This window comes from Urtica dioica, chromosome 7 (genome assembly GCF_054948205.1).
Source record: "Urtica dioica subsp. dioica isolate 48M chromosome 7, U.dioica_male_clone48M_v1_H2, whole genome shotgun sequence".
NCBI classification, from domain to species: Eukaryota; Viridiplantae; Streptophyta; class Magnoliopsida; order Rosales; family Urticaceae; genus Urtica; species Urtica dioica.
In genome coordinates, this window is record NC_142762.1 from 34060671 (window position 1) to 34198609 (window position 137939).

Consider the following 137939-nt stretch of genomic DNA (forward strand, 5'->3'; position numbering starts at 1 on the left):
AAAAATTAAGGATTTTTTTATAAAGAAAAGTTTTGAATTTTTTTTAATAAAATAGTAAATAAATATATATATTTTTTGTAAAAAATAAAAGAAAGTATGATATTTGTGATATTACATATTTTTAGGGAGGTTGTTATTTATATCAAATTGAAAAGAGGTCTTTGATATTTATAAAAATTGAGTAACATTTACATTAAACATAAGTGTGATGTTCATATTTTTTCCAATTTTTTTTACAAATCTCCCCACACTTTTAAAATTTTCTTTTTAATATGAATTCAAACGTAGTGTCCTGAGTCCTGGCTCATCCATTCGGACACGTGGCAGAAGACACGTAGGGGTTTGCCAGGGTGTCAGCATCTGCTTCACGTGAAGATCCACACGTTCTTTATATTTCCGTATCTTCGTGACTCTCGTAGCTCGGGGACCTAGGGCTATACAGATATAGATATGTGTTTCTGTGCAGTGTTGAGACTTGAGAGGAATAGAATCATCCAAATTTTAACGACCAATGAACAAAAGTATGGTATTTTATGATTGGCCAATTTATTTACATACATTGCATAAAACTCTCTCTCTCTCTCTCTCTCTCTCTCTCTCTCTCTCACTATAGGAAAAATTATATAAAATAATCTGATTAACATAATAGCTAAAATTTCAAAATTTTCAATTATTTTATATTTATAATTAAAGATTGTCATTTTTTACCACTATCATTAACTTTTCAACAATTTATATAAATAATTTATCATATTTAAAAGTTTTAATTTTAAATACTTGCACATTTTAACTATTTTACTAATTTTAGACAAATTTAACTATTTTACAGATCCATTATTTTAAGAATTTATATGTTACTCTGAAATTTCCTTCGATCACTTAAAAGGAAAATTTGGCTGATCTGCTTCCTTTCTTGTAATTATCTTAAGCAGAGCCGGCCCTGGGCTAAGGCGGGCTAGGCCCAGGCCTAGGGCCCCATATGTGGATGGGCCCCAAATATTTATACTTTTTGCCTATTTTTAAAAAAATTTACATTTTTTAACCTAAAAATTTACACTTTTGACCAATTTTTTAAAAAATTTATATTTTTTACCCTGAAAATTTAAATTTTTATTAGTATTTTAGGGCTCCAAAATATTGAATCGCCTAGGGCCCCCGGTGAGTTTGGGCCGGCCCTGATCTTAAGCAAATGAACATACGGATAGATATGTGAATCTTTGAAAAAAAAAACTGATGATGAACTAATGATTTTCAGTAGCCTATGGGTTGAATTTTTGTTTTCCTTTGAAACTAAAATAAATGCAATTATATATATATATATATATATATATATATATATATATATACACACACACACACACACACACACACACACACATACACATATATCAAAATATAGAATGTCACGTAGGATTAATGAAAGAAATGACCAAAATACAACTGTAGAAGGGTTTTCTGCTTGGTATATAGAAACATATGGTTCGTAATTTGTCAAAAAATGTTAAAGTGAGTGAGTACTTTCATATTCTCTTGCGTGGTGTCGTTCATTTAGAAGATTCCAAATGTTCATTTCTAAATATTTGTATCTACAACAGTGTAATTGTGCTGTCTAGAGAGTACTACTACCTATACTGGACTATAATATAAATCATAAAAAAATTAGGACGAAAGAATTTAATGAAGGAAAAGAGAAAGAATCATATACCAGTCATGAAAACTGTACTAATGCGATTGTAATATTAATTATGATTTCACTATAGCCTCCTACAATCCCAGATAAAACTCAACATGTGATTATACTTCTCATGTGAATGAATATTTTGAAAAAGAAACCCAATATATGAATGAATATATCTTGAAAGGTCACATAATACTAAAAGCAATTGACATCAAATCTTGATATAACAGATGCTTGACACGTGTCCCAATAGGAGATCGACACCATAATCCCCTAGATATTTCTCAACCATTCTTTTTTCTTTTTTTCTTTTTTTATTTTCTGTTAGCGAATGATAAATATATAACTGAGGAACTATCGAATCACGAGGCGTTTTCTTGAATGATCACTCAGTTTTGTTCAGTACTTGTTGTCTCTACTATCTTCACTCGGAAACACCCTATCGTCATTTCCTTTTTGCTTTTACATCGACGTGGCATTATAGGGATCTTTAGATGAGAGATGTACTCTCCTTTTGTGTTCTTCTTCCAATAACTAATGAGAATCATATCTGTATATAGTACTTCTCAGTATTGCTTGCTTATCAGAGAACAGTTGTAAAGCTACATCACATAAACCCTTATTCATTGATGATCTATATTTGCTCTCAATGCGGAGAAATCATGAAAAAGAAAAAAGAAACAAAAACTCTTAGAAAAGTGACGAAAAGTGATTGATCACATGCATTAATATTATTATTATTACAAACACAAGATCATTAACATAAACTAAAACATAAAAATAAAAAGAAACAAACGTTAACAAAACCTATACGTACATAGAGCGAACAAACATTCACATTAAAACCTAGGAAGTGCACATGTGAAAAAGAAACGAAAAACACACCAAAAAAAAAAAAGAGAAAGAAAAGATGGCCGCGAGAGGATATACGATGATGATGGTGATGGAAATGGAAGCGGTGACGTCATGGGAATGATGACGATGACATCAGATGTCTCTGACGTGGAAGACGTTGGGGTTTTTGATGACGATGTCGTACATGTAGACGGAGTTGAATCTGTGGAAGTCTCTGGGGAGAGAGATCAAGTCGATGGATGAGCGCTTGTGGAACTGGAAGAGCTCGGAGTCGCCGCCGTAGTAGCGCTCCCACCCTAAGCCCGTGAGGATCTGCTCCAGCAGCGAATAGGAAGACACCACCTGTCCGCTCGGGAGGTGCACCAACGCCTTCGACTTCCTTCCTCCCGACTCCGCCTGAGGGTTCTCCACCAGCCGGATCACCCCGTTGTTCTTGAACACCCAAACCCCTGACATTTTCTGATCTCCTTGATTAATTTGATCTCTCTTAATCTACTTAATTAATTACCAGGTTTATGTGGATCACCTAAAGAAGGCTTTTTTTTTTTTTTTTTAGGGTTTTGTGTGATGTGTTTTGTTTGCTGAGAGAGCACAAGAAGCAAATGACTATATATGTTGCAGATATATGGGAGAGGAAATTTAAAGATGGGAGTACTTCGGAAAAGAAAGGGAATGTGAATGCTCTGTGTTTTTGGGTTGTTGTTGTTGTGGTGGGAAAGTGAAGAGGCTTTGAGAGCTATTTATACATGTCAAGAGCTCACAAAACAACAAAGTCGCTAGATTCTCTCTCTCTCTCTCTCTCTCTCTCTCTCTCGTATTGGTTATGAGTGGGAAAAAAGTTTTGTTTTTTTGAAGAATAGGGAGTGGGAAAAAGTTGAATAGTACATATATGAAATTAGAGACAAGGGTCATTTTATGATTGTTTATTAAAAATATATTTAGTATAATTATATTATGGCTTTCTTTGGATTGGGTATAGAATCTTTGATATTGTGGGGCCAGAGGGGAGATTAGTTTAAGTAGAGAAAAAGCATATGGTTGCTCATAGGTGTGATCTAGGGCACAAGTTCCATCCATGAAATTTGAGCTCTTTTTTTTTTTTTTTTTTGGCTTTAGAGGAGTATTTCTAAATTATCTTCTTCCATGCATTAATATAAGAATATTTTAATTTTAAATATTTATATCATCTAATTCTGATCATATTTTTACAGTCAGTACTGGCTTTATTTTTATTTTGTATTTTTTTTTTATATTTATGACGATTTCTTCTACTAAAATTGTAAAATTCCTCTAATTAAAATGGTTAAATATGTTTTCAAAAGTTTTTTACGACTTTATTTTACAACTGGGCATCCACTAGTATTAAATCACGAGATGTCCACGTGAAGGGAAGTGGGTATATATGTGTGTGAGATATACTTAAAAATCTGAGGTTTCTTTGAACTCGTTAGTTTCTTCAGTTTGCCTTTTTTCTCGGGTACTTATCATCACTATTGGAATAATATAGAACCACACCCCTCCCTCCCCCTTCCCAAATAAAATATATACGGGAGAGTTGGTATTTTGGCACGTGTAATCCAAATCTTTATCATCACTTTATTACGTGGTTTTTCTTATATTGAAGAAGAAGATATTATATATATATATATATATATATATATATATATATATATATATATATATTCCATCTAGAATTTTGAAAATATAATAAGTAAGTATACTATCCTCAACTTACTTTGTGTCCCAAGTTATCCATGCAGGGGTTTTTTTTTTTTTTTTTTTAATTTAGTAAAATATAATTATTAAGTATCCTATGGTCAATTACATTATAGAGAGTGAGTTAAGAAAGTCTTAGGGTCCTTCTTATTTTGGGTTCATTAAGTATATAATCAATATTTATAGTTTTACATTGATATATAACCAATTTTTCGTAAATTTTAGATAAATAGTTACGTCCATATATTTACACGTGCAAATTGATGTAAATACTCCATCATTTTATTTTAATGAAAGAGCAAATCAAGATTGTCAAGTCATGTTTATGATTATTTATCTAAGATTTACGAAACATTAGTTATATAGCAATTTCAAACGTTTTATTGGCTAGTTACCTAATTTTTTATTTGATTTTAGTGTGCATGGAAGCTATGGAGAATTGGCCCCTATCTTCACGAAGGTCGTCAGTGCGAGGTGATAAAAAAAAATAATACAATCGCTCTTAGATAATAGCTTAATATTGTGGGAGCTCTAGGAGATCTCTCAAACTATCATCAAGAAGAATCTCGCTTCCGCTTCGTCTACCACTGCTCGACCTTTGTAGCGATCAAGACTTGTAAGCCCGTGAGTCCATACAGTTGTCCAGGTTATTCTCTCTCTTCCATCTCCAGCTGAGCGGGTGGACTAAATGAAAACCAACCTCTATTTTGATTGAATTGAATAAGAAATACAAGGAAAAGTAACTAATATGGGCTCATTAGATGAGAAGGATAATGAAAATTTTATAGTCAATTATTTCATGAACAAGATGCCATGAATTAGTACATGGAATTCACTCCATTTTAAATTTAAACTTGTAGATCATCTAAAAAGGGCTATGCAATGGTTACCTCCACACTGCAACAAATATTATCAACAAACACAAATTTAGCCGCGACAAATGATGTCGCGGATGTTTGTAATTTCATATTTTCATTCGCGCAACACATTCTTACCGCTTATTATTTGAAAATTTTAAATAGCCGCGAACTGTCTTTGTGATTCAGTTTATATAGCCTATCATAAAAGTTTAAATATGTAAAAAAAAATCATCCTTATTTTCGTTCATTCTCTCTCTCTCTCTCTCTCTCTCAGTTTCGGTCACATCTTTCTCTAATAATAAGCGATAAAAATGTACCGCACGAATGAAAATATAAATTAAGAAACACCCGCTATATGTCACGGGTAAGTTTATCGTGGCTGTGTATTGTAAACTGATATGTATACATCACAATGATAGCAACAAATCATTGTATTCAAAAATTTTGCGATGCGAAGACCACAATGTTCGTGATTGTTTGAAACTTATCTGTGTTAAGACAATCGAACGTACGTCAATTTTTACGATTGAATTTCGGAGAAAGGATCGAGAGAAAATTGAGAGAGAACAAACGAGGATGAAAAGAAATTCTTTATTCAGAAAAGTAATCAATAAAACAGTACAGAGGACTACTTATATATATACCCAGATAAAAGGAAAACGCTGTCGTTTTACCTAAACATAAACGACGAAAATAAAAAACGCACATAAAGAAATAACTAACTATACAACCAGCTGAACATTACTAATACAAAAGCTCTCGATTCTCAATACTCCCCCTCAAGATGGACTGTAGATGTCATAAAGGTTCATCTTGGACATAAGAAGCCGAAGTCGTGGAGCAGGAAGAGGCTTTGTGAAAGCATCAGCCAGTTGATCAGCAGAAGAGACCAGTAACAACTTCAACGCACCAGACTTAAAGTGATCTCGAACAAAATGCAAATCAATTTCGATATGCTTTGTTCTTTCATGAAAAGAAGGGTTGGTTGCAATATGAGAAGCAGCCTGGTTGTCGCAGAAAATAACTGAGGTCAGCTGTAGAGACAGAGCAAAATCTTGCAACAACTGTTGAATCAACACAACTTCAGACGTTGCTGCTGCAAGAGCTCGGTATTCGGCTTCCGCCGATGATTTGGACACTGTTGTTTGTTTCTTGGATTTCCAAGAGACCAAGGAATCTCCAAAGAAGACACAGTAACCAGTTATAGAACGCCGAGTGTCTAGACATGTACCCCAATCAGCGTCAGAAAATGCTCGTAGACAAGGAGTCGTAGCCGAGCTGAACTTCAAGCCTAAACCAGATCGTCCCTTGATATAACGAAGAAGGTGATGAACTGCCTGAAGATGAGACTCACGTGGCGCTTGAAGGAACTGGCTCAGCGCATGGACAGAGTATGTTATATCTGGCCTAGTAATAGTCAGATACAACAGTCTCCCAATAAGCCTCCTGTAATGAGTAACATCCTTCAAAGGCTCCCATTCTGTAGCAGATAAAGTATGGCGAGGATTCATCGGGGTAGCAACTGGTTTGGAATCCATGAAGCCAAAGTCCTCAAGGAGCTGTAATGCATAATGTCTTTGACTCACAGATATCCCGGCTTTGGAACGAGCAATCTCCAAGCCTAGGAAATATTTGAGTGATCCCAAGTCTCGAAGTTTGAATTGAGAGCTCAAAAACTTCTTCACTCCATCAATGACATTGACACTAGGTCCAACCACGATGATATCATCGACGTACAAAAGTATGGCGACAAACTGTTCTCCTGATCCACGTGTGAACAAACTGTAGTCGGATTTGGATTGTTTGAAGCCTCCTTGGATAATGGAATCAGTGAAGTTGAGGTTCCACTGACGTGACGCTTGCTTGAGCCCGTAAATTGACTTGTGAAGCTTGCATACAAGCTTTTGTTGACTATTTTTGTACTCCCCCTGAATATTGAATCCCTGAGGTATATCCATGAAGACTTCCTCAAAAAGCTCTCCATTCAAAAAGGCATTTTGAATGTCAAGTTGAGCCAGGGTCCACTGTCGAGAAGCTGAAATAGCCAAGAGTAGTTTCACAGTCACTAGCTTTGCCACAGGAGAGAACGTGTCAATGTAATCCACTCCTTCCTTCTGGTTATAGCCTTTTGCTACCAACCGGGCCTTATGCCGAGCAAGTGTCCCATCGGAGTTCAACTTATTGGTGTAGATCCATCGACACCCAATAGGCTTGACATTATCTGGTAATGGAACAATAGACCAAGTCTTATTGTCAACCATTGCTCTCAGTTCTTCATTCATGGCTTGTCTCCACTCTTCATATTTGATTGCTTGATGATAATAGCTGGGAAGATAAGCAGCTGAGACAGATAAAGCAAAGAAACGATATGATGGAGATAGATGATCATAGCCTATCACAGTATCTAAAGTATGTTTAGAGGAGTAGGATTGACCGAGTTGGTTTTGCAGTAGATTGCAATGATAGTCCTTCAAATATGGTGGAATAGTCACTGTCCTGGTTGACTTTCTCAGGGGTTGTGAAGCACCATCTTCAAGGTGTGTAATTGGAACGTTGCTTGGAGCAGAAGGCAAGTCTGTTGATGACTCAGGACTAGGTATGAAAACATCATTATTTGACTCAGGAGTAATAGGTGCTGAGCAATGTTGATAATGAGAATCAGAAGAGACAATATGTGGTACTTTTGGTAGCACAACTTCAGCAAAGGGATCAAAAGACTTGTTAGCAAGAGGTGTATCTGAAAAGGGAAAGTAATTTTCATGAAAAATCACATTTCTTGACATAAAAACATCTTTGGACTGAATGTCAAAGAGTTTGTATCCCTTGACCCCTGGTGTGTATCCAATGAAAACACACTGTCTCGCCCTTGGTTGAAATTTAGTCCGATGAGCCCTGATGGTAGAGGCAAAGGCTAAGCAGCCAAAGACCCTCAGAAATCCATAATCAGGTTCTTTTCCATATAAAAGACTAAAAGGAGTTTTGTTGTGTAGAACCGGAGTAGGGGTTCTGTTAATCAAATGAGCTGTTGTAAGAACACAGTCACACCAGAAAGTTATAGGAACATGAGATTGAAAAAAAGTGCCCGAGCAACATTTAACAAATGTTGGTGCTTTTGTTCAACCACTGAATTCTGTTCAAGCGTTTCAACACAACTATATTGATGTATTATTCCTTGCTTAGAGAAAAAGTCAGAGAAAGCAAGTTCTTTAGCATTGTCAATACGAAATTGCTTGATAGAAGATCCAAACTGGTTAGTAATAAGAGAACAAACCGAGGTATCAAGCTATGAACTTCAGATTTATTTTTCATGAGAAATACCCAGCAATACGTTGTACAGTCATCTACTAGAGTGAGAAAGAACTTATGTCCTGTTCTAGCAGTAACTGAATAAGGACCCCAAATGTCACAATGAATGAGATCAAAAGGTTTATCAGACAATTTATTGTAGGATAAGAAAGGCAAACGTCTTTGTTTAGCTAAAGGACAAATATAACAAGGTCTTCTGTCTGATGAAGACATATAGTGCAATTTTTCCTTCAGTTGTTCAAGGCGTTTGTAAGACAGGTGTCCAAGACGATCATGCCAGATTTGAGAGGAAATCTTGTTGATGTATACTGATGATGAGGAAACTGGTAGCATGTAGAGTTCTTCTTGAACCTTACCCTTCCCAATCGTCTTCGAAGTTGTCATGTCCTGTATCTCAAATCCACATTGTGAAAACAGCACATTAACACTTGACTCTTTGGTCAAGGCACTAACAGATATTAGATTGAATTTAAAGCCAGGGACAAGCAACACATTATGTATAACAATATTATCCTGAAGTTGTATATCACCACAGCAGGAAACATGTATAGTCATATGATTTGGTAACGTCACACTGGAATTGTATAGAGGTCTAAAATTCTTGAACAATGCGGAATTAGAACAAATGTGCCTAGACGCACCAGAATCCAGAATCCATAAACAAGCAGTGTTATAATGACTAATAGCATTTATCATAGAGTTAGATAAACCTGTCTTGAAGACTGTGGTATTGATATCATTGGCATTGTCTTGTGCACTTGAAGATGCCAGTTGATTGGACAAGGATTGGATCAGCTGATGGATCTGTTGAGGAGTCAGGTTATTTGTCAGTGCATTCGCATCTTCATGACCTTCAGATGTGTTGATCACTCCTTTGGCCTTTGGCTTATATCCTGGAGGATATCCATGGAGTTTGTAACACTTGTCGACTGTATGTCCGAGCATCTTGCAATGAGTGCAAAGCGGTCTATCTTTCTTGTTGGTGTTGCGCTTCTGATCATCTCGAATCGTCATCGCCATTGTGCTTGATTGATCAGCAACTCCAAGAACATCGACTCCAATGGACCTCTGCCTCTCCTCTTGAGAAACCATAGAGAACACCTTGTTCATTGGCGGAATAAGATCCATCAAAAGAACCTGTCCTCGAGCTTGTGTGAACGTCTCATTTAGTCCCATCAGAAACTGCATAACGTATTCATTTTGAATGAATTCGTTGAGATCCTTGACTCCACCGCATGTACACTTCCCACAGGAGCAGCTAGGTCTGAAATTGGAGAGTTCTCCCCAGACCGCCTTCAATTTGGTTAAGTACACGCTCACTGCCTTCTGATCTTGAACTAAATTCATCAGTTCTCGCCTTAGCTGGAAGATTCTTGGAGCATTAGACTGACAATAACGTTCCTCAAGATCCTTCCACACTTCGAACGCAGAATCAACATAAAGAATGCTTGATGAAATTTCTTTAGAGACAGAGTTCAAGATCCAAGAAAGAACAATGTTGTTGTTACGAGTCCAGGCATTGTGAAGAGCCAGATCTGAACTCGCCGGTTTGACGATGGTTCCGTCAATGAATCCAAGTTTATTCTTGACGGAGAGCGCGATCTTCATCGAGCGAGACCAGGACAGGTAATTATCTCCATTGAGGAGTTGAGAAACCAACACAACTCCTGGTGAATCGGAATGATGAATGTAGTACGCGCTGATTGGATCGTCAATCTCCGATCTCTGTCGCAAATCCTTCGGAAAGTTCGCCGTCGATCTCTGAGCAGATTCTTCAGTAACATCTTCCATTGATGGATGAAATTAGCAGTTCGATTTCTGAGGCTAAGAAATTCTGAGAGAGAATCAATCGCGGATAATTTTGCGGACTTGCTCTGATACCATTTTACGATTGAATTTCGGAGAAAGGATCGAGAGAAAATTGAGAGAGAACAAACGAGGATGAAAATAAATTCTTTATTCAGAAAAGTAATCAATAAAACAGTACAGAGGACTACTTATATATATACCCAGATAAAAGGAAAACGCTGTCGTTTTACCTAAACATAAACGACGAAAATAAAAAACACACATAAAGAAATAACTAACTATACAACCAGCTGAACATTACTAATACAAAAGCTCTCGATTCTCAATATCAATACATTGAACATCTAGTAAAATATTATGTACCATATTGATATTGGCATATTGATATATACTATATGTTAATATACATTGAACATTTTTAGATAACGCAAACAGCTATAACTGTACCAACATTGATCCCTTTCTGAAAAGTTCAGGACTCACGACCTAATATCCAAATCAGAAGAGCCTTCTTTAAAGAAAGGGGAAACAAAACAATGAATGCTGAGCTGGGATATTACACGTAGACATCACAAACAGTTTACATAAACATAATGGTGGTCCAGAATCTTAGCTTTGTTCTTGCTATTATTCCTTTTGTGGGGGTTGATTGCACAGGCTTGGAATATCTATATCTAAGCAACAAAACGTAATATATTATAGCTCATGTGGTACAAGTCATGCACTGGAATTTGGCATACACTGAGGCCATTGTGGATAACAACACTTTGTACAACTTTTTCCCTCCCAAACCCTCGAGCTTGGGTGTGAAACCGTCCCATTCTGTTCCTCTTTACCCTTGCCCTAATGGTCCAACGGATATCGACTCTCTCTCTCTCTCTCTCTCTCTCTCTCTCTCTCTCTCTTTATAGTTGTGTCGACCTGTGTAGCCTTCTATTGGGTACACATGTGGGCCCACGTCACTCCACGTGTATGTAATCAATCTTGTGGATGGTGATGATGTTAGGGACCAAAATGCTCGATGTGAGTGAATTTTTTATTTACTTTTTATTGGGTTCAAAGAGCCTTGATCAAATCTTGAACTTGATACTCTCCCGGATATCGTATCTTCTTATCGTGATCTTCCTCCAAAAGTTGTGTAATTGATTTCGGGTTCTTTTCATCGATCTTTGGGTTGAAAAATGACATAATATATGAAAAAGTATTGTTCTCATGCATGCATAGTTAATATATGCATTATTGTTAATATTTCAGATCACATGAAGACCCTTACAAATTTGAATAGCTAATTGATAATTAATTTTACGACTTTTTACTGAATAGTGCGTTAATTATATGAAAGAAAAATTGGCGTGCTAGCAAGAAGTAATTAATGTGTTCCACTTCCAGTGGTTGCTCAGATCTCATTTACTAAGGAGGCTAAGAATATCTCACTTGAGATGATTTCTTTATTCACTTCGTTGAATTTAATTTAAGATATACAGTACCCAACGATATTTAATATCGTATCTGATCTAGATTGGGGTTATAAGAAAGACGAAAAAACACAATAGGGGGAAACTAATTAGGATTATTATATTTTTTTCTTCATAACTAAAAGAAATAATAAGGATACAATATAAATTTATAGAGCCACAAATACCCGAAATTACACTATAAAAAGAAAATACGTAGAGAAAATTAAGGCTCAAATAAAAACAAGGAAAAGGTAAAAAAATAAACGCTAAAAATTCAAAATTCAATTTTTTTTTTTTCCAAAATAAGGCATACGTAATCCTCGCTAATACTAATAGTAAATTACTGTTCTATATGTTATTTAAATTTTATATGTGCAGACATTAATAATTAAAATAAATTCCCACGGTCACCCTAACAATTAGATTGCTTGGTAATCTCTTTAGTTTTTCGGCCTTATACCTCGTCTAAGAAGTCGCAATAAATCTTATATTCACTAAAGGAAATTTCGAAATTTAAAGTTGATCATTTTTAATTTTATATATAAAAGTAAAAAATGGACACAATTGCACCAATTTTTTCAGCGATAGGCATTTATGTTCCATTTCATGTTTTTATCTTAACCAATGTTTTTTTTCGTGTTTTAAATGTGGAACATTTTTTAAAGAGAAAAACATGAAAAAAATATATAAAGATCTATCAGTATCAAAATAGGGGCAATAAATATCATTTTCTCCATAAAAGTATTACGTAATTTTTTATTTATAAAAAATATACTGTCGTACGTTAAAAATAAATTATTTATCAATGTGTATATTGAAAGAAATAAAGATTAGGCGTCGTGTAATTATGGTAAACAAAGTGGGACATATAAAGAGTTCCTCTTTTTAACACGCTTTTTTTGTCTTATATATATACATATATATATATATATATATATATATATATATATATATATATATATATTTGTGGAGGCTGTATTCGGATCTCCTCTTCAATTAAATTTATTAATTTAATATGTTAAGTAAACGTACATGATAAAAAAAAAAGTTGCATGCATATTATACATAAATTCTAGTGAACTTAAATCTTTAATATCTTTGCGCGACAAAAACCGAACAAATAATAATTTAATAATAGATATATTAGCCCCACGTGAGACAAGACTCTCTGGTGATTATTTTATTGGAAAAAAAATTAATATAAAAAGAACTTTATGTCTCGGGAATATGTTTGAATTATTGAATTATATTCGCATATATAGGGCAAACAAATGGATATGTTTTAATTATAAACAAATTATACTACACGTAGTACATTAAATCATTTATTGTATGTCTGGTATATATGCTCAATTTGTAATTGTTGTGTCATGATAGTTTAGGCATGACGAATGAAAAGAGCAATAGTAAAAGTATCTTAGTTTCTTAATGTATATTATGTACAATATATACCTAGGGATAATTTAACCTTAGTTAGAGGAATATTGCAAAAGTTGAAACTATACAGTTATTTAACATATATATTTAGATATACATATAAACACTGAACGTGGCTTGCTAGGGTTATCTTAGCAATAATTGTGGGGTAAACAGCACTATTCATATATTATATAAATAATATATATATCTCTTCATCAAAACGAACAAATAGAAGGCAATTAAAGTAAGATAATGATACACATCATCAAATCTAATATAAAAAAAGAATGGGAACATATACGCATGTAACGCATCAATATCCTTTTTTTGTATATCAATAATAAAACAATATAAATAATATCGAATTGCATATGTTTCAATATCTTATCCCAAATATTTACTTTCATTTTATTTTTTCCTTCAGAAAATCAGTGGGGAGAGAGAAAGCGAACAAAACAAAGAATGGTGGCCTAAGAATGAATCTTTGATTAGTTAATTATTAATCTTTCTTAATAGTTTGGTAATTAATCAAATTAGTGTGATTTGATATCTGGAGGATCAAAGGATTCCTATCAATGCTGGCAATGTCTTTAACTTTAAGGGTAAGGGAATGCCGTTATTTTTTATATGACGTAAAAAGATGCATATGTCACGAGTTTGATTGGTTTACTAGACAACATAGACTATTTATTTATTTATGTGACACAAACCAAATATAGTATTAAAATAAAAGTTATATGCTATGGAATATCGCACCCTTTACTTGTAAGACGATCTAACTTACACCATTGAGAAAAGTGATGATGATTATGAAAAATTATCTACTTTTTTTTTTTTTCAAGTATAGTTATTAAAGATGATATTTAGGTAGACAGGTAACCATTACGTTTTAAAATGAGACAAAAAAAAACCCATATTTTAAGGGGAAAACGATTCCAAACATAAACGGTTGTATTCACTTCTATATGATAAGAATACTTTAAATATGCCCACATAAAATAAAAACAAATTAGATATAGTTTCGTAATCCCAGAAAGTGAATAGGATTTTATCATAGAATTGCAAAGAAAAATGGAATGTATGTGTTACGTTCATAGATATCTGTACTTTGTTCATTAGGTCATTACAAAAAAAATAAAAATAGTGTGCATCTGTGACGGAGATATAGTAGGCCGGGGCGGAGCTCAAGCTCCCCTAAAAAAAAATATTTGAACTTTTGACCCATTTTAAAAACAATACATTTTCACCTTTAAAATTTACAAATTAACTTCTTTAAACTTTTTTTTCTTCAAATTAACCTCCCCTAATGAGCTCTTCTGGCTCCGTCCCTGGTCACAAATAGTACAAATGTCATCGAAAGATCATCTAACACATATGATAAGTTCGATGCATGCTTGGTCGCATAAAATCCGTTAACGATTCATCACTACATATGACGAAGTCGTCAAAGATCATCGTTAGTGGCGATCATTCTGCATGAGCTAACATAAGCATCAATATTTGTTAGCGAAAGCATCGCTTAAAGTACAAAAATCAATAAATACGTACCAAATACTATATAACAAATAAGCTTACAAATATCGGTCTGGATTTAATAATTATTTTACCGAGCGGAAAAAGATGATTTATACTGTAAAAGTTAATTAATCTAGAACTTATGGGATTTTAAATCCCCCGTTGCTTTTATGAATCGATGAAGTCTTCCTTGAAAATTTTGAATCTCCGACCGAATCTTCAGAAATTGACATTAAGTGTACTAAGCCGTTTTACAGATGAAGTGAGTGTGACCTAACTATTTGCTTAATAAATCAACTATAGATGTCCTTTGAAGTAATTAACACGTTTATGAAAAGGGGAAAGTTAGAATATGTCAAGAGAAATAAAGAGTGAAAATTCGTGAATGGGGAAAGTGTGTTGGTCAAAATTTGCCTCTATTTATAATTTTTTTTTCCAATTCCTAGAAATTGAGGAAAAAAATATTCAAATTTTGTATCAGTTAATATATTCTATTATTTAAATAAAATACTTTATCTACCGAATCAAATTAGAATATTTATTTTATTCTTAAAATATCTCTTAACCTTGGACGTCCTTCATATGGCCTAATGAGCTTTGTGGACTTAATTTAAGTGCCCACTTAAATGAAAGTGATTAATTGTTACCTAACAATTAATAATTTCTTATTCAAAACTAATTTTACGAATCTGAAACATGTTCTAACATCGTTGTGAATAAGCGATCGTAACTAATAAATCTCATATTACTACAAAGAATCCCAATTGTTATTGTCAGAGTTGACTCATGCACTATGAACCTAATAATTCGAGTTAAAACAAACACAAAAGAGGCAAAAAAGCAATTTCTCTTTTCTATATCATTATATTAAATAATCATGTAAATATTCAACTAAAATTTCGAGATTGCACTTCGATATTATCATAGCTATATTTTTTCGACTGATATAGCCAGTACGTGAGTATTGATTCTCAAGGCTCTTCTCGTGACACGAAGGATGTATTTTACTATTATATCTTTCAAGTTACATATCAACTCTAAGTACCACCGATTCCTTAGCGATAGATTTTTTTTCGCTAATCTTATTATAAAAGTGTGATCAATCGATTATGGCTCATCTATTAGGTGAGAAAATTTATAAGAGAGCTGTATTTCGTATGATTAATTCATTTACTCGCTGATCATATATCTCAGACTCTAAAAGCATAAGTATATAAACATATATTTAGCTGGGGACGATTGAATTACAATTAATACCATTATAAAAGACATTACAAAACGGCCATCGACGACACACAAGCGATCCATGCCAATGTCGATGTTGAGATGGAGAATCATTGACTCTAATAATCCCTCTCAAGTTTTAAAAAATTGAATTTAAGAAACAGAAAACGGTACGGTTATATATATTTGATCGAGGAGCCTATTTCTAATTAAAATATGCGGAAACATGGTTTCTTTAAATTAGTTACGTACAATATTCACGCATAATATATGTGGCTTATTCTTAAATCGAGCTCGTCTTTCTGTTCGTTTTTTTTTCCTGCTCACTAGAGCTTTATAAATTCTGATATTTGTCGTCCAACTAATATCTTTCTCTGAACATTTTCACAATATCGTTCATCGTTGGGAAGACCCACATACACATAAATCTTCTTCTTCGGCTTGTCAATATCTGACTCTGACTTCTCAGCATTTTCTTTTTTCTTTAGTTCAACACCACACAATATCACTGTAATACGTACGTCAGACATCTTTGTATTGATGATGTGTACCCTGAACGATATTTTGACGCCATGTAATAGAAAAATGTTACTGTTTTACAAAGTTCATTGTAAGAGAGCCAAATCATCTCCACTATTATGCACGAATACAAATATATCTTACTAATACTCATGTTTAGCTGCTTCAATGGATCATAGAGCGCTTAATTTTCATAATTTTTTTAGAGGCTTAAAAAGTCTCCCTTTAAAAAAGTTAAAAAAAAATGCTTGTACGTGATTAAATATTTTAACACCGACATTCAGCCGGAGACTCATGACTTAGCACTCAAACTGACTATTTTTTTTTCTACGTAACCTATAGCTATATATAGCCTATATATTATTCCGTCCTATAGACACGTACAAACATTATTCGAAATTATGCTTGACAAGGATGTATCAGATCGACAGACATTTGGAATTAGTAATTTAATTCAACCCTATACGCAATTTGCAAGTGAATTAAGTAAGATTTTGCGGCTTATAAAGTCAGATACTTCTCACCAATTCAGCATTCTTATTGGTCAGCCAAGCATCTTGGTTCCTATCAGCCTCAAAATTAAGTTTCTTTAATAGGAACTGCTTAATTGCATACACACAACATATATATATATATATATATATATATATATATATATATATATATATATATATATATATATATATGTGTGTGTGTGTGTGTGTGTATGTGTAATATTCGTAATTATATATCACCACACTCACCACGCATTTCTTCCCAAAATTGATATATTTTTAGGGTTATTTTGTGTAATTTATCTAGTTGATATAACTCTATGTACAGATTTGGTATATAATAAGGAATATCAGCACACAAGCGATACAATTATTTTTTTTCTATATTTTAGTTTTAAAAGAAAATATTTGAAGGCGAAAGAAATTAAGAAAACGGAAGACTAGTTGAATCAAAGGTCTAAATTAGGCTATTTAGTACTTTTTATGTCGATGCAAAGCTGGTCCATGTTTTGACTGTTTCACTTGCCATGTGTCAACTATATTTGGCAGCATTTTTATTTTTTGCCAAAAGATTTAAATTCTAATAATGAATTTGACAATTCATTGCATTGCCGCTAAAAGACCTTCGTAATTAAAATGCAGGACCATTTACCCATGTGATGCCATGTGGTCATGACATGGCATTGTTGAGCAAAGTATATGAACTTCCAATGCGTCCCCTATAAATCGGAGCGAATTAAATATATAAATAAAATACCCTTTAAATATTGTGATGATCTCTTCCATACACTGATAGACTCAACCAAATAGTGGTCCTCTTGAAAAGGAATTTACGTGTGAGAAATTCGATTTTGACTATTTATATCTTTTACATGCCCTAAAGAATGGATAAAAAAAACGTATCGTGCGTTTTTTTATCTTCATGTTTTTAGCCCACGTGACGTTTCTATTGAGATAAATTATATGCAAGAGACCACCCATGTATATTGATGCGTTACATATGCGACTGCCCAACCGAATATATATGTATGTATATATATATATTAGCAGAGATATATATATATATATATATATATATTATTAGAGTAGATGAAGTAATAAAGTTGCACAATAATTTCTTGTAACTGTTATATAATATAATGATATTATATTTCAAGACGTGTAGGAATTAATATAAACATATAATAGCTGAAAATTCTTTTTTTTTTTTTTTAAATATTTCATATAATAGTAAAAGTTTATCCTACTAATACAATTATGGACAAGTTTAATAGGGGAGAGTTAATGTTTTCTTCTTTCTTTGTTTAAAGAGAACCAAGTAATAGTGGTGTAAAGATTTGAATAACACGTGCCAAAATACTAACTCTCCAGGAATATATATTTTCTTTTAGGGGTTCTGTATTATCACCAGAGTGATGATAAGTACCCGACAAAAAGCAAACTAAAGAGACTCTTTGAGTTACCAAATCACCAGCAACTTCAGAGAAACCTCAGATTTTAAGTATCTCTCAATCACACACATATACCCACTTCCCTTCACGTGGACATCTCGTGATTTAGTACTAGTGGATGCCCAGTTGTAATAAAGTCTTCTGAAAATCTTTTAAGAACTCATTTTTGACTTCTTTTTTTCATTATAAATGTGTGAACCTTTAAATCGGCGGAATATTACCATTTAAGTAGAAAAATTTTTCCATTAAAATTTAATTCAATATTGTCCGTAAAAATATTTTCACGATTAAAGTAAAGGATATTCTAAAATATCTAATTATAACTTAGTTAATTAGTATAATTAGCTAGAGATTGATTAGACAAGGGGGATTAGCTTAGTGCACCCCACCATTAAAATACGGAGATTGATAAGTTCGGCTAAGACTAAGGCATAAATCGTCACAGAAAATTAGGTACATATGTATAATATACCCTGATATATATGTTGGTACAATTGCTGGATCAATTATTTTAATCAGTTGTCGAATAATCTGCTAAAATAACACTAAGCCTTTTTTTAAAAATTATTAACTAAGTCAGCTTACGTATTTATTTATATAATAGTTACAACAAATTAGGTATATATATAATATATACCCTGATATATAGGTTTGTACAAAAGGTTGATGTAACTAAATAGCTAATTTAAAGTTATGAATTTGTAAAATAGTCAAAGTTTGTCTTAATATAGTGAAATAGCCCAAATGTGCAGTAATCTGGTTTCAAAAAAAATTTTGACCTCAAGATTAATTTTTTTGAAAGTGATAAATTGTTTATAATAATCGTCAAAAAAATTTAATTTTGACTGTCAAATTTTTTTTGAAAACGTAAATTTGCCTATTTTGCTGAAAAGTTGAAACTTTGATTATTTTGCTAATCAATAAGTTTCAAATGACTATTTTGTACAATTTTTCTATTATAAAAATCAGTTGTCGAATAATCTGCTAAAATAACACTAAACATTTTTTTTAAAAATTTATTAATTAAGTCAGCATACGTATTTATTGGTATAATAGTTACCGTAGATATATAGTAAAAAATGAAAAGATTCTTCCATCGTCAAAAAACTATATCTTAGTGCAGGAAAGAAGAGAGCATTTTATAAGATTCCTCCAAATCCAAACCCAACAAAAAAAAGCTTAAAATTTTCATGGATGGAACTTGTGCCCCTAAATCACACCTATGAGCGTTCATATGCCTTCTTAAACTAATACTCTTTGGTTTCCACAATATCTAGATTCTATACGCAAGCCAAACAAGGAAATCGTATTATTATATATATATATATATATATATATATATATATATATATATATATATTCTTAATGAACAATTATAGAATAACCCTAGTCTTTAATTTCATATCAGTCACTACAAAACGTTATTTAACTTTTTCCCACTCATAACCAATACGAGAGAGAGAGAGAGAGAGAGAGAGAGAGAGAGAGAGAGAGAGAGAATCTGGCGACTTTGTTGTTTTGTGAGCTCTTGACATGTATAAATAGCTCTCAAGGCCTCTTTACTTTTCCACAACAACAACAACCCAAAAACACAGAGCATTCACATTCCCTTTCTTTTCCTAAGTACTCCCATATTTAAATTTCCTCTCCCATATCTGCAACATATATAGTCATTTGCTTCTTGTGCTCTCTCAGCAAACAAAACACATCACACAAAACCCTAAAAAAAAAAAAGAAGCCTTCTTTAGGTGATCCACATAAACCTGGTAATTAATCAAGTAGATTAAGAGAGATCAAATTAATCAAGGAGATCAGAAAATGTCAGGGGTTTGGGTGTTCAAGAACAACGGGGTGATCCGGCTGGTGGAGAACCCTCAGGCGGAGTCGGGAGGAAGGAAGTCGAAGGCGTTGGTGCACCTCCCGAGCGGACAGGTGGTGTCTTCCTATTCGCTGCTGGAGCAGATCCTCACGGGCTTAGGGTGGGAGCGCTACTACGGCGGCGACTCCGAGCTCTTCCAGTTCCACAAGCGCTCATCCATCGACTTGATCTCTCTCCCCAGAGACTTCCACAGATTCAACTCCGTCTACATGTACGACATCGTCATCAAAAACCCCAACGTCTTCCACGTCAGAGACATCTGATGTCATCGTCATCATTCCCATGACGTCACCGCTTCCATTTCCATCACCATCATCATCATATATCCTCTCGCGGCCATCTTTTCGTTTCTTTTTTACATGTGCACTTCCTAGGTTTTAATGTGAATGTTTGTTTGCTCTATGTACGTATAATAGTTTATGCAGAAAATAAGGTGTGTCTTTTTGCTGTGTTGTTTTTAATTTTTTTTTTTTTTTTTGAGAATGTTTTAGTATGTTAATGATCTTGTGTTTGTAATGAAATAAATAATATTAATCCATGTCAATCAATTTTCATCACTTCTCTAAGAGTTTTGTTTTTGTTTCTTTTTCCTTTTCATTCTCTCTCGGCACTCAGACCAGATATAGATCAATGAATGAGGGTTTAACTATGTGTATGTAGCTTATGTAATAAGCTTCTCAATACTTCTCATATTCGGAATCAGAAGAAGTGAAGTATGAAGATGTTATGATTAATTAGTTCTTATTTGGAAGAAGAATACAAAAAGTGAGTGATTCCCTCCTATAACTATGACGATCCCTATATTGCCATGTCGATGAAAAGGCATTATGGAAATGAGTAGGGTGTTTCCGAGTGAAGAGACAAACACTGGACAAAAATTGACCTCCATATCAAGAAAACGCCCCATGATTTGATAGTTTTTACCGTATATATATTTTCCATTTGCGAAAGAATTAAAACACAGAAAGAATGGTGGAGAATACCAGGGGACATTCTGGTGTCAATTTTCTATTGGACCACGTGTCAAGTATATATGTGATCATAGTGTTTAATGTCAATTGTTTTTGACATTCTGGGCCCACCAAAAAATAAGACCAATGAATATCGGGCTAACCCTCGAAAGGCGGACCAATTGACTTCTACTCGGCCTGATCGCCTTGACTCGAGACACGCTAAGACAAGGATTAAGTCAACATCTCGCTAAAAAGTCAAAATCTAGAAGAATTCTCAGAGGAAGTCCTCGAGTCGACTCCTTGATAAAATCCATCTCTTACGATCATGAGGTTTTTGAGACGGATTATCGAACGAAAACCTTGAGACGGATTATCAAACAAAATCCTCAAGACGAACTCTCCAACAAAATTCTCAAATCGAGTCATTGAATCGAATTCTCAAACAAGTACTCAAGTCGGATTCTTGACGAAGTCGTTTAGTCCTATTCTCAAACGAAATCCTTAAGGCATAAAGATTATCGAACGATGTCCTTGAGATGGAGTAGCAAATTAAGTCCTTGAGATGGATTACCAAACGAAGTCCTCAAGGCAAATTCTTGGATGAAGTCCTCGAGTCGACTCCTTGTGTGATTATAGGGTCCGACCCTTGATTGAACCAAGTGCCTAAGTGTTGATAAAAAAACACATTAGCAATATAGCAATATATGTGTGTGTGTGTGTGTGTGTGTGTGTGTGTGTGTGTGTGTGTATGTTTTGATATACTACATGAACCCCATAAGTAAATGGAGCAGTCGGAACAAAAGAGAATCAAAATAATTCTCTTTCGAATTCGCTCGAATAGAAAAATTAGAATCGGAATCATATTTCGATTCCAATTAGAATGGATGATTTTGGTTATGTAATTAGTCGCAAAACAAAATTTCATTCAGTATAACTGTTTCGATTTTTTTTTTCTAAAGACTAAATAGAATTTAGTGTTTTAGTAATGAAACATAAATTCTGATACAATTTAGTCGGAATTCCAACTACTTTAAAAATGGAACACTTTGTTTCGATTGGAACTAAAAATCACATTAAGGATGGAATGAAATATTTGTTCCGTCCATTTACCATACTAGTTGTCATGACTAAAATTTATTTCTTTTTCTTTTTTATTTTTCTTCATTAATGTCTATCCTTGTAGTTTGTGCATGATATATATATATATATATATATATATATATATATATATATTTATATATATATATATATATATATATATATTTATATATTATAAATAATTGGTATGCTCAAAAGTAAAAAATATGGAGTAAATAATTAATTACCCTATACCTAACTTATTGACTAATGGACACAAATTTTTACTATAAATACATGAGTATGATAAAGGGAAAATCCATCCCAATTTCTACAATTTACTCTTTCATCTTCTCTACAATTTACTCTCCATACTTCTCTATTCTCTCTTCTAAAATGCATACCTTATAAGTGTTTAAAGAGTTTTTGATTTAAGTTATTCCTTTGGTTTTCATAACACGTTATCAGCACGATCACTCGTATAACTATTATTTATTGTATAACACCATATTACTATACACAGGAGGCTCTGCCACCTTATGGTAATATGATGTGATTTACAATATTTTAACTTCGTTAATGTATAACATCATAATACTATATACATGGAAGGCTCTGCCTCCTTATAGTAAAGTGATGTGAACTACATCTTACTTGTAATTAATATCAATTTTCTATATACAAGAGGCTCTGCTACCTTATAGAAAAATGATATTAATTGCAAATTTATTTAACTGCTATACTTAATATTTTACTTTGATTAGCTATGTCATTTCAATACTCGTACATCTACATATTTTTTACTACACATTGTTATACTTAAATACAATTATTTTTGTCACAAAATTAATAAATATCCAACGGTAATATAACGGCTATATTTTACCTTATAAATACATATCTATTCAACTCATTTTTAACCACACAAAACTCTCAAATTTTCTTCTACCTCATATATATATTTTTCTCATCTCCTACTATTTTTTTTCGGTTCAAACTCAAAATGTATCGCTTAATACTAGTCTTTATTTCCATATTTATTGTTATGCTTAATGTCTATATTTTTACCATAGAAATTCCACCGGATGAATTTTATTTCATTGTAGTAATGATTGAATTCATGTATTACTTTTTATTCCTTACAATTGTTGTAGACTTATATATCCTTAATCATTAATCTAAGAAATTTTATATTTCATAATAGTTATCATCATGGAAAATCTCGTTAAGCTCGATTTCAGTCCTCTAGACATCACAGGCCAAAACTACATGCCCTGGAAGGTGGACGTAGAGATGCATCTGGAATCTTTGGGTTTACTGGAAACACTTTATGAGGAAAATGCATCGTCAAATATAGACAAGGCAAAATCTTTAATTTTTCTTCGTCGACATCTTGACGAGGGACTTAAAAGTGAATACCTCACCACCATAAATCCAAGTTTACTCTGGAAGGAGTTGAGGGAAAGGTATTTTCACCAAAATGAGATCATGCTTCCAGTATACCGTGATCAATGAAACGCTTTACGTTTCCAAGATTTCAAAAAAGTCACCGAATATAACTCTGTGATGTTCCGAATAGTATCTCATATGAGATTTTGCGAAGACCAAATGACCGATCATGACATGCTGGAAAAGACGTTCACCACTTTCCATGCATCGAACGTAACCTTGCAACAACAATATCGTGTTCGAGGATTTACAAAATATTACGAACTAATCACTTGTCTTCTAATCGCAGCGAAGAATAATGAATTGCTGATAAAAGAATCACCAATCATGTTTGACAGATTCAAAAGCGTTACCTGACGTAAACGCCGTTAACTCCGAAAAACCTGAACAACATAATTATATTCCGGGACGAGGACGAGGTCGAGGTCATGGTCGTGGTCGTGGTCGTGGTCGCGGACGTGGATACGGACGAGGTCGTGGCTACAATCATAACCACCCTTACAATACCACGAAAGATTATCATAAGAAGCAGCTTGATGAATAGAATCACGATTATCCCCACAAAAAAGGGAAAATACCCAGGTTCTTCCAAGGGTAGTGAAGATGTTTTTCATAGATGTGGCACAAAAGGGCACTAGTCTAGACTTTGCCGTGTTCCTCAGCATTTGTGCAATCTATATAAAGCATCATTGAAGGGGAAAGAAAGGGAGGTCAACTTTATTGATCAAGAACCTTTAGATGACTCCACTCGTCTTGATGCTTCCGACTTCGATGGTGATCTTGCGCACACTGTTGTTGGTTCTGCTGCTTTCGCAGAAAACTTCAGTGATATAGATTAATGATGCATGTATGTTTTTCTGGGAATGAAACAAATTGGTCCAATGTTTTACCTGACCATTTAAATATGTATATATATTTTCTTTTTTCTCTAGACTATGTAACAAATTAGTATTATATAATATAAGTATCTCTTCCCCCATTAACTTTATTTTGTTTTAATTTGAAGTTATCATATGGAAAAAAAACTAATTGAGTATTCTCATGGATTTAATACTCAACTGAAGGTACCATGAAATATATGTGCCTTACGACATCCAAATTTGGAAAGAGACAAATTTTAGAAAAACTACCTATGTTCCCTACTGGATTGCACTACACGTATATAAATGTGATAGAATCAAATTTGGTAGTCATTGAGTCTTCAATTTTAACGACATGGCATAATCATTTGGGTCATCCTGGTTCTATTATGATACGAAGAATTATTGAAAATACACATGGACATCCATTGAAGGGCCAGAAGATCCTCAAAGTAATACTTTCCCATGTAAAGCTTGTTTTCTCGAAAAGCTTATCATAGGCTTTCACCGGGAAAAGTTGAAACAGAATCACCTACGTTCCTTGAACGTATTCAAGGTGACATATGTGGGCCTATTCACCCACCATCTGGTCCATTTCGATACTTCATGGTATTGATAGATTCCTCTAGCAAATGGTCGCATGTTTGTCTGTTATCAACTCGTAATATGGCATTTGCGAAATTACTTGCTCAAATAATCAAATTACGAGCTCAATTTCATGATCATACAATTAAGAAAATCAGGCTTGATAATGCCAGTGAATTTACATCCCAAACATTCGATGATTATTATATGTCAGTTGGTATTGATGTTTAGCATCATGTTGCTCATGTACATACACAAAATGGTGTAGCTGAATCGCTAATCAAGCGCCTCTAGCTTATTGCTAGACCATTGATAATGAGAACAAAGCTCACTGCTTCAATATGAGGTTATGCAATATTGCATGCTGCTGCATTAATACGCATCCGACCAAGTGCATATCATAAATACTCTCATCCGCAACTTGCATTTGGCCAAGTACCAAATATATCTCATCCGAGAATTTTTGGATGTGTTATTTATGTGCCTATAGCGCCATCTCAAAGAACAAAGATGAAACCTCAAAGAATGCTTGGAATTTATGTAGGATATGAAAGTCCATCTATTGTTAGGTATCTAGAACCTCAAACTGGTGATGTTTTTACAGCACGTTTTGCTGATTGTCATTTTGATGAAGAAAATTTCCCAGTATTAGGGGGAAAAAGAAACCAGCTGGAAAGGGAAGCTACTTGGTCTGTACCAACAACATTATTGCATCTTGACCCTTACACCAAAGACTGTGAAGGAGAAGTGGAAATGATTGTACATTTGCAAGGTATTGCAAATCGGCTTCCTGATGCATTTACAGACACTAAGAGAGTGACTAAATCATAGATTCCAGCTGCAAATGCTCCTGCGCAAATTGATGTCCCAAAAGGACAATTTGAAAATAAAGTCACTTATGAAGTCACAACACGCATGAACCGTGGAAGACCATTCGGTTCCAAAGATAAAAATCATCGGAAATGAAAAGGAGCAGAGAGAAAAAAATGACTCCAAAATGGAGGAATGTATTCCAGAAATACAAAACGAGGAAAACCGAGAAATTTCGATTAATTATACCAATATAGGTATACAATGGAACCAAAATGATGAAATTAATGATGCATTCTCATGTAGTCTGGCATGTGATGTCATAGATGAAAATGATGGAGATCCCGAACCAAGGTCTGTTACTGAATGTAAAAATAGACACGATTGGGGTGAATGTAAAAATGCAATTCAAACCAAACTAGACTCGCTTAACATGCGCAAGGTCTTTGGACCTATAGTACTCACATCTGTAGATGTGAGACCTGTTGGATACAAATGAGTATTTGTACGAAAGAGAAATGAGAAAAACAAGATTGTGATATACAAAGCTCGACTTGTTGCCCAAGGTTTTTCTCAAAGGCCCGAAATTGATTTTGAAGAAACATATTCCCATGTAATGGATGAAATTACATTCAGATACTTAATCAGCCTAGCAGTGCATGAGAAACTAAATATGCATCTCATGGATGTTGTCACAGCTTATTTATACGGATCGCAAGATACTCAAATATATATGAAGATCCCTGAAGGATTCAAGATGCCTGTAGCATCTAGTTCAAAGTCTAGAGAAAACTATTCCATCAAATTACAAAGATCTTTATATGGGTTAAAGCAATCCGGATGAATGTGGTTTAATCGCTTAAGTGAATATTTAATACAAAAGGGTTATGTCAATAACTCTCTTTGTCCCTGTGTATTCATTAAGAAAACAACATCCGGGTGTGTGATCATCGCTGTTTATGTTGATGATTTAAACATCATTGGGACTGATGAAGAGATCAAAAGAAGTAATCTCTTACGTAAAGAAAGAATTTGAAATGAAAGATCTTGGGAAGACAAAATATTGTCTTGGCTTACAGATTGAGCACGGGAAAAATGGAATATTTGTGCATCAGTCAAATTACACAAAAAGGGTGATAAAACGCTTCCATATGGATAAGTCAAATCCTTTAAGTACTCCAATGGTTGTCAAATCCCTAGATGTGGTAAAAGACCCATTTCGTCCATGTGAGGAATCTGAACAGATTCTTGATCCTGAAGTACCATATTTCAGTGCGATTGGAGCCCTTATGTACCATGCTAATTGCACTCGATCAGATATAGCTTTTGCAGTTAATCTATTAGGAAGATTCAGCTCAGCTCCTACGAAGAGACACTGGAATGGGGTCAAACATGTGCTTCGTTATCTTCAAGGAACGATTGATTTAGGATTATTTTATCCTAACAAGACAAAACCAGTTTTGATTGGTTATGCAGATGCAGGTTACTTATCAGATCCACACAAAGGGAGATCTCAGATTGGATATGTGTTTACGTATGGAGGGACTGCGATTTCTTGGCGTTCTCAAAAGCAAACGCTCGTTGCCACATCATCAAATCATGCGGAGATTATAGCACTACATGAAGCAAGTTGTGAATGTGTATGGCTGAGATCAATGACGTAACATATCAGAGTCACCAGTGGTCTTCCAACAATCGAGGACCCCATCACACTTTATGAAGATAATGTCGCATGTGTTGCTCAAATGAAGATGGGATTCATCAAGAGTGATAGAACAAAACACATCCCTCCGAGGTTCTTTTCGTTCACTCAAGAGCTAGAGAAGAACAATGTTATCAGCATCCAGTATATTCGTTCATGTGATAACTCATCTGATCTTCTTACAAAGGCGCTCCCCACTTCACCTTTCAGAAAACATGTTCATGACATTGGAATGCGTAAATTGCAAGATTTATAGAAAGAACGCACCTATGTCTGCATCAGGGGGAGCTTTACATAGTTGTACTCTTTTTTTTCCTTACTGAGGTTTTTATCCCACTGGATTTTTCCTAGTAAGGTTTTTAACGAGGCAGCATGAACACGTAAATTTATCAATGAGCATCTCAAATGGGGAGTGTTGTAAATAATTGGTATGCTCAAAAGTAAAAAATATGGGGTAAATAATTAATTATCCTACACCTAACTTATTGACTAATGTACACAAATTTTTACTATAAATACATGAGTATGATGAAGGGAAAATGCATCCCAATTTCTACAATTCACTCTTTCATCTTCTCTCTACAATTTACTCTCCATATTTCTCTATTCTCTCTTCTAAAATTCATACCTTATAAGTGTTTAAAGAGTTTTCGATTTAAGTTATTCCTTTGGTTTTCATAACAATATATGTATATTTCAATGATACATTTTTATCAAGTCAAGCAAGGTTTAGAAATTCCAATAGCAAACAGTTATATAAAATCTAAGTACAAAGGATTATTTCGTTGATAACAAACAAAAAAATAAACTTATGTGTCACTGCCTAACAAAATCCTAATGCACGGCTCTCTTCAAAATAAATAAATAAACATTCCAAGGAATTTAGATGATGCCATACATAAAGAATTAACATTTATCGAGCAGTGGGACAAATGTAACGGAAAATGACGAAACAGTAGCATTTTTTTTTTTTTTTTTTTTTTTAAATTTTAGCGGAAACGGAATTCTCAGAAATTAAACCGAAATCCATCATTTAAGACCTTAAATTAGAAGTTTATGTCTTTATTAGACTTGCTTGCTGTTATTTATTTTAATTTCCTTTATTTGTTTTAATTGTTCCACTTTATAGTGTTACCGTTTTATGGTTTGTGTATTCTGAGTAGTTTCAGTCTATAAATACCTTGTAATGTTTCTTTTACAAGGCAATTGTTATTAAATAAGAAAACTCAAATCTTGTGTTCAAATACTGTGTTTCCTCTTCTTTTCTATAACATAGTCTTCATTTATATAGTCCAGGCGCTAGCCCCGCTTTCGACTTGGGATGATGTAATTTTTTTTTTTTTTTATTCTGCTTGATTTGTCGATTTCTTTCTAGTCCTGATTCTTGATTTTCTACGGTCGTCGTCTAAATTTCATAGCCATAGCCAACCCAACCATTTAAAGCCCGTCTCCATTATACATGAATGGGGAGAGATTTTTTTTCTTATGATCTTATGAAAAATTACGCGGACTAAACCACTTGAAACGTTGGTATTGCAATTTAACCAACGTTTCATTTAAGTTTCAAATATAGCCACAAATATTGACGTGGTTCTATTAGTTATTTAACAAATTACTACATTTACTTTTATTAAAATCGGTTGAACATAAACATGTAGCCAATGTTTTGATCGCAGCCAAATTTAATACACGTTAACTTGATTTATTATATAATATTTTTTTTTCCTTTTTTGTAGTCTAATTAGTTGCGATATTAAGTTTTTATTGTTGTTAACTTCCGTTTCTTCTATATGCGATATCAGACATTAGAACAGAAACTTTCAGTAACCGAGAAATAAGAGAAAGCGAGGCAGTTACTTGTATTAATTTTAATAATGAATTGCCTTTTAAATTTTCGCTTTGATCGCAGCCAAATAATGCAGCTTTAATATACGGTAACTTGATATCCTTTATTCAAATATAATAATTTATTTCTTTTTTTGTAGTACAATTAGTTACGATACCAAGTTTTTTTTTGGTTAATTTCAGTTATATTCCATTTATTTTACACGCGATAAGATTTGGCTGGCTAAAACATTGGTTAGTAGTTGGTTTCTATCATTCATGTTACATAATGATATTTTCGATATTTTCTAATAGTTTATTTATATAAATGACTAATTACAAAACTTACCAAACGTTGACTATATACTTAAAATCATGTTTGAAATTGACTACGTTACTAGATTACTCTTATCTTATTACTTTTTGTTACTCAACAATTATGCTTTAATTTTACTTTTATAATAATGAATCTTTGATTAGTGGGATTTTTTTGTTTCATTCTTTAGATTTAAATCACAAATATGAAACGTTATTTTTATTTCATTATTATTTTAAAACTATTTCAACTAAATTGCTTCTATTTTAATTCAAATAAATTTAATATTTGTCATTTAGGGTAGTTCAAATTTCCCCCATTATAATTAGCCACAAGTTGTCGCTATTTTAATTAAATATCTTAGTCGCAGCTAAATTCTAGGTCAACAACATCAATACATTTTTCCCTCTCTCTCTAGCTGCATTTGGATATAAATCTTTTGTTTATAATCTTAACTACTTTATAGAGTGTTTGGTTAAAAAAAAATTAATAAAAGTTAAAATCGTTTTTTTAATTTTAAAATAAAAAAGTTTTAAGCTAGTATTTTGGTGATTTTGATAGCTTTTATTTTATTCTCTTTTTTTTCACTTTTTATCCAATAATTTTTTTGATGTCACCAAAAATCATTGTTTTTTTTAATTTTATAATCTATAAACACCCATTATTATAATTTTTTTTTAATAGAATAGAAATATCGATTATTTATTATAAATAGAAATGCGTCTATTTTAAATTTTTACTAATTTTACTAAATACTAAATTTGATTCTACGTTATTCTATATATATTTACTAAACATCTATGTGTTTTAACAAAATATCCTGCAACATAATTCAAATTGCACCTTTTTTTATAAACACAACAAATACCTCTCTTTCTCCCTCTAATCTCATGCTTTTATATTACTTAAAAATATAAAGAAGCAAAGAAGTTTAAGGTTTCAAGATTCACATATATCTGTAAATCATGTATACTTGTGATGAGAACGATCACAAAAAGCAGATCAGTCTAATAATCTATATACATATATACAAAAATAATAATAATAAAGTGTCGGCCAATAAATAAAAGGGGGGAGAGAGGGAGAAGTATGCACTGTATCGAAGAATCAATTGGCTAATCATAAAAGATCATACTTTTGTATTGGTCAATTCTATTCCTCTCTACATTACACACATATACATATAGATCATGTACGTTACGTATATATATATATATATATATATATATATATATATATATATATATATCAGTATATATCTGTATAGCCCTAGGTCCCCAAGCTACGAGAGTCACGAAGATACGGAAATATAAAGAACGTGTGGATCTTCACGTGAAGCAGATGCTGACACCCTGGCAAACCCTTACGTGTCTTCTGCCACGTGTCCCAGTGGGAAGCATCAACGCCCCAAATTTGAAATAACAATATTAAAATAATGTACGACATTGCCACCTTGCTTTACATATCCTGGAATTGCATGTCAGAGATTCGAAAACCGTTAAATGAGAGTCTAGAAATTTCTGATTTCGATATGTATCTTCGTCAACTGTTGAGGGGATTATATGCGTGAGTGACCACACTTTTTTCTTTTTTTTAGCTTTTGATGAAAGACCTGGAAGCACACACAGAAAAGAAAAAAAGGAAAAAAAAAAAAAAAAAAAAAAAAAAAAAACATATTGTACATTATACGATAGGAATTGTTTTTCAGTTTCAGTATGCTACGAGATGCATGATTATTAAATATCGTCCATTTTGCTTGCAAGTATTTAGAAATATTTAAGCCACAAATGATCGTAATTCTTCCGTTGTTTCAATTCATTTAGTGCTGAAATGTTTCGATCCCATCAAATCAAAATTCATGATTCTTGCTACAAAATTTCAGGTTGAGAGAGAGAGAGAGATTATAGACTATACTCATACTCTAATAAACTTTTTGTTTGTTTTCATAATTTTTTTTTTATATTCTTAGCCTTTTTTTTTTTTTTTATACGATGACTCTTTAACAATTGAATAATCATCTTAAACTGAATTCTAAAGATTGAATCGGATACTCATAACAGATTTATCGAGTCCTAATAATATTTTGTTAATTAGCGGACCGAAGCTTTCAACGTATCATGCTCTTGGCTTGACTTCGTTTTGATAGACCCGTTTATTGAAAATAAAGGATTAACATCACTTCTTTGTAGTGTTAAATGTGTAATTTTCACTGTTTGTGTCCATGTGATCTGTTTAAGTCCTTGGATGTTTCTCATATATTGACACGAATTCTTGATTGTGTGTTCATACGTTTGAACATGTAAGTAATGCATTTATACAGGTATTTTGGAAAATAGAACTGTTTTAAAATAACAAAAGAATAAAGAGAGGCTGTTGCGCATGGAATACTGGATATGCCTTTTTGATAGGATTGAAATTGGTTCGGGTCGATTCAGTTTTGGTCCGTATTAAGAATCGGAACCAAATTTTTCGGTTTTCAAGTTTTTTAATCAATAATTGGATCGAATTGGTCCAAAACCGAAATTCGATTACCGAATTTTTGGTTAACCAAATTATGAATACTGATATCCAGTTTGGAAACCGATTATCCAGTTCTAAAACTGGTTATCCAAAAAATCGCTTATCCGGTTCAAACCCATTTATTTTCCTATAATTTTGTACTAATTTAAAAAAAAATTGGTTAATAAGCTTCAAAGGTTATCCGATTGAAATCGGTATCCAATTTCATAACTGATTATCCGGTTCGAATCGATTATCCGGTTTCAAAATTGATTATCCGTTTTATAAAAAAAAAATCAATTATTTAAGTAATTTTTTTTTATAAAACGAACCGATAACCGAATTTCCGGATATTCAAAATCGATAATCGATCCAATTTCATAAAGCAAATCGGTTAACCCAACGAGTTTAGAACGTTTTGGTTTGATCAATGCAATGTATGGAATCTGTTTCTGGCAATTGTTGTTTTGAGTATGCATGCACAAGGAAAAAAAAGGTGTGTATATATATATATAGTATTATACACCAGATAGCTATGAACGAGTAGATAAACTTCTTTTATAGTATGGTAAGACAAAATCTAAACCTCGGTCGCTTTTGCTGTTTGCTATTCCGGCAACCTGTTGCGGAACAAATGAAAACAAGGGCAGACAAGATTTTGACATTTTAACCAAGGAAAATCCAAAATTGACTGAAGATTTTAAAATTTTAAATTGCCAAAAATCTATTCGATTTATATTTTTGGCGTTTTCATTAAGTTTTGTTATCTAAAACATGTTGATGGCATTTTGTGATAACGTTGTACTTCCGTTGATTTTTACTCGAATTTCTTCGGAATTTGGATATTACCAAAAAAAATTGGTGAATAATTATAATCAAGAAAAAAACAAACAATTTTCAATGACTGTACAGTCATAAAAAATGGCAATAATGAATTTTTCTTTTGTTGAGCAAATTATTTTTGTAGAGACTTGAACCTACCTCTTCATTCTTAATTAATGAAAATATTATAAATGTTAGAATTAGAATTCGACTAATGATTTCTATGTCTTGGAGTGTTTTTCATTTGAAAAACTATTTATTATGATAATATGGTACAATAAGATTTTACACTCAGTTACTCCCTCGATAGTTACATAACCTACGTTTATCTCTACAGCTACATCTTAAGTTCCCCTAAGCTCGAGATCTCCTCTCGCTTCCACATAAAATCTCTCCCAAGACTTCTTATACAGTTTCTCGTTTTCACGATAATAAGGACTTAACCTCTACATCTAAACACGTCAAATAACCCTTATTAGCAACCCTAGTAGAGGTATATATAAAACACACTCAAGAGAGCAAGCACGACAAGCCCTTCTTTATTACTCTCATAAAAACGCAATAAAAGATTTTAGTTTCTAAGGTCGTGAGCGGTGCTTTATATAGCTAGAGGTCTTGGAAAAAATCCCATAAAATCATATTTCACTTGTCCAAAAACTTTGATTTGGACTAGGAGTTAATTGAGCCAAAATTGTATTGTCATAACTAATTAGTGCTACATTTACGAAAATCAAGTCCAATAAGCCCACTACTGTCAGTACCATTCTATAAGCACTCCCTAAAATTCTCAGGAAATACAACGTATATAATCAGCTGTTTAATGGCGGAATGAAAATTACAGAAATCGCAGACAAGACAAGCGCTGCAACTAAGTTTTCAACTGTTGGCAGAGTTCATCCGTCTGTATAAACAAGCAAAGAAAATCATTTTTGACATGAGAACAAGAGAAAAGAAGTTTCGAAAAATCTTAATACAAATGCAAATCATACCCACCTGCTTGAAGGAAGCTGCAAATAGTCCATGATTCTGTGCATCAAAAGTTAATTGTCATTTAGCCAGACTCACATCGCAACAGACAGCAATGCTTCTTCTTCTTCTTCTTCTTTTTTTTTTTTTTTTTCTATTCTTCCGGGTATAAATCATACTTGCCTTGGGCTTTGGCGAGACTCGTCTTTCTGATTTAAAGTGAAATCCGTCGATAGTAGAATATATAAAACCTTCATCCTCAAGAGTTCTGATTGAACCCCTGCAAGTTGTAAGCGAAAAATTTAAGAATTCAAGTTCTGATGTTAGAAATCCTTCGACATGAGAAGAAGAAGAAAAAAAGGGAAACGTTGATAATCAGAACCATGGATAAGAAACACCGTCCAATTACAATGACCTGCTTGAAGAAAGCTGCAGATAGTCAATGATCAGCTGATCACAGCCTTTCTTTGCATCGAAATTAATTGGACAACATTTAGTCAGACATACGTCGCAACAGCAATTTTTTTTTTTCCTAAAATAAAAAGTGTTCCGGTATACTATAAATCACACCTGCTTTCGATCCACTTTTGGCAGGAGTGGTAGAAGATGCATTGGAAAAATGATCAAGCGAAGAAAAGCATTATCATTCTTCGCTTGATCATTATCACATAATGATCATCAAGCGAAGAATGTTTCATTTTTGCAAATGCTAATTTTAATCCAATTCCAAACTTGGCTAAAGAAGCTCTGCAATCAAACACGCAATGACTAATTTTTCTTTGAAATTCTCATCCTCAGGGGAACGACAAACCTTGAGAATAACCAGGACAGCGCCGGGAAAGCAATTAGGGCTTGCTTGTCCAAAACCGAATCGAGGTTTGTTCATTCCTTCTTCCGATGACAGATTTTCACAACTCAGAAGCAGAACCAAATCCAGCACCCCAAAACCGCTCGGCTAACCTAACCGAGCACAGCGACATTCCAAAAGCCGATGAACAGTCATTTCATTCATACCTAGTTTCAGTCGAATTGTAGCGGTTGCTCAAATTTAAGCATTGAGTTGCTGAATTGTGGCTCCGATGAGACTAATCAATGTTACTTTTGGAATATTGATGTCGATTACATTTTGGGCTTTTAACCAACCTCTTTTTTAGATTGGAGTGGACATAAGAGTATAGTTGGATAGATAAGGTGAAGTGATATACTCTATTTTCCTTCACACGAACAAAATAAGATGAAGTTGGCTTTGTTTTTTCTTTCAAGATTGACTTCGACTTGTGAATTTCTTGTTGTTGACCTGAGGTTTAAAAGGCATTAATTGATCTTAGCTTTCACAATTGGTTGGTATTTTATTTCTCAGAAGTTCAGACGTTCTTCTTCATCTTCTATGGTTATGTGTCACGAAAATCCGAAACCAGCCAACCACCAAAACAATGTGTGAAGTGCCTATTCTTATACAATTTATGCTAAGATCTCAAGAGTTCGAATCACAATGGTGTATAAATTTAATAAATACTAACAAAATAAACCATAATGAACTAGGTCAGTTTCAGAGAAAAGGGAAGAGAAAGTAAGTACCCATATGTTAACAATATAAATTGAACATTAGTGATGATATTTCTGTCCTTTAAGAATGGTCCATGCCCTGAAGTTTAACACACAAGATAGAAAAATATCAGAGCACATCAAACAGAAAATTAGAATAAATCTAAAACCTTTGAAATTGTTTAATTCAAATCCATCCACAAAGCTACCTAATTCGTAAAGTTTGTTATTTCTAAATGTCTTCCCAAAAATATATCCCCATGGAAAATTTTCCCGTTGGAGAGTTCAGAAGACTAAACTTACAAGGTCTACTAATCTTCAAAAACTTGCTTTGTCTTTTTAAGATTAAGACTTTCCTCAATTACCATACTCCGATGAACTAGCAAAATAAATGGTAACTGGAATAGTAATAATTATCTCCAAAATCCATGCATATCTTTAATAATTTTTTTTACACCACACAAACTGACTGATTGATAATGATCGATTTCTTAAAAAAAAAAATTAAAATGAATTTTTAAGTACATGTACGTACGTACCTATATAGTTGTTCAACAAGCACAAGTAAAGCAATTTGATGATTCAAGACCAGCGACGATAGCTTGATAGATAAGTTAGCACGCCCTCGAAGCTGTCTCCCGTGACCATAAGGCCCACCAATGCAAAAAGACAACCCTGTCGCTCCCTATATTGAAAGCGTCGATACGCAAAGATTGTGTATAAATATCCAAATAAATGCCCAGATAACACATATCGATAGCTCAATGGGGTTCTGCTCTGTTGTATGTATGGTTCTTAAAACTTCGGATTTTAGAAAGGAATTTGAACAAAAAAAGCATGCCCAGAAAGAAGCCTGGGAGCAATATGGAAATCCTTCACACTAAAATATGTGATATATACATTGATATTATGGAATAGAAAGGAAAAAACAAAATCATCGAAGTATATTATAGATCGTACCGTATTCCCTGCGTCCCCTAATAAGTCAGCCATCTGCTCAGAGCCGATATCTTGGCCGCGTTCATCCAACAAAACTACCTGCAGATAAAATCACACATTAAAAAAAAATGATCTCAAATTAGTCACTAGCTTAATCTGAAGCACACATCATTGTTAAGTTTTTTTTTCTTGAACGCCGTCAAAACCATCTCCTGAAACCTCAATTACAAAGAGATTGTCTCAAATCATTATCTTCGCTTTCATCCATTGAACGACCATGTGTGATGAAAAGGCACAGCCCGAGAACAAGAGTTCGATAGAGCTTATCGAAACAAGCTTCTTCAGGCTGATAATATAACAACACTAGAATTGCAGAGAAAAATGAACTAATACCGAAACATATAACTTTTTTTTTTAAATAAAAAGCGAGACAATTGGCATTACCCAATCGTTGGGAGTGATAAGATTCATCATAGCTTTATCTTCATCCTCGACCTGAACCCTCCAATCACTTCAAAAACAAAAAAAAAGAGCAAATCAATTCCACATCAAGAGCCAACATTACAAAGACAAAATCAAAGCCAACAAATCGTGTATGTCTACCGTGAATTTTTAGGGTTTGATCGAATCTGAACATCGTCGGCATTGCAATACAGCTTGAGCTTTTCAACGTACTCGTCGAACACGAGTTCTACGCCTTTGGGCCTCTTCTTCCCGACCCACAATATTCTGATCGGAAGAGCTCTCTGAAAACAATAAATAAATACCAAACGAAAACCCTTGGAAGAAATCCATGGAAAAAGTTCGGAGAAGGCTTTGCTTACCACGGACTGGCCAACGTACTTAGAATGCCGGCCTGAAAAAGTCCCGGAGCGAGAGGGTTAGGTTCTGCGAAAGCGAAGTGATTTAAGAGAGCGAACGAGTGAGAAATAAGCCATAACTGAGCAGCGAGTTTGAGAACCTGAAGAAGAAGAAGAAGGAAGACTTGCAGAGAGAGTCAGAGAAAGTGTCATCTCTTCAACGACTCGTCTTTCTTCTGAGTGTTTCGTAATATTTGATAATAAAATAACATAAATGGTATGTATGAGTAATGACCAAAGTTTCAGCAATATAATGAAAAGTCCCACATCGACAAGCTAATGAAGAAAAGGAGTGTATATATAAGACTACGCTAAGGAGAATGGGCACGACCTTACTTGAACAGGATCTGTTCTATAGGCTCGTACCTCTGAATCCTTGATTTCTAAGGAGACAGAAACCCAAACCTGGTGGATGATTCGTCACCGTCCGATCAGAGCGTGATTAACGGCTACACGATCACCTGTGTGGTCCTGTGCTGTAGAGGATCGTTCTCAGATGAGTGTCTGCTCATCCTGTGCTGTAGAGGATCGTTCTCAGATGAGTGTCTGCTCATCTGAGGTGGTCGTACGGTTGTCTGACAGGTTCCCCAATCCCCCTTCTTTTTGGAATTTTTTATTTATTTAAATTTATACTCCAGGAATTATTAACTCCACTGATATATTTAATGAGATGGAGAGGATAAAAGTTGAAAGAAACAACTCTCGACAATTTCTTTTGATTTTTTATTTCATGAAACAGGAAATATACATGTTTCATTATCTTGCAGATTATCAAAATGTCAGTCATCCAATCAACTCAAATGCATCATTGACTATGTAACACTTATATTCGTATATATTTCAAATATGAATAATGGTGGTTCATGAATATATTTTTATGAAGAAATTTTAAAGTAAGAGAGCATTTGAGAAAGATATACGTCAGAACAAATTTAATGTAACAATAGTGTTCAGACAGAATCGACACTCTCTCTTTCTTACTTGATATTATAGATAAAAAAAATAATAAAAAAAACATTATAAAGAGGATATATTTTTATGGAACTGTATAAATAAATAAATAGCCCTTAAGTTCTTGAAACCAAGGTTTGAAATACCGGGGGAACTGGACGGGAACCGGTCCGGTTCCCCCTTTTTGGAGCAACCCGGCACCGGAACCACCCAAACCGGAGTTTTCCGGTGGTTCCGGGGGAACCGGACCGGGATCCGGGTGGGAACCCGGTTCCCACTTCCCGGTCCGGTCCAGTTAAAAAAAAAAAACAAAACCGGGTATAAATACCCGGTTTACCTAAAAAAATCTTCATTTGGGACGGGAAGCAGGAGCTCAAAAACCGCCGCGACTCAGACTAGATTTGCCAGCTTCCCGACCGGATCCCGCCGTCTCGCCAAGTTCCCGACGCGCCGAAGGCCAAATATTCCCAGATCCCGCCGGTAATTCCTTTCCCGGTCCATTTCCCGGCCAAATTTTATTTCTTGATGATTTTGAGTTTAAAACTTGAAATTTCTTGATAATTTTTTAAGATTAAGTATAAATTGATAGTTGTGAACTTAAATGTAGTGTTGATTTAAGGTTTGTGTTCATGATTCTAATTTTTTGTAATTAATCCGAATTATTTGGTAATTTTTTGATTATTTAGTGATGATTAAGGTTATGATGAAGTGGTTTATTGATTTATGAAGAAATTTTGTGAGTTGTTTTTAATTTTAGAAATTTTGTGTTGATGTTTGTAATTTTTTTGGATTTAATCCGAATTATTTGATAATTTTGTGATTAGTTAGTGATGATTAAGGTTATGATGAACTTGTTTATTGATGGGATATCTATTTTTTGTGCGACTTTGATGTGGTTAACACAGATTATAACTCTCTCTCGAAGCTATATATGAATGGACAGTCATCAGATTCAAAGCTAGGTTCCGAATTTCGAATGGAATCAGAATTGCCTCGCGGTGAAAAAGAGCTGTGAGTGAAGCGACGGCACTTTGAGACCGGCTTTGGGTATGAGCTAAATCATAGTTCTTCTTACATTAGTAGTGAAAAAAATATCATTACAATTTTTTATTTTGAAACGATCAAAAACTACAATTAACTGCAACGTTTTTTTTTATCAGGAATAGTGTGTCGTGATACATTTTGATTTTTTTTTCCAATTTAGTTGCAAATATATATTCTATAAATAGTTAATTAACTTAAATTTGATCGGTATAGCAATCATCCCACGAACAATTCAAATACCATTAACACATATTAAAATAAGTTTGATTTATGAATAATGGAGGTCGATGAATAATTTGATGAGAAATTCAAAATAAGAGAAGGATTGAGAAAGATACATCTCGAAAAAAAAAAAAAAAAAATTAAGGCAACAACAATGTTCATACAAAATAGACTGGTTTTTCTTTTTTCTCTTCAATGATATAATATATATGAAAAAAAAAACGTATTGTATGACAACGTGTCCTGATGATACAAAATTCAAATATTTGGTTACAACATAATTCACTCAAGAATTTAATTGTAATAACGGAAACTAGTTTATTAAACTTGAATTTATAAATCGAGTGATTCAAAATTTTATACTCTACAGTTGTAAGCATCTTTTAATAGACTTTCAAGCTGAATCAAGAGGGAACTCATATTAAAACTTTTCAAAACTTGTGAGAATTTACTCTCTCTCTCTCTCTCTCTCTCTCTCTCTCTCTCTCTCTCTCTCTCTCTCTCTCTCTCTCTCTCTCTCGTTTATCTAAGAACTACTCAAATCCTTACAAAGCGCTTGTGAGATTTCGAACCCGACTCATCCGACGGTCTCTCGTAGCAATTTGTGGCATCATTCATTTCACCTTCATTCCCAATTCGTAGAATGATCCATAGCTGCGCTATTTAGGATATTAGGTCTCGGAGCAAGTCGATAGAGATTCATATCAAGTGATATCAGAGCAGTATGCACGACATGGTAATAAAGGTTGCAAGAAAGTCATCCTTGAACTGGGCGACTAGGTTTGGTTTCATTTACCATAAAAACGTTTTCCAGAACACAGGAAGTCCAAGCTACTACCTTGTGGTGGTAGTCCATTCCAAGTTGTAAAGAGGATCAACAACAATGCCTACAAGTTGGACCTCCCTGGTGAGTACACTGTAAGTGCAACATTTAATGTAACTGAATTATCTCTTTTTGATGTAGATGATGATTGAAGACGAGGGCAATGTTTGTTTTACTTCCTTTTTCTTGCACTTGATAGACATGCTTTGTTGCTTATAAATATATGCTACAAATACTCTGCACAATGTCTATTGTTGATTTTGTCAAAAATGCCAAAGGAAAGATTGTTGGATCCTCTGTGGCATGGTTAAGTTTGACAAAACAAATTGTAAAAACTGCTCAAGTCAAAGTTGCAAGAAGTTGTTCAAGGCTATTCAAGACCCAAGTTATTTCTGCTACTTTCCTCTCGCACGAATAGAACTAGAATATCTTTTAGTTCCGATTTTTATAGACATATAAGTATCATATATTTTATTATATTCCGACTTATTAAACGGAAGATTAAGAATCGATCGAATAAAACTCAAGTAGGGTTTATTTCGATAATTCACTTTTCTGTTTGGTCAATTCAAGCGACCTTAACCTAGAACTTGTCTCTCTATTCTAAGAGATCTTCATCGACAACAAGTTTCAGGTGGTTGCTACTGTTGTGCTTTATCTATTGACGTGCTTGTCAATCTTTGAGAGAGAGAGAGAGAGAGAGAGAGAGAGAGAGAGAGAGAGAGAGAGAGAGAGAGTCTCTGATCTATGAGAGCTTAGATTACCATCTATTGGATAAGCTAAAAAAGATAAGAGTTTGAGATGGAGTCGTCAAACCTAAGTCATGTATATTTGATTATTAACATAATAGATTGCTTTTCAATATCAGACGTATCATTCTCTTTGCATAGGTGTTTTATTGCCGAACAAAATTATCAATTCTGTATGTCCTATATTATTTTCTGCTTGTAATTGCTTGTTTGATTATTAATCTATTTAATCTACCTAAAAACAATAACAATCCTTTTATATTTTTATCTTATTTACTTTTCCATATATCCGTCAATACTTTGTCCCTATCAGTTGATTAGCCACCGTATATAAAATTCCTGACTTTTACGTTGTCCGTTCATTTATTTATTTATTTATTATTTTTTGTCGGAATACAAAATAAGTGTTCCCCGTCAATCTAGACATTGATAAGAAGATGACAAATATTCAACATGCCTTATCCATTATATATATTTACGCCAAAAATAAAAAATAAAAAAAAATCCCTCATTTCATTTAAAAAAAAAAATTAGATTTATTTTCTCTATTATTTGTGGCTAAGTATTGAATTGTTATTGATCACAATTTCCAATATAATATACAATATTATTATATTGGAAGTAGATCTCTAATTTAAATCTCAATAAATTACAAAACTCAAAATCTCTTTTCCCAAGCCGCTACATATGTTTTCTATTCTCTACGCCAAAGGCCAAACCCAATGTGACTGTCGATTGACTCTCAGCCATTCGAAGCCCCAACCAAATAAAAAATTAAATTCAGTGGGAAAAAAAACAAAAAATACGAACGGAATGGCAAAATTCTGGGATTTCCATGAATCGTCTGCGGATTTCTGGCGCGAAAGCGTCCATGGCGGATGGGCTACACTCGTCGTTCTCTTCATCATCTTCATATGGCACTCGTTTAGAACCTTTTCCTTTTCCTTCCTCTCGCGCCTCTTCGCTTCTTCCACTTCTTCTTCTTCGCTCGATTCTGCTTCGAACCCTTCTGATTCCTCTGGCTCTCAGACTTCCAAACTTCGGTAACTATATTCGATTTTATGTTTTTCTATTGGGCCTTTTTCTATGAACAATTAATATTTTTTTTTATTTATCAGCTGCTTGATCTGCCAATTGGATATTTAATTGCTTATTCGGCACTTTAATCTGTGTTTTTCACATCCTCGGGGGTTTAATAAGAAGAAGAAAAAAAAAGCAAGACACCGGTTTCTGGGTTCTGTGATTGTATAGTGGTTTTCAGTTTTTGTATCATTCTCTACTATACGTCTCTTTCTTTGTTTATGTGGCTTCTTTCTCTTGTAAAAAAAAAAGTTTCTTTTTGGCTTCCAGTTTTGAGGTATTCTCAGCTGAGACTCCAATAGTTACGAAATATCACTAAATAACCATAAAATAATTACATGTGTTGAAAACTATTTTCGTAACAATAAATTGCTATGATAACATGCGTTGTTTTGGGTCACATCACATCTCACATGTGTAATCATTTAGACTGAAAAAAAAAAACCAAGGATTTTGCTTGATATTGCTGAAAAAAATTCATGAAGGATTACAGATATAAAGATGAACGTCAGTTAGTTTGAAAACGCTATTGTTTTTTCTTCCCCAGCTACTTGACTTCATGGAGTGTCAAAGTTTAGACTTTACTGGGTTAATTTGAAATTGTGTGTGTGTGTGTGTGCCTGTTTTCAGGCTATTGGAGATCGTATCGGATGAAGATTTGAACTTTCTGATCGAGAAGCTAGACGGGGCGCTGAGCAGCGATGAGAAATGGGACAATGTCATCGACAAAAGCAACAATCTCGTGTCTTACAGTGCTAAATGTTGCAAGCCCAAGGTTAATTAATTTTAATCTCAATTCTATAGTTTTCTCATTGGTGAAGAGGGCTTTGTTACGAAATCGTAAGACTAAACGTTTCGCTTTTCAGGACGCGCCTTTGAAATACTTGAGTGGTACAGTTTTCGAGGATTGTTCTCCCGAGATACTGAGAGACTTCTATATGGATAATGAGTATAGAAAGCTGTGGGACAGAACTGTCGTGGATCATTGGCAGTTACACATGGACGCGAACACTGGAGTTGAAATTGGCCGCACGGTGAAGAAGTTCCCACTTTTGACTCCAAGAGAATATGTGTTAGCTTGGAGACTGTGGGAGGGAAATGACAAGACTTTTTACTGCTTCATTAAGGTAATTTCTTGATTTCATTGTCCTGGTTTTAACCATAAATTGCACTTGCTCGCTATTCTATAGTTGGAGGTTACCCTGTTTATTGGCTACATTTTTTTCTCTTACTGTAAGGCAATATAAATGAACATTCCCTTGATCTGTTTTTATGCGTTTTAGGCAAACCTTGAGTGGCAATTCGATCTTTTATATAGCAATTCCGTTAATTTTATTGTGTTTTATACACTTTTTTTTTTCTTAGATACACTTTTTTTTTTTTTGGGCTCAAAGTCTTAGATACACTTAAGCCGAAGCTTCAAGTATTCAAAAAGAAAAAAAAAATTAACTATTAAAAAGAGAAACAATTGGAACCAAGCTTTGGACTTTCACCACAAATTTGCCTTACAGGTTTTTTTTCCCAGTCTCCCCAAACCACTTACCCGAAACGCACTAAGAGACATGCTTAAAGGTAAAGTAAAGCAGAAAGAAACAAAGTTTGTGTGTGTGTGTTGGTGTGTGTGTGTGTGTGTGTATATGTATGTACATACATGTATGTATATGTATATCTGTGTATATGAGATTTTAGGTGGGTATAAAATCCTTAATGGGTATTTGGTACATGACTAGCTAAAAATTATTAGAGTGTACTAGTTGTACTGGTATTTCATTAAGGTCGTTGAAGAGGTTCAGAATTACATATTCATCAAACAATTACTAAATACTTATCAGTACATTATTTTGGCTAGTAATATGATAAGACGTTGAGTCTGAGTTGACAACATCCTTGGACTTTTGTTGATCATTTTAGGCTTATAATTGTTAGGTCAGCTTAGGGGTTTAGTTTCTTTTATTCCTTTTATTCATCCTTGTATTTCCCGTTTCATCAAAACAAAGAGTCTATGACAGGAACCAGTCTAATATAATAATTTGTTTTGGCATTTTTACTTAATCGTCTGTCATTTAATTTTTTGAATGCTATGGCAGGAATGCGAATATCCTGTTGCACCGGAGCGAAAGAAGTACGTACGTGTTAGTTATTTCAGATCTGGTTGGCGAATCAGGAAAGGCAAGTCAGGCTTCTCTCATGCTCCAATTGACCATGTATAATGTAGCGAGACAATATAAGCCCTATCTTTTTCGTTACTAATCCTTATTGGTGTTTTGAATGTGAATCGTTTTGACTACACAGCTCCGGGTAGAAATGCATGTGAAATCAAGATGTATCATCAAGAGGATGCCGGTCTAAATATCGAGATGGCAAAGTTGGCTTTTTCAAAGGGCATTTGGAGTTTCATTTGCAAGATGGACACTGCACTAAGGAAGTACCCTTTAGCCAGAAGCCCTCAATCCTCTGCGAACGCACTCACTTTCATCAAAAGGGTTCGTAAATTTGTTTACTCATCATAAATTCTCTCACGCATCGTTTCTTCCTCAGTAAATTATTAGGCGCTAAATTGGTTAAAGTCCATTTTAGGATACTTAATTAAGAAAATACACTCAACCTTATAAAGTTAAATAAAAATTTAGTTTTTCTTCTCGTTTAAAATTCAAATACAATATTTTTTTATTAACCACATCAATAAAAAAATTTAAGTCGAGACCTTCACATTGGTACCATTCTTATTTATTTTCAGGAGAGAAAATAGACATTTATTCAATTTATTAACCGAAGTAGACATTGAGAATTGGACTTGTGATATGCTATTATGTATTTATTCAGGTTCCAGGGGTGTTAGATGTTAGTACATCAGAATCGAGCTTGGAATCGAGCGTGGTGGTGGATGATGAGCTTGAGAAGAAGAAATTAGCGACAAGGCCGTCGAAGAAAATGTTGGCGAATGGGCTGTTAGTGGCGGGAGGCATAATATGCCTGGCCAGCTGTCATTCGGGTTTGGGGGCTAAAGTCGTCACAGCCTTTATCTTGAAAAAGCTTAATAACAAGCGCAACAACGCTGCTTCTCCGTCCTCGTCCTCCACTACGACCCTTCACAACATGCGTAGTAGGTATTAATTTCCTGTACTGACCAACCAAGTCTTGTGACTGAAACCGCTTCGTATTCTTCAAAGTGATAACTGTCTTTCTCCTCGGGTTTCCCTTGTAAATTATCAGAAGACAAATCTTGGTTCATACAACGACTAAAAGAAGAAAGGAAAAAAAAAAAAAAAAAAAGACGACTTTTTGTATCGTGTTGTGTTTTGATTTTTTATTTATTTGTTTGTTTAGTAAATTATAATGAGACATTAGACTGATTCCCCCAACTTTAGATTAGGCAAAACAGAAGCAGATTAAATATAGTGTCCTTTACTATGGAGGCTATTTATAACTGATCTCGCTCTGGAAAATAAAACCCCCTTATGCTAAAATTGGAAAAATTGTGACAGGTTTGGAAGATGCTAATTTATTCCAGTTGGAAGTAAGATAAGAGTCGTGGAAAGTTTTGATTGAGCTTAAATACTTTAGACTTTCTGGTTGGGGACTATAAACTCTCTTATTTGGGAACATTTCAGTCCATTTTTTCAGAATTGAGATTACTCTAAACATATTAATCTGGAGCTTTTTTTAATATAAATACTTTGGACCGGAATTTAATTATTGGTTTAATTAAATTTAGTTATCAAGTAACAGACTGGTACCGACATATTGAATTAAGCTTTGTAACGAAAAATAATTCTCAAATGTGTAGTCAAGAAAATGTGGCTATTTGCATCATATAGCAACATTTGCTGATTTTATTAATTGATGTACGTGAGACCTCGTAAGCGTTATGGCTCGATATATATAAATAATAAACCACGCTTCCTATAAATACCTCGTTTCATTTTATTTTCAAATCACTTTGCGATATTTTTAATGAAAATCTAAAAACTAATATAAATGTAAATGAAACGTTAAAAAAATTAAACAGACAAATCTAATAAAATTGTAAACGACAAGACTAAATTCTAAAAAATAGATATTTTCATAATAAAACGAGACATTATTCTCGTAATAATAATGAGAAGCAAAGTGTTCTTGGAAAATAGTTTTTATAACAAGGCGACTCAAATAATTTCCAATTTTTTTTTAGAGTAATAAGAATGAGAAGCAAGTGTTCTCGGAAAAAGTTTTTATAACAAAGCGACTAAAGTAATTTCCAATTTTTTTAGAGGTGTCAAAGGCTGGCCTTTTCCCTCAAATGCCATGAGAGGCCTGGCACAATCCGAACAATTCTGACGTGTAAGACCTCAGCTTAGTCTGCGACCAAACCTATTCTTTACACTTCGTCTTGAATTTTCCATCTTGATGGGGCTCTGTTTTATTATTTACACTTGACTTGGCTTTTTGAACTTAGGCCTTAATATGATATTTGGACCCAAATTATAGCTTCATAGGCCTGGACGACTGACTTCAATTGGCTTTTGGGGTAGGGAAATTACGTAATTAACTATCTCAAAATGAACACAAAATTCCCTAAATTTCTCATTGGGTGCGACTTTTTTCGCACCTAAAAGTCGAAAGTCGCACCCAATGATACCTTTAGGTGCGACTTTTTCGCACCCGAAAGTTCGCACCTAAAGGTTATGGGTGCGAAAAATCGCACCCGATGGTCATGATATTTAGGTGCGACTTTTAGGTGCGGGTTTCCGCACCCAAATTCGCACCTATAAGTCAGAAAAGATGAGCGAAAAAGTCCGCGGGAAGGCCATTGGGTGCGGCTTTTCGCACCCAAAGGCCTACCCGCCAAACCATTGGGTGCGACTTCTCGCACCCAATGGTTTTCCCGCCAAACTATTGGGTGCGACAAGTCGCACCCAATAGCCTTCCCGCCATAATGTGGCCGGGAATGTTGACCTTTGGGTGCGACTATTCGCACCCAAAGGTCTACTCGCTCAATTTTCGGGTGCGGATAGTCGCACCCGATAGTTTTTTTTTTAATTTTTTTTTTTGGTTTATTATGCTTATAAATTCTATAATTATAGTCAAATAATACTTACTAAATAGTTTATTAATTAGAAAATTCATTAATTAATATTCATAATAATAATAAAAACTAAACATTTGTTGTTCGATTACAATAATTATTATAATGTACGACAAATAATTAAAAAAAATGTTCATTCTTTTCCCTTTCTTTTTCCTCGGTTTGTAAACCACTCCTTGAATGTTTTACTCCCTCTTCCGCCAAATCTTCCTCCGGAACTGCTGCTACCTCCTCGTGCACTGCCGCTCGTACGCTCTCGCTGGAATTCTGCTGAAGCTGGCGGCGTCGTCTAAGCATCTGCCATTGAAACTGATGGCGGCGTTGTCTGATGCATAGGGTGCATCTGAGGCGACGGGTGCATTTGAGGCGACAGCGTCATCTGAGGCATCCGTGACATGCCGGGCGACATCTGAGGCATCTGTGGCATCGTGCCGGACGACATCTGAGGCAAGGGCGAAAACTGCTGCGTGAACGCGAACAGTTGTCGCTGCATCTCCTCCATCTGTTATTGTTGGGCTCGCCTCATCTCATCCATAGCGAGTTGTTGTGCCGCCACCTGAGCTTGGAGCTCGCCAACCACTGGATCTGGAACGCGGCGCCGCGACGAGCCTGAGCCTGACGACGAGCTTTCGTCCTGAGCCTGAGCAATAGCCCAAGATGATCTCGGGACCGCTGGACCTATTCCAACATACCAATCTTGACGGTTCCCGAGAATTTCTAGCATCGCGTGCTCCTCTGCGTCGTTCTGGTTAAAGACTACGCCTTGCTCTTCTGCTTGTCGCCGAAGATCCGCCAGTAGAGTAATTATCCGCGCCTTTGCACATAAAAAAAATTATTAAAAATTAATTATTATGTAAGTAACGTAATCGTAATTATCACATATGACTTACATGTGCTCGTCTCGCCCAATCTGTCGTCCATTCACCTTTTCTATTATGGTGTTTTGCTCCTACGTCGTTAACGCGGAGCCCAAAGTCACATCATCCTTACTCTGCAATTGTTATGAAAATATAAGTATTGAATTTATTTCAAATTAAGTATTTCAAAATTAGAATAACTTACGTTCAAATGACGATGTGGAAATTAGAATAACTTACGTTCAAATAACGGAGGCTCGGTGCTGGTCACAGAAGGGCTGGTCACGCAAAAATCAAAAGCCCCAAAATTCGAATCTTCAAACCCTAGTTCATCAAATTTCCGCCAAATCACTACCAAACCAAGGAAATCCGAACTCAATCCACAAATTCAAGCTATAACCATCACTAATCTAGTTCAATGAGCAACCAAAACCAATCAATTTCACAAAAATCATCTTTTAAATCCGAAACCCCCAAATTTGAATTTCGGAGCTCAAAAATCCAAAATCAACTCGAGGTCAAGAATCGTCACCTTGTTTTTGTGGAATTAGTTTCTCCGACGCTCTCTCACTCCTTCCCCGGTGGTCGCTCCTGGTCCGGCGCCCTCGTGACTCACGGCTGACAGCGTGGTGGGAGAAGAAAGGAAGAAGAATGGGAAAAGAGTTATGGTGGCGACGGAGTTAAGAGTGAGAGGGAGCCGACGAAGCTCGGAGTGGCGGCGGCGACGGAGTTCGGAGTATGGTGATGGTCGGAGACTTTTTAGGAGAGAAATCGGAGAGAGAGAAGTTTAAACTTTGGCTCGGGTAAAATGAAAACCGAGCAGCACTTTAATTTATATAACCCTTTGAATTTGGGTGCGACTTTGTCGCACCCAATGACACTTTCGGGTGCGTTTGTCGCACCCAATGATCCTTTTGGGTGCGACAAAGTCGCACCTAATGATATTTGTAAAAGAGGAGGAAAATTTGGCCGCTCAAAAATTTGGGACCTTTGGGTGCGACTAAGTCGCACCCAATAACCCGTTTCATTATTTTTGGGTGCGAAAATTCGCACCCAATGATATTTTTACCAAAAGCGGGGGAAGTTGGCCGCTAAAAATATTTTCAGCCTATGGGTGCGACATAGTCGCACCCAATAGTTCTGAGAGACTTTTGGGTGCGAAAAGTCGCACCCAAAGTCAAAAAAATCAGCGAAAATTTTCGGCGAGTTGTTTGACTTATGGGTGCGACAAGTCGCACCTGAAAGATTATTTGGTGCGACTTTTGGGTGCGAAAAGTCGCACCCGAATGTCTGCCGCACCTGAAAACAGTATTTGTAGTAGTGCGTTCCAAATCTAATCATTGATGATATACCTCACAAGCAAAATATTCAGACAAAAATATCGCTAAGATTATACTCGATACTTATTACATCCTCATTTTTGCGAAAATTATTCTTCCTATATCATCGCCACCAGCGAATTTGAAAATGAATTTGTTTTTTTAGACCAAGTGGAAAAGGTAAAGATATAATAAGAAATGTATACATGAAAGGATATAGAAAAACATAATATTATAAAATATATATATATATATATATATATATATATATATATATATATATATATATTATAAAAAAAAAGGTAGCTTAAATCATTTTTACTTCTTTTATTTTGGGTGTAAATTTTCTACGTACGAGAAAACGACGGTATTAAAATTGAAATTAGTTTCTTAATTTCAAGGATAGGGACCGAACGGTGCCTTTCCAGGGGTCAGGCCTGCCCAGTTAATAATTTAAAAACCACGTAATATATATATATATATATATATATATATATATATATATATATATATATATATATATTCCCACTATTAGTTTTTAGCCAATGCATGCATGGATATCTACTGATCCGTCACTGCTAACAGCAAGCTAAAAAAGATGCCATCACATCACACATGCATGTTCAAGTCCAACTTACGTATACTTTCATGAATCCAATAACAATTGACTAATTAAATATCCATCCAAATCCATTAAACCCTAACACTCACAAAACAAACCAATCACCATATTTCCCCACTAATTAAACACGACGCCACTAATACCACCACCGTCACAGCCACCGACGCCGCCGATCCTCGCTCCGCTCCGCTTTCCCCAATGAACGGCGGCTCCGACGCTAAGTATATGTCCTCCTCCTCCCGCCCACCCGCCGGCGGCGGCGGCGGCGGCGGTGGAGACATCGCCGGCACCACCACCTCCGGCCTCAGCGGCGGCGGCGCGACGTTGCCGTTGATCCCGGGGACCATGATCGGGGCGGTGATCTGAAGCACGGAGATCTTGTAGGGATCGAACAGGACGGTCTCGACGAGCTTGGAGCTGATGAGGTCGGCGCCGGGGGCGGCGGAGGCGAAGGCGATCTCGCCTTCTCCGACGAGGGAGACGTTGAGGAGGCCCTGGTACGGGTCGGCGGCCCCGGTCTCCTCGAAGAGGGTGGTGAGGGTGGCTCTTCCGCCGGAGAAGGCCACCGAGGTCAGCTTTTCGACGTCGTAGTAGTCGAGGATGACGTGTACGGCGAGGATGTCTGCCACGCTGGCGGCGGAGGAGGTGGTGATCGGGGACGCGGCGGCGGCGGCGTTGTCGAAGGCGAGGAGTGTGATCGGACGGCGGAGATTGATTTGGGTGGCGAGGTTGGTCTTCGTGAGGAGGTCGTTTAGGGTTGAGAATCTCTTGTGGTGCCGGTTCAGTATGTGGGTTATGTTGAAGCCCTGGCAACGAGGTAATAATGATGACGTCATTATTATCGCCGTTGTTGTTATTGTCATGATCAATGCTTCCGCTGATAAACACCGCTCTCTGCTCTTCTTCATGGTGATGATTATGTTGTTGTTAGAGATTTAATTAGGGTTTTGGAGGGAATTTTTTTTTTTTTTTTTTTTTTAATGAGGTTTAGTTTTCCGATCGAGAGAGAGATCAGTAGGAGTGGATCTCTGTGGATGTTATGAGATATTTAGTTCATATACTGTTGAGGTGATTAGGGTTTTGAAGGGTTGGGAGTGAATTTAGAAGTCTGTTCATTTGGTTATGCAAGGGGAGAAGAAAAAAGAAGTTTGTGGGATTAGTAAGCATGGATAATAATTAGAATACTAAATGCTGATGATGTGTAGATATGTGTTGGAATTTTCTGTTTTTAATGACGTCGTTTTTTAGGGACATGCATGCATGCATTGAGGTGGTTTGGTCAGAGATGTGTGTACAGCTTACTATTTAATTGTTTTGCTAATTATAGCGGGAGTTTTTTTTTCGACTTTCTACAGCTTTGTTGTATAAGTTATAACTGCAATTTTAGCGTCTTTGTATGACGTATTATGCAATGCGAAGACTCGACGTATAGAAAAAAAAATGTTGAATAACCAGAACTTTGTGTCATTATTATGAAACGATATATATATATATATATATATATATATATGTATATATATATATATATATATGTATATATATATATATAAATAAATTGCTTACTAGTACTGCTACTATATATATATATACACTACATGACAAAGACTAATACAATGTTGATTAATTATGTACAAGTAACATTTTGCGTTCCACTCCGTGAATGGATCCGGTACAAAATTATTAAACAATAACGTATATTACATAAAAATATAATAAAATAGCGATAAAAATAATTCGTACACACACATTTACGTAATTTAGAAATCCAAAACAACTCGACCAATTTTAGAAAGCCAAAACAAATTAACAACAACAAATTCAACCACATCTCTAAAATCTCTCTCGTTACAAACAGCCATGCAAATAAAGGTTAAACAAAATAGTTAATCAATAGTAATCAATCCACATGCAAAACCGAAAACCACAAAGCACCATCACGATGACTCTCAAACCCTCCTCCACATTCCTCCTACCCTTCCTCCTCGTCCACGTCATCATCTCCGTCGCCAGCGTGGCCGTCGCCGTGGCTCCACCGCCGGTGTACAACATCACAAGAATCCTCGAAAACCACCCCAACTTCGCCGCCTTCAACAAATACCTCACAGCCACGGGCGTGGCGGGACTCATAAACAGCCGCCGCACCGTCACCGTGCTGGCCTTCGACGACGCCGCCGCCGCCGCGTTCTCCGGCAAGCCCAACTCCGTCGTGAAAGACGTCTTGAGCGCACACGTCGTGCTCGATTTCTACGGCCCGAAGAAGCTCCTCCGCCTCGTCCAACAGAGCCGGAGCTCCCTCATCACCACCCTCTTCCAAGCCTCCGGGAGAGCCACCGGCCTCCAGGGCTTCCTCAACGTCTCCGCCGCCGGCGGAGTTGCCGGAGGAGTCGCCTTCGGCTCCGGCGTCAAGGGCTCTCCACCGGTGTCCAAGCTCGTCGGCACCGTCATGATGCAGCCCTACGATATCTCCATCGTCCAGGTCACCGCCGCTGTTTTCCCTCCCGGCATCGATCCCAACCCGAGCCCGCCGCCCCCTCCGGTCGCCGCCGCCGCGCCGGCGCCGGAGGAGGACTCGGATGCGGCGGAGGCTCCAGAGGCAGATGCGCCGGTGGAAGATGAGGCCGACGCGGAGGCTCCGGAGGCTGATGCGGATGCGCCGGTGAGATCTCCGGCGAATTCTCCGGCGGAGGGTCCGGATGAGGATGGCGATGACCTCGGTGGGGACACCGCAGCTGTGGTGGATAACTCTGCGGTTCGTTTTGGTGACGTTGGATTTAGAGGGTTGGTTATGTTGATGGGAATCTTGGCCTTGTTTTTATAAAATAAAAATTGCTAAATGAAAAAATGTTGATATGTTTTATGTATAAGATAATTATATGTAGTGACCTTTACTTTCTTAAAAAAAAAAAAAAAAACACTTTTTGGCTGGGGAAATGGTACTTGTAATTAAAGTTTAATTATTCGTTGACGAGGGATCAATTCGGTCTGTAAGTACTCCCGTCCCTCGAAGAAGATGAATTCGGAGATACAACGAAATACATTTGATGATAAAGGAAAAGTATAATTCCTTGTTTCTTTCATTGACTTATTAAAAATATATTTGTGGACAAACCAAATTCTAATTACATTTGTCCTGTAAGGAGTCGTTATGATTTGTATTTCCCTTTACCGTTAGGATTGTATATACAGGAATACGCCATGATTATCTTCCTATTGAGGGGTTTTATTTCTCACATGATTACCGTTAGGATTGTATATACTGCGAGTGTGTGTAAATTGGCCAGAAAATTAATTTCAAAAAAAGTTTGAAAACTTGCGTATATTGTTTTCTACCTAAAAAAAATTAATGAAGAATACATGGTATAATTAATCTATTTACCCAAGCATATAATTTTTCTGAATAATAGGACTTGTTTTTTTTATCGAATATTAAATAAAAATTTACGAAGTAGTGGAAGTTTTTAAGTAAAAGTACATAGTGAAATTAAAAATATTTTTTTTTAAGATTACATTTTGTTGATATTCTGTGGCATGATTTTAAGTTTGGCAAAAGAATTATAAAGTTGTTCAAAATAAGCTACAACAAGTTGTGCTCAAGATCCGGATTATTGAAAGTCACATGTTCTCCCACACGAATAGATCTGAAAATATTATGTTCTCAACTCAGTTATTTATGGATGGATATTCTCGGATATTTGATTTTCGAGATATAGATTCGCAGAAATTTGGTGCAAATCTAATAAAACTCTCATAGGGTTGAAATTAAGTTTGGTATTTTTTTTTTTTTTTTGTCAATTCACGCCGATCTTATTCTTGACCCAGTCTCTCTGCCTTGGAGATCTTCATCGACAACTGGTTCAAGATTGCTGGCTATTGTTGTATTATTTGTACAAAGGTTGTGAGTGCGTGTTTTGCATTGACGTGTGTTGTGTAAATCTTCGGGAGGGAATTGCATGGAAAAGAAAATGAGTCTTTGATCTAACGGGAAGCTTAGATTACAATACTATTGGAGAATCAAATAAGTTAGGTGTTTGAGAGGTCCTTGTACTTTTGATTGAGAATTATTGGATTGTTTTTCACCACCGGACATATCAATCCCCCTGAATATGTGTTTTTATCACCGAACGGGTTACCAAATCTATGTCTCCTTTATTGCTTTCTGCTTGTGATTGCTTGTTGTTTGCTTATTTAATCGTGCATAAATAATCAATTGTTTAACTAATTGTTATAGACTCACATCCATTAGTTGGACAACCATGTCACCCTACGTTTAGTAATTTCACATTCGTCGAACGCTTCGTGTAGGGTTACATTGTTTCTCAGCGATCTTGGAGGCAAACTTTAGCTTTTGGCACTTTCAATCCTTTATACACATTAGGGTCAAGACTATACCCAATCATTTTACACACAAGAATCCGGATTTTGATGGAATTCATTTGGCACTTTCAATCCTTTATACACATTATGTCTCACGTAAATATGGAGAAAATTGCCCGGCATTTATCCTTCCACCAATTGATGAGAGAAAGGTTTTTGGACATGATGCCAATATTAATAGCTTACAACTTCAACTCTTTCCGGTCGGGTAGTGTACTCGATGTCAATGAGGTTGATGTGAGATTTCTTGAAGCCAATGATTTTTGTTGTCTACTTATGCGTTGAATAAGCTCCAACTCTTCTCCGCCAATGAAGTTCTTTAGAAAATGAGAATTTCATGAGTCCTGAGATATCATGGAAATTACACTATCTCCTTGTTCAACTAGAATGTCCCAACCCATTATTGGGAGAAGCAGTCATGACAGCCACCTAGCTATACCTATTAATCTCATGCAATCTCGGGTCATGAACTTCAAAATCCCAATTTATGTACTACTCTGCACATCTCTACCCTTCCACCAAACGTATTTGATTGTTCTTTCTTTGTTCACTCCTACCACCAAGGAAACTTGACCCTAAGTCCCTTAAATGCATAATTCTTGGGAACTCTGCCACTCGAAAGAGATACAAATTTGACGAACCAAACATTAGAAAATTCATCATCTCTATGGATATGTAACATTCCGTGAGCTAAACCCTTACTTTACTAATTCTGATTGATATAGGGAGAACATAGTGGACAACTCTCCGAATTGGATGACTCTCTCTCCAAATTTGAGTTCGACACAACCTTCCTACTTGAGCTTGATACACCCTTCAAGCTCGAATTTTAAAATTTGGGTTTATCTATTTCCTTCTTTATCTCTTTTCCTTTCCTTCTCCTAATGAGGGTATTAAAGTCTTAACCCAAGTTAAAAAAAAAAACACTCCTAGAAAGTGCAATTTCTCTATTATTATTATTATTTTTTTTTAAAATGACCTATATTTGAAATGTTATAAGGCCTCATGTTTTGAGAAACAATGTCTTATATTCATGAAGGTATTATACCAATATTATGACTATTTAAAAAAAATTATCAAAATTCATTAATTGCTTTTTATTCCAAAATTATGACTACTTAGTAACACACTTATCAATAGTTTATTTGACAAACTAGGTCATAGTTTTGGAATTAAACAACCTATAATCAATTAATGGATTTTTTTAAAAAAAATTATCATAGTTTTGGAATGATCCCTGTTCGAGAATGCTAATGTATGTAACATTGGGTCAGTAGTTATCATAAATTGGTGAGCCCAAATCTGAATATAGGCCTTTATAGAACTTGTAAGTTGTAAGGCCAAGTTGTAATGCAAAGACCCTCACAAATCTCGTTGACAGCTATAAAATTACAAGATTCAATCTAATTTGATTGTTTAAAATTATACTATTTTTTCATCATTATTTATTTAACGGAAAATTAGGAAAATAATCAACTTAAACGTTTGACATTACTAAATAGTCAACGTTTGATAAATCTTAGGTAAATAGACACTTTCAGACATAAATCTTAGGTAAATAGACAACGTTTGATATATGAAAGTGGCTATTTATCTAAGATTTACGTATGAAAGTGGCTATTTACTTAAATTTTGTCAAACGTTGACTATTTAGCAACGTCAAACGTTTAAATTGGTTATTTTCCTAATGAACCTTTTATTTGAAGGTCTAATGGTTAGTTCTACTTCTCGCTCAAGGCTCCTTAATTTATTGGACCAGCCCTGCATTGACTTGTTCACTTACTGAATCATGGTATCTATGTTTGTATAGCCACAAAACCAACCTCATAATGAGCGAGACACCATGTCTTTCTTGATAACATTTTGGGATTAAATGCTTTCTTCGTCCCTAGGTAAAGAAAGAAAAATGACTCAAAAGGAAAAGTAACGAACCGAAGCATGATTTGATGAGCATGTGGCCAAGACGAGCTAGGAGAGCCAGACTAGCCTAGTAAGGCTAGAGAGGGGAGATGGGATGATGCACGCTACTCGATTTGCAACAACAATTCGGGCACGACTAGGCAAGTTTGACTCCTGACGAGGTGACCGAGGTCGACAGGAACCCCAAGCATGGTGATCAAGATTGGGCTGCTTGACAAGGAAACGCATATAAGACGACCTAGTCAAGTCATCCACAGCCAGACAAGGCAGTTGTGCTTTAGCAAAGCAGGGTGACAGAGCTTATTGGCACCGAAGACCCCCAAGCCAGCTTGTCAACTCAACCCAAGCTAGGCGGGCTAGTAAGCGAGTCATGATGGCAAACCAACTGGCCAAGTGGGCCCAAGTCTGTCCCAAGCAATTATGTGACCTTAGGCAACAATGAAAAAAAATAAGGTTTTATATTATTAAAAAAATTGGGTTTTGGATATAATATCAGGAAATGATCTCCAACTAATAGCAATTTTGATAATTTGAACTAAAATACTAGTAATTATGTTTTTGGACACTTTAACTAGTAAAAGTAAACATAAAACTATACAGCTGTCATAAACTGTAGAGTTACCAGTCTACAATTAACAATTGTAGATATATAATGAAAAAACATATTTGAGCCTTTTTTCACTATAGTTTTGAGACCTTGGGCCATTGTCTTAGTAGCCTAAGGCTATGGCCGGCCCCGAGTGTGCGAAGCAAACCCGAGGTGCTGTGACCAAGTTGACCAAACAAAGAAAAAACACTACCAATATGAGTTAGCACATATCAGGCAATCAATTTATATAGAAAAACTAGCACATCTTTCATCAGAATGGCAAAAAGGGCTTGGTTTGCGACGGCTCTCACGTACAAAGGTGGAGTGTAGCTGAGCAGGGTTGGAGATTTTGAAGACCTTGTCTTCAAACACGGAAAGTGAAGATAGGCGGATTACAAAAAATCAGAGCAAAGATTGTGAAGTTCAGCGGTCTCTTAAAGGATATGATCTTAACTGAGGGTACTTGATATGAAATTTACCAGGTTTTTAAAACAAGATCATCATACAACTACCAAATTACTCATTTAAGAAAGAAAACAAACAGCTTGAAATGAAACATTCAAGTCACTATCACATATGGCAATAAAAGGGTCGACGATTGATACTAAACGATCCTGAGGTGTACCCCAACAATGTAACACAAAATGGCATGCATATACGCACTAGACGAGGCTTTGCATGCCCCAAAAAATTGGCGACCCAAGCAACCACAAAACAGGAACATTCCGAGCCACTGCCACAACTTGTGGCTAACATTAAAGGTCAACAGGTCAACATTTTAGCTTCTTAATAATATCTTTCACCACCTTGTCCATGTCAAGCTCTTTCATCGGACTGAAAGGTCGCTTCAGGTTCTGCAACGCACACCACACAATGTCACTAGAAACCCTTTCTCTATTCATTATAAATCTTTGATAAACATGAACAAAGGGCATCAACTCTCATCAAGGCAATTTGATTTCAGAAGTTCAAACTTATAGAAATGAGCTTTTTATACAGTCAAGTGTACCATCATCATGCTTTGAAGTTATTGCAAAGTTTGTAAGTACATGTAAGATTAATGAAGATAAAAATTTACGCTAAAAGGATTCATAATATCAAGAGTGAAAAAAGATTTACCAAAAGCGTAACAAATTTCTCGCCACCTTCCTCCCGAATTTCAAAGCAGCCTCTCCTCGGCTGTTAAGAAGAAAGGCGTAAGCAAAACTATTCAGCCAATAAATTTTCCGAAAAAAAAAAAAAAAAAAAAAAAATTCAAAGTTGCTTTCACTTTTACAGGTTGTAACTTCTGTGATGTCAAATTAGCATGTGACATTAACAAGTGGCTGATCAATATTATTTCAAAGCATACTAGTTTTAAAGCCGGTGTTTTGAGAAGATACTCAAGCAGACGTTTTACTCACTAATTACGTGTATACAATCTAGTAAGCATTATGAAACTTGAGTCCATATAAAGGCGCCCAATCGAACAAAAACAAAAAGACTAAAACATGATTGTATTTAAAGAAGTCAATATTCTTCCCATAAGAGCATTAGAGGATGAACCAAAATTAGCCATACTCATAAGCAGACTTTCAAATATGACAGAAAGTAGAATTCCAAAAGATGTACCTTGTCCGGATTGAAAACAACTTTGATGCCAGAAACACCCTTAGACAAGCCAGCTTTAGCCTCCTCAGCCCTTCTCTTGAATGATTGGCATTGCTTACTGATGAAAACACAGAAGAAAAATTACGACATGCCAACGAAAGTCCCCAATTTAGAGTCGATTCGGTTAAAAACACATAAGAAAATTCGATATAAAAGCTCTGTGTGAACAAATTTTTAAGAGCATCGTCTATGGCAGATAACTTATTTAAAGTAACGATTTGTGTCTGTTTGTAGTGACCCTCGAAAATAGCAACTCATTTCTCACCTGTGAATCACAATTGGTTAGGAATCTCACATAGGTACCATTACCTTTCTTCCAGTGGATGGTAAACAAAACTGATCATAACCAAATGATTTTAGCAAATTAACTTTGAAGCGAACTATTTTTTATTAACAAAACTACTCACAAAAGCTAATGTTGTGTAGCCATCATAAATTAATGAGAAAAATTAAAATGAAACAAAACGCTCCATCTTCGTTATCAGTTTCAAGTGAGAAAAAGGAACAATCAGTCCAAAAGGAAAAAAAAATACCTTTGAATCGAAATCCCTATTTTCTAGCAGACGAGCTTTCTTTCTAAAACACACATAAACGACCCTATATCTGCATTATGGTTTTCCTTCTCCAAACCCTAAAGCGGAATAATAAAAACATAAATAGAACCCAACAAAATAAACACGAATATAGGCATAGAGACTAGAGAGACCCTAACTATTGACAAGATTTTCATGCAAGAATCAAATAAAAAAAAAATTCATAGCATCACTCAATCATATTAACCCAAAGAAAAACGAAATAAAAAAACAGAGAAAGCTAGAGAGCTAGTTAAAAGAAAATAACGAAAAATGAGAAATTTCGCTGTACTTTCTAGTGAACCAAACGGAGCAAAAAAAAAAGGTAAAACCTTTTACCAGTGTTCGATAACTATAGTCTTCGTCGCCTTCTCAGTCTCGTCACCGACAGCCTCTGGAAGTTCGCTTTCGTTGTCGGCGTCGACCTTCTTCGCTCTCACTCCCTTCTTCGTGTCCTTGGGCTCCGTCTTCTTCGTCTCCTTCGGCTCAGCCTTCTTCTTCTTCTCCGGCTGAGTCACCGGCGTGATTTCCTTGCCTGAGGCCTTCCGAGTCGCACTCCGAGTCACTCTCCCAGGCACCACCGCTGGAGTCTCCTCTGCCTTTCTCTTCTTCGGCGCCATGGCTTTAGTTTCCTCTTTTTCTTCTTCTCTCTTTGTCACTCAGACTGCGTGGGTTAGGGTGTGAGGGAAAGAGGGGTAAAGGAAGAGTTTTATTCTGATTTTCTACGGTTTCCCGCGCTTTAATCTACTGTGGGGTTTAAACGGACGGCTCAGATTCGGCTGTGCCTGAAATGAACACTGAGGCCGTCGGATGGAGGGTACTTGATTGGACAACATGGCAGCTGTCATAAGTAGGGACTAGGGGATTTTTATGTTTTTATTAGACTCTCTACATTTGAATTTTATTATTATTTAATAATTAACAAAATAGCTCAAATTAAAATTAAAATAAAATGCCACAACCCTAGTCATTACTCCCAAATCCAATAAGGTAAGAAAATAAACTCCATAACCCTAATCGACAATGAATGTTATGCCATAATTTTCAGAGTGAAATTATTGACTTTTCGATAACAAAAACGACGCATAGTAGTAACTCGGATATGAACAAAGTTATGGCTAGCCTCGCCATGGAAACGCTCAAGGCACGCTATCGAGACGAGCTAAAGGCCAAGTTATAAAACACTAACGAGACGCATTACAAGCACGCCACCAAGGGTAAGGCTGAGGTATGCCATCGAGGTAAAGTCATGGGTCAAATCATAGCACGCTGCCGAGCAAGTCATGGACAAGGCCACAACTCAACATCAAGGCACTCCGTCGAGGTAAAGCCATGGGCCAAGTCATGGGCTGCCACCAAGATGCGCCACGAACAAGGCAACAACTCGCCATCAAGGCAAGACAAAGACCAAGCCAAAGCACGCCATCGAAGCAAGTTATGGCACGCCACCAAGTGTTAGGAATAAACATGATTCACTAATGCAGAAATAATAATCCTAAACGATTTAGATTATAAGAGAACACTACAACAAATCTAATTTCTATTTTGATTAAACATTCAATGAACTACTATTACAAAAAAAAAAAACAAAAAAAAAAAACAAAAAACAAAAAAACAACAACAACAACTAATAAGGATTATAATTTACTCACATGAAATCTTGCTATTTGAATTTTCACGTCAGTCGTCAAATTTCAATGTCTTTGAGATCCTTGTGTTCTTCGTTGATGGATCGACACCAAATCTTCCGAGCCGTTCTCCGAATGAACAAGAACCAAGGTGTTGATCAACTCTTTACTCACTTAATTTTTCTAACAAGGTGTCAAAATAATTATTTCTTTCTTTTCTTTGGGAAATGGTATGAATGAATTTATCACTCTCGAGATGAGAGGAAAATGTCCAAACAGGGAAAAGGAGTGGCCGAAATTCCAAGTGTGGAATGAGCCTATGTTAACCGAAAATTCTCATGTATCAATCCATTATTTATAGCTTTCAAGCTTACCCAAATAGAATATGCACTTGCCTGATTTGATATGATCTTATTCTATCTAATATGATATACTTATTCTATGTATAAAATAAATCAAATATCTCAAAGATACTTTAATAAATAAAATATTCAGATCATATTTAATATTTATTTACTTATCATATTAAATTATATTATTAAGGTAATTGAATAATATAGAATATCTCCACGATATTTTAATTAAATAACATAATTAATATCTTATTTATTTCTCATGATAAAATATATTATTTTATAAATAGAATCGTAGAGCATATCTCCAAGATACTCTCATAAATAATTTTATTTAATATATATTATTTATTAAATATTTATCATAATTGGATCATATTCAATATATATTATTTATTTCATATGTGAGAAAAGTCTCAATACTATTCATATTTGATCAACCAAAGTCAAGATTCATGTACACCATGGTACATGCCTACCACAAGCATCATTTGGCCTTGTGGACTGATTTAAATTGCTCTTTACAAGCCCCTTTAAATCTTAGTGATATTTCGAAATTACTTAACAATTACTAATTTATTCGTAAAGTAGCTCACGAATATGAAAGATGTTACAACTAATAAGTATCTCATATTTACTACAAGAAGATCCTTGTCCACCTTGTCGGAGCCAACTAAGGGATGATGAACCTAAAAACTCAAAGCTAGATGAACACGAGCGAGATCGTAGACAATGTTATGTCTCTTCTTTCATTTTACTAATTTTTTGTGATATTCCAGTAAAATATCAAGACCGAACCTCTCGAAGTTATCAAAATTTTATTTACTCGTTCTCATAGATAGAGTGTCCATTGATATAACCAGTACGTATAGTCTATCCTCTAGGTTCAGCTGGTGACACGAAAGGGTCATATATGCCATAGAGCCACTTATGAGTTCCATTGACTCTCAACGAAAAATTCATTTGCCTCTCGTAGTGCAAATGTGCACGCAATCTAACATGTTCGAAATCGACTATCGGGTGAGTAAACATTAACTCTATTTATTTAAAGATGAATTCCACTTTTAATGTTTCTCTTCCATCACTGGTTACACCCTGGTCTCCCAGAAAATAACTATACAAGCATCTTTATAGTTGTGAACGAATGAATCAAAGAGTTGAGAATATAACCCTAATTTTTAATAGCAACTCAAGATTTAGTTCGATCTAGACTATGACCATCATTTGTGATTGCGATATTTTCTACCATAACGATCGCTTAAACGATGTACTTAATCGCAATCTATCCAGGTCATGTACAGACCAAATGTACAAAATGCTCTTATTCAGTGACAATCTATCCACTGGTGAACCGCGTATGTGATATCAAATCTAGCTACTCATACATAGATTGATCACTGACCAGTTTAAGCGCTCTACCCAATACTTATATTTATCACATCATATATAGAGATATAATCCTAGTTAATGCATAAGGCTAAGAGTTTGATGAATATTCATATATCATACAAAAAATATTACATATAATCAAGTAATAAAGATAAATATATATTTTATTAAATTCAATCGATAAATGTTTATTACATGCTCTTCTATTAGGAAATAATCATAACACCAAGATGCGTCATGGGCAAAGCCACGACCTTCCACCAAGGCGAACCATCAAGACACGCAATGGTCCGAGGAGGAACACGCTTGGGACTATGGTCGAGTCACGCCACCCTTGCCAGGGCCATGGTCGGGCTAAGCATATAGCCCAGGGTAGTGCTGCCAATTAGGCCGGGCCGCCCGTGGGTAAACCGGCCCGACCTTTTTTTCAAAAGTTTTGGGTCGGCCCGACCCTTTTCGGAAAAGCGTCGAGCCAAACCGGGCTTCATGAAGGGCCTAAGCTGGTATCATTTGCACATGCCCTCAAGTCTGGCCCAGTCCGTGCCCTAAATAAGCCAAACCCGGGCGCGAACCGGATCTTAATTAGGCCCGGTTCGGGCCAAACCATTTTTAAATAAAAATAATATTATATATTTGTTGTTTTTATGTATAAAAAATTACTTTTGACACATAAATTTAATTATATACAAATGATATTAATATTTTTTACTAACATATTTGTTATTTTGATTGAAATTTAATTTTATTTTTATTTTAAAAAATATTTTTATATTATTTTTTTCAATATTATAATTTGAGTTGTTTGAAGCTCAACATAGGCCCTTTTCAAGCTCGGACTTCGTTTGGGCTTGAAGAAGAAGGGTTTATTTTATTCTTACATTCAACGCGCTCTTGCTAATGTGAAATTAACGTATTACTAGTTATTATGACTTACAAGTATTCTCACCCCGAAGATCTTAATAATGAAATTTGTACACTTTTTGGGGTAGACCCTACCCCCGCGACATTAAGTTGTCCAACATTTTGCTCGATAAGGACTTCGAGGCTCACCTTACGGACTTTGGGAACGCAAAGAGCCCGTGCGTCACGGGATCCTACACCTCGATGTGCACCATGGGCACGATATGCTACAACGACCCCGAGTACGCCCGCACCTACAGGCTCACCGAGAAGTCCGACGTCTACAGCTACGGCATCGTTCTTCTCGAGCTTCTCACCGGCCGAAAAGCTGTTGAGAACGAATGCGATCTCCACAGCCTGGTTAGTCATCCAACCTTTTAAACTATATTTTTTTTTTATAATAAATGCCCATCCTAAAAAATTTATCAGGCTCCGATGCCAAGAAATCACGTTTTTATTACTATTATTATTTGTTTATTCCTGACGCTACAAAAATCGAATTTGTGTTTGGGAAGATTATGTCAAAGACGACGAACGATGCAGTGCTGGAGACGGTGGACCCCTACATAACGGAGACGTGCAAGCACCTCATGGAGGTGAAGCCGCTCTTCCAGCTTGCACTTCTGTGCACCAAGACAGATCCCATGGACCGGCCCACAATGCACAATATCACAGGCTTCTTCGACAGCTACAAGCTCTCCGATCTGCCACCGCCGGTCCTTGCAGCATTCCCCGTGGAGCGGCCAAGGCCCACGGGACGCCTCACACGATCAATTTCCCTCGACAGCTACAAGTTCTCTGATCTGCCACTGCTGGTCCTTGCAGCACTCCCCGTGATTTGTGGCTACAGGATAAGCTCATTGTGCCCCGCTTTTCATCCAACCCGCTTCGCCTCTCGTTCAACCATGCGGGGTAGTGCACAAGGATCTCTTATATCCACTTGTTACATGCTCTTCCTAAAGAGTTATGAGCTACCCGAATCTGAACTGGTGATTCTTCACAAGAACATGGCTCTCCACGTCTACGAGGACATCATGACAATGACGAAGAATCTAAATAAGAAGTACATCATCGGTGCGGAGTGTCGAGCACGGTCTACAAATATGTCCTCGAGAACTGCAAGCCCATAGCAATAAAGAAGCTCCACTCACACAACCCTCGTGCCCTAAATGAATTCGAGACCAAGGTTGGGACTGTTGGGAGTATCAAGCACCGAAACTTGTTCTCCCTCCAAGACTATATTTATATTTTAGTCCAAAGTTATGTTTCTTTGTTGTAATAAATGCCCTCCTAAAAAAAATTATAGGGCTCTGATACCAAGAAATCACATTTTTATTACTATTATTATTTGTTTATTCTTGACGCTATGAAAATCGAATCTACGTATGGGAAGATTATGTCGAAGATGACGAACAATGCAGTTAGTTACTATCAATTGGGTCGGGCCGCTCGTGAGCTAATCGGCCCGACCTTTTTTTTTTAAGTTTTAGGCCCGACTTTTTCCGGGAAAAAGGTTGGGCCAAAACAGGGACGCTACAAAAATCGAATTTGTGTTTGGGAAGATTATGTCAAAGACGACGAACGATGCAGTGCTGGAGACGGTGGACCCCTACATAACGGAGACGTGCAAGCACCTCATGGAGGTGAATCCGCTCTTCCAGCTTGCACTTCTGTGCACCAAGACAGATCCCACGGACCGGCCCACAATGCACAATATCACAGGCTTCTTCGACAGCTACAAGCTCTCCGATCTGCCACCGCCGGTCCTTGCAGCATTCCCCGTGGAGCGGCCAAGGCCCACGGGACGCCTCACACGGTCAATTTCCCTCGACAGCTACAAGCTCTCCGATCTGCCACTGTCGGTCCTTGCAACACTCCCCGTGGAGCGGCCAAGGCCCACGGGACGCCGCACACGGTCAATTTCCCTTGACAGCTACAAGAAGCTCTCCGATCTGCCACCGCCGGTCCTTGCAGCACTCCCCGTGGAGCGGCCAAGGCCCACGGGACGCCTCACACGATCAATTTCCCTCGACAGCTACAAGTTCTCTGATCTGCCACTGCTGGTCCTTGCAGCACTCCTCGTGGTTTGTGGCTACAAGATAAGCTCACTGTGCCCCACTTTTCATCCAACCCGCTTCGCCTCTCGTTCAACCATGCGGGGTAGTGCACAAGGATCTCTTATCGGCCCAACCTTTTTATAAATGTTTTAGGCCCGACTTTTTCCGGGAAAAAGGATGGGTCAAAACAGGCTTCATGAAGGGCCTAAGTTTGGCATAGAATGTAGAACTTCGAGCCCGGCCCGGCCCAGGCCCTCAAAAAAGCCAAACCCGAGCCCAGTCCGGAACTTAATTAAGCCCGGTTTGGGCCCAACCCTTTTTAAATAAAATAATATTATATTTTTTGTTTCAAAATTTTGTTTTTAAGTAAAAAAAATATAAATAAATAAAAATTTCTTTTGACACATAAATTTATTTTTATATTACTAATAAAGTTTTTTTTACCTACATATTTGTTATTTTGATTAAATTTGTATTTTTTTCTTTTATAAAATATTTCTATATTATTTTTTTCATTATTTTTTTTTAGGCCCAACTTAGGCCATTTTCAAGTCCGGGCTCTGCCCTTGGCCCCGATGGTCGAAGGCTTGGCCCTGGTTTGAGCCTAGGTCTGGCCCTCTAATAAAAGAGTTTAGGTCGGACGCGGACTCCCTTTGGGCTTGAAGAGGAAGCCTATTTGATTTTTATATTCAACGCGCTCTTCATAATGTGAAATTATGTTGTGAAGTTTCAATGGGAACCCCACGCTTTATGGCTATAGGCTAAGCTCACCGTGCCCCGCTTTTCATCCAACTCGCTTCGCCTCTCGTTCAACCGTGCGGGGTAAATAGTGAACAACCGTAATGTAATCTCAGTTTTTAATCCGTTTTCAGCTTCTCATTTAGTGTATTGTTCTCTCTGCGGTGCGGTGATAATCTCGATAGCAGCTATCATAGCAGTTGTCCTCGTTGCCTTTGTAGTTATTCTCATGATCTTAGTAGCAGCGTTTTTTACACTTGGTGCGAAAGTGTTTATATACATTCTAGCCACGACAAATGCGTTTTGTGGTAGTGCACAAGGATCTCTTATATCCACTTGTTACATGCTCTTCCTAAAGAGTTGTGAGCTACCTGAATCTAAAGTTGGTGATTCTTCACAAGAGCATAGCTCTCCACGTCTACGAGGACATCATGATGATGACGGAGAATCTAAATAAGAAGTACATCATCGGTACGGAATGTTGAGCACGGTCTACAAATGTATCCTCGAGAACTGCAAGCCCATAGCAATAAAGAAGCTCCACTCACACAACCCTCGGACGCTGAATGGATTCGAGATCGAGGTTGGAACTGTTGGGAGTATGAAGCTCCGAAACTTTGTCTCACTTCAAGACTATATTTATTTTTTTAGTCCAAAGTTATGTTTCTTTGTTATAATAAATGCCCTTCCTAAAAAATGTATCAGGCTTCGATACAAAAAAATCATGTTTTTCTTATGATTATTATTTGTTTATTCCTGACGCTGCAACAATCGAGTCTATGTATGGAAAGCTTTTGTCGAAGATGACGAACAATACGGTTAGTTGCTATCAATTGGGCCGGACCGCCTGTGGGCTAATCGGCCCGACTCTTTTTTTTTTACAGGTTTTAGGCCCGAGCCTTTTCGCAAAAGGGTCGGGCCGAACCAGGCTTCATGAGGGCCTGGGTTGGGCTTATGGTGTAGGCCCTCAAGCCCAGCCCGGCCTGGGCCCTTAAAAAAGCCAAGCCCGAGCCCGGTCCGGAACCTAGGGCCTTTAAAAAATCCAAGCCCGAGCCCGGTCCGGACCCTAATTAGGCCCGGTTCGAGCACCACTTTTTTTTTAAATAAAATAATTTTTTTTTATTTTTTTTATTTTTATGTATACAAAGTACTTTTGACACATAAATTTAATTTTATATTAATGATATGTATGTTTTTTACTAACATATTTGTTATTTTTTATTATTAAAGTTGTATTTTTTTTATTTTAAAAAATAATTTTAGATTATATTTTTCATTATTATAATTTGGTTTTTTTAAGGCCTTACTTAGGTTCTTTTTAAGCCCGTGCTTGGTCTTGGTTTGTGCCTAGGTCATATTTCGTATGCCCGGCCCAATCCAGGCATCCAATAAAAAGGTAAAGGTTTGAGTCGGACCTAGGCCTCGTTTAGGATTAGAGAAGAAGAACTGGACCAGCGTAGCCCGACCTTTTTGACACCTCATGACTGTGCTACACCCTTCACCCAAGGCCATGGTTAGGCCTAGCCTCTCCGCCTAAGTGGCCTTGCCGACCTAGCCTCTTCGCCCAAGTAGTCTTGTAGAGCTAACCCCTCTACCCAAGTAGCTCCTCCGGGCTAGCCTCTTTGCCTAGTGGCCCTGTCGGACTAGTCTCTCCGTCTGGGTGGTCTTGCAGAGCTAGCCCCTCCATCCAAGTTGCTAAGCCACCATTTTCACCTGCTGAGCTTCCACCCTGTAACATAACCCATACAGTGGCCAACTCTCAAATGAGTCCCAACATCTCAATTAAAACCACTTCTTTCATCATTTGGACATAAGTTCTCAACTTCACAAGGGAAATTCATGCCAAAACACTCTTTCAAGTTCTCTCTAACATATAGAAGTTCTCCTAAATTCTCATATCTCTATACTCTCTCCTACTTTCTCTCTCTACATTCAAGGAAACAAGGCCAAAATCTAACACCTCATACAGCTAAATAGACTAATGTTGAGTGTTGAAGCGCGCACCATTAATGACTAAAGGCCCATCACGTGGGATTATTGCATAATAGAAGAGCATGTAATAAATATTTATTGGCTGAATTTAATGAAATAAATATTCATTTTTATTACTTGACTAAATGTAATATTTCTGATATAATTTATGAACATTCATCAAACCCTTATCTCTCTGCATTAACTGGAATTATTTCTCTACATCTGATGTGAGAAATATAAGTGTCGGGTGGAGCGCTTAAACTAGTCATTAACCAATCCAAGCCTGGGTAGCTAGATTTGAGATCATCTATGACGCTCGTCAGTGGATAAGTTTCCACTGAGTAGAAGCATTTTGTACAGTTGGTATGTACATGACCTGGACATCTTACAATTAAGTGCATCGTTTAAGTGACCGTTACATAGGTTCCTAACCAAAACTGATGGCCACAATATAAATCGACCTAAGTCTTGAGGTGCTCCTGAAAGTCAAGGTTATATACTCGGCTCTTTGATTCGTTCACAGCTACAAAGATGCTTCTATACTTATGTTTTTGGAGGCCGAGATATAATTAGTGATGAAAAGGAAACACCAAAAGTGAAATCTAGCTCTCAACAAAGAGATTCAATGTTCGTTCACTTGATAGTCGATTCCAAAACCATTAGATTGCGTCCACCTTTGCACTATGAGTGGCAAATGAATCTTTCACTGGGGAATCGGTGGAACTCAGGCCTCATAATTGACTCGAGGGTATAACGGTATATTTGACCATTTTGAGTCTCGGGGTGAAATTGGAGGGTAGACTATATGAGCTAGTTATATCAATGGACACTTTATCTGAAGGATCGAGTAAATAATATTCTAATAACTTTGAGAGGCCAGTCCTTGGATTATAGTGGAATATCACCAAGATTTGATTTAATGAAAGTAAGAGAAATAACAATGTCTACGATCTCGCTCTTGTTCATCTAACCTTTAAGTTATTAGATCCATTGTCCCCTAGTCTGTTCCGACAAGATGGACAAGGATACTCTTGTAGTAAATATGAGATTCGACTACAAACTCACCACTGCAATTTGATTGCAACATATTTCGCATTCGTAATAAGGTATTTTACGAATAAGTTATTAATTGTTAAGTAACTTCGGAATATAACTAAGATTTAAATGGGCCTGAAAAGAGAAATTTAAATCAGCCCAAGAAGCCGAGTGATGCTAGTGGTAGGCGTGCAATTTAGTTACATCGGCATTGGATTTGTTTGATCTAAGTCTAATTAGATTATCGTTTTTCTCTAATAGTAAATAAATATTATATATTAAATATGATTCGATTTGGTGAATATTTGATATATTAATTATTTATGAGAATATCTATGAGATATTCTCTGTTATTCTATTTATAGAATAATATATCTTATTGTGATAAATAAATAATATATTAAATATATTTGATGAGAATATCTAGGAGATATTCCATATTATTTGGTTACCTAAATAATATATTATAATATGAGAAGTAAATAAATAATAGATATGGTCTGAATATTTTATTTACTAAAATATCTTGAAGATATCTGATTTACTACATTCATGAAGTAAATATCTCATATTAAATATAATAAGATCAAATCAAATCGGGAAAATGAATATTCTATTTGGGTAAACTTGAAGGCTGTAAATAAGGGGCTTGGTAGTGGAAATTTCGACCAACCTAGGGCATTCCACTAGGAATTTTTGCCCACTCCCTCTCCCTAGCTTGGACGTTTTTCCTATCATCCTATGAGTGGAAAATTCGTTCATACCATTTCCCTAAGAAAAAGAAAGAAAAATTATTTCAGCATCTTGTTGGAATAATTAAGTGAGATAAGAGCTGGCCCACGCCTTGGTTCTTGTTCATTCGGAGAACGGCTAGGAAGGCTTGGTGTCGATTCATCTAAAAAAGAACGCGAGGATCTCGAAGACCTTGAAGGTTGTCAATCGGCATGGAAAGTCAAATATTGGAGTTTCGTGTGAATTTTTGTAATCCTTCTATTTAGAATCTTTTTATTAGTTTATATAATAACTCATTGGTATGTTTAATTAAAATAGAAACTAGATATGTTGTTCATGTTTCCATAGAATATAAATTGTTCAGAATTTTTATTACAGCATTAGTGAAACACGTATAAATTTCCAACACATCCGACCAAGAAGAAGGAAAGATATGGAGAGCCGCCATCACCACCTCAATATTGATATTGATATTTTAATCCTCAATGGATACTTAGTTTGAATAATTTTACACCAAGAATCTGAGCTCTTGTGCACATGGAGCCAATTCTAGCTCGCTAAGGTTAATTTTTATGACAAGTTGAGTCCCGACGACAATGAAAATTAATACCTTTTGTTAGACGAGAGATCAATCCAGTTTGATACTTTGATATTTAATTTCAAGTATTTAATTTGAAGCCACATACGGACCGTCCCATCTATTATTTTATATAGTTTAAATCAAGGTTTAAAATGCCATTTTCGATGTCGTTTCGAGCTCTCTAATTTACGAAAAATTGACATGCCGACAGAAAACCGAACGAAAAAATTGTGGAAAAAGACAAGTGATATGTCATTTTAAAATGCCGTCTTTGATGCAAAACAGACATGCCGATGGAAAACCGAACGGAAATAATGTTGCAAAATATGTTAGAAATATGTATCTTTCAATTATTAAAATTGTAATATATATACAACATTTAAGTTATAGTAATAGCAATACATTTAGTACATAGTATGTATTATTTAATATATGTTTATCCTAATTTTATTTTATTTAATACATATTCTATATATCTAGTTTATATATGTACTAAAAATGGGTAATAAATATTCAATTATAACATATCAATTTTTTGAATAATATTATTTTCTTTTATAAACATCCATTTTCATAATTTTATTCATTTATTTTTTATACGTAGTACTATAATTAAATACATTATTGAAAATGCAATATTAATTGAAAATATATCCATTTTTGTCAGTAAAATTGTATTTGTTACATTTATATATGAATTTTTATTTTATATGTAGTAGGGTGATGTAGCTAAATAACCAATTTAAAATTATGAATTTGTAAAATAGCCAAGGTTTGTCTTAATTTAGTGAAATAGCCAAAATGTGCAGTAATCTGGTTTCAAAATTTTTTTGACCCCAAGATTAATTTTCTTCAAAGTGATAAATTGTTTATAATAATCGTCAAAAATATTAATTTTGGATGTCAAATTTTTTTTTTTTTTTTGAAAACCTAAATTTGGATATTTTGCTGAAAAGTTGAAACTTTGGCTATTTTGCTAATCAATAAGTTTCAAATGGCTATTTTGTACAATTTTTCCATTTGAAACTTATTGATTAGCAAAATAGCCAAAGTTTCAACTTTTTAGCAAAGTAACCAAATTTACGTTTTCAAAAAAATTTTGATAGGCAAGATTAAAATTTTTGACGATTATTATAAGCAATTTATCACTTTCAAAAAAATTAATCTTGGGGTCAATTTTTTTTAAACCAAATTACTGTACATTTGGCCATTTCACTAAATTAAGGCGAACATTGGCTATTTTGCAAATTCAGAATTTTAAATTGGCTATTTAGCTACATCTGAAGTAGCTAAGTAGCCAATTTAAAGTTATGAATTTGTAAAATAGTCAACTTTTGTTTTAAGAAATAGCTAAAATGTGCAGCCATCTGATTTCAAAATAAATTTTGACCCCAAGATTAATTTTTTTGAAAGTGATAAATTGATTATAATAATCGTAAAAAAATTTAATCTTGGCTGTAAAAAAAAATTTAAAACGTAAATTTGGCTACTTTGCTGAAAAGTTGAATCTTTGTCTATTTTTCTAATCAATAAGTTTCAAATGACTATTTTGTACAATTTTTCTTTTTATTTTTTTATGATGAGTTAATTTTGTAAGCCCTTTTCACTTGATACGTCAAAGCCATATACCATATCATCCCAAGTCCCAACTATATTTTGTTGTTAGTGTGTGTATGCGTGCGTTTGATGAAAAAGAAAGAAAGAGCAGAAATTGAGGCTTGTTGGTAAAAAAAAAGTGTGATTTTTTAGATTATCACAAATTTGGGAAAACAATAAGAAAAATCAAGTCTTATATTTCCTTAATTTTTTCGATGATTTAATTTTTTTAGGGTTTTTTTTCTTCTTAGAGAGTTATAATTATTTAGATTATTTTGTGGATGTTAATTTGCTTTATAAGAAATGAGAATATAGAATAATTATTATTGTTAAAAATATGCTTCGGTATATGAAAAAAAAAAGATTTGAGAAATGACAATTTTTTCATAAGGAAATGGGCTCTTGACTGTTAAATCATTGTCACAAACCAGAAAATTGTATTGCTAGCATCAGGGTAATTAAATGCCCAACACAAAAAAATAGAGATGCATTGTTTGAGTTAGGACAACTTAAAGCACAAAGTGAGATGCCGATGGTCATAATCTTTAATAAGAGATGGTTGAAGATTTTTTTTATTTTTTTTTAATTTATCATCATTTCTTTGATATTTTTTTAAAAGCCTAATATTTTATTTTCGCCCAAGGCCTCGAAATGTATTAGGCCGGTCTTGCACACAACAACTTTGGAAGGGGTGGCATTTTGCTCCCAAAAATAAGAAATACCAATGCCTCACAATAGGTGGATCCCATCTTACATGTGGGTCACGTGCCGTCAATAAATAGCAATGAATCTTTGCCCATCTAATTATATATATATATATATATATATATATATATATATTAACTTTTTAGTCCTTTTAATTACTATGTATATATAATTAATTTAATTATTGCCATCTTAATTGTTTAGTTATTATTTTAGGCAAATCTTAATTATTTATAGTTCTCTTTCATTGACATTTAAACTTTTACCCTAACATAAAAATAAAATAAAAACAGGTGCTCCCATGTGTCTACTTGCTGGCTCCGAGTCCGACCCTGCATGAACACCCTAGTGTTAAATCACTATTTTTTTTTTCAAAGCTTGAATTCAAGCATAAAAACTCGACACCCAAATTTTCAAAATAAATAAATTATCCATGTGAATCAAAACATACAAAATTAAACAGATGAATTCTATGCATATATTTCAAATGTGTGACAAGAATGGTAAATCCTATCTAGAGTAATATAATGAAGTAGCAAAACAACCGGAAAAAATTCCCCTGATGCTTCGATCCTAACTCTTCTTTGAAACTTAAATTTCAAATTACACTTGAGAAATACAAGAGCTCCGTATATGTAAACTGAATGGATTTTGATATTTAACCATCATATATCTTTGGAAACACAAACAATTTTAAAAAATAACATAACTAGCTTAACTTCTAGATAAGCTTAGGCGTAGTTAGAGAAGAGATGGATTAGTTTGGTAAGAGTTTCGGGGTAGAATTTTCTCGCGAACAAGTGACAAGGCCGCTTAACCCCGTTCCATATGCAAGGTTTTGTCATTACGATCTTCTGTGAGATTAACATCAAACACGTCTGATTAACGGTTTATATATCAGATGTAACGAAAGAAAGAACAACATTTCTATCTTATAGGAAAAAAAAAACCTCTGAGTCGCTTGTGACATGAGTGCTCTCGTCGATGGACTGGTTTTTTTTTTTCATAAATATCAAAGACAGGATTTAAGTTAGTGGTCATACGACTTAATAAGTGGTGCTTAGCAAAGTATTTATAACCTAAAGAAAAAAAAATACATTTTAAAATCAAATTATTTGAATATAAAACTTGTCAAATGCAGCTATTCTGCTGAACCACTTAAGAAAATACGATTTTTTTTTGTAAGAGTGAATGTTGTATAGGTGAGGGGTTTTGATAAAAAAAAAAAAAAAAAAAAATTAATGAGTGAAAGAAAAATATAATCGAGTTGAAGAACTTGAGTACCGTGATGTTCTTGAGGAGCTCAAAAGTAACATCTTGTGATCTATACGATTTTGGATGCCATTTTCCCTCGGACCAGTCGACGTGTGTTACTGACCAATTCGCAATTCCACCCGGATCTTTCAGCTGAAAAAATAACGGGATCATCGAAAACTGGTTGATTTAAATTTAATACTAGAATATAGTACGCGGAAATTAGGAAATAATTAATAGAGTTGATAAACTTACACTAAAGAAGGTTTGCAAATAATGCTCGTCCGAGTAACAATTTCGACCTTCCATGTTTGGCTGAGAAAGTTCAAGCAGAATTACCATAAGATGTGATTTCTTTCATACGGGTACTTATTTTCCTCTTAAGAAAAATCACTAATTCATCAATAAAAAAATGTACCTTGCAATAAACTTTGAATTTTGTGTGGTATAAACTATCCGACATGACGATAACTGCGTGTTTCCGTGTCAAAGAGAACCACTGCATAAAAATAAGACTTGAATTTTCAGTGCTCAGCTTCAAACATTTTATAGATAAGGATTTTATTTATTTTACTATTGTTGAAGAGCAAAAGGCCTGCTTATAGGGTAACACACCTCTATATGAAACATCCATAGACACACATCATGTAAACTAAAATGTTATACGGAGAAAGGATGACATATTGCTGAAAAAATCAAAATAAATAAAAAATGCTGGTCTACATATTACCTGAGAGCCCTTTCGAAAATCCTTTTTTTCGACTTCAGGTAACATATGATCCGAATATCGACCGTTTCCGTGAGGCCCCGGGTCCACAAAACTGTTGACGAAGATTCATCAAATTCTTTTTAATCGTACTGATTTATTTTACAATAAAAAATTGAATTAGATCGAACGCGTGCTCACCAATCAATAAAGCTAACATTTGTATTAATCAAATAATTGTACATGTACTCGAAGTTGCGCACCGGTACACAGCTGCCACAAAATCAAAACAAAATTAATATATTAAAAACTACTATCGTATAAAATTCGAAGAAAAATGAATTTCGGAGCTCGAGTTACAAATCGAGATAAATTACCTATCCGATAATAAAACGAAATGCTGGTTATCGGGGTCCAAGAGTGCGCTCGCCAAAAGCCTCTTCTCCGCCTCAACCATTGAAAATTTTCCCCAACCCAACTGCACATTTTTTTTCACCAAAAAAAAAAAAAAAAAAAATCATCATAAACTTTGTTGATTACCCATTCACTTTTTCGAGCAAAAAAAAATGTTTCTTCTAGGGCAAGTCACCTTCTCGCTATGTATGTCTCTCCCGAAAAAGTAAGGACTAACGTGCGTCGGCGTCTCCTTCGACGCGTGAACATAAACGGTAAATTTATCCTCGTACCCCTATCAAAAATAAATTTAAGAACTCAATAAAAGTTAATACATACATATATATATATATATATATATATATATATATATATATATTCAAGGTTCTTACGGCGAAAAACTTCTCCCACAACTTCTCGAAGGGCAACGAGCCCGGGGTCAAGAACATGAAAGCAACTTTTGGGGTTTGAGACGCGGGAAACGGGGTCCGCATAATCTCGCGGATCACGACCTCGGATGCCAGCTCAGCGTCCGTGGGGTCCCGGGAGCCGGGGGCGAATAGTTGCTTCTGGAAGAGGGCGGTCCCACCGGAGCAGCCACCGGGAGTGAGAAAACAGCCGAGAGAGTCTCGTCTCGGAGCTTGGACGAAGAAGAAGAAGAGCGCGAAGATTATGAAAAAGCTCACAAACGACACCAACAAAAGAATCCACGTTGGCCTTTTGCTCTGCCTTTGTCTAGTAGAGCCTGACATGTTTAGCTAACGAAATCTCTCAATATGTGTCATGTCTAAATCTCTCAACCTGTCTATGTTCTGAGTAACTTTTGGTTGTTAAACTATACTCGGATTTTCACTTACATATGCCCAAAAAAAAAAACACATCGATCTACATCTCTGATCTTGAACACATACATGGACGATTTTTTTTTTTTTTTTTTCTGTTTTCTTTCTATGAAAATAAAGTATACAATTTTTTGTACACACCAACTTCCTTATTACTCGGGAACATTGAACAATTCAAATATGAGAAAACGAAATTTGAAGTATTAGGATCCATTAAATTAGGAAGGCTTAATGTTGCCTAAAATAGTACTTGCATTAAAAAAAATTATTCAATAATTAGTTCAGCCTTTATATATGTATATATATATACACACACACACACACACACACACACACACACACACACATATATATATATATATATATCGACGCTTCATCTATTCAAATTAATGAAAAAAAAAGTCTATTCACTCTTTTTTTTTAATCGGTGCCTATAAGCGTACAAAATAAAGATATAGTCATGAAATGGTTTTCCTTCAATATGAAATTGCTTTCCTTAATCGGATGGTTAATGAGTTTGTTCGTGATTTTTTGTTTTTTTAGGGCTTCTTCAGTCCGGTAGCTTTTGAATTCACCACATCATTTTAAAGACAGTGTATAATTAGACCAAGCTAGAATCAAAACCACTAATCGATAATGAGTTTGCGAACACCATAGTACTGTCATGCCATTCATCAATACCATAGCCTGATGTTAAGTTCATGTACAAAACTATTGAATAAAAGAAAGTACAATTGGATAAATTTTATGGGGGTTACAATCAATATGTCATTGTTTACTTCTTTTTTTTTTTAGGATACTATAGGGCAATTAAACCAATAGTTCAATAGTCCACCCTCATTTTAAATTTAATTTATCATTAATTACATAGTTGTCACTAAACACTCTTAAATCTGTCTTTAAAAAAATAGAAATGTGAAATAAGTAACTTATTTACTCCTAATTGTGTATAATACTAATAGTTTTTTGGTTTAGGGTAGGATAAGGATTATTCTTAAACTATAACCTCCTCAATACTTTTGGACCAAAATCCAATATGTCAAAATTAATCCAAAAGTATGACTTCATTATATTTGTTGGTACAAAACTACCCTCAATGAAATATACTTTTTCTTTCATATTTCGGATGTCTAGTTTATTTACATGATTGTCAATAATCTAGTTAATTTATTGACATTGTTGACATTACGATTTTTTTTTAAACCTGAAAAATGTGAAGAAAAAAAATATATTCAAGCAAACCAAACGAAAATCAACAACTACACATCCGAAATCAATCTCGTTTCGAGCATTTCTCCATTTACCGGCGATGAATTAAGTTTATTTGTCATGACTTTAACTTTAAGGTTTGGATTTTGGTGTTTTTTGTCATTTTGGGTAGAGAAGAAGAAGAAGAAGAAGAAGAAGAAGAAGAAGAAGAAGAAGAAGAAGAAGAAGAAAATGAATTGATGTGGAGGCGAAGAGAAAGAGAGAGAGGGCGATTTACGTACATATCAACATGTTAGGGATGTACCTGATAATTTGAGAAATCTGAAAGAAAAAAATGTTTTAAAAATCTGAAAATTCGTTTGAAGATTTATTGACATTTTGTCTTTTTATTGACATAAATGTCAATAAATCTTCAAACGATTCTGGAAAATTCTTTGAAGATTTATTGACATTAATGTCAATAAATTTTCAAACTTTTTTTTTCTTCAGATTTTCAAATTTTCCAAAGTTTTTTTTTTGTTTAACTTCACCTACCAAACGGAAAATGATCTCTAATTTTTCTTTTGTGGCTATTAAGTAAATAACAAAATTAAATAAAAATATATATATATTTCATTAAGGGTATTTTTGTACCAACACATATATGGAAGTAATACTTTTGAATTACTTTTGCCTTATTGGATTTTAGTCATAAAGTATTGAGGATGTCATAGTTTAGGAATAATCCATATTTTCCTTGACAAGGGTCATATAATTGGGTTGGCCCAATGGAGAAGCATTTCCTGCTTTTGTAGGTGGGATTTCTCAAAGAAGGCCCAATAAAAGAGGCCTTTAGCATGAGAGTTGTTTTAGAAACATGTGGAGAGATACTATCGACTGGGTTTATCATTCTTGACAAGGACCGTGGTTAGAATGTACAAGGTAAGAAAGAAAAAAGTGAAGATCTCAAGTTGGGAAATGGTTATGGTCTTGGATTCGGACTTAATAGTGTGCCAAAATAATTAGTTTGCTTCTTTGGAGGGCAAGGTAAAGATCTCGCCAAATGCATATTGACATCTCTGTTACTGTTTATCTTTTAGAAGTTTTAGATTTTTTTTATTGATTATTTTGTACCCTTTCTCTGAACAGCCTCAATTGTTATTTGGAAGCTTATCTACGCTTTGAATTATGTATTCATTTTTTATTAATATCATCGATAATACTGATTTCACTCTTTAAAATAAATACCCCACAATAGTATGCCTTCCCCTTCGCTTCTTCTTTGTCATGAAACTAGCAAACCACCAAACACAATATGTGAAACTCAACTAAAACGTATGTGAAAATGCCATTTCTTTGACCATTCTCTTATTTGTCATCGTGAAGTTTTCTTTTTCTTCTCCGTCATTGTCTTCTTCTATTCTCTTATCTTCTCTTCTTCGACACTCACGAAACACAGCCAAACACTCAAATACCCAAACGCCTAAAATGACGAAGCCAAACTCCAAAGTTCGACAGCGCCAACCAGTTCCACGAGGTCCTAGGTCCGCGGCTTTGAAGTCAAAATCAACGACGAAGTAAAAATCCCCGACTCTATTAAAGATAAAGGCTCCTTCTAAAAAATCTATGATGACGAAACGTGGGAAATTGCAAGTCAGACGGCCTAAGTCTGGTTCCACCGCGTTCTCTAGCGAATTTATGGTCAGACATGTTGTCAAATCTGCGAAAATGTATGTCTCTATGCCACCCCTATTGTCATGGAAGTACATCTTAGACTGTTTGTTTTGTTGAAATTAGGCATCAATATATGTCTTACTTGTTATGCATGCGTGTTTTCTAATAGTTGAATTATGGTACTTCGTGAATTTAATGTTTTACGAAATATTGATAACCAATAGCTTATTTAGGTTTATGTTTAGTTGTATTATATTTTTCGAAATTTTCAGATCAATGATTCATTACGATGTTTAGCTTCAATTAATAATTAAACCTACGTGGAATACACTATCAGCTAGTTAAGGATCATTATTTCTTTCAAGATGTGTAAATGGTTGAATATTGTTATTCAAAAAAAATATTGCTCCAAAAAAATATTAAAATTAAATTAAAGTTTTGTATTTATTTTTATAGTCTATGTTATAATATTCGATTTAATGTAATGTAACTTATATATAACAGTTGAATAGATTATTTAAAAAAAATAAAAAGAATGAATAGATTATTTTTTGAAATATGTGGTTAAAATCGTTGAGTTAAACACTATATCAACATTGATAGCCGTAGTCCAACCTTATTCTGATTATCGTGTTAACTCTATTAGGATCGAGGCAGCTATCGCAATTCCCTCCAATTTTGATGGTATATTACATATCAACGGTGATATACTGCAGTATTTAACTAACTTTATAAGTAAATCTTGATAAACCGTTACTACGAGGGTAAACCGTACAGAAGTAAAAGTAGAGTATGGAGTATGTTAAAACAAATAAATTAATATAAATAATATTGAATATTCATATGATAGATTAGTAATATTTATTTTATTACTAATAAAAATATTAGTACTACAATAAATATAAAGGATTCATGAATGAAATAAAAATAATAATTAATTATGACATTTTTAGCGAATTTGCAATACATAAATGAATAATGGGACAATTAAGCCAATAGTTGAATAATCCACTCTTCTTTTGAAAATAGTATAAGTTTCATTTTATTAAGAAAATAGTCTATCAAACTTAAGTTAATTAAATAAATTTTTTAGATAATTAAATTAAGTGTTCAGTTATGTTCAATTAATTAATGAATTGAACAGTTAATTTAATTAACTTAGACCGGGTGATCTATTTTCTTGATAAAATGAAACTTGAGTTAAATCATTAAAATGATGTAGAGAATTGACTAGTTGCAAAAAATACTTGTATAAATAATTGGTTAATTTTTTTTTAGTTAATTTTAGAGTATTTGTGAAATACTAATATTGGTATTTTTGTGACAATTAAAAAAAACAAGAGATTAGTTATTCTACAACATCCATTATTATTATTTTTCTTTTTTCAAACAAGAAGAAAAAAATAATTAAGAAATATTTATGATAGTCGTCCGAGACGAGCTTCTTAAGCATCCGCAAGAGATGTTCAACATGCTATGCTCCCGCAAATATGCGAGAAACAAGATACGGCTAGCTAACACTATTTTATAGCTTTCTTACAAACTAGTTTTAAGCAAGGAAAAAAATGTCATTTTTGTTGCCGTTTCGAGCCTCCTGATTTACGAAAAATCGTCATGTCGATGGAAAATCGAACGGAAAAATTGTAAAAAATGGCAAATGAAATGCCGTTTTCAAATGCCGTTTTCGATGGAAAACCGACGTGCCGACGAAAAACCGAACGGAAATAATGTGACAAAATATATTAAAAAGATAATACATAATTATATATACGTACTTTTGAATTTTGAAACTTAAAAAATATATTCTATATAATATCTATAGATTTAGTACGTATAAATACGTATCGGTAATTTATTTTTTTGTTGAGAGTAATATGTATAATAATGTTTTGGGTTTAATACCCATATTTTATTTTTTATTATTACAGCCATGTTTCTGCTATGTGGTCCCATGTGTATAATTACAAGCCATGGTCTTTGACTTCATATATATATATTTTATTATTTCAATGTCTACCTGCCAAATAATAAATAAAAAAAATACAAAAGAAAAATATGAGCATTGCTCCCTAAACACGTTTCAATCAAGTTTGTAGTCTAACGTTCATGTATACATCTCCTTTAATTTCCAAACCTACTCTCTTGACTTCACCATTTGCTTCTTCACAAGTTTGTAGTCGTAAATCAAGTTGTATAGATATCTGATTTTAGTTCAAATTTGTGTTGAGAATCTGTTTTTTTAATCGCCGGAAAAAATGGTGGTTTGCAAAAAGTCCTCCAAAAAATATGAAAAAAATATATATGATAGATCGTCACATTACAAACAACATTCATGAAGGGAATTATATGAAAAAAAAATCATTTTACCCTGAAAATTGAAGATTTAAATTTCCGATTTTCGTTTTTTTTTTTCTTTTTCTCCGACTTCTGTCGAAAATCCTGGGCATTCTACAGCTTGTATACTACGTTTTGACCGAAAATTGACGGTCGTTTTCGTCCGGAACAGCATGTCGTTTCTACGATATTCGAACGACAAATATGAAGGAAACGACATTTTCCTCTATTGCCGGCCGTTAGCTCATCGGAAACGATTTTCTCCCGGAAATTCCAGGAAATTCGCCGACATTTTAAACACTGGTTTTAAGGCTATACCTAAATGACCATAGATTTTTTTTTTTTGGACAAATTATATAATTTATGTTTACACTACTAAGTATGCAATCTAAGAAAATTAACACAATATATTGATCCTTTAAAATAAAAAAAAATAGGGAAAAACACAATAGTTTTTTTTTTGGTCAAGCGGCTATATAGCCAAATAGAACTTAAGCTTTTGCAAAATGCCATAGTTTGTCAACTATAAGCAAACTAGCCAAAATAAGATTAATCTAGGTTGGATTAAATTTAATCCCAACGAACTATAAAGACATAATGTAAGGTTTATGACGGCTGGATTAAAATTAATCGAGGCATGATTAAATTTAATGACAATCTGGAAATCGAGGATCTGAAGCAGAACCGAAACATCTCCTTCTTCGGCGACGCGATTCTTGCGTCCTCGACGCTCGCGGTGTTCCCGATCGCTCCGACGGTGGCGGCGAAACCGGATCGCTGCGGGAGAAGACTCGACGGTCTTAGGGCGCCTTCTTCGAAGACGATTCTCCGAGCAACGTCGTCACCGGAGGCGGCGATGACGGAGACGGCGAGGGCGGCGAGATCGCGGAGGGAGTGGTGGTCGAGGAGGACGAAGCCGATTCCGCCGATGAGGACGAAGTCGATTCCCCCGGCGGCGAGAGTGAAGCCGATTCCGTCGATGAAGACGAAGCCGATTCAATCATCTTTCTCTGATTAAAGTTTTTGAGAGATGACTATTTTACCAAACAAATGAAACTATGACATTTTACAAAAGCAATAGTTTAAGATTGACTAGTTCATACCATTTTTTCTTTTTTTTCTCGAAAGAAAAACACACATAGTTTGATAAGGTGGGCACATAAATTCTGCCTACGTGGAGCAGAAACACCCAATAAACAAGCGACGTGCGGGTCCCACCTAAACTGGATTACTACTTTACCAATCAACTATTGACACGTAAGAGAAAAATCCATTTCCCATCATTTTCTCTCTCTCTCACTCAAGGGGAATCAAAAACGGAAATATCTCTCCCCATCTCTCTGTACTCTGTATACACACTTCCATGGCGGTTTCAGCTTATTCGTCTCTGTCGCTCTCTCCTTCGCGACCGAAGCTCGTCGTAGCGTTTAGGTCAAGACCAGAAGGATGTTCGGTGGTCTCAATCTCAGCTCAGCCCCAGGTTCGGCTTCGCAGCCAGCGACGAAAAACTTCGAGGGTTTTCGCTTCCGTTTCGGCGCCGAACGTCGGAATCCGAACCGGTCCAGAAGATCTCGTGGCTTCCATTCTTTCCAAGGTAACTTCGTAACTTCGCTTCTGGTTAGTTCTCACACATTTCTACGGACGATGCGGAGAAATTACAAAGAGAAAAAAAGTTGCTGTGTTGTACTGCATAGTTGATTCTACCAGATTCGGGCCAGTAAAAGAAGAGAAGATAAAAAAGGAATTCGATCGATCGACGGGATTATCATTCCGTTTACTAATTTGAACTATGGCAATGGAATTCGGACTCAGGTGAGAGACAGTGACAGAGGAGTTTTGCTGAAAAAGGAAGACCACGAAAAGGTGGCTGAAGTGGCTCAGGAATTGCAGAAATACTGTGTCGACGAGCCTGTGAAGTGTCCTCTTATCTTTGGAGGTAAAGTTTCTTACACACCAAGTATGAACCAAATAAACAACGGAGCTGATCCCAAATCTCGTGTATGTCTTTAAGTTTTGTAATCGGTGGTAGAAAGTAATATGTTCTGAAACGACAGTAGTGTATACAACATTCCAATTAATTAAATTAAAAAAAAATGCATCGAAAACAAGTTAGAGCAACATTCCCAAACTGTCACTTAAGTCTGTAAGACAATGAAATGTATAGAATTCAGAACCTTTGATTATTTGATCCCTAAGAGAATTTCATCTCCGGATCAGTATCATCATGGTTAAGTTTGCGATATTATTAAAAAATAAAAACAAAAACCTGATTTCTCTGTTGCCAGAATGGGATGTGATGTATTGCTCGGTTCCAACATCACCCGGGGGTGGCTATAGGAGTGCTTTTGGCCGGATTTTCCTGACAACCAAGGAAATGATTCAGGGCTTAGAAGCTCCCGATATCGTGAGAAACAAGGTTTCCTTTTCTCTTCTCGGCTTGGTCAACGGCGAGGTCTCTTTAAAAGGTAAGAAGAACATCCCCGATTTTAGACAAACAGGTTAAGTAGTACTTGAATCATTTGATATTCATCCATGTCTTTAAAGACCTTGGTTATCAGAATTGTGGATTTTGATATTCGAGAGACCCGTGGCTCTATTAAATCAGTCCCAATCTAAATATTCAATGTCTTTCTCTACTAATTCTCCCTTATTGAAGACTAATACAACTCTGAAATACCCTTTTTTAACCCACTAACTATCTACTATTTGATAAAATTTTATCCCTATAAAATACCATGCAGGGTAGGAAGTTTGGTTTGAGCAATTGGGTAGTTTTCGATTTTATGAACATGGGTCACATTTTCTTTTTAGAAAGTTTCTATTTCTATATTCTTATGTTATGTTAGTTAACTTCCCTAGAAGGGATATTCCATTTGATATTGGATTAGGCGTAATCGTACATGTTTTTTTACACTCGTTTGTGTAATGGTTCCTCGAGCAGGGAAATTGACGGCACTGAATGATGAATGGGTTCAAGTGATATTTGAACCACCTGAACTCAAGATTGGATCGCTGGAATTTTCTTACGGTGGCGAAAGCGAGGTGAAACTGCAAATCACGTACATCGACGACAAGATCAGGCTCGGAAAGGGCTCAAAAGGCTCTCTCTTTGTTTTCTATAGACTGGATTAGTTATTATACGTTACATGTGAAAGTGATTTTATGTGAGCAGCTACTAAGACCACAAACCCTGAGTGTAAAACTTGTGTTTTGTTCTCGAGTAAATATGTAAAATTAGCAAGTTCTGTGTAATTACAAGTTTCTTTTTTGCAGAATTTCGGAGGAGGCAACCATATTGCATCTTTGTTTGATTTTTTTTTTTTTTTTTTTGTTATAAAAATTATCATACCAGTTTCAAGCACTTAATGGCTATTTATTTATTAATCCAGGTCCGGCTTTGGAATGTCTACTGATTGAACATGGCTGTTCTCAATAATTTAATGGAATAAATTATAGAAATAAATAGAAAAATAAAGAAGACCGAACCTAAGGTAGAAAATATTTCAGTGCACATATATAACTAAACAGGTTTTGGTGTTGAATATCTGATTGATTAAAGCATACAAAAGAATAGAACACAGCGAATTATATCATACCAACATGATATATAGCTTACATGAATGATTGCTTGTAACTAAATATGAATTCTACGTTAAATTGAAGGCTGTCGAGGCTCGGTGAACTGAAATAGCTTACATGAGTTAGTACTCGTATCTAAATATTTTAAGAAATGAAACAGGAGTTTTGGATGCAAAATTTCTTATACAATTGCAAGCCATCTCATGTATTAAATAATATGTGTATATGGCTTTTGGTTATGACTTTGTGATAGCGTACAGTCCAAGTCAGCAGTGACTACGTCTGAGACGATTGACAGCGTGGCAGTTAATTAGATACGCTGTCAAGTCAGTTAGTCAGATGAATCAACTCATATGTCAATATTTTAGATTGTAGTTATGTACAAGTGATTTTATTCAGTATCTAAAATCAGTGCAGAGTCAGTGCTTGAAGAGTCTTGAGGTTAAGAAAAGCTGTCTCGAATGGGATATCTTTTCTCTATTTAACGATGTTGTTAGTTACAAGCAATCCGAGGAATTCGAATATCGTTGAGGCAATCCGTCTCGATAGGAAAGCCATTAACACTCGCCGAAGCCCGAGCCCATTCAAATTTAGCGCCGGGTTATGAATTCTTCGATCCACAAACTAGTAGCTTCAGGGATTGTGATGAGCAAATTCTTATTTTCCACTGTCATAGGTAAGTCTCCAAACCTTTATAGATCACCAAGGCCACACTTGTCTAATTTTATTCCGGTATTCCAAAATCTCATCGAAGCTTACGCTCACTACTAACCAGCGACCATAAAATCCGATAATCCGCCGATAATGAGCAGAGTCAGTGATTAAAAGACATCATTATGAGCTGATGACCATAAGAGTAAGACATCATGTTTTGACGTTTATAACATCTTTTACTAGTGTATCTTATTCTGAAATTATTTTATCAATAATGAGAAGAAGAAAAAAAATATGTCTATTCTCTACTGAACGTTCTGTTAATTTAAATTTTTCTGAGGTGTGTCTTTATCAATAGATCTCTTATTTTAAGCTTTCTTCTTCATACAAATATGTATTTGATTTCTTGATTGTATGATTGACATTTTGGTACATGTATAATTCATTTAATATATATTTGTAATGAAATATATCGGTAGAAAAAAATATCAAAAGGAATCAGTGAACGTTCCTCGTCATATTATGAACTTGTTTCCTTAACTTAAATGAAAACAAGAATAAAAAATTCCAAAAAGAATTGGGGGGTTGGGGAACCTGTCAGACAACCGTACGACCACCTCAGATGAGCAGACACTCATCTGAGAACGATCCTCTACAGCACAGGACCACACAGGTGATCGTGTAGCCGTTAATCACGCTCTGATCGGACGGTGACGAATCATCCACCAGGTTTGGGTTTCTGTCTCCTTAGAAATCAAGGATTCAGAGGTACGAGCCTATAGAACATATCCTGTTCAAGTAAGGTCGTGCCCATTCTCCTTAGCGTAGTCTTATATATATACTCCTTTATTTCATTAGCTTGTCGATGTGGGACTTCTGAGAACAAGACAATTTAAGCTTGATTCCGAAACGCCGTCGCTTCACTCACAATTCTTTTCAGAAAAAGGCCTCTGATTCGTTTTTTCGACACTGAAACCGAAACTAGCTAGATTATTGTCCAACGAAACAGCTCGTGAAACACTTCAGAGAGATTTTTCGAGTTTAGCCTTACCACATCAAAGTTTCAAATATAAGATAGCTGTCGAGTTTGAATTTATCTTGGTCCGACTTTTGGAATGTCGTAGTGCTCGGTAAGGTTAGCCAAGCACTGATTGAACTCTTGAATCCGATCGCGGTGAGATTTACTTGCCATCTTCTCCGGCGATCGATCTCCTCCCATTGCCGGAGATACGCCTCTCCGCCGGGTTCAGGTAGTCGCCGATTAGATCCTGATTTTTCCAAATCTGTCATTCTCCTAAAGGAACATATAAACCTCGATTAGTTCGTGGGATTGAATGAACATAGGTAGAATAAAAGTAAATAAAAAAAAAATACAGAAACAAAGGCTAAAATCTAGTGAAAACTAGCGAAAAAAAATAAAAGGAAATTTAAAACTTCCTGTGCTTCTTCTTCTTTTTCTTATCAATTCCCCCGGATTTCACATTCAATGCTTTTCCCTTCAGTTTCAGTTTCAGTTTCTCACAAATGACGTTCTCGTAAGCAGACATTATCATCTACTCAATCAGCCACAGAAGTCGCTAAAAAAATCAGAACAGTTTTTGTTGTATAGCAAAGAATTTTTCGTTATAGAAACTCAAAACTCCCTTGAAAATTGAAAGAGCTATTATTAATAGAATTAAGCATGCAAAAAAGCATTAAGCGATCGTACTTGAAAAACAATTTCGAAGCTGTAAAATTAGAGATATATTTTTGCGACGAGAAGACGGTTCTAGAAGACAGTCCAAACTGCGAATTGGTCACGAGGGGACTGACGTATCTTCTATATATAGTAAGTGTTACACCCTTAGGCGGTATCTCGGCCGGCGACACGCGATGACGCCGAAGTGTGCTGCCGGCCAACGTCAAGGCATGCACGAGAAGCATGACCTTGGGCAAAAACGGTTGGCATCAATGCGGGACATGCCAACAAATGCAAGTCGGAACGTGGGAAAGGCGGTTAGAAGATGCAACGTGGCATCCGGATGGAGAATGGCCGAGGCATGACACGAAATTGACGCGTGGCGGCAAAGGATCTTGGGCGGGAACAGTTGCTGGACGGTTGAGCGGTTGGCGACAGTTACCAGGATGTCTTTGACGAACATGGACAGTTAAGTGTCACGCGGATAAGGCCCACACGTGGGCTCTTTTCTGTAGGCTTAGATAACCGTCCGTGCCATGTGGGCAGCGGCGATTATAGGCGGTTTGGGTTGTAAACCGCACGTTCTATTTATACTCTTCCATTATCATGATAGAGTCACGGGGTGATCTAGAGAGAATCACATTGTCGTGTCCTATCCATACTCTGAGAGTATATTTCCTTTGTTTATGGTTATAAAAGTTGGGAAGGGTTCCCGTAAAGCGTGTGTTCTCTTGTGTGTGTGCTTTTGTCGAGTGTGGACGACGCTCGAACCATCACGTGGGCAATTCTCGGGTTGGAAATAAGTCATACATACTGCGAAATGACAATAATGCCATTATGTTCATGCATCTCAGAGTCTCAATATAAGAAAATGTAGAGACTAGAAAGTACTAAATTTGTTTCCAAAAAAAAAAAAAAAAATCTAATTTTCATTTTTTTTTAAAAAGAAAAATATTTCTCTATGTTTCGCCCAAAACTAAATAGGACTTGTTATAGTTATATTGTTGCAACTAAGATTTATCAATTTGTGAAAATTAACTATATTAGGTTAATCAGTTTTTGGTTTTGTTTAAAAACATAAAATGCACATTTTGAGAAACTTTTAAAGTATATTCAATTTTAGACTAAATTTCAAAATGCATCACCTGAATTTCCGGACTTAGAAATCTAATCAACAATATAAAGGAACTTACCATTCTACTTTTTTGTAATATAATTCAAAAGATTATGTTTGTATTGGAAATATTGTTAGACAAATTGCTAATGGGTTGAAAATTTTTCACATAAATTAACCAAGATAAAAACTTAAAGGGAAAATATCAAGAGTATCTCTCGTGTTTAGTCGAAATGCGAGATTTATCCTTTCGATTTCAAGACATATCAGACATATCCCTTCAGTTTAATATAAATGACATATACTTCCCCTAAAAAAATGTTATATTACAAATATCACCCTTTTCGTTTATTTTTTACAAAAAAAAAATAATTTGAACTCCCCGAAATACCCTTAATAGAATAAATATTAATTTACTATTTTATTAAAAAAATCAAAATCTCTCTTTATAAAAAAATCCTTAACTTTCTATAAATAAATTTTTAATTTATTTTTTATATAGAATAGAAAATAAAAAATTATTTCATTAAAGGTATTTTGGGGAGTTCAAATTAATTTTTGAAAAAATAAATAAAAAGGGTGATATTTGTAATATAACATTTTTTAGGGAAGATATATGTTATTTATATTAAACTGAAGGGATATGTTTGATATTTCTAGAAATCGAATGGATAAATCTCGTATTTTGATTAAACACGAGGAGTACTCTTGATATAACCGAAATTAAAATGAAAAAAAAAATCACACACTTAGATGCTATTACACAATTTCGTTAAACTGATATATGTCATCACAAGGTGTTAGTAACAACGAGCAGCTATTGATTAAGATAAAACAAAAACATCTAACCCATTTTTAGAGATGGTGTGGAATTACCAACTAAGTTACGTTAGGAACCATAAAAATTTATAATTTTAATATGATACATTTTAACCCTTTTATATTCTTTTATAATAATATTCCACATTTCATATAGTCTTAAATTTTAATATGAAACATAAATCTAAATAGCTCGAAATCTCACCTATGATTTGATTTAATCCAATTTTGTCGTTTCTCTAACCTAAACCGATTAATTTTTCAGTTTCATTTAGCTTCATTTTCTTCCCACGGTTTTTCATGATAGTTGAACCGAGCCGAACCGAGCGAACCGGGAAGCTGACTAATCATTATATATTACTCTCTAATATCTATTAAATAAAAAGAATCATATATTATTGTCTACTGAATTCTGTATCCGTTAGTCTTATTAGCATACCCATACCCACCCATATTCATCTCTTTGTCTCTCAGTTTATCTATCGATTTTTTTTCCCTTTCTAACACTGTACACCCTAATCCCCAAATCAGTTACTGCCATCATCGGATCTGCGACCGAACTCCGATTGTCTCCACGGTTACAACTCCAAGGTTTTAATTTCTGTATTCTTTCTTGGCTCGATGATTACTTCTGTTTCATTTCATAGGCTATTTCTAATTCTTCTTGGCTTACAATCCCTGAGAATTTTGAATGCGAATTTCGAAGATGTGATATCTATTTTTGGGAGTTCTGAGCACTAATTTTCAATTCTTTATTTTTTTGCTTCTTGTTTCTTCGTGATTGTGAATTTCGAATTCAGAAGCTGAAATGAACCAACAAAACTCGTCATCGCTGTTTATTACCCGTGGGCAAGTCGTTTATTATTACGGCAGTAAAATTTCGATTGTCTTTGTTCTAAGACTTCATGGTTATGTATGTATGTGTGTATATATATGTATGTATGTGTGTATATATATATATATATTTATGTATATATATATATATTATATATATATGTATGTATGTATTAATGTAGTTCATCGAGTTTGTTTCCCCTAGTTATCCTGGCTAATTGACTTTATCGCTTTCAACCATGCTGTAATTTGTTTATTTATATATTTATTTATTATTATTTCAGGTTATAGGATTATATATTCTATGGAAAGCAGTTTTTTTTTCTTGTTTCTCTCTTAGCCTTTGACACCAGAGACAGAGGAAGGGATTTTCCTCGGGGCAGTGAGTTTGCAGTGTTGGATTTACTACATGTATGCTATATACTCCTTAGCGTATGGTCTTTCAAGTCCTTCAACATAGTCTAAATTATGAATCTCTAGCTTGGATAATCATAGGGTTTACTTTATCTGCAATTCACGATACACTAACCCTATCCGAATAGAATTTCATGCTCACTAAACTTTTTTTGTCTTCCTTCTCTAGAAAAATACAACCGAAGTAACATCGAAGACCCTTGGCAGGATCCTCGACCGAATTCCGAATCCTTTCTGAGTTACGCCTCCAAGGTTTCGCATTTTTTTACATTCCTTTTCTTTTCCCTGGTGGTGAAATAGATGAATTCAATTTGATGACTCGTCTGTGACATGTACATAGGAATGGCAATCTTATATGCGGTGGTGGGTCGGGGGACGGTGGTGCTGGCGGAGTTCAGTGCGGTGACTGGGAACACGGGGGCGGTGGCTCGGCGGATCATGGAGAAGGTCGGGGCGGAGGGTGAAACTCGGCTGTGCTTCTCGCAGGACCGCTTCATCTTCCACATCCTGAGGGCAGACGGACTGACCTTCATGTGCATGGCCAGCGACACATTCGGCAGTAAGACCCTGGATTATTATGATCATTCTGTCACTTTGCCCCTGTGATTTGAAAATAGTTTGCATAAGCTGTTAATCGTGTTAGTTTTGTCAATCGGTTTACTTACTTACTTTCTTTCCCGTAACAACTAAAACGCTTCAGTGAAAGACATGTTAAACCCAATAACTGAAATCCAAAATTGGAAGGTGAATTTTGAGGCAGAATCCCCAAAGTGATATGGGTTTCAGTTAATTTTTTTTATAATTTTTAAAGACGACAAGGCAAATACAATTTACAACTTATAAGGGCCATCTTGGACTATCCTGTAAATCAGGGTTCTTGGGGGCACATACGTTCTTTGGGCAACGGCGTTTCTAACCCAGTTACGAAATCCAAAATTACAACATGAATACGGGTTTCAGTTTTGAGATTAACTGAATGACTATAAAGATACAATTTTTAAACTTTTAGGGACCGTCTTGAATGACTATACAGAAAAGATTCACGAAGAGCTGATACGAGCTTCAGCTTTAAAACGAAAAACAACTTCACAACTCATAGGAATCATTTTGGACCGATATATTTTTCTTTTTGGGCGCAGGACGAATCCCGTTCTCGTACCTAGAGGACATCCACATGCGATTCATGAAGAACTACGGGCGGGTTGCTTCGGAGGCGCCGGCGTACGCGATGAACGACGAATTCTCGCGGGTGCTGCACCACCAGATGGAGTACTTCTGCGGGAACCCGAGCGCGGACACGCTGAGCCGCCTGCGGAGCGAGGTCGGGGAGGTGAGGGGTGTGATGGTGGACAACGTGGACAAGATCCTGCAGCGCGGCGAGCGCATCGAGCTCCTCGTCGACAAGGCAGGGGCCATGCAGGACGGCGCCTTCCACTTCAAGAAGCAGTCCAAGAGGCTGCGGCAGGCCTTGTGGTTCAAGAACGCCAAGCTCCTCGCACTCCTCACCGCCCTCATCCTCCTCCTCCTCTACCTCCTCATCGCCGCCGCCTGCGGTGGCCTCACCCTATCCTCGTGTAGGTCCTCCTCCTGATCTCGCCACGTCATCATCGCCATCATCACGATCGTCTTCTTCTGTTGTACATTGATTTTATATGTCTTGTATGTGTTTGATGTTCTCCCCTTGGGTTGGTTGGGATTTTCGGAAAAAAATGGGTTTTCTTTTCTGTGAATGTGGATGTATTTTGCTGAGATCAGTATGGTGAGTGATTGAGCCATTAATGTAAAAAAAAACATTATATATACATTTGGTAATAGGATTATTTTTCGATATGACGGATAAAGTATTTGATCTTTTATAACGTTCTAACCCGCATGTAGTTCATCCTTCCGTATGTCTTCTTTTGTTGTTGAGGAAGGGGTGACTCGAATTCTTCTAGACCTGTTGATTCAATATCTCAAAATACCAGTGTTTAGGGTTCCAAAGGAATTCAAGGTGAATTTCGTTCGGGAATGAAAAGTGTTTAAAAATATCATTCTCTAGTTACAACCTTCAAAAAAGTGGCTTAAATAGTCCGCCCAAACAAACCTTAAAATAAAAACGATAATAGAATAAAAGCGGCAACGAAAATAACGAAGAATAAAAACATAAAACTTGAAGTGGGTCAGGAGGGCCCGAAACGACTGAATTTGGGCATAAAAATCGAGTTTCGATTGGCTCCGCTGATCTTTGCGTAGTTATCGTCTTGGGCTTCGATTTGATATATTACAAGCCCCGTTACAACACCCGAGACCAAAGTTATGGCCTTTTAACGTTGCTCAAACCTAGCCCCCATTTCTCACTCTATTGTGGAGTGAGTGAATAGAGAAACACCAAATATGAAGTTTTTTTTTATTCAGTCCACTCTATTTTGTAGTGGGATTTTAATCATATTATAATAATTTACTAATTATAGCTTGATCGTGTTTCTTGTGTGAAGCTGGTAAAAAGAATTGCTTGTGATTGAGAGTGTGAGGTTGTATTCGTGAGTTTGAGAGATTGGTGATCTTGAGGGTGTAATCGAGACGAAGCAAGTACAGTCCGAGTTTCTCCCACGAAGCTCAACGTGCACGTAGAACTTTTTGGATTAAAGCAAAGGAAAATCTGGTTGTGTCTATTTGGTTTTAGTACTTTACTTTCTTGCACAAATCTAAGTAGTTATTCTTAGGTCATCATTGTTGCATAGATTAGGGCTAAAGTTACAACAATTAACTTTGTATTCTAGCTTCCAACTAAATATCTCGATAAATTATGGGTAATATACCGAAGAGAATCACCATGAATTTACAAGTAAAACATCACCACGCAAGTGTCATTGATGTTGGCTCACATAGTTTAGTTAAGTTAACCAAGTAGTGAGGTCTTATAGGTAACAAATAATTTTGTTAGCTTAGTTGATTAATGATATTATTGGGAAAAGAAAAGTAGATCAAGAAATGGAAAAAGAAAGCTGGATTGAGAGATAATCAAAGAGAACTGGGAAAGTAAATTATTATTATTATTCTTCTTCTTCTCCTTACGGTTTGTGAAATTCGACTTGTGAGTATTCATTAGATTTTTCTGAAGGATTTAATTTGTTTTTATTGCTCATATCGAATAACTAAATTAGAGTTCTAGGGATTAGACAATTTGTTGAACTTTGTATCTGTTCTTGTGATTGTGTGTGTCTGTGATCAATGTTCAAACAATCGAATTCCTAACATTAATATCAAAGCTCACGTGAGAGAAGAGTTAGATTCAATTCGATCAAATTCACATACAAGCAAGTCTATTGAATGATCGGGATCAAGACTCTGGGACATTTGAGTCGAAGAAGGAAGTAAAGAACAACCAACATCCTCGAAGAGTAGTTTAAAATTTTATTAGGAGTCGATTGAACAAAGAGATTAAACTCAGTAAAGATTTATAGCCAATCCCAACACATGACTTGTTGAATATTTTAGTCAATGATAACAATTTGTTCTCATCACACAATCCCACATTGATTTTAAATTGGAAAATCTCCAATATCGATTTTGGATAAGGAGGCGTTCATAATCTTAGGCTTATAAATAGAACCTCGATTTCTCAATTTCAAATCATTCCATGTAAATTTTAATTTTATCTCCAATTATTTATGTGTATAGTTTTGAAGAGTAGAATGCTTTAGATACATGGAAAACTGCGTCGTGGCCGTTCTCGAGAGCTGGCTTCTCGATGACAATGGGCTGAGAAACTGGGCTCTCGGTCTCGGTGAAATCGGAGCCTCCGCTTCAACTGCGATGTGCCCGTTTTCGAGAATTGGCATCTCGGTGACAATGGACTGATAAGCTGGGCTCTCGGTCTCAGTGAAATCGGAGACCTCCGCTTCAACTGCGATGTGCCCGTTTTCGAGAATTGGCTTCTTGATGACAATGGGCTGAGAAACTGGGCTCTCGGTCTCGGTAAAATCTGCAACCTCCGCTTCAACTGCGATGTGCCCATTTTCGAGAATTGGCTTCTCGGTGACGATGGACTGATAAACTGGGCTCTCGGTCTCGGTGGAATCGGAGACCTCTGCTTCAACTGCGACGTGGCCGTTTTCGAGAATTGGTTTCTCGGCGACAATAGGCTCAGAAACTGGGCTCTTGGTCTCGGCGGAATCCGCGACCTCGGCTTCAACTACGATTAAAATTAAATAAAAGTTCATCTTAATCTTATTTTTAATGTCGTTGACTATACCGCCAAAACGATCAAATGCTTCAGGGGAGAGTTTAAAAGTTATAAAAGAGAGAATACTTGATTTTATTCAGAGACCATACAGCTCTTATGAAATTCTCTTCTAGGTTATAATGAAATACGTCGATAAAATTACAGTGTGCATGTCATTGATGTTGACTCACGGGGTTTAGTTTAGTTAACCCATTGGTGACGTCTTATGGGTTATATATAAGTCAATAATCTTAGTTGATTAATCGTATTATTGGGAAGAAAAAAACATAGATAAAGAAAATAGATTTATTGACATATTTTTCAATAATTTTTTAGATGCTAATAAATCTTCAAAGAATATGAGAATTTGCTTGAAAATTTATTAATATTTTAAAAATAAATTTTTAGATGCCAATAAATTTTCAAAAAATATGGGATTTTTCTTTGAAGATTTATTGACATATTTATATTGAATATGATAATTTTAATAATTTTTTCTTTATAATTTAAAATTAATTTAACATGTAAAATTTAGCTACAAAATTCCGAGTTGGTTTGTTTAATTTTTTTAAACACTGATTTTGAGTTAATAAAAAGATGTATATGAAATGAGAAAGGAGAAAAATGTTTAGAAATGTAATTTTTTCATAATTTTGAAATAAAATGCAATTGATGAATTTTGTTCCAAAAATTTATACATGGTCAGAATTTTAGTATTATCCCCCATAGCCTTTGATGTTTTCACTTCAAAATAAAATAGTGGCCTTTTGAAATTTCTCGTGATATATTGTGGCTTTGCATGTTATGGTATAAAGGCCCAACACAACTTGGCCACATTCGCTTACCGATTCACCAAATTGACAAATCAAAGTTATTAGCGATTTCAAATTTAATTTTCTGACATGTCTTTATTTTTACTAAAGAGTGTCGTTAGAGCAACTCCAGCCGAACGGTATATGCATGATTTGGTGTGCTCATTCACTCCAACCGACCGCTATATACCACGCCAATATAGCGTGAACTTTTTTTCATAATTGTTTTGCGCTATATATGGTGCACTACTATTCATCACGCTAAAAACACTTTTTATTTGTTATTTAGTCCTTACAAATTTTGTTATTTACTCAATTATCATTGTTTTATAAAAGTATTTCATATTTATCTCAAAAATTATTTATATATATTAAATATTTTAAAAGACCACAATATTTTAAAATACAACATTGATATTTGAAGTTTGGGAAAAACTAAAATGACATTAATATTAATACCGAAACGAAATAACATTACAACGACATCGAAATGCAAAACTAAAAAAAAACATTAAAAAAAAAAAAAAAAACACAATACAACAAAATAAAATTGAAAATAAAATTACAATACATAAACTAATACTCGGGGAGATTAGCGTCGGATCCTCCAAGACCGGTGAAATATTGCGAATATTAAAACACATATTCGTAGTGTTGACTCTGCCACAGTAATTGAGTTTATTTTTTTTGTTCAACTTCAAAACAGCGATGACAACTTCAGGGAGCATAATTAGAAATTATTTTAATTTGAATGTTAACCAAGCCAAAGAGTATTGGAGTTTCATAAATTTATTAACTTAAAAATTCGACAAAAGTTAATGGGTAGTTTTGGTTCATAATATAAAAATATTATTAATATCAACAATTTATCTTTGTTTTGGTTTTCAAATTTCAAAAATTTGCAAAAGCTGAAGAAAATTGCTCATACATGAAAACACATAAAATCAACTAAAGAAACTTATTCAAACCGTCAAACGCCCATTTTCAAAGATTTTATTGGTTAATATGTGTTAATAACAGCTTATAAAAAAAAGTATATGTTGGTTATATCAATTGCTGACAAAAGAGAAAGTGCATCCGAATAAGAGAATCGACGATGAAATTCAATAAGCTATTAAACAGTTGAAGATTTCTATTAAACTAAATAGGGCAATTAGCGGCATAAATACCTTAACTTTACCAATTTATACACTTTAATACCACATCTTTTTTTTTCGCGGCTAAAATACCAGACGTTGGTTACTAGCACCATCGTTAAGCTGAAAACGTTAACTGCCGACGTGGACTCTGAAAAATGAATTTAAAGTTGAAAATGATGTAAAATAAATCAAAATAAAATAAAACCCATAAAATAAAACCCATAAAATGTACCCCATATTCTCTCGTCATATTTCAACTATCTCACCTCTCTCCAGCCTCGCCGCCGCCTGACGCGTGTCACGCACGGACAGCGCCGACACTCACCGTCTGCCTTGTTAAAACCCATTTTTCAACTCTGTTACCGAATCTCCAGCTTTTGTCCTCACCTTTCACCGATTGAGGTAGTCTCAGCTTTTAGTTGCTGTAATTTTGTTACAACTTGATTCCTGAAACTTACAACTTCTGGGTGCTCGGACTGTCAGTTCCGGTAACCGGATCTCCGTAATGGCGTCGGAGAAGAAGAAGCGCCAAAAGTCAAGGAACAACCTGAGCGACGACGACGACGAGGACGACACCTTCTACTACCGCTACGCCTCGGCAACTCCTTCCTCCATCGCCGCTGCCGCCAGTAAGCCCTCCGCCGGCTCCGGAACCTTAGCGCCGTCGAAATCGACGCTCTACGTCTCGAACATCGACTATTCCCTCACCAACTCCGACCTCCACACGCTATTCTCCACCTCGAGAAAGATAGCGCACGTGACTGTCCTCAAGGACCGGAAGACGCGCCTCAGCTGCGGCGTCGCCTTCGTCCAGTTCGTGTCCCGCGACGACGCCGCCGCCAAATTCGACGACTCCGCCTCTCTGCAGCCGCCAATTTGGGTACATTTTATGGGTTTTATTTTATTTTGATTTATTTTACATCATTTTCAACTTTAAATTCATTTTTCAGAGTCCACGTCGGCAGTTAACGTTTTCAGCTTAACGATGGTGCTAATAACCAACGTTTGGTATTTTAGCCGCGAAAAAAAAAAAATGTGTTATTAAAGTGTATAAACTCGTAAAGTTAAGGTATTTATGCCGCCAATTGCCCAACTAAATATATGTTGCCAAAACAATGACTAAACTAGAGTGAAATTCGGATAAATTATTACACTATTAAAATTATGTATTATGTTTAAATTTTTGAAGCCTCACTAAAAAACTATAGAACTTGCATCAAACCACTAAAACTCCTTTTTATTATAGAACTCTTAAACACGATTTTTAGTTATAAAGAATATACCAAATCGATCTGTTATGAATCAAACTAATAAAAATGTTGTACATGAATTTACATAGTGCTCGTAAATTTTGTATGTGATGGTTAAACTAGATATTCTGTTTAAATTCTTGGAGCAGTCACTAATTAAAAAATTGTATGTGAATTTACTTGGTGCTCTTGTCTTAAATATGAAAAAAAAAAAAAAAAAAAATGTTTTAGATATATGTTTCTAAAACAATGATAAGATCAGAATTAATTATTATACCATTAAAACAAAAATATTTTGTTCAAATTCTTGAAGCAGTCACTAATTAAAATTTTGTATGTGAATATATTTGTCTTAAATATGAAAAAATAAGAGCAAAAAGATTTGCGGGTTGGGGAACCTGTCAGACAACCGTACGACCACCCCAGGTGAGCAGATACTCATCTGAGAACGATCCTCTACAGCACAGGACCACACAGGTGATCGTGTAGCCGTTAATCACGCTCTGATCGGACGGTGACGAATCATCCACCAGGTTTGGGTTTCTGTCTCCTTAGAAATCAAGGATTCAGAGGTACGAGCCTATAGAACAGATCCTGTTCAAGTAAGGTCGTGCCCATTGTCCTTAGCGTAGTCTTATATATACTCTATTTTTCTTTATTGATTTGTCGATGTGGGACTTTTTGTTCTTTGGTCCATTTATATTATTTTATTATCAAATATTACGAAACACTCAGAAGAAAGACGAGTCGTTGAAGAGATGACACTTTCTCTGACTCTCTCTGCAAGTCTTTCTTCTTCAGGTTCTCAAACTCGCTGCTCAGTTATGTCTTATTTCTCACTCGTTTGCTCTCTTAAATCACTTCACTTTCGCAGAACCTAACTCTCTCGCTCCGGGACTTTTTCAGGTCGGCATTCTAAGTACGCTGGCCAGTCCGTGGTAAGCAAAGCCTTCTCCGAACTTTTTCCATGGATTTCTTCCTAGGGTTTTCGTTTTATATTTATTTATTGTTTTCAGAGAGCTCTTCCGATCAGAATATTGTGGGTCGGGAAGAAGAGGCCCAAAGGCGTAGAACTCGTGTTCGACGAGTACGTTGAAAAGCTCAAGCTGTATTGCATTGCCGACGATGTTCAGATTCGATCAAACCCTAAAAATGCGCGGTAGACATACACGATTTGTTGGCTTTGATTTTGTCTTTGTAATGTTGGTTCTTGATGTGGAATTGATTTGCTCTTCTTTTTTTTTTTTTTTGCTGTTGAAGTGATTGGAGGGTTCAGGTCGAGGATGAAGATAAAGCTATGATGAATCTTATCACTCCCAACGATTGGGTAATGCCAATTGTCTCGCTTTTTTTTTTTTTTTTTAAAGTTATATGTTTCGGTATTAGTTCATTTTTCTCTGCAATTCTAGTGTTGTTATATTATCAGCCTGAAGAAGCTTGTTTCGATAAGCTCTATCGAACTCTTGTTCTCGGGCTGTGCCTTTTCATCACACATGGTCGTTCAATGGATGAAAGCGAAGATAATGATTTGAGACAATCTCTTTGTAATTGAGGTTTCAGGAGATGGTTTTGACGGCGTTCAAGAAAAAAAAAAAAACTTAACAATGATGTGTGCTTCAGATTAAGCTAGTGACTAATTCGAGATCATTTTTTTTAAATGTGTGATTTTATCTGCAGGTAGTTTTGTTGGATGAACGCGGCCAAGATATCGGCTCTGAGCAGATGGCTGACTTATTAGGGGACGCAGGGAATACGGTACGATCTATAATATACTTCGATGATTTTTTTTTTCTTTCTATTCTATAATATCAATGTATATATCACATATTTTAGTGTGAAGAATTTCCATATTGCTCCCAGGCTTCTTTCTGGGCATGCTTTTTGTTGTTCAAATTCCTGTCTAATAATCCGAAGTTTAAAGAACCATACATACAACAGAGCAGAACACCATTGAGCTATCGATATGTGTTATCCGGGCGTTTATTTGGATATTTATACACAATCTTTGCGTATCTACACTTTCAATATAGGGAGCGACAGGGTTGTCTTTTTGCATTGGTGGGCCTTATGGTCACGGGAGACAGCTTCGAGAGCGTGCTAACTTATCTATCAAGCTATCGTCGCTGGTCTTGAATCATCAAATTGCCTTACTTGTGCTTGTTGAACAACTATATAGGTACGTACGTACATGTACTTGCAAATTCATGTTAGATTTTTTTTTTTTTTAAGAAATCGATCATTATCAATCAGTCAGTTTGTGTGGTGTAAAAAAAAAAGTACTAAAGATATGCATGGATTTTGGAGATAATTATTACTATTCCAGTTACCATTTATTTTGCTAGTTCATCGAAGTATGGTAATTGAGGAAAGTCTTAATCTTAAAAAGACAAAGCAAGTTTTTGAAGATTAGTAGACCTTGTAAGTTTAGTCTTCTGAACTCTCCAACGGGAAAATTTTCCATGGGGATATATTTTTGGGAAGACATTTAGAAATAACAAACTTTACGAATTAGGTAGCTTTGTGGATGGATTCGAATTAAACAATTTCAAAGGTTTTAGATTTATTCTAATTTTCTGTTTGATGTGCTCTGATATTTTTTTATCTTGTGTGTTAAACTTCAGGGCATGGACCATTCTTAAAGGACAGAAATATCATCACTAATGTTCAATTTATATTGTTAACATATGGGTACTTACTTTCTCTTCCCTTTTCTCTGAAACTAACCTAGTTCATTATGGTTTATTTTGTTAGTATTTATTAAATTTAGGGAAATTGCCACATCTACTACCAAACTACTAACTCTTTTCAATTTCCAACCAAAAACCATAATTTGGCCAAAAATATCAAACTCAAATATACAACTACCTTTTTACCCTCTCATTTTTTATTCCTATCATTTTCACTCTCCTCAGTGAATCTCTTCTTATTATTCCCCCTCATTTTCACTCTCTCATTTTCTCCTCATTTAAACCCCTCATTTTTCTCTCTCTCTCTCTCCTCAAACCGTCTGTCTTCTCCCCCCCCCCCCCCCCAATCGTCATCTCCGCTCTCCCTCCTCTCTATGTCGCGCTCTCCCTCTTTCTCATCCTCGCGCTCTCATCCTCTCCCTCTCTCATCCAAGATAACCTAAACCCCCAAATCCTAACCCTAAACCGAAATGGACCAAAACGACTTTCAGTCACCCAAACAACTCGAAAACAAACAGAATGAACTGGTTAGAAAGGAGTCCTCGGACAAAGCCGAAGGCGCCGAAGTAGTCGCCATCTTCACCCAAGTGGTCGCCCATCTCCCGTAAAAGAAAAACCACGACTTCGGTGAAGATGTCGGCGAAGAAGCCTCGGCGTAAGAAGGTGAAGCCTATGCATGGGACGTCTAACGCCGAGGAAGAACAACCAAGTCGCCCAAATTTAACCGAAAAAGAGCAAAAATTCAAGTTAGTTTGGGTGTTTTCAGTTGATTTGTTGATTGATTTGTGGAAAGATTTGTCTAAGTTCGGTTTAGTTTTGGTTAAAATGTTTTGGGTAATTGTTGATTGCATTGGGTGATCTCGGTTTTGTTTTGGTTAATGGATTATTGATTGAATTGTTAATTGTTTTGTGAATTTATTGATTCAAGAGAATTGTTGAATGAGATTGTTGAATTTCGGTTTAGTTTTGGCAAGGTTTAAAATCTCGGGGGAATCGGCTGGTTCCCGTCCGAGAACCGGAAAATGGAGGAGTTCCAGTACAGTTCCTTAAAAAACCGGAGTTTTTCCGGGGTACTGGGGTAAATCGGACGGGAAGCGAACCGCTTTCCGAACACGGCCAAATCTCGCGAGTTTTGAACACTTCCTGACTTCATCACGTTCATTTTCTCTGATTTACCGCCGAAATATGTAAATAAACTTTCAATAAAAGTTGCAGAGCTTTAATGGTGATTTTAAAGGTAAGTTTGAGGAAGAAGACAGAAAGATAGGAAGAGAGTAAATTTGAGCCCACTTAATTTTTTTCCTCACGAATTCCCGAAAACAAACTCCTTTTTTATACAATTAAAGCGATAAAGTTATCAAAACTTCTCCGTTTTGAAGAGAAATTCAAGCGTGACGACCCAAACCCTAGAAACTAACCATTGACAAAGTTTAGAGAGGAAACCGAGCACGACGATGGTGGAGAAGAATTCCAGGCGAGATGAGGGATTGAAGCGAAGAAACGACGAGCGTGGTTATGTTCGTCATTCCGACCGTGGGATTCAAAATTTTGTGGCTGGAGACGAGCGTGGGATTAAAGGAGAAAGAACATGGAATGAATTTGAGTGTGAGAGAGAAGGAGATGGAGAGTGAGAGAAAAAAAGGTAATGAAAATTTAAGGATAATTTAGACAATTTAAGGGCTCAAAAGCTTGGTTTTCTTAAAAAGATCAAAATACACCTTTGTTTTCAAATGTGATGACACATGGAGCTTGAAAACTCAAGTTTCCCTTATTTTAATGATATGTTGGCACTACAATTTAAAGACCTCATTTATAATGTACTAAAAGGAAGTACAAAAATACAGTAGTTTCTACAGTAACTTTTTATTCCAATCGATGCGTGCCGTGTAAAAGTAATATTCCAATCGATCTGTGGCATGTCTAAGTTTTCTTCTTCAATCTTGTGCAATGGTAACAATGGTAAGGCAATTGTCACATACCTTGTGTTTTAATGAAATGTCGAGTTTAACATTTTATTTTAAAAAATGTCGAGTTCATACCAACTGTTTAACTAAAATGATGAAATTATACCCTGAAATATATAACAAGGCCACAAATTTTTTTTTAATTGAATTTTTATTGACTTTTCATTTACGTTGACTATAATATTTGCATATAAATACTAATTATATTTATTCATTCGCGTCATATATGTAATTATTTTAAAAAAAAATAAACAACACTCTCTTAATCGTAAAAAAAACACAGAAAGAGGCAAACGGATAAAAATCGACAGTTAATAGTCATCAAAATCACATATTGGAACATAGAATCCAGGATTTAGAGTTACAATTCAAACACGGAATGAAGTCATCTCTTGGGAGATATAAATTTTATTATTTAACTTCAATTTAAGGTTATTTTTATTTCAAAATTGAGAATTTGGAAGTTAGCGTACTGATTTGGATTTGATTCATTTTTTCTTATATTAAGAGTTAATATCAATGAAATAGAGATTTGTGATATTGTTATCTATTTCAGGGTATAATTTCGTCATTTTAGTTAAACTGAATGTATGAACTCGACATTTTTGAAACCAAGGGTTAAAACTCGTCATTTCACTAACACATGATATATATGTGTTATTTTTCCCATTAATATTGATAAACTAATCCATCTCCGAGTTTTTCCTCTTCCGTCCACCCGTACTTGAAGAAGTTAGGGTTTTTTTTTATCCTCATTCGGCCCGTATCCGAGTTCAAAAGACGGTGAACCGGAATGCCGGAATACTCTAGGGTTTGTAGGCCCTATTAGAATATCTCACATCGATTGAGTTCTTGAGTAATGTGGTCCTTATAAGTGTTTGGTATCCCTCCACTTTTGAGCTAGTTTTTGAGTGTGAGTTAGGCCCACACTTCTAATTTGGTATCAGAGCGGGATCCAATTTCGATTGTGGGACTACCCATGTTCATTCTCACAAACTTCACGCTCCGGTTGTCTATCCTGGACGTGAGAGGGGTGTATTAGAATGTTCCACGTCGATAGTGTTTGCAATCCCTCAACTCTTGAGCTAGTTTTCGAGTGTGGCCCACACTTCTAATAGGCCCCTTACACAACTCCAAATCTTTCGTAGATCTGCCTCCAAAAAGAAATGAAAGCCCAAGCCCAATTTCTTTTTCCCATCGAAATCGACTACGATCCGCAAAAAGTCGGACAAATCAAAATTGTCTCCATAAAGCTGGTTGCCATCCGCAAAGATACAGGGACCTAGCCGTCCCTTGCTCTCAGGCTCTAACACGCCGGCAGACGTTAGCGCCACATGGCGATCTCGCTCCAGTTTTACGCCAAGAAGTGGCGGTCTCGAAGTGCACTGCGATTTGGGTTTAGCGTGATATTGATTTTTGGGTGATATTGATTTTAGGATTGTTAGGTTTAGAGTGTTTGTTTAGGGGAATTTTAGAATGTTATCACAAAATTTGCTATATCCCTAATCCGCCCTGATAATAAAGGGGTTTATCCTATCTAGCTTCTTTTTTTTTTTCTTTCCTTTTTTCTTAATGGCAACTGAGCTTCTGTTTCTAAGCTTCCTAGGCCTATTATGCCTGATAATGAAGGTAAAACGTGACATTGGAAGGCGAAAAAGCAATAACAAACCCTTATCTGGGAGCAATTTCAATACGCAGATCAATTGTTATCTTCTGGAATTACACTTTCAATCCTTTATCTTGAGCATCAATGAATTTTAGTTACTTGTATTCATTATATTTATCATTGGACAGATTCACAATTTAGAGCTAGGAGATTGAACGAATTACTTGGAGAACAGAATTGCCAAAAGAGCAATCTTACTGATTAAAACCAAAATATCTTTAACCCTGAAAAATTCTTTCTGTTCCAATCAACTAAAGAATACACGAAGAAGAAAATCTTAAAGTATCGTAACATATCAACACAGTAATAGATGTCCCTCATATTTACACGGCATCCAACGATCGCTCCCAAAACAAAACAAAAAACCTTACTCAGAAGCGGAGAGAGCTTCAAGATTCCTCCGAGCGTCGGCTAGCTTTTCGAAGATTTCAGCGTCCGTGTATCCATGGTCGACGAGCTTGTCCTCGAGGACGACAAGCTTGACCTCGATTTGGCGCTTCCGATCGTGCTCGAGGATGCCTTTGTTCGCCCGCCTCGACACGCCGTCGGTTCCCTGTCCGGCGTCGAATTTCTTGCCGGAATCGGCGACTTTTCCGAGCCTGGGCTTCACGAAGAACTTGTTCGTCTGTGTGTAACCGTTCGTCCCCGACCCTCTCGCGGTCGTCACTCCTATGCCGTTGTACATGGCTGTGGTTCTCTGTCGATCGACAGAGGTCGCTCTGCGAACCCTAAGAATCTCAGGAACTGAAAAAACCCTAAATCGAATTCTTGTATCTGGATAGGTGTAGTGTGATGAGAGACTGGCTCGAAATCTGAAAAATTAAGGGCCTGAGGCTTACGATATTATATATAACTAATTTAAACGTTTAACATTGCTAAATAATTAACGTTTATTAAATTTGACATAAATAATCACTTTTATACGTAAATCTTACATAAATAGTTAACTTTGATATATGAAAATAGTTATTAACCTAAAATTTACGCTTGAAAGTGACTATTTATCTAAAATTTATCAAACGTTAATTATTTAACAATGTCAAATATTTAAATTGACTATTTTTCTAATTTAGTATTGGGCAGTTAACTACTAACGATGCGTTTTATTTTCTTTTTTTCGTGTTGGTTTTTCTCTTTCTATCTTTGCTTGGTTGGTTATTAATTAGGAAAAAATCGGTTAAAATTCTATTAAATGGTGAATTTGGACGGTTAATATGATAATCTTTATCTCAATACTAAATTAATTATCATTATGTATGGTAGTTAATAAAATTAATATTTAAGATTGAAGAAATAAAAATTGATTGGACGAGAATCATAAGGATTAAGGAAAACTGATATTTTATAAAAGTGTTTGAGAGCAAGGGGGAAAAAGTTGTGTGCACATAATACGTTATTTAAATACTGTAAAATGTCAATTTAAAAGTAAATACTTAAACTTTTTTTAAATAACGAATTTTATAAAACACCGATTAGTTAAAACATTGTTGAGTTAGGGGTTCTCAATAAAATATGTACTTTTGCTTGTGTGTCTTGAGGCTGGTGACTCGTCTTGGTAGATATTAGATTATGCCAGTCCAAGCTCTATATAGACGTCCCACATGATATTGGCCTACAACAAGCATTCTAATTCATTTGGAAAAACAACTCCATTATCAACCATTGCCACTTTGCGACCTTGTGATACTAATGTAGCCATTTGTTGGGGATCTAGAGAGCTTTCTCTCAAGATAAAATATTTTAGGACATTTATTTTGTGCCGAAGAACATACGGCACTTCTCGAGGTTTTCCAAACTACATCGGTTCGGGTCAACGGAGCATATGGTCAAAATCTCTAGCACGGTACGTGAAGATCCTTAAATTAAATTTGAGAGATTTCTAAATCTTATACGATAACTCAAAAGATTTTATTAGCAAAGATTACGTCGCACACGATATCATTAGAATTGTGGAAGAATTTTATTATCGTTTTAAGGACATATCAAGCGAATGTCGCACGACCTTCGAAACTGAGGCCACCACACAATGATTAACAAGTCGGGGAATGTTTTGAACCCTTCATCACTATGTACGCGGTGGGAATGCATCTCCAAGTTCATCTTCAAGAGGTAGAGGAGAAAGTAGCTCAAGAACCATCCGAACACGACAAAATAACAATATTCAACTCTCAACAATTTTTTTTCACGCACTACTACAAATTAAAATGACCTTCGAAATCGCTCATAAAGAGTCGCTTGAAAATCCAAGCGACACCCAAATTTTGTTTAGCGGCTTAAAGTGACAAAGAAGCATTTAATATGTGCCACATGTACTATTTGGAGTGTCGCTTTAAACAAAAGTGACACCCCGATTTGATTATCCAGCCAAAAATAGGCAGAAATAATTTGAGCGATTCTCAAAATAATAGCGGTTCAATGACACACCACCGTGTGGATATATGAATGTATGTTAATAATATTTGTGTAGGCATTAAGAGGAGCGGGAGATTTATATCAGATTGGAAGAGTCAATATTTTTATCTCCATACTAAGTTATTTTTAAGTATTGCATAAATTTGTTTGTGTTCTAAATTGTGGATAGGTAAATTATTTAAAAAAAAACTTCCTAAACAATAGGTCGCAAAATGATATCGGAGTTTCTATAAAGAAATTTAACTTTGGATTAATTACATAAATTACTTCTGAACTCTAGGTCAAGTTACGAACCACCACATCAATTTCGTTTTTCAAAAAATTGACTTTGAACTCTCGTTTTACATTCGTGTTCCCCATTCCGCCAATTTTCTACTAATTCTGTTAAAATTTTGCTGACGTGGATATCACATGTGGCTTAAAACATGTGTAATTATCAAAATACCCTCGCTTACTATTACTATTACTATTATTATTATTATTATTATTATTATTATTACTATTATTATTATTATTATTATTATTATTATTATTATTACTATTACTATTATTATTACTATTACTATTACTATTATTATTATTATTATTATTATTATTATTATTATTATTATTATTATTATTACTATTACTATTATTACTATTATTATTACTTATTATTATTATTATTATTATTACTATTATTATTATTATTATTATTATTACTATTACTATTACTATTATTATTATTATTATTACTATTACTATTATTATTATTATTACTATTATTATTATTATTATTATTATTATTATTATTATTATTATTATTATTACTATTACTATTACTACTATTACTATTACTATTATTACTATTACTATTATTATTATTATTATTACTATTATTATTATTACTATTATTATTATTATTATTATTATTATTATTATTATTATTATTATTATTATTATTATTATTATAATAGGGATGTCCTATTATTTTATTTAAAAAAATTAAGAACTTGAAATTGATGATTTTTCAAACACATTCTTCCAGCTCGCCTCGAATGGCTCAAAACTGAACCGGTACAAGCTCTTCAACTTCGTCGATCTCACCTGCAAAGAGTTTCCGCCAAGATCCCGAACTAAATCACCGCCATGAGAATCCTCAACTACCTAACCATGTTTAGGAACCACCTCGTCGGAGAAGGAGAGGGATGGCGGAGACGAGGGAGTGTCGGTGGTTGGAGCTGTGGTGAGGAGGTCGATGTCCAGTTCAGGGGGTTTTGGGCGCCGCCGCTCTTCGAGCAGGTGTGGAGCTTCGCCACCGTGATGGAGAAGGTGTTGGCGAAAAAAATCTCAGGTCATGGCCCACCACGCCGCCTCACTCTTAGTCCACCAACTATAGCACCACCATAGAGGATGAAGAAAAAAGAGAGATAAAAATACCCCCCTTCGTCATTAATTTTTTCAATTTTGTTTTTTGTTTGTTACGAAACAATTGTCGTTAATTTTTATCACGCTCATCATCATCAATTTCGTCGCCATTAAAACTCCATGAATAGTCTTCTTTTTTTTGGTTTTCGAGTCTTCGACGAAGAGGCAGGGCCGGCCCAAGACATAATGGGGCCTTAAGCAAAAATGAATAACTAGGCTTTATTTCTTTTAATGCAAATAATCCATAATCTATTATTATTGTAGCATTTTAGTCCTCACTATTTTTCTTTTTTATCATTTTGGTCTATAATCTAATGATTTGATAGCATTTTGCTCCCTTTTTATTATTATTTTGGTCTATAATTTTTTTTTTTATCACTTTGGTCTATAATACGTGAGAACTTATTTTTTTTCAGGACATATAGTGGGACCTATTGACTTGATGGATGCTGGTACTTGAGAGAGAGAGAGGTCCCGTAACAAGAGAGAGAGAAAAAAATAAAACATTAAATATGAAACCCCACATATGAGAAATAAAAGATAAAAATAATAAAAATGAGGCCTTTTTTTAGCCTAATATTTATCACGGCATCAGAGGCCTTAAGCAAGCGCTTATGTGGCTTACCAGTAGGGCCGGCCCTGCGAAGAGGTACGACTGTGGTTCAAAGCAACAGGTGGGCTTTCCCCGCCATGGCCAAGCAAACGGATTTGGGCGAGAAAGGCAATCAGAGCAAGAGAGTGGATACATGGAAACCTTGTTGAAGCAACGGCGAGGATGGATTGAGAATTTGTTTGGAGTTTTTTTCCCTCCAAATCTGGAGGTTTTTTTTTTGTTTTTTTTTTTACAAACCTGAGAAGTTTGAGATAGAGAGAGAGATATGATATTTAATTAGTTTTTAATTTTAGGAAAAATAAAATAGCCATAGTTTCATTAGGTATAGCAAAATAGCCAATTGAGAGTATTACGACTTTTAATCATGCATCGATTAATTTTAATCAAGTCTTCATAAAGCTTACATTCTGTCTTCATAGTTCGTTGAGATTAAATTTAATCAAGTCTAGATTAATCTTACTTAGGCTAGTTTGTTTATAGTTGGCAAACTATGACTATTTTGCAAAAGCTTAAGTTTTATTTGGCTATATAACTGCTTGACCTTTAATTTTACTCTTTTATTTTATTTATTTAAAAAATGTTTATTTATTTATTTATTTTAGTAAGATTATTAATTTGTCTTTTAAATATTGATCATATGAGTCACATGTTTAAATGGTAGATGATAACGGAATTTTTTTAATGGAAGGGGGAACACAAAAGTAAAACAAAAGTTCATAGTCAATTTGATAGAAAAATGAAGTTGATAATTGGTTCGTGACTCGACCTATAATTTAGGGGTCAGTCTAATTAATTCTTTAATTTTCGATATCATCTTCCAACTGTTCACCCTTTTTTTTTTTTTTTTTTCCTTTTATATTAGTATATTTTAGGTTTTAATTTTTTCACATGTAAAGTGCGAATGAACGTGTGGTTCTTTTTGTTCAGGTTTATTTTGTGGTTTAAGTTTCTCCAAGTCACAAAGCTAAGTCAGTCCTTTGGCTCACAGCTTGCCACGTTACACTCATATAATTCCATTTCCACGTGTCAGCATCTAAACTGCTTCAAAAAACTCCCTCCTTTTTTCTCTCTCCATCTCTCTTGAAATATATCCAAAGCAGACGAAAATGACAATCCTCTGTATATCCTCGTCTTCTTCTTCATCACTGTCTTCTTTTCTTTCTCTGAAGATAATCTCAATTCCGTACAGTTCAAACGCTAGACCGTTCGCAACACTTTTCTCGCGCATCTCCAAGGCCGGTCGGTTCGCGGCGATGAGTTCGTCCACCGATTTTCCCGGCCGAGCCGAACCGAGCTCCGCCGAGGAGATCTACGAAGTTCCGGCGATAGATGCCGGTCGAATGGATCACTTTTCGGAACAGGCGTTTCAGAGATACTCTTCAGCTTCCGCGAAGAGGAACGGCAATGGCGTCGCGATCGTTTGGTTCAGGAACGATCTGAGGGTTTTAGACAATGAGGCTCTGTACAAGGCGTGGATTTCTTCCAAAGAGGTTTTGCCGGTTTATTGTATCGATCCTCGGATTTTCGGAACTACCTATTACTTCGGATTCCCTAAAACCGGAGGTACATTGTTTGTGTTCAATATGAAGTGTCTCTAAATGCAATTCTAAATCCAAATACTCCAGAAAGACAGACAATACTGAAAGCAAGCAGCGAATATATTTTAATTGATCTAAACATGGAAATCATTTTGGGCAGCATTGAGAGCGCAATTTCTCATCGAATGCCTGGCTGACTTGAGAAATAATCTAAAGAGGCGAGGACTTAACCTGCTGATTCAACACGGGAAGCCCGAGAAAGTTATACCCGGTCTTGCAAAAACTTTCGGAGCACATACGGTAAAATGACTTCTGATCTGATTTCCTTTCGTATAATGGTTCAGTTAAGCGGTTGAGTTATTTAACCTAATCAAAATCAGGTATATGCGCAAAAAGAAACTTGCAGCGAGGAGCTGAGAGTTGAAAGATTGGTGGCCAAAGGCCTGCAAAGAACGGCATTGCAATCTTCTTCTTCGGAGGATAAATCTGACATGTCCGGTTCTACTAAGAACCCCAAATTGCAACTTGTTTGGGGTACTACTATGTGTCACATTGACGATCTCCCGTTTGACTCTAGTAGATTACCAGATGTTTATACCCAGTTTCGTAAGGTTTGCCTCTCTCTCTTTTTCCCCTTTTTTCCTGAAATTCGACCCGAAGATCCTGCCTGAACTGTTTACTTGTGGCCAATAGAGTTTTTGTTATTGATGAGAAGAGGAAATACAGGCAGTTGAAGCAAAATGTGATGTGCGAAGCTGCATCAAAATTCCGACATCTCTCGGTCCGCCACCAGCTATTTCTGATTGGGGAAATGTTCCTACTATAGAGCAACTTGGGCTTGTGTCACAAAGTGTAGGTTTTATTCAATCTGGGATTAAAAATATTATCAAGATCTTTGAGAAGCTCAGAAGATAAAACTTATCAACTAAAGGAACAATTTGCACTGTTCTTTCGTCTGATTACTCAGGTCGGCAAGGGGATGAAATTTGTTGGAGGTGAATGTGCTGCGTTGAGCCGAGTATATGATTACTTCTGGGAGAAGGTAGGAGATTTTTTTTATTTATAAATTCTTATGTTTCCCTGCTTGTTGATGTGTGTCAAATTTTAACATGCGAGTCTATAGGACTGTCTTAGGAAATACAAAGAGACCAGAAATGGGATGTTAGGACCTGATTATTCAACAAAGTTCTCTCCATGGCTTGCCTCAGGGAGTCTCTCTCCACGTCTGATACACGAAGAGGTCAGATTTATCTCATGACTTGACAACTTTAGAAGCTGTTCTAACTTGGAACTTGACACCTTCAGGTTAGAAGATATGAAAATGAGAGGGTATCGAATGATTCAACATACTGGTAAAACTGTCTCTTCGATAACATTCTAGTGTATTTTTAGAAGTAAGCAGAGTTTTTGAGCGGTTAACAAGTTCATTCTTTTCTCCGAACCGATAAAGACAAGGTTGAAAGCCGATGGTGGTGCTTTAGATTAACATTCTTCTTCCGTTCATTCATCAGGGTTTTATTCGAACTACTATGGAGGGACTACTTCAGGTTTCTATCGATCAAATATGGGAATTCTATTTTCCATATAGGTGAATATATTATTCATTTGGTTTCTCCAGTGACAACTAATAATTACCCAGAATATTCCAACCCATCTAGTTTCTAATGGCATGAAAAAACATTTGCCAACTTCTCTTTCATCTAGGTGGCCCAAGAAAAGTGCAGAGAAGTTGGGGCAAGGATAATAACTTGTTTGAATTGTGGAGAGACGGTCGTACAGGGTAGGTGGATATGTTTTTTTTCTCCTTGTGTACCTCTTTGGCAGTACTAGAGCATAACAAATTTAGTTTCGAAAATGGCTATTCGTTACTATGAAGTCAAAGATTGAGACTTGCCGTTCATATGATATTGCATTTTCTTTTTTGAATTTGGAAACAAATTTTCAAATATAGATGATTGTTCTTTTGGTCATTAATTTTGTAGGTACCCACTCATAGATGCCAACATGAAAGAACTATCTACAACAGGATTTATGTCAAATCGAGGCCGGCAGGTAAATTAATCTTGACCCGATTTCGATTTCGCATTCTGCACGTGGAGTTACTTATTTCTATGTATAAACGCTGATGATGTTAAAAAAATTGCTGCTATGTTTCTGCAGATTGTATGTTCCTTTCTGGTTCGAGATATGGGAGTAGACTGGCGTATGGGAGCTGAATGGTTTGAGACCTGCCTTTTGGATTATGATCCGTGCTCTAATTATGGAAATTGGACCTACGGAGCAGGTTATCTTCTTCCCTTTATTTTCAGTATCTGCCCAAAAGTAGAATGAGTGTGGCATAAAGACCCCCCAAATTATTCTGCTTCAACTCTCCAATGAATATTTATTATGTGGTTTTTCTCAATTAGGGGTTGGGAATGATCCTAGAGAAGATCGTTACTTCAGCATCCCCAAACAAGTAAGTTAATCTCACGGCTCACAACTAAACTTAACTACAAAAGCATGATTAAGTTCACATTGAAGTATTTGTGTAATTTATGCTGCAAATTCAGAAGCACCAAACATGCTTTCCGTAAATAGGAACTATTTCAAATATAAACAAAGAAGTTTGCGGGATTGTTTTGGATTATCATATAAGTGTTTTTAAAGCATTTAAATGTACACTCGAGACTCTGAAAACAATTCTATACAGGCACAAACATACGACCCTGAAGGAGAATATGTAGCATATTGGTTGCCACAACTGCGACCTTTCCCGAAAGAGAAAAGGCATTTTCCTGGAAAATCATACATTGATCAAGTCGTGCCTCTCAAATTTGGCGGTCCCGCAAAGTTCCAGAACCGAGACACAGCCTTTTCCACGAGAAAGAACAATTTCGGACCCAGACAATCTAAAGGTCCGAGGAGATAAAAGCATCTATCAAGAAAGAAAGAATAGAACGAAACGTTCTTGCTTCCAAATTATAATGTTTTCTTGGAGGTTTTGAGTATCTAACTAAATTAGCTAAAGGACGATATCATTAAATTATTGCTATGGATGATTCTACTTGTAGCTCATGTTCATTTTTTTTTCGAACCTGGATAATTGAAAGTGCCTGCGCATTTTACCATATTATGGGAAGTATGGCTTTCAAAAGGTAGGGAAAAAAAATTGCCGTTGACAAATATTTTTTTTTTTTTTCACCTCTCTCCGTCACCAAATCTTTCACGTACCAAAAAATGATCGGAGAAAACGGCTTTTATGTCTCACCACCCCCCTAGAACTACTGGATATCTTTTTCCGATTAGATCTGTGCCGGTCCCCGAGCCGGATCTCAGCCCATGCGCCTTCAATCTCAGCCCACTTCCGCTACGTGTGCAAGTCACGGGCCTCCCTCCGGCGATTTGTTTATGAATGTTCAGGCTCTCTCTATTTCGTCCACCGCTGTTCGGTCTCTATCTTGATCATCGCCTTCGTTTTGGCTCACTCCGGCTTAGTAAAGATGTTCCTCTCCTCTTATTCCTTTTTCTTTTCTTATTTTTTTTGTTTTCCTTTTTGTACATCAAAGATGATTTTTGGGTGTTAACGGACAGCGTTTTCGTGGACAAATGCGTCATAAAAGACAAGTGATTCGCAGTGTCTCTCGGAAGAGATGGTGGAATCGTCCATCTTTTGGAGGTTAGGAGAAAATTTTCGTTTAATCTACTGCTGAACAGGGCTACTGCGATCTGGCTTGCTGGGACTGTGGAGGAATGCCATGAATATTTCTCGAAGGCCGGATTCTGGAGGAGGTTTACAGGGAATGGATTTTCGATCATTGTGGACATCATGGTCACCAAGAGTTGTTCCTGCCTGAGAGTCTTAAAGGTGTCTCGGGAAAAAGGAAGAATGATTCTTATCCCCGAGGGCCCTAGGAGAAACAGATGGAGAGGTTTCGCAAGGATTTTGAGCTCGATTCTTAACTGGCAGTCTGTAAATCAGGGAAATAACAATCGAAGGTGCAATATTGTAAATAGGGTCAATTTTGCAAGAGCGGTGCAAGGTCAAAATAGTCTTGGAAATGAGGTGAAGGTCGATTAATCACATGGTTTCTACTGCTTCCAAGAACCCGTGTTTTGATAGGAATCTGAATTTCGCTATTGTGGCTTGAAGATTTAATGGTTTCGTCGCATAAGAGGATGTCATTGATGCAATTCAGGGGCTTTCGGAAGTCGACGTTTCTTTCACTCATTTATCAAGAAATAAGACACTTTTATGGTGTAAGGATTCAAAGTCGAAGAAAACCATTTTGAATAATAATATGGTTTTTATCAATAAGAAGAATGGTGACATCTTAACAGAATGGAAAGTCGAGGAACACTGGTTTGAGAATCTGTTGAGTGTTAAAAACGACTGGCTAGGTATCGAAAGGCTCCATTTCGATTTATGGAATGCAGGCACGCTGTCCTTGATTGGTGCTAAGGGTGGCGGAATTATTCAAGTGGCAAAAGAGACCCTTGATTCTTGTCGGCCTGTTCAATCTCGAAGACTCGCCGATGGGTCAGATTTTTCGATCCCATAAGGGGTATGACTCGGCGGAGATTCAAACGAGATCGTTGGAAAAAAGAAAGAGGAAGTTAGAAGATGAAAAGATCGTCTGAATGTTCAGAAAAGGAAGTTAGGTATAATTTAAGTGCTCCACATATGGGTTTCGAGGAACAACCATCTTTTATGGATAGAGGCGACTTTCTTGGGATTTTTCTGTCAAGCTATAGCCTTTGGGAGATAAAGGACCTCTCTGCTATCTCAGTCTTTCCAGAGTCTCCGTGTTCATCAAGGAATGTGTTCGAGAGGAGTTTGGCAATGAGATCCTTTATCACCATTTCCTTTTATCCTCGTGGTAGACGCAATGTCTTGTCGTATTCAGCGTGGCACAGAGGACGAATCCTTCCGCGCTCTTCAGTGAGATATCTGAGTCGCATCTACAATGCAGATGACACGCTCCTTTTCGGGGAATTAGATGTTCAAAACTAGATGAACCTAATCCATTTCCTAAGGAGCTTCTGCGAAGACTCAGGACTCAAAATTAACATCGAGAAGAGTAGCGTGGTGGGTATTAATTGCTGCTCAAGTTTTTCAGGTTTGCTTAAGAATGCTCAGGTCTGCTTATTATGGCTTTTTGGCGCCCTCATCTTCCAAGGATGAGTTCTATGAAAAACTTGCTTGTTTTCGATTGGATGTAATTGTCTGTAAAGTTTGTCGACAAAAACCACCTCTAATGGTTTTCCACAACTCTGAAAGTCATTACACTAGGGTCAAGGTCAAAATCGAACAGTCGATCTAAAGTGTGCTCCGTTATTTCAATTTTAACTTTTAATTGTGATACGTATCTAGTATTAAGGGATTTTAGTTTGGGAAAATTAACAGTTTTTAAATTAGGAAGTTTTAAGTTTTAAGTTAAGGAAGTGGATTTTTGAATTACGTATTTTATTATTACGAATTTTATTTAATTAAGAATAAAAGACATATTTGCCCCCTAAAATGTGGCGCCTATGAAAATACACCCCCAATACTATAAAATCGATAAATTTACCCCCTAATATCAACTTTTTTTTAATGATTTTGAACCTTCCGTGTATTTTGAACCCAAACGTCAGTTATCTTAGCACACTTTTCTCACGTGATAGCTTAAATACAAGAATTTATCAAAATACCCTTGTCTTACACCATTCTTTTTATTTCTCGCTATGCTTTCATAAATAAAATAAGAAAAAAGGAGAACAGTCATCTTCCTCCTCGAAGCTCTGCCTAATCCCGAGAGTGGTCGACCTCACCAGGGGCCATAGGCCTCCTAATACCCTGAACAGTGAGCTCTTCCCGCTCCCATTTGGACCTTCGACAACATTAGAATAACCACATTCATTTTTCGTACAAAATACAAGAAAGTACTCGCAGTTGGGTCTAAAACAAATACCTGTGATCAAAAGATTGGATCCTGATTCAACTCTAAGCGTCAAATTGTCCACCAAGACATTACCTGAAAGACCCAAACGCTATTAACGTAAATGCAATTCAATAAATAGATTGGCTATGGAGATTTTACACACCTGAACTCCAGCAAACTCGATGTAATTAGCTTCACTAAAGCAATTTCCACTCTGAGACTTTTTTATGAAAGAATTGTGGGTGCCGATATTGAGCTCTCTCGACACGGTCACCAACTCGTGGATGCGGTCTGCATAACCGCTGAGATGGGGAAGAGAGACAGTAACAAAAAAATAAGATTCTTGTGTGGGAAGGGAAGAGAACTAGTACCTGAGAGTCTGAGACGGTTAAGCTTGCGTGTGCTTACGGAGAGCGTTCCGAGGGACTGGAAGAGAGAAATGATGACGCTGGTGTGGTATCGGAGGTTACTGAGCATCTCGGCGCGGGCGAGAGTGGAGGTGTCGGGCCTGAGGTTGCCGGAGAAGAAAGGCTCGATGATGAGGATGTAAGCGACGGTGGCTCCCAGGTACTTGAGCAGGAAGTCCTGAATCATGCCGAACCACAATGAATAATAGAAGAAAACGAAGATAAGAGGTTGAAAAAAGAAAAAAAGAGATGTTAAATTTAATTTTCCTTTTCTAATTTAATTTTTTAAACAAAATAATTTATTCTTAATATCAGACTAGCCTTATTGTATTTTACCCGAAATACCCTTATCATGTCTATCACGTGAGACTCACATGCTTATTTAACTGACGGATGTTCAAAAAATTTGACGGAAGGACAAGACTGAAATCAAAACGAAGATTAAGGGGAAAATATCAAGTTTTTAAAGTACGAGGGGTGTATTTTCGTAGACACCATAATTCAGGGGGGAAATATGTCTTTTATTCTTTAATTAAATGCATTTATTTGGAAAGTAGATTGTTGTAAGTGACCTATCTATAAATAGGTCTTTTCATTCAATAAGAAATCAGCCTCCAACCAAATAACTTAATCTCTCTAAAAAACGAGAAGAGGTTAGGTTTTGGTGGAGATTGCGTTCTTCACTTTTCTTGTTATTAAAGATATAATCACAATTGCTCCCGTTACGAGATCCAAATCTCTGGTCGTATCAATTTTGGTATTAGAGCTGACTCTAAAGATAGGGGCAACAATTGAGGATCTAATGGCAGAGATGAGACGATCCCTAGCGGAGCAAGTTGCGGCCATCACGACACTCGCTGCAAGTCAGACGGCGGCTCCGGCGGCCCAAGAAAAATCGCATCCATCGCTGCAAGAGGAGATCAGGGCGTACCAAGCCGTCAGGACGAACTTCACTCTCGGGTAACGAGATTGGATTCAAGAGAGATAGAACGCCACAATAGAGCGGCACTGGGATGAGGAAAGTCGCAAGTCTCATCGGAGAAGCCAGGCCACGACGAGCAAATAAAGCCTAGAGAGCGCGACGACGCCCGCGACGATCGCGAATCAAACAGAGAACAACCAGCAGGATTTCGGGGAGGGAACAAGCGCGATGTGTACCGGGGGTATGGCGAATGCTCGCTGGTGAAGGAATGGGCCGCGGCAAAAACACCGGAGTAGGTGGCAATAGGTGGGATGCGATGAGTTGGGAAACAAGCTAAGAAGGACCCCGCTGTTGGTGGATCGAGCTCGCATCGGACACGAACGATCGCTCCGATGCGACTCGTTTGAGATGATTCCACCATATAACCATATTAATGCGGAAAAATAATTAATTACGCTGATCATAAGCTAATTAAATTATGGTTATAATTAACAAGATCTAGTTATGTTTAATTAATTTAATTCACGAGAACATATTTATCAAGCAACCGATTTGAGCGAAAAACGAATACTTACATTGATTTTCGGCTCAGCTACAGAACGCTCCTAAACCAATCGCGTACTCCTTGCGTCGTCTTGATGAAGGACTCGAGGATGACACCTTAGTCTTCCGAAACGTAATCTCCGAGACAAATAAGAAAGATGAGTGGGCACAGTCTTTATCTCACTAGATCACGAAACTAGGTGTTTCGAGATCTCTCTCTTATTTTACTAAGAATGGAAACGAATTTCCGAGGGGAGGGGAGGCAGAAGTGCACGGCCAAAGGGAGGCTAGAGTGCATGAATTTTTTCTCAAAAATTGCTTCTTTTTGCCTTCTCATGAACCCCTATTTATAGTAGTAAAAATGAGATATTCATGGAATCTTCCAGAATATTTTATTTCTTTTTATTGTGTTCACACTATTGGATTAAATCTAGGCCATTGGATCTCAACAAGTGAATCCTACTTTTTCTCTCATAAACAAGCTAGAGTACACTGCTACCAAGCTTATGATGGAACTTCACACTGTTGTAGGTCTCACTAAGAGAAAGAGGAATCAAGGAGAGGCACATGCTATTGAGCAAAAAGCCTCCGCCTCTGGAACTAAGAAGAGACTTCATAAGGCCGATGAAAAGAACTGTCCTGCCTATCTCAAAGCAAAGGAACATAGTACTGTACTAGTTACCGAAGCATGCTTAGTAGCTGATAATGTATCAACGTGGATTCTTGACTCCGCTGCTACTAACCATATTTGTTGTTCCTTGAATGGTTTCAAGAAAACCAAAAGCTTAGAGGAAGGCGAGTTCTGTTTCAAATGGGGTGATGGGAGCCTGGTGTCTGCAAAGGCTGAGGGATCCGTGACGTTCTCTTTTGAAGACCGTACTATAAACTTGAATAATGTTTATTTTGTTCATACCTTTGGTAAGAACTTAATATCCGTTGCTCGTCTTCTTGAGCAAGATTATTGTTTAAAGTTCATAAAGAATGGAATTCGTATTTCGTTTCCTTATAATTCTTTTGTCACTGATGCATGTATGAAGAATGCTCTTTTCTACATCTATCTCACTCAACCTTCTCTTTTAGACACTGAAATAGATAATGATCTAATTAGGGAGCCAAAGAGGATCAAACTTTCTGAATCCTCCGATCTAACAAAATCAACATACCTATGGCACTTAAGACTTGGTCACATCAGTCTAGATAGGATTAAGAGACTTGTGAGGGATGGTCCACTCCAAGACTCTGCAATAGGCTCACTACCTACTTGTGAATCCTGTATAGAAGGAAAAATGACTAAGCGACCTTTCTCCGATAAGGGTCGAAGAGCCATTGAGTTGCTGGAACTAATACATTCTGATGTATGTGGTCCGCTCAACCAACAGGCACGTGGAGGATACGAATACTTCGTTACCTTCACTGATGATTACTCAAGATATGGGTTTGTCTATTTGCTTAAACACAAATCCGAGACCTTTAACGTATTTAAGGTCTTTAGGGCTTTAGTGGAAAAGCAAACTGGCAAAGTGATCAAAACCCTTCGATCTGATCGAGGTGGTGAGTATATGTCTGGAGAGTTTGATGACTTTCTTAAAGAAGAAGGTATCGCTTCTCAGCTTACCGCACCTGGCACACCTCAACAAAACGGAGTGTCAGAGAGAAGGAACCGAATTCTAATGGAGATGGTTAGATCAATGATGAGTTACTCATCACTCCCTCCTTCCTTTTGGGGATATGCCCTCGAAACAGCCGCCTACATTCTGAACCAAGTTCCGTCCAAAACGGTTCCTGGTACTCCTTATGAACGATGGACTGGCCGTAAAGTGAATCTTGGCCGCATCCGAATTTGGGGTTGCCCTGCACACGTGCTGAGGCAAAAGACTAGCAAGTTGGCTAGTAGGTCAGAATTGTGCCTGTTTGTAGGATATCCGAATGAAACCAAAGGTTTTACTTTCTATAGTCCCGAGGACGATAAGACTTTCGTTAGCACGAATGCTCGTTTCCTTGAGGAGGACCTTATGAAGGATGCGAAACCTAGAAGCAAAATTGTGCTTGAAGAAAAGTTGGGTGAGGAAGCTTCTACCTCATCTGTGAGAACTGTTCTTACCCCAACTGAAACACAACCTAACTCATCAGAATCTCGTCAAGTAGTACTTAGACGTAGTGGGAGGGCTACTCAAAAGCCTGACAGGTACATGTCTTATGGAGACTCTCTTGTAGCCGTCTCCGACATGGATGACCCTGTTTCCTATAGCCAAGCGATGGCTTGTTCTGAATCAAACCTTTGGCTTGACGCCATGAAAGTTGAAATGCACTCGATGTATGTCAACAAAGTCTGGAAACTTGTAGACCTTCCTGAAGGGATTAAACCCGTAGGGTGTAAGTGGATATACAAGAAGAAAAGGGGTCCTGATGGGAACGTCGAGACGTTCAAAGCACGACTTGTGGCGAAGGGTTATACCCAACAAGAAGGGATTGACTATGAAGAAACCTTCTCGCCAGTCGCGATGCTTAAATCCATCCGCATACTCCTATCCATAGCTGCAGCTCTCGACTATGAGATCTGGCAAATGGATGTCAAGACAGCCTTTCTGAATGGCAATCTTGACGAGCGCATTTACATGGCTCAACCAGACGGTTTCGTGGATAAAGGTCAAGAGACCAAGGTTTGTGAGTTGCTTAAATCCATTTATGGACTAAAGCAAGCATCTAGGTCATGGAATATTAGATTCGATGAAACTGTAAAGAGCTTCGGCTTTGAACAGTCAATAGATGAGCCTTGTGTTTACAAGTTAATACACGAAGGCAAAGTTGTGTTTCTGGTACTATATGTCGATGATATACTACTCATTGGTAATGACGTGGGTAAGTTATCTGAGGTTAAGGTCTGGCTAGCAAAGCAATTCGATATGAAGGATCTAGGAGAAGCCGCGTACATTCTGGGAATCCAAATCTTTCGAGATAGGAAAAACCGGACCCTGTCGCTCTCTCAAGCATCTTATATTGATAAGGTGATGGATCGCTTCTCGATGCAAGACTGCAAGATGGGTCAAACACCCTTTAGGCATGGAGTTTCACTCTCTAAGGACCAGTCTCCCAAGACTGCACAAGAGATTGAAGACATGAGAAAGATTCCTTACGCCTCTGCCGTGGGAAGTTTCATGTATGTCATGCTTTGCACTAGACCTGACATCTGTTTCGCCGTTGGCGTAGTTAGCCGTTTCCAATCCAACCCTGGACCCGAGCACTGGATTGCTGTTAAGCATGTTCTTAAGTATCTTCGAAGAACTAGGAACTTGATGCTTACATACTCAGGTACTGACCTGACTATGACGGGATATACCGACTCCGATTTTCAAGCGGATAAGGATTCCAGGAAATCCACTTCGGGATCTGTGTTCATCCTTAATGGTGGAGCTGTTGTGTGGAGAAGTATTAAGCAATCTTGCATTGCTGACTCCACAATGGAAGCAGAATATGTGGCTGCTTGTGAAGCATCCAAAGAGGCTGTATGGCTTAGAAAGTTCCTTAAGTATTTGGAAGTTGTTCCAAACGTCGACGAGCCCATGACCCTTTATTGTGATAATAGTGGGGCTGTCGCTAACTCAAAGGAACCTAGAAGCCATAAGCGCTCTAAGCATATTGAGAGGAAATACCATTTGATTCGAGAGATCGTGCAGCGCGGAGACGTGGAAGTGAAGAAGATCTCAACGGTGGACAACCTCGCAGATCCATTCACCAAGGCCCTAGCGAACAAGGTCTTCGACCAACATCGTGAGGGATTAGGCATGAAGGACTACACACACCTTCTTTGAGTCAAGTGGGAGTTTGTTGTCAATGGTGCCCACAAGAAGAGTTGTAGTCTTTATTTTGTACATTTGATGTAATAAAGTCTCATGAAGACTCTAGCTTGTAATTGCCTATCTATTCATTAATAAAGTTGAAACGTTCATTCAATCTTCCTTGTCTGAAGCTTTATGATAAAACCTTAGTCTTTTAGTCCATAAACAAACTTAACAACTTACGAAGAGACAAATGTAGATTTGCATGAACAAACTCTTCGTAGTTTGCTTAAAACGATATATTCGCAATCTTAGGGTCAAAGGACTATTGACCTCAGTATGATTGTTAGAAGAATCTATGATGTCTGGTTATGAGGCATTGAGAGTTGGAGACTCTATAGTTCTTCTAGGTATCTTCCGAAGGTACTGAATTGACCAGTGCACTTCTAGAGACAATATAAGAACAAACCATTTAACCTCTTATGTCTCGAAGTCACTATGTATGAATTGCATCATGCTTACCTTAATCCTGAAATGAGACATGCCATTTCACACATTAGTATTCTCATTTGAGAAAGTCAAAGTTCGGACTCACTATGTGATTCCGAACAAGGCCTATTGGTGAAGTACTAAGTTGTGAGTCTGTCATGAGTAACTTTGTGAAGTTCTCATAGATATGGAATTCATGAACAAGATTGCTGAAATGCAATGTATGTCACCTCATGCTTTGTTCCTTGGAGTGTGAATAAATGAACTGGCCAGTGTCCAAATTGAGTCCTGACTCTTTTGGATGAAACAATGTGACTTGTTAGCTCCTCGTCAATACATTGTTTCTAACTTATTCACAAGCGACAAAGGAGTTGAGGAAATAACAGCTAGAAGGGTAAAATGGTAATTTAGTAAATCCCGACTAGCTGATGACATTCATGAAGGGTAAACATAGATAATATTCAGCGGATCCGCTCATCATAATTAGGTCGAATTCTTGAGTAGAAAATAAATTCATTTGAACCGAGAGATTTTCAGTGTCAGCTCTTTAGTGGAGTCAGTTGACATTAAGCTAAACTTGGAAAAGGTTTGTGAACTTTTGAGTCCAAGTGTTTAGCTCAAGCTTTGTTCATTTGGGTCCATGAGGTCACTGTCACGAATCACATCGATAGGAATAGTTAAACTGGAAGCTAAGTCAAAACAAGAACGAAAATTGTCGAAAGGGTATTTTTGTCTTTTGAGACATAAGGATGAAATGGATGTCAATAAATTTTGACAAGTTCATTTGATGACTTAATGTCACTCGGCCATAATATGATTAACTGGGCCTTGTGAATTAATTTCATTTCATGAGAATTTTATTGAAAATTCTTAATGGGCATTTCTCATGTTGTCATGAACAAATGAAGAAGCTTCTAGAAGCTCCTTCTAGAGAGACTTGGGCGCCTACCCTAATAGAGAAATATGAGAGTTTATTTTGTGCATAAATGTATTTAAATACTTGCCAAAAGAAAAAGAGGAAACAAATTTCCTCCAAGAGGAAAGTGGGAATCGGCCAAGTGAGAGACAAGGCAAGGCCTTGAACAAAATTGGAAACAAATCAAGGCTTCTAGAAGCCTTGAGTTGGCCGAGTGTCTCAAAGGGAAAAAAGAGGAAATCGCTCATGAATATGTGATATTCTATAGAAGAGGAAACTACCTTATTGAAGGTGAGACCTCTCCTATAAATAGGAGCCTCATTTCCTCACATTTCATTCATCCAAGTTTAAGAGATTTGAGAGACTCTCTCTCTAGAACTTGGCCGAAAATCCTCTCTCTCTCTAGTTTATTTTCGATTATTTCTTGTCTTGGCACCTAGGTCCTCACTCGACCTAGTGTTTAGCTCTGCGACTTCGAGACTCGTTCTTAAGTCGTAGTGTTTAAAAGTGCCCACTCACTGATTCCTTCTTTTCGAGTGATTTAGTGATAGAAACTTTCGTGGTTGCTCGAGGTGCCGAGGAAAGAAAGAGAGACGTGCTGCGAGGGGAGACGAGCGTTGCAACTTTCCAAAAGCTTCTACAAGGTTCAAGCTTCAAGAAAGGTTAGTGAACTTCATAACTCATATTGGTTTTTAATTACATGTACTTGCACTTGTCTGTTTTACTTGTAAAAGAAATTTTTTAAAATTCCGCCGCTTAACGAAGCGTTAATTATTTTCTCAAACCCTAGATCGATTCCAACAGTTATTGATTCTAATTGTTTAGAACTCAACCTACTAATCATATAATGCTAATAAAGTAATCTTATTATCGAATTTAGTAATCATTATCTTCAAGTGGGCAATATTCCCAACACCCAACACCCGCAACTACAATGACAAACGATATGAAAACGCCATCGATGAGCGTGTAACAGGTGGTTCTGGAGGGAGACGCAGGTACCACGGTCCAGGTGAGTTCAACATAGCTCGCCTAGATTTCCCTACCTACGACGGAGTCGGGGACCAACCCGAATGGCTCCAAAAGGCAAAGGATTTCTTCAAAGACCAAGGTACGACCGATGATCGAAAGGTCCGACAAGCGAGCTTTTGCTCAACGGGCCCGACCTTAGGGTGGTTCCGCATGTTTCGCCGATTATCCGTCCAACCAATCACATGGCCCAGCTTCGCGGAGCGATGCGTAAATTGCTTTGGATCGTCGTCCAGCATCAACCCTTTCGGCGAGCTCACATTCCTTCCGCAAACAGGGACAATGGATGAGTAGTGCATCAAGTTAGAGGCATGTCTCGGATGTATGATGAAAGTAACAGAAGAGTCTGCCATCTGGAACTTCTGCGCGGGGCTCGCCGATACCATTCACCGAGAAGTTGAGTACCATAAGCCGGAATCGGTCTATGTGGCCATGAGATTGGCTCGAAAAACTAACTGAAGTTGCCAGACAAAAAATGGGAAAAAAACATTTGGCGGCTTCCCTGCTCCGATGGCTCGTTCGCCGGGACAATGTATAGGTTTTTCGCAAGGCGAAGATGCGTCTAGTTGGTGGAAATCGCCACCGAATTGTGGTGAGCCGCAAATCTTCAAAGAGATCAGCTACTAAAAGATGGTCGATTGTCGTGCGAAAGGACTTTGCTTCAACTGCGACGAGATGTTCACTCTCGGTCGGTCATCATTGCAAGAAGTTGTTCTTTCTTCAGTTGGCGAAAGAGAATTGGAAAGTGGAAGACGGGGCGGTGGCTTGAGCTTGAGGACAAGCTCAAAGAGGAGGATGGGAGTAATGATACGTATCTACTACTAAAGGATTTTAGTTTGGGAAAATTAAAGGTCTTAAATTTGGAAGTTTAAGTTTTAAGTTTAATGACATGGGTTTTTAAATGGCGTATTTTATTATTACGAATTTATTTAATTAAATGCATTTATTTGGAAAGTAGGATTATGGTTGTAAGTGACCTATTTATAAATAGGTTTTTTCATTCAATAAGAAATCAGACTCGAATCAAATAACATAATCTATCTCAAGAACAAGAAGATGTTAAGTTTTAGTGGAGCTTGCATTCTTCACTTTTCTTATTATTAAAGATATAATCACAATTGGATCAAATTGGTAACTAGAAAGTTTTAGTACTTGATTAGTTTTTTTCAATTGAAGGAGTAATTGAAGCTGAACAACCAAAAAGTGGGATATGAATATGATGGTTGATGTGTTGGAATTTCTCAAGCTGTTCCTTCGTAAAGCATTTACATATTGCTGCCAAATCCCAATGCAATTAAAAGTCTTGCCCGGATGGATCTGGAATTTTTTATTATTTTAAGTTTAAAAAGCAATAGAAATTTCCCAATGTAAAAGAGAGTTGACTGTTTAGTGTTTTATTTTAGTTTTTCGTTTTTATTGTTTATTTTGATACGTGAAGTCTTGGTGATTGTTTAAACATTCTTTTCTTTTCTTCCTCTATTGGGCAAGTGAGAGAGAAAGTAATTCTCTTGTCTGAACCCGGAACAGAACAAAAGCCTAACTTTCCATTCACTGGAGTTTGGAATAATAATAGCAATTTTATGATCTTAGCGAAGTAACCAAGGTTTAATTGGATAAACAGTTGATAAATACATTATTCAATGTGCTACGTAATGTATGATGTAAAACTAACTACATAGTTGTTTCGTTTGTCAATTAATTATTAACGGACAACTAAGCTAATAGTCGAGTAGTTTATTCTCTTTTTAAAAACTAGTTAAAATTTCATTTAAAAAAATAATAATTCACTAGATTCGCTATAAATTAAATTAACTAAAGAGTAAATTAAATTTATTTTTTAGTTAATTTAATTTACTCTTTAATTAATTAATTATGGTGGACTATTTTTTAAATAAAATGACACTTTAATTAAAATGAAAAAAAATAAAAAAAAAATTGACTAATTATAACAAATCCTTCAAATTATTAATTAATTTTCTCATAAAATTTTGGCGATTATTTTATAAATAATAAAAATATAAGTATCTAACTGAAATATTTCAAATTGCAAGTAATGCCCAGATATACATGTCTATAGACGCGGTATCAATCAGTAATTTTTCTCTTATTTTATAATGTTTAATTTATGAAAAACTTGATCACACGATGACTTTAATTCCAATGGAAAAAAAGAACAAACAAAAGAGCTCGTAAATGACTAACGACTAAAATTACGTGACGGATGGGGGGATTAAAAAGGCTTTATAAATGAGAAGTCAGAACAGCTGTTGATGGTTTTTGTTCAAACTTCAAAAACGGCGTCGCAGCGTCCAAAACGTGTCTGTCCAAATATTTACATCCAAAAGAAAACCCCAAAAATACAAACTGTTCATTTCACTACTTCTTCGTAAAGGAAACAAATATCCACCAAATCATCATCAAATATCAAATCAATCAAAACTTTTAAACCCATTTCCTTCTTCTTCTCGAATCCCGATCATCGAAACTCTCCATTTTTCTCTCTCTCTCCAATAGAAACTTTTGCTTCTGCGTTCCCTGTACGGACTTCCATTTCCCAATTCTCTCCGTCGATCCGGTTTAACAGGAAAGAGCCAACGCCGGGAAAGAAGAAGCAGAAGAAGAGGAATTGGCGTTTTATCTTTCTCTTCGGGTATGCTGTGTTGATTATCTATTCGTTTCCACTTTCTTAACGTAGCAATTTCTCGGGATCTGTGTGTGATTTATTCATAGGACCTTCTTTCTCATCAGAGTAAGGTATTTCTGTTGATTTTTCTACGCGCTTGGTCTTTAGTTTTGAATTTACTGAAACAAATATTGTTAAGTTTATAGTATAAATTTTCTGTTTCCATTTCTCTTCTTTTGTTTTCGTGAAGAATTACTCTTTACGCGGTGAAGTTATAGATAGATCGCATTTCACCTCAACATCAGAGCTTAACGTTAGACTTTTCATCAGAGATTTATTTCGTAAAGACTTACTTACTGTAAGCATTGTAAACTCTTAATAAATTTTTGTTTAGAGAAAGAAATGATGTTGAGACACTAACTCTTAGACACAATGTAAATGAATTCTGCAAAGTGTAAATTTGTCATTTTTGTTTGTGATTGAATATGGTTCATTTTTCGTCTCCCTGATTGTTAGTAGTTGAATCAAAGAATTATTTATGTTTTGTTTTTGTTTTTTTTTTACCAGTACTAACTACTAAAGTTGGGAATTTGTTTTGTCGCGAGTAAAGTAAAAAACAGGGCAGAGATTGCAAAGCAAAATGGCTGACGCCAAAGATGTCGGGGAAGCTGAGAAGAAAGATGCAGTTGCTACGGCAAGCACTAGCTCACCAAAAGTGAAGAAGAAGAAGGGGATTTTTTCAAGAATCTGGAACACGATCTTTAGGGTTCACGGCGATGATTTTGAAAAGCGGCTTCAGTACATCTCCAAGGAAGAAGCCACTGTGCTTGCCCGTATGAAGAGGCGGTCTCAGACTTGGCGCCGAATGATCAAGCATTTTATAGTATTTTCTGTGGTTTTGGAGGTACCCTTTTCCATTTTATGCTGCCTTACACTTGTGTTGGTGTGAAGTTTCTGTGTTGAAGTTGCTTTTTTAAACAATTGCACTGCTTTTACAGAGCAAGAGAGGTAGAGTTAGATAGGCATAGAGTAACAATTCTAGGATCATAATTGTTGTAGGCTGGTTTGTGTCTTATGCTTTAGACTATTCTGTGTTGCACGAGAAGGTTCGTAAAGTATCAAGAAGTATACTTGCTGATTTCATATAATTTATTAAAAAAATGGTTAGAAAAAGTTTATTTTTTATTTTTAAATATGGTAGAAAATTAGTGAGATAGATTTTGATATGTTTGTTGATACTTCTGGTCATTTACACATATCATCTTTCTTTCTTTTTTTCCCCTGTTCCGGTCTCAGATTCCTCATTAGATTGGATGGTGTAGGTATTATTATCACTTGCTTGATTTAGTTATGTTAACGTGACGCTAATTCAAACTTATGTTTACTTGAATTTTGTATGTTTATGTTTAAATAATAAAAGGTTAAATGTGATTTCGTTGTCAGGTAATTGCAGTTGGCTATGCTATTGCAACAACAAGATCAGCAGACTTGAACTGGAAGATGAGAGCATTTCGAGTTCTACCCATGTTTCTTTTGCCTGCTGTCTTTACCCTTTCCTATACAGCATTGATGAGATTCACAAGGATGTGTAAGTGTTAAAATATACAGCTAAATGTTTTTTTATTTTTTTTTTCACCTTTCACACACATAGAGTCGCCTTTGTATTTTGTATATATACAACTCTGAGTTGCCTTTGGTCTTAAGAATACTTTGTTGCCTGTTAATAGGAATTTTGTATTTACCTCTATAAATTTATGCACCACCCTGTTATTCTTCTTAGTTATGATTATGATGACTTGTGATGGTTGATGAATGACAATTAAGAATAATCCGAGCTCAATTGAGCTAGGGATGGGATTTAACGATTATTTAGCGCTTAAATTATTGGGTCTGGCAGTATAATGTAATAGAATACACTGCATACTTTGGAGAGTCCCAATATAAGCAAAATTTGCCTTGATTCCAGTTTGTATATAAGTTGATGCCTCTGCCAATGTAACTAAATTTTATTATAGCATCTATATGGTACTAACTATTCAAGAACATACTTATATCATGCTATTTGATATTCAGGTGATCGCAAGGACCAGAAGACTCTGGAAAAGCTTAGAGTGGAAAGGAAAGAGAAAATTGACGAGCTTAAAGAGAAAACAAACTATTATATTACCCAGCAACTTATTCAGGTGATCATTCAAATTCAGAACGTTTAATGTTTTTTTGTTCTTCATTCATTTTAGTCAAGTAAATTGTCTAGGTGGCATTTGGTTGGTTCGGTCGAAATTGCATATAGGTATTTGTGTCTATGCAATTCACTTGTATTGATATTTTTAGTATACATGTGGTGTTGTGCCAAGAATTGGAGGAATTGTAAGCGTGTGTAGGATAAAAATTACTATTTTTCTCTGATAGACACGATTTCAGCCTGAAAACTGTGTCCTTAGAGCGTAGTGAACTTCTTGCTCAATCGTGTATTCTTAATATCGCATAGGTTGATTTTGATAAGATCTTATGGGGTAGGGTAATTGTAATAATTTCTAATTGGTTTTAGAGTAATTGAAGACATCTTAGCGTATAGATAGATAGTACTAGATCGATACGAGTGTGGAAGAGAGGAAGAAATTTTCTGTAAGGAGAGTTACGGGTCTCTCCCAATCATCTTGTATTTATTTTCATGACGTTTTATAAATAAATATCAATGGTTCGTAAGTATTTATATAGATTCTAATCCCCTTCTCTCTCTCTCTCTCTCTCTCTCTCTCTTTCTCTCTCAGAGATACGACACCGACCCAGCAGCCAAAGCCGCTGCTGCAAGTGTCTTGGCATCCAAGTTGGGCGCGGAGTCGGGTCTGAAAGTGTTTCTTGGCGAGGAATCCAACCCTCAGCAGCCACCGGCCTCTGGCAAGAGCAATGACGCCGAGGTTGTGCCCTCCGGCGGACTCAGAAATAGAAACCAAAAATCACAGATCGGAGCGGGAACGGGAACGGGCACCGGAAATACCGTAATGCAACAACATTCTGGCGAAGGTATGCCCGGTTCCGAGGGAACCCGTGAGCGCGAACAGTTGGTGGTCAACCATCAGTTTCCACAAGGACCGTCGGCCACCGACGGAGGTTGGATTGCCCGCGTTGCGGCCCTGCTCGTGGGTGAGGATCCGACTCAGTCCTTCGCTTTGATCTGTGGCAACTGTCACATGCATAACGGTGAGCTTTTTTTTACCCTTTGCCGATGGAAAATAAATTATGATTAAAAAAAAAAAAATTCCTTGTGTTGTTCGGTCTTTGGTTAGATAGATGGAAAGAAGATATACTTAGTCACTATCTTATCCAATTAGATTCATTCTATACATTCAAAGCAATTAACTGCACTCTTAATTCAGAAAGGAACAGGATTCTTTCTTTTAATTAAGTGAGAAAGGAAAAGAATTCTTTCTCTTGATTCACTGAGAAATGAAAAGGATTCTTTCTCTTAGTTCAGTGAGAAAGGAAAAGGATTCTTTCTCTTATATCAGTGAGATCCATATACAATTTTTTTTTTCCAGTTTTCCTTAATATCCTTTTTTACTTTTCTTTCTTCTTTTTCCTACTAACGTTGGTAGGGGAAAATTCAGTGAGTTCCAGATGCATCATACATATGTATATAATTTATTTTTTCCCATTAGTTTCTGTTCCTTCTTGTTTTTCTTTTTACTAATTAATGTAAAAAAAAAAAAACATAGTATTTGTTTTATTAGTCGTACCAAACTTAGTATTGTTTTTCGTTGCGTAACTCGATGATCACACAAATGCGCTCAGGGCTTGTTCGTAAGGAAGACTTCCCATTTGTGACGTATTATTGCCCGCACTGCCATGCCCTCAACCAATCAGAAAAGCGCATTTCTGGCTCCACTACGCCCAATTTAGCCTCCGTAAGAGGCAGTGACGCGTTGAATAGTCCAAGTGAGACCCTGCTCCCGAGAGACGACGACCCCGTTACTTCCTCTCCACCGGAGAAGCCCGAGGAATTGTCCGAAACGCCCATCGCTGCTACCTAGAGCCAAGTTGAGATATTTTTACTAAACGTGAAGTCAGACCGTTTTGATCCTGTTATTATCATGCTTGGCTTGTTATGGATTTTGCTTCATTCTCGGGGTTGGTTGGTGTACAAGAAAAGAAAAGATGAGAGATTGCTGCTTGAGAAAATATTTTATGCGAGTTTTTTTTTTTATACATACTGTTGAGATACACAGATACGTAACATGGCCTGTGTTGTTCATGTACATTGGCCACTTTTACCTTCTTTTTTTCCTTTTTTTTTTTCTTTTCTTTTATGATCTGTTTTAGGAGTGGTTTTATGAGGCCCTATAAGTAAAGGTTATCTGTTGACTTTCCGAATATTGGAAAATTTTGAATTTTTTTTTTTTTTTTTTTTTTTTGTGGGTAGTTGCCTTGTTATTGCATGTTTTTATATACACATGAATTTTAAATACATTAGTTGTATTTTCCCAACAAATGCAAGGAAAAAAAAGGTTAGATAAAGAGCGGAGAGGTGAATGTAACATTCTCTGCCCCATACTGCAAAATTTTCTTTAGTTTTTCAGTCAGACATTTTTTTGTAGGTCAATACTTTGCTTTAAGGATTTTGTGTTAATTACTTGTTGTGTGATGCGCATCTTCCTCCAACACATGTTCTACTTTTGTTTTCTCGGTCTTGTTAATGCAACTTTGACCCGCGATCATTGGAAACACTGAGTTTCACTTATATAAAAGGAATTCGTGGTGAACTATGAAAGAAATCAACACGTTTTTTGTGTTTTTTTTTAGCAACATAAAAATCAAGTGAAAACGACAACTATGTGGAGTTTAAAGACGATAATACTTCGAGTGGTAATATTTCATCACCTCTCGGAATTTTATTTGGTCAAGCTCGTGTTTTATCATCGGAAGTGGTCAAGGTATTAAGATTTTTTAGGATAAGTAGGTTTTCAACATCGTCTAATCAAGTTCCAGGTACACCACTCCTCTTTGGGTTTGCAATTTGATGGAGGCTGGGACAAGAACTTGAGATGATCCCAAGATTCAAGATTGGATTTCGGCACAAGAGAATGAAAACTCTATGCGGATAAGTTGATGTGGCCAGCTATGGTTAGTAACTTCAGTGTTAGATCGATGGCTTTGCTCGCTCACCTTCGATCTCGAAAATGATGTGTGGAGGAAAATTTGTCCAAATAGAATCAGATTTTTTCTTTGGTGAATCATGGCTGAGTGCCTTTATGATGGATATGAAACTTCATTATCGAAGATTGCTCAGTGATACTTTATGTTGGGTCGGTGGTCTGGAACCCGAAATCAATATGGTTCTCGGAGGCGATGGGAACAAGCTGGGATCTCGATGTTAGGATTTGATCCCCAAATCCGACCTAAAATCTGAAAACGAATAATACGGAAAGAACAAATAACACCCACAGATTTATAGTGGTTCGCTTTCCAAGGGCAATGCTTGAACAAGTATGGAACTAGAAGAATAAAGACAAGATGATCCCTTGTTAGACTTGTGAATTCAACTACCTTATCCATGGACGCGAATTTGTTCGGAGGGTTCCTGGTGATGTTTTTGGCCATGTTTAAGAATGTGATGTGTTGATCGAAGGTGACGATCAAGCCTACATGCTCAACCTTGCAAAAATGAGTTATCGCCCAAGTTACCGTTTATTTCCTAAGTTTTCCTTTATCCTAGATTTTGATACCATTAGTTTCTCTTGGCTGATTAGGGATGCGAATAACATAGCCAATGCTTCACGTCAATGGGTAGTAAAAGAGCGTGCTTTCGGGTCTTGTAAGTTCGTGATATCCTGCCCCTTTTGAATTAGGAAAAAGAACTCCTACCAACTGTAACATGGATTTGTCAGTTTTATTTGAACCCATTTTTTCTTTTACAAAGGAAAAGACTACAACCACAACCTAAACTGGCTAGTCTACCAAAAACGTATATAGCCCGATATCACTAATGAGTTTTATCGACATATATATATATATATATATATGTATATATTATGAATACCAAGCTCATACAAAATTGAGGATGACATTCATCATCGAACAACCCACATCGGGGACTCTTGAGTTTGAGGATGACGAACAACACATAATCCTCAATTTGAAGGTTTGGCAACTGTTTTCAAAAAAAAAAAAAAAAAGGTTTGGCAACTGGCATAGTAATGGTAGATCTTGTCTTTATTTTTGTTTATTAAACTACGATTATACTGAAAATACCTTATTGGGATCAAGCTCTTAATGTTTAGATTTTTTTTTTATAATGTTTCATTATGACATCACATACATATAGCGTCCAACTCATTACATTGAGTATTTATGCACAAATCACGAGGAAATCCTTTATGCTTTGATATTGTAAACATTAAGATCCTAAACATTAATAATGCTTTTTTATGACTGAACCTAGGGTCTCACGCATACCATTTTTTACTATTTTATTATAATAAATAATTAGCTTTTTAGCCATCTAAAACACTAACAATTTGGTTTTAGCCAACCTTTCGTTAATTTCCCGTAAATAGCCATCTTGCTTACGTGGCAGCTTATTAATTGAATTAGTTTTACCTTTTTGTCCTTAAGCTATTTTAATTAGGCAATTTAATAAAAAAATTCGAATTAAATATTGAAACCGAAAATGGAAGTTTCAAATTTGAAATTTGAATTTTGAGCAGATTTTGAAAGATATCAGCCATTTATTGTTATGTATTTGGAAATTTTCAACATTGACTTTAGTTAATTAGTTTCTATTTTCGTTGCAATTCATTAGATAATTAATTTCGAATTAATTATTCATTCATTGATATTATTTTGTCTTCCATATATTCATAATTTCCAGAATTTTCGTGCTCAAAATATTTCCAAAATTTTTCAGTTTATTTACACGATTAACTGTAAATAGGCATTGTATTTACAATGATTATACTGTAAATAAGCTTCGTATTTACACGAATATACTGTAAATATGATTTCTATTTACACGAACATACTGTAAATAGGCTATCTATTTACACGAACATACTGTATTTAAAAAAAAAACCATAAACTTCTCTCAACAAGAATTTGTCGATTTGCACATGCGTTCCAGGAACAAGAATGAACTCGATTCCCAGGTTATAAAAGAAAACCAAATTCCTGAGAACCAAAATTAGTTGAGAATAACAAAATCATAGATCGTTGCTTTGAGACACGGGATCGTCGCCGCCACATTCGTCGCCACCAGCAGCAGCCCCACGCCGCCCACCGCCTTCGTCGCCATCCACCGCGATCCCCGCGTCACCTCTTCCACAGCGTCCTTCTCAGACTCGATCCCGATGCAGATTCAAACAAACAGCCTTGTTTGGAAAAAAAAAATAGAGCAGCCGTAAAAAAAAATTTAGAACAGCCATTTTTGAAAAAAAAAACTCGGGATATTACATTTTCTTTGTTGTCGGGTTCGAGTGTTTATGATCTTCAATTGCTAGCCCACCGCGAACTTGATTTCCGCAGTTTGGGAACAAAAACCTAGAATATCCTGGGAAGCCGAGAACTATAACAAACCCTAGAAATCTCAGAGAAAGAACTTCGAACCTTTGACCTATCCCGATAAGCTAGGACTTGGAGACGCATAGACGGAATCGGCTTGCCGGCGATGCAGACAGATATGGCGGCGAGCGAGAGCCGCCTAGAGAGAGAGAGAGAGAGAGAGAGAGAAACCTCGAGAGCTCTCAATGGAAGTCAACGAATGAAACGCGAGAGAGGAGAGAAAGTTTGCGATGGGATAGCGGGAGTAGTTATTAATCTCAGAGATACTAGTAATTAATGACGTTAATGACGTTCCTTGAATAGCGGGAGTAGTTATTGACCGAATATTTGGTTTTTAATTTTTTAATATCTGCAGTAAAAATAGGCGGGAAAATGTGAGGGTATACTCGGCCAATATTTGTTGTAAATAAATCATCCTGGCTATTTACCACTTATTTACAGAACGTTGGCTAAAAATAAATTGGCCATTTTCATGAGGCTATTTAGCTTAATTACCTTTATTATAATGTGATATATATATATATATATATATATATATGGGCCGTTTGGTAGTTCACTCAAAAAGTTTTTCTTTTCTATTTTTTAATTTTTGTACTTGTACTGAAAAATTATTTTGCAGTTGTTTTCAAAAAGCTGTTTGGTACAGTTTTCATTTTTGTTTTTTAGAAATTGAAAAAACTGAAAAAACTGTTTGATACAGTTTTCATTTTTGTTTTTGAAGGAGGAGAGAAGAAAAGAGGTGAAGCGGCTATATAGCCAAATAGAACTTTAGCTTTTGCAAAATAGCCATAGTTTGTCAACTATAAGCAAACTAGCCAACTTAATCTAGGTTGGATTAAATTTAATCCCAACGAACTATAAAGACAGAATGTAAGGTTTATGATGGCTGGATTAAAATTAATTGAGGCAGGATTAAATTTAATAACAATCTGGAAATCCAACAGATCTCCCGAAGCTTGTAACCACGCCCAACTCCGGCGGCGAAACGCCTCTGCACGCGGCGGCGAGGACCGGCGAAGCCGAGATGGTCGGGCTCATCCTGGCGGCGAGCGATGACGTGGAGGACAGCGGGGCGATGCTGCGGGCCCGCGATGCTGACGCACGCGACACGGCCCTGCACGTGGCGGTCTGGCACGGCTTCTCCGCCGTGGCTGAGCTGCTTCTTGGGCGCCACATGGACGATCAGCTCTGCCTTCGGAACCTCGCCAGAGAGTCCCCGCTGTTACTCGCCGTCGAAGGAGGTTTCCTCGACATTCGCATGTTAAAGACAGAATAGAACTAAATTTAATCGCATATTCCTAACGTGTTTGTGAGAAATGGCTATTTTACCAAACAAATGAAACTATGACTATTTTGCAAAAGTCATAGTTTGGGATTGGCTAGTTCATACCATTTTTCCGAAAAGAAATTTTTTTTCCAAAAACACATTTTATTTGTTTTCAGTTTTCTTTACTATTTTACAAAACAACTTCAAAATATTTAAAAAAAAAATTTCCAAATATTTTACCAAACACAATTTTCACTTTTTGTTTCCAATTTTTTTTATCTCAAAAACTCAAACACTCTTTTTGAGATGCATACCAAACACAACCAATTAATTACATTCAATACTTAAGAAAACTACTTTCAACAACGCGCCTAGTAAAATTATTATTATTTTTTTTAAAAAAAGTGGAAAATAAAAATAAAGAAAATAGAGTAAGTTGAAGACGTTTAATTGTATCAAATTAAATTTAGTAAAATCGCTGTCAATGATTTTAAAAAAAAGAACAAAAGGTAGGAAAAAAAAACTCCTTTATGATTCAAAGTTTTTCAAAATATTGCATATTTTCCTATCTATCAGATTTCTTAGAAGTATTATGGACAAAATAAATTGCAGTTAAATAAAATTTGAAGTTAAATTTTAATAAAAGAAATTTGTAAAAAAAGATATAGAGAAATAGAAAGAAAAAAAAGTTTTTTATATTTATATTAATAAATATATATTGTTATGTTAAATTGCAAAAGTGTATTGTATATCAAATAATAACATATAAAATATACGTGTAATATTAATACTACATAGTTTTAATAAGAATATGTATATATATATATATAATATATAATAGCATATACTCAAAATAATGTATGATTATAATGCACATAAAAAAACTATACAAAATATTTTGATAAGAAAGGGAGAAAAAAATATTAATATACATAAAAAAAATTATACAAAATATATTCATGAGAGGAGGAAAAAAATTGAAGGACGGAAAAAAAAAATTGAAGGCTGAAAAAAAATGTGAAATTTGTTGTAACTAGCCAAGTTTGTCAATCTTATTGGGGGAATAGCCCAAGTTTCATTTTATTAAGCAAATAGCCCATATTTTCGACTCAGACCATAACGCCCTTGGTAAATTCGCGAATAGGTTAATTTAATTAACCTACTAGAGTGAGTTAGGTTAATTAATTAACTTATTAGTTGAATATTAGTTTAGGTTCTGATTTTTGTGTGAGTAAAGTTAGTTTACTAAATGATTGAATTCGGAATTAGGTTAATTAATTGAATGCTTTGAATATCAGTTGACTTAAGTTATGATTTTTGTAAATTTTTTGTGAATTTCAAATCATTCACGAATCAGTTAATTAATTAACCTAACTCACTCCAGTAAGTTAATTAAATTAACCAATTCACGAATTTACAAAGTGCATCTCCTCAATCCCCTCCATCGCCGCCGATTTCCTCTCCGCCGCCGATTCCTCCCCCCCCCCCCCCCCCCGGCCGATGCGTAGTTTGTTATTAATTGCCTCAATTTTTTTTTTTCAGTTGAGGAGCCAAACCCTCCGCGCCATCTCCGAGAACGATCGGAAGAGCTCGGACGACTCGAGGCCGTCGCCGGAGAAATCTCATGGGAGGACGAGCGTACGGACGTCAAGGCTTTCGGTGAGAGAGAGCTTCATCTTCGGGTGACGATCGAGAATCCTGACCTAGGTTTCGCCGTCAGATACTCTTTCGCCGTCCTCGCCGATTTAACCTCCACGAATCTCGCGAAGAATCTCCCTCTGCCGCCGCTTCTCCGCCTCTGTCTCCGCCTCCGATGACGATCTCGAAACCCTCGCGCTGTGGAAACTGAGGAAACAGAAACCTTCAAAGATCTCCTTGGAGAGGAACGACTCCACGGCGAAATTCCGGTGTTCTTCCCGCCAGAGAACCGCCTGGCTAGGATTCCGATCGACGCGTGAACAGAGAGAGAGAGAGTGGTGTGAATAAAGGGTAATTTAGGTAGTTTAGATTAGTTGGCTATTCCTTTAATTAAATGAAACTTTGGTTATTCTCTTAATATCAATAGGTTGATTTGGTTAGTTAGCAAAATAGCCCAAAAAAAATTGAAGGCTGTAGAAAAAAAAAGAAAAAAAAAATGAAGCCGAATGAGGCAAAACAAAAAAAAAAGAAGCCGAAGGAGGCAAAAAAAAAAAATGCCACGTGTCGTCGTCTGGCGGCGTCACGTGGCGGTTTCAGGATAAAAGTTAAAGATGAGTTACTCCTTATTAACTATGTTATAGATATGACAATGATGTATTTTAAGCTTCGAAATTATACGGTGCATTTATAAAATCTATACTTTTACAAGAGGAGACTTCATACGAAAGAATTAGTACCACTCAAATTAGGTCTTTGTGATAAAATAATAGCTAAAAGGCTT

General features: G+C 36.0%; 13 protein-coding genes, 3 non-coding genes and 2 pseudogenes across 24 annotated transcripts; 9 read left to right on the forward strand and 9 right to left on the reverse strand.

The window, feature by feature from the left end:
* Positions 1-2414: 2414 nt before the first annotated feature.
* Positions 2415-3034, reverse strand: LOC149390973 (flowering-promoting factor 1-like protein 2). Its single transcript, XM_089620776.1, has one exon. The coding sequence runs from the start codon at positions 2987-2989 to the stop codon at positions 2666-2668; it is 324 nt and encodes a 107-aa protein (XP_089476902.1). The 5' UTR covers positions 2990-3034; the 3' UTR covers positions 2415-2665.
* A 17029-nt stretch (positions 3035-20063) lies between these two features.
* Positions 20064-20654, forward strand: LOC149390974 (flowering-promoting factor 1-like protein 2). The gene has a single exon (XM_089620762.1). The coding sequence runs from the start codon at positions 20122-20124 to the stop codon at positions 20443-20445; it is 324 nt and encodes a 107-aa protein (XP_089476888.1). The 5' UTR covers positions 20064-20121; the 3' UTR covers positions 20446-20654.
* Positions 20655-27097: 6443 nt separating this feature from the next.
* Positions 27098-27580, forward strand: LOC149390975 (secreted RxLR effector protein 161 pseudogene; annotated as a pseudogene).
* A 6185-nt stretch (positions 27581-33765) lies between these two features.
* Positions 33766-37893, reverse strand: LOC149390976 (putative RNA methyltransferase At5g10620). 6 transcript variants are annotated; one of them, XR_016300392.1, is made up of 10 exons: positions 37491-37893; positions 37354-37385; positions 37133-37275; positions 36974-37040; positions 36551-36628; positions 36130-36275; positions 35624-35690; positions 34428-34510; positions 34073-34325; positions 33766-33980 (listed from the first exon to the last, which is right to left on the reverse strand). XR_016300392.1 is itself a non-coding variant. In XM_089621451.1 (8 exons), the coding sequence occupies exons 1-7, from the start codon at positions 37540-37542 to the stop codon at positions 35651-35653; spliced, it is 558 nt and encodes a 185-aa protein (XP_089477577.1). In that variant the 5' UTR covers positions 37543-37893; the 3' UTR covers positions 33766-34033; positions 35630-35650. The 6 variants fall into 6 exon arrangements, 1 of the variants encoding a protein (XP_089477577.1); XR_016300394.1 differs by lacking the exon at positions 34428-34510 and adding an exon at positions 34857-35005; XR_016300391.1 differs by lacking the exon at positions 34428-34510 and having other exon boundaries at positions 34073-34105; positions 34229-34325; positions 34857-35690.
* LOC149390977 (small nucleolar RNA U3) lies at positions 37716-37974 on the forward strand. Its single transcript, XR_016300411.1, has one exon. It is a non-coding gene; the product is annotated as a small nucleolar RNA U3 (small nucleolar RNA).
* A 3867-nt stretch (positions 37975-41841) lies between these two features.
* On the forward strand, positions 41842-45733 carry LOC149390978 (uncharacterized). The gene is made up of 6 exons (XM_089620985.1): positions 41842-42221; positions 42889-43033; positions 43125-43385; positions 44346-44427; positions 44551-44741; positions 45082-45733. The coding sequence occupies exons 1-6, from the start codon at positions 41866-41868 to the stop codon at positions 45370-45372; spliced, it is 1326 nt and encodes a 441-aa protein (XP_089477111.1). The 5' UTR covers positions 41842-41865; the 3' UTR covers positions 45373-45733.
* Positions 45734-50222: 4489 nt separating this feature from the next.
* On the reverse strand, positions 50223-50957 carry LOC149390979 (fasciclin-like arabinogalactan protein 14). Its single transcript, XM_089619904.1, has one exon. It carries the CDS (start codon positions 50955-50957, stop codon positions 50223-50225), a length of 735 nt encoding a protein of 244 aa, XP_089476030.1.
* Positions 50958-57446: 6489 nt separating this feature from the next.
* On the reverse strand, positions 57447-59916 carry LOC149390980 (uncharacterized). Its single transcript, XM_089620427.1, has 4 exons — positions 59566-59916; positions 58616-58712; positions 58124-58183; positions 57447-57858 (listed from the first exon to the last, which is right to left on the reverse strand). Exons 1-4 carry the CDS (start codon positions 59844-59846, stop codon positions 57775-57777), a joined length of 522 nt encoding a protein of 173 aa, XP_089476553.1. The 5' UTR covers positions 59847-59916; the 3' UTR covers positions 57447-57774.
* A 13728-nt stretch (positions 59917-73644) lies between these two features.
* Positions 73645-76018, reverse strand: LOC149390981 (glycosyltransferase BC10-like). Its single transcript, XM_089619905.1, has 10 exons — positions 75659-76018; positions 75463-75561; positions 75251-75351; positions 75075-75146; positions 74898-74988; positions 74586-74666; positions 74423-74482; positions 74198-74320; positions 73864-73902; positions 73645-73767 (listed from the first exon to the last, which is right to left on the reverse strand). Exons 1-10 carry the CDS (start codon positions 76016-76018, stop codon positions 73645-73647), a joined length of 1149 nt encoding a protein of 382 aa, XP_089476031.1.
* Positions 76019-82609: 6591 nt separating this feature from the next.
* On the forward strand, positions 82610-84688 carry LOC149390982 (Plastid-lipid associated protein PAP / fibrillin family protein). Its single transcript, XM_089619351.1, has 4 exons — positions 82610-82898; positions 83117-83240; positions 83590-83769; positions 84246-84688. Exons 1-4 carry the CDS (start codon positions 82668-82670, stop codon positions 84434-84436), a joined length of 726 nt encoding a protein of 241 aa, XP_089475477.1. The 5' UTR covers positions 82610-82667; the 3' UTR covers positions 84437-84688.
* Positions 84689-86108: 1420 nt separating this feature from the next.
* LOC149390983 (uncharacterized) lies at positions 86109-87109 on the reverse strand (annotated as a pseudogene).
* Positions 86129-86345, reverse strand: LOC149390984 (small nucleolar RNA U3). Its single transcript, XR_016300410.1, has one exon. It is a non-coding gene; the product is annotated as a small nucleolar RNA U3 (small nucleolar RNA).
* Positions 87110-89541: 2432 nt separating the features above from the next.
* VAMP714 (vesicle-associated membrane protein 714) lies at positions 89542-92229 on the forward strand. Of its 3 annotated transcripts, none has more exons than XM_089619353.1 (5): positions 89542-89739; positions 90267-90414; positions 90566-90648; positions 90737-90955; positions 91536-92229. In XM_089619353.1, exons 4-5 carry the CDS (start codon positions 90739-90741, stop codon positions 91985-91987), a joined length of 669 nt encoding a protein of 222 aa, XP_089475479.1. In that variant the 5' UTR covers positions 89542-89739; positions 90267-90414; positions 90566-90648; positions 90737-90738; the 3' UTR covers positions 91988-92229. The 3 variants fall into 3 exon arrangements, with proteins under 3 accessions (XP_089475479.1, XP_089475478.1, XP_089475480.1); XM_089619352.1 differs by having other exon boundaries at positions 90267-90393; XM_089619354.1 differs by lacking the exon at positions 90267-90414.
* Positions 92230-98199: 5970 nt separating this feature from the next.
* On the reverse strand, positions 98200-98416 carry LOC149390986 (small nucleolar RNA U3). Its single transcript, XR_016300409.1, has one exon. It is a non-coding gene; the product is annotated as a small nucleolar RNA U3 (small nucleolar RNA).
* Positions 98417-98534: 118 nt separating this feature from the next.
* On the forward strand, positions 98535-101528 carry LOC149390987 (putative RNA methyltransferase At5g10620). 2 transcript variants are annotated; one of them, XM_089620523.1, is made up of 8 exons: positions 98535-98605; positions 98711-98742; positions 98821-98963; positions 99065-99131; positions 99482-99559; positions 99835-99980; positions 100426-100492; positions 101456-101528. In XM_089620523.1, the coding sequence occupies exons 1-7, from the start codon at positions 98563-98565 to the stop codon at positions 100463-100465; spliced, it is 549 nt and encodes a 182-aa protein (XP_089476649.1). In that variant the 5' UTR covers positions 98535-98562; the 3' UTR covers positions 100466-100492; positions 101456-101528. The 2 variants fall into 2 exon arrangements, with proteins under 2 accessions (XP_089476649.1, XP_089476648.1); XM_089620522.1 differs by lacking the exon at positions 101456-101528 and having other exon boundaries at positions 100426-100544.
* Positions 101529-104488: 2960 nt separating this feature from the next.
* Positions 104489-104806, reverse strand: LOC149390988 (uncharacterized). Its single transcript, XM_089619906.1, has one exon. It carries the CDS (start codon positions 104804-104806, stop codon positions 104489-104491), a length of 318 nt encoding a protein of 105 aa, XP_089476032.1.
* A 4831-nt stretch (positions 104807-109637) lies between these two features.
* Positions 109638-113203, forward strand: CRY3 (cryptochrome 3). Its single transcript, XM_089621120.1, has 13 exons — positions 109638-110116; positions 110252-110391; positions 110472-110702; positions 110818-110943; positions 111059-111133; positions 111215-111331; positions 111397-111443; positions 111603-111679; positions 111796-111871; positions 112074-112143; positions 112252-112375; positions 112500-112549; positions 112784-113203. The coding sequence occupies exons 1-13, from the start codon at positions 109660-109662 to the stop codon at positions 113000-113002; spliced, it is 1809 nt and encodes a 602-aa protein (XP_089477246.1). The 5' UTR covers positions 109638-109659; the 3' UTR covers positions 113003-113203.
* A 13257-nt stretch (positions 113204-126460) lies between these two features.
* Positions 126461-131072, forward strand: LOC149390990 (integral membrane metal-binding family protein (DUF2296)). Its single transcript, XM_089620777.1, has 6 exons — positions 126461-126726; positions 127310-127603; positions 128143-128287; positions 128773-128882; positions 129471-129900; positions 130492-131072. The coding sequence occupies exons 2-6, from the start codon at positions 127340-127342 to the stop codon at positions 130728-130730; spliced, it is 1188 nt and encodes a 395-aa protein (XP_089476903.1). The 5' UTR covers positions 126461-126726; positions 127310-127339; the 3' UTR covers positions 130731-131072.
* The last annotated feature ends 6867 nt before the right edge of the window (positions 131073-137939 follow it).

Coding starts and splice junctions, on each gene's coding strand:
- LOC149390973 (XM_089620776.1), bottom strand. CDS start 2,989: ATGTCAGGGGTTTGGGTGTTCAAGAACAACGGGGTGATCCGGCTGGTG.
- LOC149390974 (XM_089620762.1), top strand. CDS start 20,122: ATGTCAGGGGTTTGGGTGTTCAAGAACAACGGGGTGATCCGGCTGGTG.
- LOC149390976 (XM_089621451.1), bottom strand. CDS start 37,542: ATGACACTTTCTCTGACTCTCTCTGCAAGTCTTCCTTCTTCTTCTTCT. Junction 37,386..37,490: donor TCCTTCTTCTTCTTCTTCAG/GTTCTCAAACTC, acceptor GGACTTTTTCAG/GCCGGCATTCTAAGTACGTT. Junction 37,041..37,132: donor TCAAACCCTAAAAATTCACG/GTAGACATACAC, acceptor TTGTTTTTGAAG/TGATTGGAGGGTTCAGGTCG.
- LOC149390978 (XM_089620985.1), top strand. CDS start 41,866: ATGTTTTCTATTCTCTACGCCAAAGGCCAAACCCAATGTGACTGTCGA. Junction 42,222..42,888: donor TCTCAGACTTCCAAACTTCG/GTAACTATATTC, acceptor GCCTGTTTTCAG/GCTATTGGAGATCGTATCGG. Junction 44,428..44,550: donor TGGTTGGCGAATCAGGAAAG/GCAAGTCAGGCT, acceptor TTGACTACACAG/CTCCGGGTAGAAATGCATGT.
- LOC149390979 (XM_089619904.1), bottom strand. CDS start 50,957: ATGACGTCATCATTATTACCTCGTTGCCAGGGCTTCAACATAACCCAC.
- LOC149390980 (XM_089620427.1), bottom strand. CDS start 59,846: ATGGCGCCGAAGAAGAGAAAGGCAGAGGAGACTCCAGCGGTGGTGCCT. Junction 58,713..59,565: donor ACTATAGTTATCGAACACTG/GTAAAAGGTTTT, acceptor TGTTTTCATCAG/TAAGCAATGCCAATCATTCA. Junction 58,184..58,615: donor TTGTTTTCAATCCGGACAAG/GTACATCTTTTG, acceptor TCTTCTTAACAG/CCGAGGAGAGGCTGCTTTGA.
- LOC149390981 (XM_089619905.1), bottom strand. CDS start 76,018: ATGTCAGGCTCTACTAGACAAAGGCAGAGCAAAAGGCCAACGTGGATT. Junction 74,667..74,897: donor ATTTTCGAAAGGGCTCTCAG/GTAATATGTAGA, acceptor ATTTTTATGCAG/TGGTTCTCTTTGACACGGAA. Junction 73,903..74,197: donor AGCTCCTCAAGAACATCACG/GTACTCAAGTTC, acceptor AAAAAAAACCAG/TCCATCGACGAGAGCACTCA.
- LOC149390982 (XM_089619351.1), top strand. CDS start 82,668: ATGGCGGTTTCAGCTTATTCGTCTCTGTCGCTCTCTCCTTCGCGACCG. Junction 83,241..83,589: donor GTGTCCTCTTATCTTTGGAG/GTAAAGTTTCTT, acceptor CTCTGTTGCCAG/AATGGGATGTGATGTATTGC. Junction 83,770..84,245: donor CGGCGAGGTCTCTTTAAAAG/GTAAGAAGAACA, acceptor TTCCTCGAGCAG/GGAAATTGACGGCACTGAAT.
- VAMP714 (XM_089619353.1), top strand. CDS start 90,739: ATGGCAATCTTATATGCGGTGGTGGGTCGGGGGACGGTGGTGCTGGCG. Junction 90,956..91,535: donor GGCCAGCGACACATTCGGCA/GTAAGACCCTGG, acceptor TTTTGGGCGCAG/GACGAATCCCGTTCTCGTAC.
- LOC149390987 (XM_089620523.1), top strand. CDS start 98,563: ATGACACTTTCTCTGACTCTCTCTGCAAGTCTTTCTTCTTCAG. Junction 98,964..99,064: donor TCAAACCCTAAAAATGCGCG/GTAGACATACAC, acceptor TTGCTGTTGAAG/TGATTGGAGGGTTCAGGTCG. Junction 99,132..99,481: donor TTATCACTCCCAACGATTGG/GTAATGCCAATT, acceptor TTTTATCTGCAG/GTAGTTTTGTTGGATGAACG.
- LOC149390988 (XM_089619906.1), bottom strand. CDS start 104,806: ATGTACAACGGCATAGGAGTGACGACCGCGAGAGGGTCGGGGACGAAC.
- CRY3 (XM_089621120.1), top strand. CDS start 109,660: ATGACAATCCTCTGTATATCCTCGTCTTCTTCTTCATCACTGTCTTCT. Junction 110,392..110,471: donor AAACTTTCGGAGCACATACG/GTAAAATGACTT, acceptor AATCAAAATCAG/GTATATGCGCAAAAAGAAAC. Junction 111,134..111,214: donor ATGATTACTTCTGGGAGAAG/GTAGGAGATTTT, acceptor GCGAGTCTATAG/GACTGTCTTAGGAAATACAA.
- LOC149390990 (XM_089620777.1), top strand. CDS start 127,340: ATGGCTGACGCCAAAGATGTCGGGGAAGCTGAGAAGAAAGATGCAGTT. Junction 128,288..128,772: donor GATGAGATTCACAAGGATGT/GTAAGTGTTAAA, acceptor TTTGATATTCAG/GTGATCGCAAGGACCAGAAG. Junction 128,883..129,470: donor TTACCCAGCAACTTATTCAG/GTGATCATTCAA, acceptor TTTCTCTCTCAG/AGATACGACACCGACCCAGC.